Below are 144,179 nucleotides of genomic sequence, written 5' to 3' on the forward strand. Positions count from 1 at the left end.
TTTGTAGCTTGGGCCAATGGGCGGACATTGTCCGAGAAGCAAGAGACCCACTGCGAATAATAGGAGAATAGGCCAGGGCACCTGCGGAGGGCCTTTAGCATGGGGGGGTAGAGGTAGCTCCATTAATGGGCGCATCCTTTCTGGATCTGGAACGACGACCCCATGGGCCACGATGTACCCGAGGATGGCGAGGCGGGTGGTGCTAAACACACACTTCTCATTGTTATAAGTGAGGTTCAGCTCCCTGGCTGAACCGGGATTTCTCCAAGTTATTATCATGGTCCTGCTGGTCACAGGCGCAGATAGTGATGTTATCCAGATACAGGAACGTTGCCTTTAGCTTGTGCCGGTCTACTATGCGATCCATCTCCCACTGGAAGACGGAGACCCTGTTCATGACCCCAAAGGGAACTCGGTGGAACTGGTACAGGCGCCCGTCTGCCTCAAAGGCGGTGTGGGGCTTGTCCTTCGGGAGGATGGGTATTTGGTGATAAGCCGACTTCAGGTCAATCGTGGAGAAAACCTGGTAGTGGGATATCTCGTTGACCATGTCGGCGATCCTCAGCAGGGGGTAGGTGTCCAGTTAGGTGTACCGGTTAATGGTCTGGCTGTAATCCACGACCATCCTCGGCTTACTTCCCACTTTGACCACTAGGACTTGGGCTCTCCAAGGGCTGTTACTGGGCTCAATGGCACCTTCCACCAGGAGTCGCAGCACCTCTGCCTTGATGGTCTTTGTCCGTGGCGCAATAGCGCCTACTTCTGGCGGCGATCAGCTTGCAGTCTAGTGTAAGATGTGGGAAGAGCGCCGGTGGGGTGGTGCATAGTGTGGAGAGGCCACAGGTTGGCCGGGTCTGGTAGGTTGGCGTGTGGTGTAACGTGAGTGGAGGTTGGGGCCCCCCGAAGGCAAGGGTGACACTCTGCAGGTGGCACTGGAAATCTAGGCCCAGGAGGACTGGGGCGCAGAGTTTGGGCATGACCAGGAGCCTAAACCCTGTGTATGTCTCCCCTCCCACAGTTATATTGGCCGAGCAGCGCCCGAGGGTACCACCAGTCTTATCCTTGGTGGCGAGGGCGATCGAGCAGGTGGTGGGGTGGACTTTTAATCTCAGGGGGTGGGCCATGTTCAGGTGAATTAAGCTTTCAGTACTGCCACTGTTGAACAGGCACTTTGTTACCTGCCTGTTGACTTGGTCGTCCATCATAGAGCACCCGAGGTCGTGAGGGATGTCTCTAGTCAGCATGGTGGGGGCCAGGACCGTCTTGGGGTCGGAGTCATCGCTCTCCGGTTGTGCGTGACGATTTATGGCATCCGGAGGTGTGGGGATCATCGGTAGGGCGGCCTGGTCATCATCCATGTTGACCACGTTGATGTATGTCGTGGGTTGCGGCGTGCTGCAGCCGATAGCATCTGGAGACATGGGAGCGTCAGTAGGGTGGCCTGGTCATCGCCCGTGTTGACCACGTTGATGTCGGTCATGGGGTGCGGCGTGTGGCAGCCAATGGTGTCTGGAGGTGTGGGGAGCATCGGTAGGACGACCTGGTCATCACCCGTGTTGACCATGTTGTTCTCATCGTCGTCAGGGGCCCTCCGTGTCGGCCACTGCCTGGCCCAAGATAGTGGTGGCACGTGGGGGCCCGCTGCATGGCTGGCCTCCTTCCCCAGCCATGTTCGTTGCACCAGGGGAAGTGATGTTGTCGTGAATGGCGGCAGTGACGTCATTACGTCAGCTGGAAGTGACGTCGCTGTAGTTCTCGGTGAGCAGTGCTGGCAAGGATGGGGGCTGGTCCAGGTGCTCAGGGCACACACTGCGATCATCACTGGTGGAGCCAGATGCTGCACCATCGGAGTTAGGGAAGGTGGAAGTTGTACCAGGGACAATGGCGCCACCCGGCATGCGCACGTGGAGGGGTCCGCGGGGGAGGTGGGGAGGTCATAGAGGGCCGCTGAGCTGCCAGCTGGTTTTGAGAGGCACACTTTAGCAAAGCGGCCTTTCTTGCCGCATCGGGAACAGTACTGTTTCCTAGCCAGGCAGTTTTGGCGCTATTGTCGTTTTTGATCTTGCTCTTGTGGATAGTGTTAAACATTGTTTAAACATTGTTTAACATTGTCGGGGCTGCAGCTGCAGTGTGAGAAGGCCATGAGGGAGCCTGGGGGAACATGGAATCGAAGGCTTCGATGTGCAGGGCTGCAGCATCCAGGGTTCGGACCACTTCCACTGACTTGTCCAGCAGCTTCTGCCGGATGGCCCTCGAACGTAGCCCTCGGACGAAGGCGTCCTGTATCAGCCTCTCGATCTCCTTTGCTCCTACCCCGGGTTCAGCCAGACACGGTCGGGCCAACTCTCACAGGTGACCCAGGTAAGACTCAGCCATCTCCCCGGGTTGCTGGGCTCAGGTGTTGAGGAGGTACCTTGCACAGACTGCATTTATGGGTGGCTTGTACATGTTCTCGAGAGTGTCCATTGCGCTCTTGTATGTGGAGCAGCCTTTGGTTGTCTGGAAGGCATGGTGACCCAGCTTTGACCGGAGTAGGACCAGCTTCTTCCGATCTGAGTCCAGGATGCCGCCTGCGTGCGCCTCAATGATTGCCTTGACCACGTGCTGCCAGATCTCGAAGCATGTCTGGGCTTCCGGGTGGCGTGGGTTGACTTCGAGGCTCCCTGCGCTCAGGAGTTTTTTCCATGGCAGCCGTCGGAAAATTTTGTGGATTAAATTGTGGCGCATTGTTAGCCAGAATCAGACACACACAAGGTAAAGACTGAACAACAGGCTTTAATCCACAAAGACTTCCACAGAGCCAGGCTGGCTGTAGCTGCAGCAACTCTGAGTGAGGCTTCGGGAGGCCAGCGCAGGCTTATATCCCGGAGGGTGATTGACACCTGACCGGGTGGGGCTTGATCCATTCAGGCCAACTGATTAACTGCCAGCCAGGTGTTGTCCTGTCCTCTTACACTCCTGAAGGTACAGAGGTTGCCCCCTGCAGTAGGCTGGCAGTACACTCCTGCAGGTACTGATGTTGCCCCCTGCAATAGGCCAGTGGTGTACCACCACAGAAGGATGCCAGGGTCCTTGTCACAGTTCATCCACAGTAGCAGCATGGCAGAGGAGACTCTGATCTACGGGCCATTCCCGGGGACGCACACAGAGTCAGACATCCAGATCTGGGAGGCTGGCTCCAACCTACCAATCACTGGCCCCATATTGGGTAGGAGCAGAGCACACGGAGCCAGAAAGGATAATGAACCTTGTGTGCAAGTGTTAAGCTAATTAAAGCCTGTAGTACAGCCTTCATAGTTTGTCCTTGTTTTGTTCGCACTGCAATGCACCACAATGTGTATCATGGAGAGCATTCTGGCTGTTTGCATCACTGCCTGGTATGGAGATGCCAATGCACAGGGCAGGAAAACATTCCAGAGACGTGTTAACTCAGCCGGCGACATCACAGGCACCAGACCTCACTCCACTGAGGACATCGACAAGAGGCGGTGTCTTAAAAAATCAGCCTCTATCGTCCTCCCACCACCCTCTTCACACTGCTCCCATCAGGAAGGAGGTACAGGAGCCTGAAGATGAACACCTAGCGGCACAAAGACAGCTTCTTCCCCTCCGCCATCAGATTCCTGAATGGACAATGAACCACAGACACTGCCTCACTTTCTCCTATTTTCTTGCACTATTAATTTATTTTTGAAATGTAATTTTCATCAAATTTACAAAACAATGAATTTTGTGACATGTTCATGACAATATTTTTTTTAAATTCAGTCGTACAGCATGGAAGCAGGCCCTTTCGGCCCACAAGCCCGTGCCGCCCAATTATACCGTTTGACCTATGTTATATACCCGATATGTTTTTTGAAGGGTGGGAGGAAACCAGAGACACCCCCCCACCGGGAAAAGCTCATGAGCAAAGGGAAAGAATGTACAAACTCCTTGCAGACAGCGCCGGATTCGAACCCCGGTCCTGATCGCTGATGCTGTAACTGTTACGCTGACCGCTACGCCAATTGTGCTACCCAAAACTCTGACTCCAATTCTGGCATAACCATTCCGTCCATCACACCGCACAGGATTGAGGCTATGTTAGCAACTGGCATTCAATTACAATATCAGTTCAAATCTGGTTGCCAGTCTACGTGAACATCTTCCTGGAGAAGGTATCACATGGCCTCCTGACTCCAAACTCTCTCCGCCTTCTCATCCTCCAATCTTTTGTCTCCGTGGCAACCCTCCTTCACCCCCACCCAATCAATAAAAGAGTGAGAAAATTCTTCCTTCCTCCAAGAAAAACTAGACAGAGGTGTTGGAAGAAATGGAGCTCTGATGTAGAATTTTCTCAGCATCACTGAATTTTTTTTCTACTCAAGTTTTAATTGTGGCAGCATCCTTGAGATTCAATCCTTTTTTAAAATATTTTATTTAAAGATTAAAATCACAAAACATAACATTAGTTATGACATTTTGATACATACATAATGTGATTAAACATTTTTATATAAACCCCTCCCCAACCACCCCACTAATACCTTCCCTCCTCCCTTCCCCACCTACAAAGAGAGAAAAAGGAGATCATTATCTAATACAATTACTTTTGGAACTTTAAAGCTTCTTGGCTGCAGGAGCGGCGGCATCTATTGGAACGGTCCAAGAGTTCATATTCTAACATCAATAGTTTTCAATAAGGGCTCTGAATTTTAGCAAAGTGTAATGGCGTGTACTAATTGGCCGGTAAAGGCTCGGGCTGGCCCACCCCCTGATGACACTCTCACCTGGACTCCTCCCCTAGGACTCCAGGCCATAAAGGTTGGGCCACCTCTCCCTTCCCTGTACTTCCCTCGCTTGGATCTGGGCCAGCTCAAGTCTTCTGTACAATAAAGCCTATTGTTCCCCTCAGACTCTGTCCTTGTGATTATTGGGGCAACTGGTAGTGCCAAAAACAAAGAAAGAATATTTATCTCTCAAATTATATCTTTTCTAAAAGAATGCAGGCTTTAATTTCATTATGCCATCTTTTCATCCCTAAAACCGAGTCCGATTTCTATGTAACAGCTAGACACTTTGTTAGAAACCACCAACGACAAGAGCAAAAATTTTAACCTTAGGACAAGTCCATATCGAATGAAAAAAAAAACCTTCTTCTTGACCGCATCTAAAACATAAATCTGAAAAACTAAGTTGAAAATTTTTCAGTTTATACGGAGTCAAATACAATTGATGTAAATAATTGTACTGCACTAATCTATAATGTACATTTATTACCTTAGTCATACTGTCTTTACAGAGATTTCTCCAAACATTTTCATCAATCTTTCTATCTAAATCCAATTCCCATTTCATTCTTTATTTATGAAAATCTAATTTAGGCATTTTATTTTGTAACAACTTATACATTTCAGAAATTAATTTTTTTGAATCATCTTTAGTAAGTAATAATTCTAAAGAAGATTGTCTAGGTACAGGTGCACGATCCTTCGGACATCTAAAATCCGGAAAGCTCCAAAATCCGGCAAGTGGGGACTGGCGGTCGGGGGAGATGGCCGGGTGGCCGAGGGACTGTGTTCGGGGGAGACTGATGGGCGGCTGAGGGACTGGCGGCTGGGGGAGATTGCCGGGCGGCCGAGGGACCGGCAGTCGGGGGAGGCAGCCGGGTGACTGGAAGGGGGTGGGGGTGGATATAGCAGCACAATTCAGGTGGGCTTTCCGAAATCTGGAAAAATCCAAAATTCGGAACACACTGTCTCCCAAGGTTCCGGATAAAGAATCATGTACCTGTAATTTTAAATCATGACCCAATTGTTCTAATAAAAATGTTTTAACTTGGTAATAACAAAAAAAAGGTGTTTGGAGGAATTTGAAATTTATCTTTCATGTGGTTAAAGGACAAAAATTTCCCTGCTTCAAAACAATTTTCAACTTTTAAAATTCCCATTTGATTCCAAACTTTCAAAAACTGATTATCCACAGTGAAAGAAAAAAAGTTTATTCTGGTATAAAGGTGTTTTCATTGAAATCTTACCTTTTCCATTTGTCTGATCATCAATTTTATTCCATAATTCAATTAAGTGCTTTAAAATTGGTGGGTCTATTCCAGTTCGTAATTTTGAGTTCCATTTATAAATCCATCATAGATTTTCCACCAATTTTGTCCAATTCTATTTTAACCCAAGCAGTACAGAGAGAATGTACAAACTCCTTACAGACAGCTCGGGATTTGAACTCCGGTCCCGATCGCTGGTGCCTGCTACACCACCCAAATGTTGTCCATATCGGAAATGTGATGGCTGAGAATGCTGAAGAAGTAGGCACAATTACAACATTTAGAAAGCATTTGGACAGGCATATGGATAAGAAGAGTTTAGAGGCAGTCCCTGGGTTACGAACAAGATCTGTTCCTAAGTCTGTCTTTAAGTCTAATTTGTGGGTGTCAGAATAGGTAGATAAAGTTCTTATCAGTTAGTCCAATGTTTGTCTTAGTGTGTAATATATGTATATATATATATATATATATATATATTATATACTATAGTTCAATACAAAGTTACGCACTCAACACAGTGTTAATGGCAACGTGATCCGACTTAAATTGGCAGATGGTGTTCTCCTTCCTTGAGCCAATGAACCGCTGAAGTCACACATTGTTCGTTCATAAGTATGAGTCGTCCATAAGTAGGACATTCTTAACTTTAGAGATAAGTCCTAAGCAAATGGGCCTGGCCCAGAATGTCCATGGTTAGTGTCGACAAATTGGGCTTGAAGGGCCTGTGTTTTTTGCTACACTCCTGTGTCACCCCGAAACTGAGAGACACTTGTATTTTCAGATACAAATGTGCGTACAGTATAGGTACGCATGAGGGAATGAGTGTATGCATTTGCTGATAATTGGGCAAACCAAGCTGATTCTCAGCCAGAGGTTCAGAAGGGATCTGCCAGCTGTTCACACGTTGGCTCACCTCCAACCTTAGCCTCACTCAGCCCATTGCAGAGTTACACTGAACTTTACCCAAACAAGATTAGGAAGGCGATGGAAGGTGAGGAGAGGGTCCGCATGCATTTACATCCAGCCCCTCAGCTTTCAACCAGGGAAGATCAACAAAGATCAGTGCAATGAAGAATTTGACTTAATTTATTTTGTTTCAACCTCTTAATTATTATAAATATTTTAAATAGATATTCATTGAATATATTTTATCTTTTAAACATAATAAACATTGCATGTTATGAATTATTTAAACCTAAATGAATACTTTATAATCATATCTAAGAGAAACACTTAAAAAGATCATTCACTGACGATTAAATCTTATTACCATTGAATCTTCTGTTTGTGCGTGCGCGTGCGTGTGTGTGTGTGTGTGTGTGTGCGCGCGCGAATTTGTGTGTGTGCGCAAAAGTTTGTGTGTGTGTGTGAGGTTATGTCTTTATGCGTGTATGTGTGTATGTGCACATGCATGTGAGTGTGTCTTTGTGCGTGTGTGAAGTTTTGTGTGTCTGTGTTTATATGTGTGTTTGTGTATATGTGTGTGCACGAGTCTGTGCGTGTGTGTGTGTGTGAGGTTATGTCTTTATGTTTTTGTGTGTGTGTGTGTGTGTGTGTGCACATGCATACGAGTTTGTATCTTTGTGCTGCTGTGTATGTGTGTGAGGTTTTGTGTGTCTGTGTTTATACGTGTGTTTATTTTGTGTCCAGTAAAATCCCGTTATCTAGAATTCATGAAACTGGTAGCCTCAAGCAACCAGCAAAAAAAAAAGGAAAATAAATTGGTTAAAAAATACAAAAGTTTAAAATTGGCACCCCCTAGTGGTCAGTTCACCAATCACGCAGCACGCAATCTCAAACAACCAGCAAATGCACTCTACGACATCTACCAATCCCATAGGTGTTGGATACCAGGGGTTGTGTGTGTGTGTGGGGGTGTGTGTGTACACACATAACTTTACTGTTACCCGGCTCTAATCATTTCTTCCTTCAGTGGACACTCAGATGTCGAGGGAGGTCAGCCACTTACTCACTCAGATCTCTTGTTAAGTTGCAAATGCTGTCGGAACCAGGTGAGTGGTGGGAAGGCAAGGGCTGCCAAGAGACAAGGTCATGGGTAACACGAACACCAACAGAGTGCAGACTGCACTATTTTGGCAGCTTTCACCCTGCTCCACGAGGTCAGCCTTCCTGATTTAGCAGGCGTATTTTCACAACTTCAGGAAGCCTTCATAGTACAAGGTTTCTTTTATTGTCATGAATATAATTACACAACTTTGTTTACTTTTGTTTGCCTGATAAAGAACACAGAGGTCCAGAAACCCTGCAAAGAAAAGAAAGAGTGGCAAACGAGCGTCCCTCCAGACACATCGAGTGTCCATAGATCCAGCACCTCCTCAGATGCTGCCACCTCCTTTGCTGGGATTTACAAATAAATACTAGGGGAGATGGGTGAAAGGGAGGAGCAGCTGACTGAAGGAGAAAGAGGGAGGGAATTCCAGGCAAATTGGACTAGCCCTGAATCCCAACTTGGATGAATTGGGCTGAAGGGCCTGATCCATGCTGTACGGCTCTATGACCTCAGCATGAGAGCCCCACTGGTAGAGCGATAACACGTAGGATTTGAGCAAGACTCCTGGATGCAAGACAATCGTTATTTTGAAGAATATGATAACACTAAATGCAACCTAGATTGTATAACTAAAATGGATGAGAGGGGGGGGGATGGGGGGGTGGCTTGGGAGGAGGGAGGGGGGAGGGAGAAAAAGTCACTGTAAAGGTGTGGAAAAGAAAAAGTGTATATCATGGCTATTGTGATTTATGGTGTGAAAAATAAAAAATTTAAAAAAAAAAAAAAAAAAAGAATATGATAACACTGGACAACAAAGATTTTGCTTCCTGAACACTTTAGGGTGTGTGGTAGACCAATTGTTTGTTGGGCACTACCAGTTGCCTGGTAACAAAGACTGAGGGGAACGATAGGCTTTATTGTACAGAAGACTTGAGCTGACCCGGATCCAAGCTAGGGAAGTGCAGGGAAGGGAGAGGTTGCCCAACTTTTATGGCCAGGGTCCCGGGGAGGTGAGAGTGTCATTGGGGGCGGGCCAGCCCGAACCAATTAGCACACACAATCCATACCATTACACCAATGTATATATATTCGAATGTACTGGAACTCGCCCCTTGCTGACTGTGCCTGAAGCTCCTCCCATTGACCCCTGAATAAAGGTGACTGTGCCATAGTCCCCTCCTCAGTTCAGGGCAGTCGACCGACATGGACGCAACTCCATTCTGTTCTGAATAAAAGCCTCTCAGTTTCTCTACAACTTCCAGTCTTTGAAGTTATTGATGGTGCATCAGGGTGTATTTTATGGGTTTTGGGGTGTTGATCATGAAGATCACCTTAAAAGTTTCCTATCATGTACCATATTTTTAGATATAACCAATTCTGTGGGATCTTGTCATATTTTAAGTCTACTAGTATGTTGCCCAAGCAGGCCTGGGGATGCACTCAGTGTAGGTGCTATGCAAATGTTGTCTTAGGCCTGTGCATGCTTAGTCAGGATAGATGCAGACAGGCCATAAAAACAGGCCACATGCTGTGCATTTCATTGATTATACATAGAACAGATGTTGATGCATATGTTCTTCAGGCAATAACATCGTGAGTGTACTTAAATATAGCATTTATTGTCTTCAGGAAGATTCAATACAGTGGAAATGTCTCGTCAATGTTGCCACAGCTGCGATACATTCTGTTACATTTGTGGAGAGTATACGCTTAAAGCTCAAAGATGCAACATGACTGCACTTATTAAGAAAGCCTATGTGCTCTGCTTGTAAAAATTGGTATTTAAACAAACCCTGGGCTCCTCACATTTGTTGTGCAACATGTACAGTCAACCTGAGAGCTTCGCTCAGAGGCACCTTATATGATTAAACATGCTAAATTCAATAAAAGTTAATTCAATGTTTCTCCAACTTCTGATGTGGTATAGCATCCGTAGGTAAAAATGGTGACTCAAATGGGTTGTGAACCCTGACGGGAATGCACTGTAGGAAGTTCTGGTCATGTCATTGTTGGAAGGATATGGAAGCTATGGAGAGGGTGCAGAGGAATTTACCAGGATGCTGGTTGGATTGGAAAATAAATCTCTCTCTCTCTCTCTCTCACTCTCTCTCACACACACACACACACTAACCCTTCCCTACCTCACACCCATAGCACTCTATGGTTCTTTCAGATTTATTGTCAGTGTTATGTACATGATATCACATAAAACCCTGAAATGTTTTTATCCTGTGGGCGCAGCAGAATCATCAGTAATTGTTAGTGCAAAAAAAGGTTTACTTGTACACACTGTATATATACAAACAAATAAAGAAATAAAGAACTGTAAACAGATAATAAATGTAAACAAACTGATTGTTAAAAGCGCAACAGGCAATGATACAATAATGAGGCATCACATTAACCCCTCTCTCCCTTCCTCCACCAATGCTGCTTGGCTCATTGAGAATTTCCTCTTTTATTTGCCTCTGTATGCCATTCCGTCAGCCATGACCAAGCGGGCAGCATACCTGGCTCCAAATCAAACATGAGTGGGTTCAAAACCCAGCCATCATGTAGAACCCAGCTGACAATGTAGAAGCTACGACATTGAGGGAGTGCTGCATTGTTGTCAAGCAGATGGGATTTTAATGAAGTTCTATCTGCTCTCTCCACTGGATGTAAGAGAAAGCACAGAACTTTCAAAGAAAAGAAGGGGTGTCCTCTTCAATACCACATGACAACATTTAATCCTGGACCACCATAACCGTGGGGTGGCATGCTCAGTGCAGCAGTTAGTGCAACATTATTAAAGTGCCAGCGACCCATGTTCAAATCCCACACTGACTGTAAGGAGTTGGCATGTCCTCCCCATGTTTACATGAATTTCCTCCGGGGACTCCAGTTTCCTCCCTCCCTCCAAAATGTAGTGCGGATTGTAGGTCAACTGGGTGAAATTGGGCGGCACCTATTATGAGGCTGTCACAAAGCACCAAATTTCATACCTTGTTCATGACAATAAATTCTGATTCTGATTTCCTTATGTGATGCAGTAGGATTTGAACTTGAAGCAAAGAGCCATTCCACTTCCCCCTGTTTGCTGCTGTAACCTCACTCCCTCCTCCCTGTGCTCCTCACCCTGCCTCTCTCCTCACACTCCCACCCCCACATTTTGCTCATACCCTGATGAAGGGCTCAGGCCCCAAATGTTCGCTCTGCATCTTTTATCTTTTCTATATGAAGGACGCTGTTTGACCTGTTGAGTTTCTCCAGCGTCGCGTTTCTATTTCAATCAGATTTTCGTGTTTTACCATGTGACTGACCCAGGTCTCCAGTTGATGTCGGAAACAGATTTGCTGTATATTCCCATGACTGCACTTCAAAGGAACTTCATTAGCTGTTGAGCCGGTGGGGGGGGGGGGGGGGGGGGGGGGGGCGTCCTGCGGTGTGACAGATAAAATAGAACAGGTTTCTCTTCATTCTCGTTCCCTTCTGCTCTTCCCGCGTTCTCTGCAGCTGTAATCTCTGAAACTGCCCAGCTCCGACAACAGCGCGTTCACTTGCAACACAAAATCTCCTCTCCTTCATTCACTGGCCTTGTTTGCAGTTTGCGCCCTATGGTCATCCTGCCTTCCCCTGGGAAAGACGATCCCCTTCCCCCATCCTCCCTGCAGTTTAATGAGCTTCTTTTGTCCCCTTCTCAGTTCTGAAGCTCTTCCCACAGATATGGCCTGACCTGCAATTTCCAGCATTACATTAATGTTAATTCCACGCCCCATTCCCATACTGATGGCCTCATGCACTGCCAAAACGTAAATCAGAGGAAAGAACACCTCATATTCCATCTGGGCACCCTCCAACCAGGCAGCATTGACATCCACTCATCCATTAAACCCCCTCCCCAAACTCTCCCTCTGTCTCCTATCCTCCAACCCCCCACCCCTTCCCTTCCCTCTCCTATCAGGGTTACCCTCTCCCCCTATCACCTCACCTTTTTTTTCTCGTTTACCCTCCCACCTGTATCCACCTGTTAGCCTGTATTCTGCACTTTACCCCTTCTTCCCCCTTCCCCCTTCCCCTCACTTTTTTGTTTAGGTGCCTGTCTGTGTTTTTCTCATACCTTGACAAAGGGCTCAGGCCCAAAATATTCCCTTTCATAAAGCAAAAAAATCCAAACATAAAGGCAGAGATTCTCTGCCCTCACGTCAGAAAATATACCTTCATGAAGGCTCCCCGACTGGCTCCAAGGCATCGACTCCAATCCCTCTCTGTGGTAGTGTCAGCAGCGTAGCGGTGCGCTCTGCGGCGCATCAAGAACATACTGCTGCTGCAAGCTAGAGGAAGGCTGATGACATCGTGATGACACTGTGAGAAACAGAAGTACCTTCACAGATTTTGTTCGAGACAAAAATTGAGAACAAAGAACATTTATTGTACAACAGTGCAAAGTTGGGTGCTTCCCCTTACCATGGGAATACACACACACACACACACACACACACACACACACTGGGGTTCACCCAACTTTTATACAGTTCATTTCAGTGTAGAGGTACCCTCCCCCCCTAACATTCTTCTGCCTCCTGGATTGGTTTGGCATTTGGTAATTCTGTCTGCCTACCTGCAGTTTCTGTAAACTTGGAAGACCATGGGGTATCTTGTCTGGGTCCCATCATGTCATTGTCCTTATTCATGAATCTGCCTTTGCCCTTATTCACACTTCTCAACCCCCAGGACTTACAAATTCTTTCTTGCTAACTCTTTCTATCACTATAAGACCCTTATTCTATTATACTTGCTTAACCCTTCCTCACACTCTTATCGGAATTCATCCCTACTCAGCACTTATTTAACTTCCTCTAGTCCATGAATTTCATTCATACTAGCTTTACTTCCTATATTCTATTATCTCTCACATTTATTTTAAATTTAAAAATTTTAAATTAATTTTTAAAAATTTAGTCATACAGTCCATTTCGGCCCATGAGTCTGTGCCACCCAATTTACACCCAATTAACCTAAAACCCCACCCCGGTATGTTTTGAATGATGGGAGAAAACCAGAGTCCCCCTGGGGAAAACCCAGTCGGACATGGGGAGAATGTACAAACTTCATAGAGACAGCGTGGGATTTGAACCCCGGTCCTCATCGCTGGCGCTGTAAAAGCGTTGTCCTAACCATGCCAATCTTTATCTTGGCTATATAAAGGACACTGTTTGACCTGCTGAGCTTCCCCAGCATTGTGTTTTAATTTTAATCATGGGGTCTGCAGACTTTCATGCTTTACCCCCTTACTTCAACTATATTTGCTTGCCTGATGGCTCCTGTCCTACTGACTAATTTGGCTGATGTAATTTCAAGGCCTGCCTTCTGTGGTTAGTTGACAAGAGACATGGGCAGTACTAGCAGATTGACTGACTAAAGCAGGAAGTACAACCTCTGTTACTCCAGCTGCCTGTGGTGACATCTCAGAGCTGCTTTTTGAAAAAAAATTAATATCAGCTTTGTTGTCTGAATAGCCAGTTTGTGCTGACAGGCCTGGTGGATCTGAAGGAAAAGGTACGTGTCAGGTTCGAACAACTTCTGTGAGGAAACCAAGGAGGGTGGGGATAAAGAAAAGTTGCTTTTGTGCATCTAGCTGGTTCAGAGAATGGGTTAAATGAAAAGAATCCTTTCAAAATGCAGAGTGTACTTTACAATGGGGAACTGAGTTGAGCAATACAGCCAGGTTTCCTGATTTTACGAGCACCCTGTATATTTCCTAACACCGGACAAGTATAAACCTTGCCCTCTGTCTTATTGCTCGCTGGACTGGCTGAGGGAGGGCAGGGTAGGCGGAAGATGAGTGAGCTGCTGAGAGGACAGGTGAGATTCCGGATGCACCGTGGGATTTTTCTGCCACAGCAGAGGCCGAGCTCATTCTCCACCTTCCGCTTCGTTTCCTTTTAAGTCTCCAATCGATATGATACGTGGCAACACGGTCGAGCAGCCTGGCCGCTGGAGCTGCTGCCTTGCAGCCCTGATAACCGGGTTCGATCTTGACCTTGACGCACTAGGTGCTTTTAAGCTGCAGCACCCGGGTAGTCTTCCTGGGACCCAGGTGTGATTAGTGGGGAAAAGGTGCCTCCAGCGATTTAAGGGGATCCCACCCCCCACCCTCCGCGATGACACGGTAGTCTCCCCTGTCCTCACCCAACTGCTGTCTGTCGACCCCCCCACCGGCTGTCAGTTTCCCTCCCACCGGCTGTCAGTCTCCCTCCCACCGTCAGTTGCGCTCCTGCCCCCACCCAGCGGCAGCCGACCCCTCTGCCCTCGCTGCAGTTGACCCTCTGCCCCCGCGGCAGCCAACCCATCTCATATTCTTTAGAAAAGGAAGGGGAAAGCTGCCTGTAGCAATCCAATGGCTCTGATGTGGCCTCATTAGGCTTCTTTGTTCTAAGTTTAAATAAAATCAAGGAGAAAGTGCCAGACCGATCAGTAACTCCCAAATCCTATCAATGGTTAAATACTAAATATTAAACCCCTCCCCCCCCACTTCTTCCCCCATTGCCTTTCCTCAGCTCAGTCTCTCTCTCCCTTTTCCCTCTGTCTCATTTCACACAGACAAAATCAATTCTCACCTCTCTCCTTATCCTATCCAATTAATAATTTTTGGACTCTTCCCCCAACCAGCATTGTCTCTATTCTGAGATTTCCTGTTTTTTTGCTTATTCTTTGCTTATTCCTTGAAGAAGGGCTCAGGCCTAAGTCTTCGGTAATATATCTTTACCTCCTATTCTATATTCAGGATAATGTGAACTATTTTGTAACCACGTAAAAATACACCCTTCTCTCTGTAGTAACTGTAGCGCGCCACTGTAGGCGTATGGGAATGTGTGTGAACAGTTTCCTGAGATGGTGGAAGTAAAGTCTCTCCTGTTATTTGAATCTTGCATCTCTAAGTTATTTAAGAAGCCTCCCAAGCAACTCAGAGACATAACATCTGAATCGTCGGTGATATACGTTTACCTCCTATGGATGCTGTGAGATCGACTGAGTGTCTCCAGCATTTCAATGTGTTTTTACTACACAGTGTTGTGTTTCACTAAATACTAAAGAGAGCCTGACTAAGACACAGGAGACCCACATAAACTCACTATAGCTTGGATATAAATGTTGTAGTTCTCAGATCTTCATCTTTTGTTTCTCTACTGGCTTTTGGGACTTCCCAATGTTCCTCTCCAGGCAATGGAGAGCCAGTGAATTGTGGTCACTGTGCTTGTGTGGGCAGTGCGGCCCAAGATTTAATCACAACAAACACTGGTCCTAATTTTGTTGCTGAATGCCAGCAAGTCTCACATTCTCGGCAGTGATTTCACCAAGACCCCACTTCCTGCACTCCTTTGAAACATTAGCCCAATTTACAGCACTCTATTTAAATGAGGCAGGGCCCTATCCTCTTTTTAAACACACCAGGACACTTTCCACTATTATCAGTTTTACTCTACTGAAGCAGTTGTCCAAAGCCTCTTGTTCAAAAATGTAGATTTTAAAGTGTATCTTGGAGGATGAGAGAACTTTAGTAGAGAGAGAGATATAGACGAGAGGGGAGGGAGAGTGTAAGAGAGAGAGATAGAAGAGAGGAGAGAGAGAGAGAAAGAGAGAGAGAGAGAGAGAGAGAGAGAGAGAGAGAGAGAGAGTTAAAAACATACAGAAATCCAAGAGGAACTCGGCCGGTCTTTATTTCCGTAGGAAGTAAAGATATATTGTTGACGTTTCGGGCCTGAGCCCTTCTTCAAGGTATAAGCAAGGATCAGGAAGGCTTCAGAATAAAGACTGGAGAGAGAAAGGGGGAAGAATGGAAGGGAGAGGAAGACCAGACCAAAAGCCAAAACATGTTGATTGTATATGATAAGAGAAAAAGTGAGAATTGATCTTGGCTCTGTGAAAGGAGAGAGGGAAAAGGGAAAAGTGAGAGAGAGAGCGCTGGGGACAGGGGGAAGAAGAAGGGCTGAGGGGAGGGAGAGGATTATATGAAAACCAGAGAAATCGATGTTAATGCCATCCGTTTGGAGGGGAATATGTTTCTGGTGGTGAGATCGTGTTGTAGGTGGCAAAAATGGCAGAGGAGGATATGTTGGTCAAGGAAGCTGGTGGGGTGGTAGTTGAGGACAAGTGGAAATAGGGATAAAGGAGGGGGGGGGGCTAATGGAAACCAGAGAGGTTGATGTTAATGGCCAGACATTGTTCCTCCAATTTGCAGGTGGTCTCAGTCTGGCAGTGTATGAGACCATGGACAGACACGTCATCAAGGGAATAGGACAGGGAATTGAAATGGCTGGCCATTGAGAGATCCATGCTATTGCATTGGGCAGAGCCAGAGACAGAGAGGCAGGGGAGCCATGGATTAGACTTGTCATCAAGAATTCTGAATTGGAGGAGTTCAAAGTTCGATGATGGAGAAGATAAGAGGAGGGAAGCGAATGGATTTGCTGATGCTAATGTTTTAACCCTGATGATTGACATTGTTTTGCAGATGACCATTTCCACCCATCGGTACAGGTTCATCTCTCTGATGGTCGCCTGCCTGGCTTCATCAGTGACCTCGGACATTTCCTGCCATGACGACGATGGGGAGCCAGTGGATTGGTAAGGTGGATCATTTAACTCTCAACCCCAGAGATTGTTGAACTAAATCTGGAGCTGCCTTTACTGGGGAAAGATTCAGGGTAAAACGGGAACATCAGGAGACCATTCTGTCCTAGATCATTTTAAAAGTTCTTGTTTTTATATATTTTATGGTGTCAGAACCTTCCAGCCCACAAGTCCGTGTCTGCCAAATATTCCCATTAACCAACAAACCCTGTAGGGTGGGAGGAACTCGAAGCACCCAGAGGTGCTTAAACTAATTAAACTAAACTTTTCCCTGCCTCAGCTCCTCTAATGCAGAAACCCCCATCAGTTCCTTAGTTGCCCCAAGTCTGGCCAACCTCCCTTCTTTGAAAACCAATAGAGAGCCTGTATCCTGCGACCAAACCCACACGCTTTACCCTGACAAGATCCAACCTCAGAGGATTCCCCTTTTAATGAAGCACTTATAGAAATTCTCAAGCAGACAAAGAATCACTGGAGGGATTCAGCCGGTCAGACAGCATCCATAGGTAGAAATGGACAGTCCAAATTTCAAAGGTTCCTTTTATAGCCACGCAATTGTACATAAAAAAATGTAATATACAGTAAACCTTCGTTAGAACTGCATTACAGCCGACTCGTGGACTACGGGGCTGGAGTGGCCAGCGTGGGACTACAAGACTGGAACAGCAGGCGTGGGACGTCAGGGGCCCGAAGACCCTCGCCGGGGTCTGTCAGGCAGTGAGGAGGGTGGCTGTGGTGTGGGTAGCGGGGAGAGGCACTGTCGGCAGCGGGGAGGGTGGCTGTCGGTAGCAGGAGGGGGGCTGTTGGCAGCAGGGGAGGGGGGCTGTTGGCAGCAGGGAGAGTGGCTGTCGGCAGCGGGGAGAGTGGCTGTCGGCAGCGGGGAGAGTGACTGTCGGCATTGGGGAGAGTGGCTGTCAGGTGGCTTCCCCTGCCCCGACTCAGGAGCCAGAGTTTGCTCCATGGCACCTCTCCCCACTGCGGACCTTTCAGGTGGCAGAACATCACCTTCAGCACTGCCACCTGAACATGCCTCGCAGACACCCGCAGCCGGCTCCAGAGCCGCATTCTCCAGGCGACTCCATCTGAAAGCGGCTTTTGGGGTCCACAGACACCCGCGCTATAAGCGATTCTGCGGATTAATGAATCACGTTCTAACGAGATTTAGTGTACATGATATTCTTCAACTTTTGCCTGCTGTAAGGTAAAAAAAAGAGTTGCTATGAACATTGCCTGGCGCCTCCTAACATTAGGTAAAAGAGAAGCAAAAGAAAGTGTCTTCAGAGATATTGAGTGTCCGTGGATTTGCCTCCAGCGTTCCCGCAGCCTCGGTGGCCACACAGACTCTTGTTCAAACCATCAACAATCCGAGTTCCAGATCCAAATCTCCAATACAATCAGGAAGCCCTCGGCGCTCAAGGCCCTTCTTGAATCCTGGTTCCGACACCTGGTTCCCATGAGCCCATCTCCAGCAGTCCACAGCCTATGTGGGTCCTTGACCGCAAGTCTCCAGCAGCCACACCCTGCGTGGGTCCTTCAGCCGCTGAGCCCCTTCGCTGGGATGCTGCCACGGTCACCGTCCTGTAGGGGACGCCCCCTTCACTCGTCCTTTTTTAAAAAATTTTTATTTTTCACACTATGAACCATACTGACCAAAATACACACAAACATTTCCCTCTTGAATATACACTGTCATTTTCTCACCTTTTCTCCCCTACCTTCCCTCCCTCCTTCACCCCCCTCCCCACCCACTCAACGTTCAACATATATGATACATTAAACCCATTAAACCATGTCATCATACAATGAAAATAAACAAGAAATTTGTGTCATCTACTTTTACACACTGGGTCAGTTCATTTCGTCTTCTTCTCATTCTGTTATTTTAGGGGGTGGAGGTCCGCAGTTGGACTTCTCTGTTGTGTTCCATGTACGGTTCCCAAATTTGTTGGAATACTGTGATGTTATTTCTTAAATTATGTTATTTTTTCCAATGGAATACATTTATTCATTTCTATGTACCATTGCTGTATTCTCAGGCTATCTTCTGATTTCCAGGTTGACATAATACATTTTTTTGCTACAGCTAAGGCTATCATAATCTTTTTTTGTGCTTCATCCAAATCGAGTCCAAGTTCTTTACCTCTTATATTACTTAGAAGAAAGATCTCTGGATTTTTTGGTATGTTGCTTTTTGTGATTTTATTTAATACCTGATTTAGATCTTCCCAAAACTTTTCCACTTTCTCACATGCCCAAATTGCATGTACTGTTGTTCCCGTTTCCTCCTTACAGCGAAAACATCTGTCTGATACTGTTGGGTCCCATTTATTTAACTTTTGGGGCGTGGTGTATAGCCTGTGTAACCAATTATATTGTATCACGCGTAACCTCGTATTTATTGTATTTCTCATAGTTCCGGAGCATAGCCTTTCCCATGTTTCATTCTTTATCTTTATGTTTAGATCTTGTTCCCATTTTTGTTTGGGTTTACAGCTTGTTTCCTCATTCTTTTTCTTTCAGTTTGATGTACATGTTGGTTATAAATCTTTTAATTATCATTATGTCTGTAATCACATATTCAAAATTGCTTCCTTCTGGTAACCTCAGACTGCTTCCCAATTTGTCCTTCAAGTAGGTTTTCATTTGGTAGTATGCAAACATTGTACCGTGAGTTATACCGTATTTGTCCTTCATTTGTTCAAAAGATAATAATTTATTTCCCGAAAAACAATTTTCTATTCTTTTGATCCCTTTTCTCTCCTATTCTCTAAAGGAAAGGTTATCTATTGTGAAAGGGATTAGTTGATTTTGTGTCAATAATAATTTTGGTAGTTGATAATTTGTTTTTTTCCTATCTACGTGAATCTTCTTCCAAATGTTGAGCAGATGGTGCAGTACTGGTGAATTGTCATGTTGCACCATCTTTTCATCCCACTTAAATAGTATATGTTCAGGTATCTTCTCCCCTATTTTATCTAGCTCTAATCTAGTCCAATCTGGTTTTTCCCTTGTTTGATAAAAATCTGATAGGTATCTTAATTGTGCTGCTCTATAATAATTCTTAAAGTTTGGTAGCTGTAAGTCCCCTTGTTTATACCATTCTGTTAATTTATCTAGTGCTATCCTCAGTTCCCCCCCTTTCACTTGTCCTTCTTGTGACTGTTATCAATTTCCTCTGTGGTAAAGCCACTCACATGTCTGCAATCCCTCTCCAATCTCCACAGGAAATGAAAATGAGGTGAAGCTGCGACACTTTTCCAATCAATCGTAGTGTTTTTTTTTAATTTTTTATTTTTCACACAATAAACCATACTGACCAAAATACATACAGGCATTTTTCTCTTGAATATATAGTGTCATCATCTCCCCTTTTCCCCCCTCCCTTCCCTCCTTCCCTCTCCCCCCTTCCCATTTATTCAAAGTTCAATCTATAAGATACATTAAATCCGTTAAACAATGTCATCACTTAATAAAATAAACAAGAAAATTTTATCTTTTACTTTTATATACTGAGTCAGTTCATTTCGTTATTTCTTCATTCATTTCTTCTCCTTCTGTCATTTTAGGTGGTGGAGGTTCATGGTAAGATTTCTCTATTGTATTTCATGTATGGTTCCCATATTTGTTTGAATATTGTGATGTTATTTCTTAAATTATATGTTATTTTTTCTAATGGAATACATTTATTCATTTCTATGTACCATTGCTGTATTCTCAAGTTGTCTTCTAATTTCCAGGTTGACATAATACATTTTTTTGCTACAGCTAAGGCTATCATAATAAATCTTTTTTGTGCTCCATCCAAATTGAATCCAAATTCTTTATTTCTTATATTACTTAGAAGAAAGATCTCTGGGTTTTTTGGTATATTGCTTTTTTTGATTTTATTTAATATCTGGTTTAGATCTTCCCAAAACTTTTCCACTTTCTCACATGCCCAAATTGCATGTACTGTTGTTCCCGTTTCCTTTTTACAGCGAAAACATCTACTGATACTGTGGGTCCCATTTATTTAACTTTTGGGGTGTGATGTATAGCCTGTATAACCAATTATATTTTATCACGCGTAACCTCGTATTTATTGTATTTCTCATATTTCCGGAGCATAGCTTTTCCCATGTTTCATTCTTTATCTTTATGTTTAGATCTTGTTCCCATTTTTGTTTAGGTTTACAGTTTGTTTCCTCGTTCTCCTTTTCTTGCAGTTTGATGTACATGTTTGTTATAAATTTTTTAATTATCATTGTGTCCGTAATCACATATTCAAAATTGCTTCCTTCTGGTAACCTCAGACTGTTTCCCAATTTGTCCTTCAAGTAGGTTTTCAGTTGGTGGTATGCAAACCTTGTATCGTGAGTTATATTATATTTGTCCTTCATTTGTTCAAAAGATAATTTACTTCCAGAAAAACAAATTTCTATTCTTTTGATCCCTTTTCTCTCCCATTCTCTGAAGGAAAGGTTGTTTATTTTATTTTGTTGGGTATTTTTGTTCTTCTTATTTTTATTAAAAGTGTCTTGGTGTTGGTCTTCTTCCTCTGGGTTGGTCATCTGTTGTTTCTCTGATTTCCTATTTTTATTCTCTTCCTTCTTGTTCCCATTATTTTCTATGTTTTCCTGTTGAGAGTCTTGCTGTCGTGTTATACTTGTCTGTTTAAGCTGTGGAGGTTTGCTCCTCAGCTGGTCCCCCCCTCCCTTCGGTGTTGTTTTTGTCTTGTGCATCGCGCATGCGCGGTTGCGCACTTTGGCTCCGTGAGCCATTTTTGTAGTCCTGAGTTCGGGGTTTCCACTGACCTCAGGGAGCAGGCTTCTCTCTCCACGGCGGGCCTCCTCGGACAGGTAAGGCCTTCACCTTTCTCTTCCGACGTCTTTCCTTCTTCTTTTCTTCCCGTTGTTTTTGATTTTTCTTTCTTTGCTGCCATTTTCTCCACACTTTTATTTTTAATTTTTCATGGTTTCTGTGTTTGTAGCTTTGCTTTTTCTTTACTTTTTTAAACTTTTCTGGAGAGGGCTGGTATTTTTTTACCGGTCACTATTCCATCACGTGACATCCAATCAATCGTTGTGTTAAAGTCAGCCTATGCTGTAAGAAAGCAAACAGCAGAACAGCAGAACCAATTAAGCATACAACAGTTTCTTTATTTAATCTACAGGGGTACCATGGAGAGCATTCTGTCTAGTTGCAAATTTCTACAGGTGTACCGTGGGGACAGTCTATCAGGTTGCATTACTGTCTGGTGCAGAGAGCAGGAAAAAGCTACAGAGAGGGTTGTGAACTCGGCCAGCGATGCCATGGGCTCCAGTCTTCACTCCATTGAGCACATCTATGAGAGGCAGAGACTTAAGAAAGCAGCCTCTATCTTCAAGGACTCTCACCACCCAGTCCATGCCCCCTTCATAATGCTACCATCAGGATGGACGTACAGGAGCCTGAAGTCGAACACCCAGCAGCACCCCTCCGCCATCAAATTTCTGAACCACAGACATGACCTTACTTTATCCTATTTTCTTGCACTATTTATTTATTTCGGAAATGTAATTTATAGCAACAATAAATTCTGATTCTGATTCAGGTTCATCGTTTACAAGTTGCCTGAAGATAGTGGTGGCTCGGGAGTATTGTATATGTACATGGACCACGGAACCTCTGGCTGGAGATCTGGGACATACTCAATAAATGACACTCGGGGAGCAGTGGGAGCAACATTGCAGCAACTCTATGACACACCTGTAGCTCAGGTAACTGAAGTGGTTGTCTACAGTTGTCTGAATGGAGGGACGTGGGGGTTATTTACAATAATGGCCACAAAGAAAAGGCTCCCATACTTGTCACTTCCACAACAAGACCTTGGTGAAACTTGACCAACCATGCTCCTCCCTCAGGATTTGGAGGAGAAAAAAAGCAATCATGATTTTAATGCTCCCAGAGCATTTTACAGCCATTGAGATACTTCTGATGAAGGGAAGGTAAAAACACTTAAACGGCGGCTATTTTAAAGTGTATTTCATTACCCCGACACATCTGGCGAATGGCTATGTCAGAAATGATCAAAGTTCCTTCAACGTTTCTTCCAAACAACTACCCCTTTCACCAAAACCAAGCTCTTTCCCAGCTCTTAAAAATAAGATTTGCAGGGAAAGTTCTATGAAAGGGAATGAAGGGGAAAATTACCTACATCTGTGACACAGCCTTCACATATTAAATGGGGGAAAATAATCATCGCGATCTCCATCTACCTATCACATGCATTATTCGTTTTAAAGACCTCAGTTCTCCTGGTTTTATTTTGACCCTTCAAAAAAAAAGCAGAACCACCATCTATTATCTACACTGTCCATACTCCTCATCATTTTGTTTACTCCTTCGAATCGCCCCTCAGCTTTTCCTTTCCTCTAAACAAAACAGACACAAACCTCCTCATCCATATAACTGTAGCCCCTCGTTCAAACTTCTAAATCTGGGCCCTCTATAATATGTTCAGTCTTCTTAACTACCAGAATTTACCTAAGCGTATCCAATTAAGTTCAAGCTTCTTATCAACCGATTGTACAAGTACAACCCAATGAAACCATGTTCTCAGTGCAAAAACAACCAGATATAACACACATGCAGACAAACTATACATATGGAGTACATACATCCATATATAAACCCTATGGGAGGGTTTGTGTGAGCGGCTCCTTGGGTCATTCAGCATCTCTCTGCCCGTGGGAAGAAGCTGTTCCTCAGCCTGTGGGTGCAGGCTCGGATCCTCCTGTATCTCTTCCCCAACGGGGGCAGCTGAAAGATGCTGTGTGCGGGGCGGAAGGGGTCCTCAACGATTTTGCACACACTCTTCAAACCACATTTCTTATAGATCATGTCAATGTGGGAGAGGGAATGAAGTTGCTGGATGGATTTTCATTTTGATTCCTGTGCCTTATTTTTACAGAGCGATGATGTGGCGTATGTGCTCTACAATGACCAAAGACCTGACGACTCTAGTTCCTATGGAGGCCACACAAAAGGTGATGAGCCACGGCTGGTGTGATGCTCTCTCTCGCTCTTGTTTCATACCTAGGTCTCCTAAATGAGAGTCTGGGGGTCCAGCAACCTTGTTTAAAATGGGCTGAGTGACAGGTGTGTCTTTGGACATAACAAGTGTCCACTGAGGTCATGCTACAACAACCTAAACATTTCCTACCATTTCTGTGTGACTTCATTTTATTGAACTGTATGAAGGGCCCAACAATGGTTTCCCCCTCAGCCCTTCCATTGTCCAACTGGCAAGACATTAAGATCCAATAAGAGCTGAATGTGAAATAGTAGATTAAAAATTCAGTTTTCTTCCAGGCCAGACCCCATAACTCTATTAAAAATAACCTGTATATATGGGTTTTTTTCTTATTTATTGAGGGCCCCCCTTTTTGTGGGGCCCTAGTTCAGCATGGTAAATCCGGCACTGGAAAAAAAACTCTGTGGCGTCCCCTTCCTTTGATGCCCTACACAAGTGTTAATTTTGCTTAATGGTTAACCCAGGCCTGACCTTATGCAAGATCATTTTTAAAAATGTTTTTTGATGTAGATGGTAGCAGAGAAGTACAGAAGAAACCAAAATGCCAGGAAAGGGGGCCCATAAACTTTGAGCAAAGTCCTAAAGGAGGGGGGAGGGGGCATAGCCAGGAAACGGTTGAGAATGGCTGTTGTAAGTGATCTACGTTGTTGCTAAAGCACTGATATTTGAGTTCAAATCCATCCACAGCCTCAACTGTTTGTTAAAACACAAAAGTCTGTGGACACCATGAGTGAAGTAAAAACACAATGCTGGAGAAACTCGGCAGGTCGGACAGTGTCCATCAGAGAACTGGGGCGCAGACTGGGAGATCGGTTTGTTGAGCACCTCCGCCGCAATAATGCAGATCTCCCAGTGGCCACCCATTTCAATTCCCCACCCCATTCCCCTGACATGTCTGTCCATGGTCTCATGCACTACCAGTCCGAGACCACCTGAAAATTGGAGGAACAACACCTCATCATCCAACTGGTCACCCTCCAACCAGATGGCATTAACATCGACTTCTCCAGTTTCTGTTAAATCCCACCCCCCCCACCGAACTTCATCCGCCGCCACCTTTCCCCATCTCTGTCTCTCTCTCTCCCCTTTCCCTCTAGAGCCAAAATCAATTCTCACATCTCCTCTGATCATATACAATTAACATCTTTTGTTGGTCGGACTCCTCCCCTAGCCAGCACTGTCTCTATTCTGAGATTGCCTGTTCTTTGTTTATTCCCTGAAGAAGGGCTAAGGCCCGAAACGTTGGCAATATACCTTTATATCTATGGATACTTCAAGACCAGCTAAGTTCCTCCAACATTTCAGTGGGTTTTTACTACAATCACAGTGACTGCAGAACTTTTGTTTCAAACAGTGTACTTCATACTGCAAAGATCAAGATACAGAACCAACGTTTCCGGCTTGAGCCCTTCATCAAAATAAAATGTAGGTTGGGCACCTGTCTAACTTTGATGAAGGGCTCAAGCTGGAAACATTAGTTCTGTATCTTTATCTTTCTCTATAAAGGACATTGTTTGACCTGCTGAGTTTCTCCAGCATTGTGTTTTAACTCAACTTTTGTTGTCCCTACCTTCTTCCAGCTCTAGAACATTCTATTTTCAACCCTCATTTCTTTTCTTACACCTTTGGAGCCACTAGTCTCACGGGAAATTTCTTAGCGGGGGAGGGGGCATTAGGGAAACCACCGGGGGCACCATCTGACGAAAATTTGCTCAGCGAGGGTGGGAGAGGGCAGAAAGGGAAACTTACTATGTTAAATGCGATGTCCTTTAGTCTGTAGGCCATGCGCGCCATGTTTCTATGGCCACGCATGGCCTATGGGCCTCGGGACGTTGCATTTAACATGATGTTCCCCCTTTCTGCCCCTACACTCCCAAATGGAGGACAAATTAACATTGGGCTCGAGGTGGTGCTGGACAGAGGACAGATTACTCAAAAGCCAGACTGTCCAGCCTAAAACCAGATCGTCCGGACACCCTAGCATGGGTGGGGGAGGTAACAATACCTCTTTGGGGGGGGTAATGCCTGAGAATGCCCCCCCTTGGTGCTGACACTGGATTGCACCCTTTATTATCCTCCTAAATCCAGAATTCTAATGTGTGACTGTTGCTCCCAATAAGAGATTGACAATCGGAGTCAGAATATTCCTTGGCATTGTTGGTTCGAATATATTGGCATTGAAATGTTTATTGATCACTGCCTGTTTGCTTTCCAAACCTAGGAGTTGTGCTTTTGGATCGGAAACAAGGATTTTGGTTAGTCCACAGCACTCCACACTTTCCACCAAAAACTGGAGAAAGCTATTGGTGGCCACACAGCGGATTGAAAAATGGCCAATCCTTCCTCTGTGTTACGTACCCCTATTCCCAATTCAATGACATCGGTAAGGTACTTTCCCAGAAGGAACTTCTTCAGTGCTTGAGTTAGCAGTGGGGAGCACACATGCCTCTGAGTTCAATTCCAATAGCTGAGACTTGGGAATTAAAATCTATTATGGGGGGGCAGGGTTAGCGTAGAAGTTAGCGCGATGCTATTAAAGCGCCATCGACTCAGGTTCGAATCTGGTGTTGTCTGTAAGGTGGTTGCATGTCCTCCCTGTGTCTACCTGGATTTCCGCCGGGTGCTTCGGTTTCCTCCCGCCTTTCAAAAAAGGGTTTGTAGGTTAACTGGTGTATTTGGGCAGCAGGTTCAAGGGCCAGAAGGGCCTGTAAACCATGCTGTATGTCTAAATAAAAAAATTTAATTCACCATATATAAGCGTGTAATAGATGAGTTTTGGGGTCAATGTTCAGGGTAAAATTTAGGGGGTCTGACTATTACCACACATACTACTTTTGATCATGGTAACCACCTGCGTCGTTCAAGGCATTGGGGGCTTGGATGGCTGGGACCGGTTGGGACATTGGGAGCTCAGATAGGCAGGCAGTTGGGGCCTAGGTGAGAATCTGTGGTTGGGGCATCTTCGGGAGCTTGGATAGACAGGCGGCCGGGGCCTGGGCAAGAGATGGCAGAAGGGATGTCGAGAGCTCGGATGGCTAGGACTGGATGGTAAGTCTGTGGTTGGGGTGTTGGGAGCTTGGATGCATGGGCGGCTGGGGCCAAAATACGGGTTGACTTTTACACGGTATTAACTATTACACATGTAGATATGGTAGTCTGACATTGGGGCAATGTAAACAGGGCAGCACTGAGTGGGCTCTATAATGTCGATGGAGAGTAGCAAGGCATTAGTGCACTGTGTTGGAGGGACAGAGTGATTGCTGCACTGTGACTAGTGCAGTAGTGAGGTGAATCTGTCTGCCTTACAGCAGATGAAACAAATTTTGTGTAATATTGCACTCTGTTTATTACATTTGTGGTGGCACAGTTGGTGCAGCAGTTCGCACAATGCCTTTACAGCGCCAGCGATTGAGACTGGGGTTCGAATCCCAGTATGTAAGGAGTTTATACATTTTCCCCTGACTGCATGGGGGATCCGGTTTCCTCCCACCATTCAAAACATACTGGGGATATTGGTTAAATGGGTGCAAATTGGGTGGCATGGACTCGTGGACCAAAAGAGCCTGTTACCATTCTGTATGTATGTCTAAATTTAAATTTTTTAAATTTAAATGACAATAAATTGAAACTTGAATCTTGATTCCATGTTCATTGGGTGAGCACAGGTTGCCCCCGATGCTGGATGTTCAATAAAGAAGCTGACCAGTGAACTATTTGACAAAGCTCTTACCCCAGACAGCTGAACAAACTGCCACGAGGCATGGTGGAGGTGAGAGGCACACAAAAAAGAAAACAGCACAGTGAAGAGGTGCAGGCTCACAGTGCCAGAGACACGGAATTCAATCCTGATATTGGATGCCATGCGCATGAATTTTGCATGTTCTCCATGTGACAATGTGGGTTTCTTCCAAGCGCTCCAGTTCCCTCCCACATCCCCCAGACATGCCGGTTGATAGGCTAATTGATCTCTCTGAACTGCCCTTTGTGTCAGTATGTGGCAGAATCTAGGAGGTGCTGAGAAGAATGTGAGGAGAATTTTAAAAATAAAGTTAATGGGAGATTAGTGTTTGAATAGTTGTTTGATGGGATGGGCTAAAGGCAATGTTCCCTCTAATTTTTAGTTGTCAGTGTGCCCAAAAATCTTATGTTGTGCAGATTGTTTTCCTGTGACAAAAGTATGTTCCCACTGAATGCTTGTGCAAATGTAAACTTGAAATTACTTCAAGATAATTTTGGCACAGCTAATAAAACGGTATTGGCATGTTTTAATATAATACACATATGATTGTATTCAATGAAATAACAGTTAGCTAAGAGATTATTTTCAATAAGTATAATTATTAATTACTACAGGTGCCTAATCTTTTATCCAGGATTGTTGGGACTGGACACCTTCCGGATTTCAGAATCATTTTAAAATGGCAATCCCTTTAAGCAAATGCCTTGCTCCTAGCCCCCACCCCTGGCCATCCGTTAACCCTCCCTGCCCCCAGACGTCCATCGCCAACACCCCACCCCCAGCTCCCGGCTGTCTGCGCCCTCCCCCCATCTAACTCCCGACCTGGCAGCAGGGGTGCAGTGCTGCTGAGCCCAGAGTTCACTGGAGCACTGCACCGGCTCGCGGCAAGAAGCAGACAGCGACAGCTCAATGCAGGAGCAATGGCTGTCTTCCTTACCCATAATCCCCCTCGCAGCCAGAACCGGTCTGCCAAAACCAGGGAGGCCCAGTGGAAATGACACAGAGGGCTTCCTATCCTGGGACAGTGCACAGCCAATTAACTGGGATGCCAGTGGAAAAGGGGCTTTGGACTGTTGGCAAGGAATGGATTATGTTGGAGATGAAGGCTTATGCAGACTATTACTACCTAAGTGGACCAGAGGTGCTGTACTAAAAACACAACGCTGGAGAAACTCAGCAGGTCAAACAATATACTTTACATAGCAAAGATAAAGATAGATAACCAACATTTCAGACTTGAGCCCTTCATCAAGATGTGGAAAAATGTCGGCAGGTGTCTGAACTAAAAAGAGGTGGGGGGGTAATGGGTAGGAGCATAGTACCACAGGCAGGAGGTAATAGGTGGATAATGAAGAGAGGGTCCAGAGGATGGTTATGTGCATAGAGAGAGAATGGGGTGGAGAGCTAAGGGAAATGGAATTTTTGTTCGAATGCCTGTCAAAATTTTTCCATGCCCTGATGAAGGGCTCAAGCCCGAAACGTTGATGATGTATCTTTATCTTTGCTATATAAAGGACACTGTTTGACTTGTGTTTTACTTTAGAGGTGCTGTATTGCTGGGTTCTGCTCCAGCAATTTGATGAATGGTACCTAATATCTGCAAAACCTTCAGATCCATTATTTGCTGAAATGAAGGGTTTTTTTTATTCATTGAAAAGTTGAACTGGGATAAAAATGTTTTTGAAAGGCTCTTGCGAATTCTGTCTGGTTGAACCACTTTCTGTTACGCACAGGATAGGAAAAAGCTAGAGATTGTATGTGAACTCAGCCAGCGCCATCATGGGCATTAGTCTTCACTCCATTACGGACGTCTACAAGAGGTGGCGTCTCAAGAAAGCAGCCTCTATCATCAAGAACCTTCACCGCCCAGGCCGTGCCCTCTTCTCACTGCCACCATCGGGAAGATGAATGCGCGGTGGTACAAAAACCGCTTCTTCCCCTACGCCATTAGATTTCTGAACTACAGACACTACCTCACATTTTCTCTTCTTTTGTATCAATGTATTTATTTATTTAAATAGTGTATTTAAGGAAATATAATTTTTGCGCCTGTAATGCACAAAACCGCTGCTGCAAAACAATAGATTTTGTGTCTCATGTTCATGATAATAATCCTGATTCTGATTCTAAAAGGTTCTGAAGGACATCCCTAAACATTCCTTCTCTTGCAGGTACTCAGTTGCTATACAACAACCCCCAAATCTACGATCACTCCATTCCACCCTCCTTTGCTGAGGACTTACCAGATCTCCGGAGCGCAATGGCTGGCAAACACAAGAAAACCCCTCCTTGGAACCGAAAGGTCATCCTTTCATCAGTGAAAGGGAAACAATTCATCAGCTTCGCCAAGTACAAGGACTTTGGAGATGGTAAGTGGTCTCTTTTGTCATTTGTGCCTCTCTTTCCACTCATGTGTTGACTGTAGGAAGAAAGCAAAGAGTAATAGTGGAAGGATCGTATTCTGCCTGGAGGTCAGTAACTAGTGGAGTGTCGCAGGGACCCCCTGCTCTTTGTAATTTTATAAATGACCTGGATGAAGAGGTAGATGGAGGGGTCAGTAAGTTTGCGAATGACACGAAGGTTGGAGGAGTTGTGGATGGTTACAAGATGATATAGACAGGATGTAGAGTTGTGCAAAAAAGCTGAAGACGGAGTTCAATTTGGATAATTGTGAGGTGATGTATTTTGGAAGGACAAACCAGAGGCTGAGTACAAGGTTGGTTAATTAAGAGTGGGAATGAACAGAGGGACCTTGGGGTTCAAATCCATACATCCCTCAAGGTTGCCGCAGAGGTTGATAGTGTAGTTAAGAAGACCTATGGGATGCTGGGATTCATTAATAGGGGGATTGAATTCAGGAGTAGAGAGGTCATGTTTCAGCTCTACAAATCTCTGGTAAGGCCACACTTGGACTATTGTGTTTCAATTCTGGTCACCTCATTATAGGAAGGATGTGGAAGTTATGGAGAAGGTGCAGAGATTTACCAGGATGTTGCCTGCAATGGGATACGTCTTAAGAGGCAAGGTTTGCAAAGCTGGGACTTTTCACTTTGGAGCATAGAAGGATGAGAGGAGACTTGATAGAGGTCTACAAGATTATGAGAGACAAAGATAGGGTGGACAGCCAGCACCTGTTTCCGAGGGCAGGATCAGCAAACACCAGAGAACATTTATACAAAGTTAAGGGAGGGAAGTTTAGGGGAGACATCAGGGGTAAATTTTTTGCAGAGAGTTGTGTGTGCCTAGAATGCCTTGCTGGGGATGGTGGTGGAAGCTGAAACATTGAGGACATTCAAGAGACTCTTAGATAGGCACATGGATGGAAGAAAAATAGAGGGTTATAGGATCAGGATGGTTTAGTACTTTTTTTAGGAAGGGATATATGGGCCATCACAACATCGAGGGCTGAAGGGCCTGTACTGTGCTGTATTGTTCTATGTTCTAATTAATGTTAATGTCCTTTCAAATTTCACCTCTCACCCTCTGGAAAATTCAATTATTTTATTCATTTTTTTTGGGTCAAGGTATCACTAGGAAGCCTAATTGTTTTCAAAGGGCCCGCAGAGTACTGTTTTCTTTGAGCTGTTGCAATTGTTCTGGTGAAGGGATGCTGACGGGAGGGAGATCCAGGATTTAATCCAGCGACAGGGAAGGAACTGCAATGGAGATAGAGCGGATCTCAAAGGGAAACCCGGTGTTCCCACGTGCCTTCTCTACATCGGAGAGACTGGACGCAGACTGGGAGATTGCTTCACTGAGCACCTTCGCTTTGTCTGCATCAATGACAGGGATCTCCCAGTGCCCCACTCCAGCACTGATATGTCTGTTCATGGCCTCATGCACTGCCAAACCAAAGCCACCTGTAAATTGGAGGAGCAACACTTAATTTTCCATTTGGGCACTCTCCAACTGGATGGCATTAACATTGACTTCTCCAGTTTCTGCTAGCCTAATCTCAGTGCTCATTCTCTTCCCTATCTTCCAGCTCACCATCCCTTTCCCTCTCCATTCACAGAGCCATCCCCCCTCCCCCTGCTTGCTGGTGTGTCCTCCCCTCCTGCCTTTGAGACTGTGCTCCTCCCCTCCACCATTTTGTTTTGACACCTGCCGACATTTGTTCATACCTTGATGACGGGCCCAACCCCGATAAATTGGTTGTGTATCTTTATCTTTGTAACATCAAGTGCTCTGTTTCACCTGCTGAGTTTCTCCAGCATTGTGCTTTCACTTCAATCACAGTGTCTGAAGACTTTTGTGTTTTATTCCTGTTCCCATGTATCTATATTGCCTTCTTAGAAGGTGGAGGCCATGAGACTTGGGGGCAGCCTGGGAAAGTCTCTGCAGTACATTTTGTGAATGGTACATGTTGTATCAGTGATGGAGACAAAGAAAGTTGAGGGTGGTGGTTGAAACATCAATCAAGAAGGCTGCTTTGTCCACCTTGTGGTGTCAACCGTCTTGATCACTGGCAGCGTGCATGGAAAGATATGGACAGTCACTGTTTTGGGTTGTGATTTTGATTGAAATTAGAACAATAGAACATTACAATACAGAAAACAGGCTATTCAGCCCTTCTAGTCGGTGCTGAACTATTATTCTGTCTAGTCCCACTGACCTGCACCCATTTCATAGATCTCCATATCCCTCCCATCCATGAACCTGTCCAAATTTTTCTGAAAATGTGAAAATTAAGCCCATATTCACCACCTCAGCTGGCAGCTTGTTCAACAATCCCACCACACTCTGTGTGAAGAAGTTCCCCCTAATATTTTCCTAAACCTTTCCCCTTTCACCCTTAACCCATGCCCTCTGGTTTGTATCTCACCTACCCTTAGCGGGAAAAGCCTATCTACATTTACTCTGTCTATCCCCCCGTCATAATTTAAATATCAAATCTCCTCTCATTCTTCTACGCTCCAGGGAATAAAGTCCTAACCTGTTTAACCTTTCCCTGTAACTCAGTTCCTGAATTTCCAGCAACATCTTAGTAAATCTTCTCTGCTCTCTTTCAATCTGATTGATATCCTTCCTGTAGTTAGGTGAATAAAACACCACACTATACTCTAAATTTGGCTTCGCCATTATCCCCTACATCTTTACCATAATATCTCAATGCCTATACTCAATTCTTTGATTTATGAAGGACAGTCCACTTCTCTCCATGACTGACCTGCTGAGTCCCTTCAGCTTTCTCAATGTTTGGTCAAAATTACAGCGTCTGTAGTTCTTGTGTTTTCGTTCTTGAATGTTTTAGAACTTCACTCCCCCAACCAAGTGGAGGAAAGAATGAAAGGGGATTTTAGAGAAGAATGAGAGGGGATCTTATAGAAACAAATAAAATTCTGAAAGGCTTAGATCCAAAGATGTCAAGGAGTGAATAAGCATGGAAACAGGTCCCTTTGGTCTCACTCATCTCTGCCAACCAAATGGCCTTTTGGACTTGCTCCCATTTGCCTGCACTTAGCCTGATCACCTCTAATGCTTTCCTATCCTAATACTTGGCTAAATGTCATATTGTACCCTGCTCTACCACATCTGGCAGCTCATGGCCCATACCAATCATTCTACATGTGGAAAATGTTACCCCCTCAGGTTCCTCAAACATTTGGAAGAATGAGAGGGATCTTATAGAAATGTATAAAATTATGAAAGGCATAGATAGGATAGAGGTAGGTAAGTTGTTTCCATTCATGGAGGAGACCAGAACTGGAGGACAGAACCTCAAGATCCAAGGCTGTAGATTTAGGAGATGAGGAGGAACTGTTTTTCCCAGAGGGCGGTAAATCTGTGAAATTATATTTAAGAGAAGGTTAGATAGATTTTTATATAGTAGGGGAATTAAGGGATATGGGGAAATGGCAGGTAGGTGGAGATAACTCAGCCATGAATGATGAAGCAGGCTTGATAGGCTGGATGGCCTACTCCTGCTCCTATTTCTTGTTATGTATTCCATCATGCTCCTGACTGGTGCTAAGTGGGGGGGAGGTAGGGGGGGGGGGGGGTGACAGGAGATGTGTTACTCATCATTAGGTACCCAGCCTCTGACCTGCTCTTACAGCCACAGTATTTAACCGGGTGGTCAAATTGATAATTCTTTAAATAACTACAATAAAAATGTGGTATCAATAAAGCTGACACTAAAATGTTGTACAAACCCATCCAGTTCACTGATATATCTGTGGGAAGGCATTTTATCTGTGACTGCAGAATTACAACAATCTGATTGGCTGTTCAAATAAATAAATGTTCATCTTGTCATCAATGCCCGCATTTCATTAATGAGTATTAAAAGCTCTAATTGAAAAACCAAAGGGCTTCACCACAGGGTTCTATCACCCACTCCAAGAATTAAACGGCCTGGTAAAGGAGCTACAGTGGAACAAAAATTTTATTTCCCTGTACAGTGGAAGCAGGACCCCAGAAAATGAGAAGGGCACTCCTTGTTTGAGAAGGAGAAACAGAGGAGACCACCCTATGAGACGGTGACCACAGCGGCAGACCAGTGAAGGGCTCAGCGGCTAAAGAACACGCAGGTAGCGAATTGTTGGCAAGTCAGGGTGAAGAACCCATGCAGGTTGCGGGCATCTGGCGACGTGGTCAAAGGCCTCACAACAGACCACGGACTACTGGAAACTGGCTCGAGACTGGCTGAATGGGTACCAGCTATCGGAACAGGGATGCCAGAGGGTACCAAGGGTGCTGAGGGTTTCCTGACTGCGTCGGAGTTTTGGATCTTGAGCTCGGGTTACCGACAGCTTGAAATGAAGTTTGTGCGGCTGTGGAGGCTGCGGGAGGCGAATCCATGAATACTCAGTGACTCTGAAGTGGTCTCTTTTGCTTCTCTTCCTCTGACTGTCAGGGGCAATGGGCAAATTTCTGCTTTTGGCAAATACTTGTCAGCCTATTGGCAGACTGTAGGTAATTTCATGTGATACATCTATTTTATTATATGACAATAAAAGAATCTGTGTATATGTGGTGAATGTTTTGACATCAGCTAATTTAATTCTACCTCCTCTCCCATTCTCCCATTACACATAAGGGGTGCAGCAATTGGTGTAAACCCATAATTAGGTGATGAGGTTGAATCTTACATGTAATTATATCTACATATAATTATAGAATTCACAGTGCAGAAGCAGCCATTCAAACCAACCATGCCAGTGTTCATGCTCTTCGAGTGACTCCTCCCACCCTAGCCCATTGAAACCAAAAAGTATAAATCCTTCTGCTCACTCCTGGTGTTTCTTCCACTCCTGGCACCCCTGTGATGTTTCTTTTATTGTCATAACAATATAACAACTATACTTTATTAGCTATAGTACTCACTCATGACCTCGTGGAGGCATCCATTTTGAAATCTACCCTTAGCTGCAACAACTTGTCTCCGACTCCCTCGAGTGGTCAGGATTATCACTAGCACTCTATCATTAACCCCCTTTTTCTTCACTCTGTACATTTTGATAGCTTCAATCTGAAACATTTCTAAGCTGCTTCCCACATTACATCAGTTGCACTTCAAAAATTCTTCACTGGCTGAAGAAGGGTTTGGGATGTATTGAAAGGAAAGGGAAAGGCTCTACATAATTGCAAGTATGTGCTCTGCCTTTGTATTTCCTATCCCTTCCCTGTGGTGGTGAGTTCTAGGCGCTCCCCTCACACGTCCCATTGAAATGAGGGCAGTGGATGAGTAGGGCTCTGATATTTTCTGTTGACCATCATCACGGACGTTTATTACCATTACCAAGTTAGCAAGGACATTACAATATTACAATAGATGTTTTTTACTACTCTATTATAGGTGTTCTTTTGTGTTAATTAATAAACCTTTTAAAACTCATCTGGACTTCATCATGAATTCTTCCAACACGTCACCTCCGAGCGGCTTTTCTATGGATTGTAGTCGTTACACAGAGTAACAGAGAGAGAGAGAGAGTAACAGAGAGAGAGAGAGAGAGAGAGAGAGAGAGAGAGAGAGAGAGAGAGAGAGAGAGAGAGAGAGAATCACTCAGAACATACCAGTGTCAGCATTATTTTACTGGTGTGAGGATCGTTCAGGAGTCTGATAACAGCATGGAAGAAACTGTTCTTGAATGTGTGACCTAATTCTCATCCTGTTCCTTATGTTTGTAGATTTGTATTCTGGTTGGGTGGCAGAAGTCTTCCAGAGTGACCTGATGGTCGAGTCTTGGCTGAATTCTCGACACACTCTCTCCTCCAATTGCTCAGCACAGTACGCGGTATACAACGTGGAGAGAATTGAATTTCCCTTGGGCATTACCTTCTCCAGCCATGTGGATCACTCAAAGTGGTGTGTGACAAGGCCAGGCTGGGGAAGTGAGTGGACCTGCATCGGGGATATCAATCGAGATCAAGCACAGGAGAAAAGAGGAGGCGGAACTGTCTGCAACGATGATCCGGTTGTCTGGGATGCCTTCTCAAGCCTCGTTATGTCCTGTCAACCTTGCAAATGTACTTGCAGTGGGAAGGTCTGAGTGAGGCCTTGAATGGCAGCGCCTCGATCAAAGTGCAGCGATCAGTGTCCCCCTTTCAGCTCTTGTGTTGGTGTCTACCAAACCTGTGGGGGCTCGAGCATCCGCAGAGATGACCCTGAACACTGTTGGCATGTTGGAATCCTGTCCAGCATACTCCAGATCAGCTCCAGTCTTGTCTTGTCCAGAATTTGCCTTCAGACAGACGGCAGGAGTGAGATTTTCAGTCAGACATTGCAGTCATCACCCATTTTGTGGAAGAGAGGTGAAGTCTACCACAGTGTCCTGAACAATAATTTTCCTCCAATAACATCACTTAAATCTGATTGTGTTCTTGACCACATTGCTGTTTTTGGGATCTTGTTCTGCATAAACTGATTGCACGCAACATTTCAAACATCCTGGATGTAAAAAGGAAGAGAAGTGCAAGTTTTTCCTTTTGACTGGTTTGCAATTCCCATTGGCCATTGGTCCAAATGAAACTGGGCTTCAATGAAACATGAAGGTTGTATTGAAATAAAAACTCACAGAGCCCCATATCTTTCAGGAACCACACTCCATCCCACATTGATAGAGATTTTCCTGAACACAATAATGGGAAAACCTTGATCTCACTCCATATCCTAAAACCCTGACCTCTTCCCAGCAAGGGTCTGAAATGGAATCAAACTCTTTACCAACTTCCGAGTTCATATTTGGCTCAGAGATCAGCTTCTGATCAAGTATTTGCATGATCCTCGATTTCACTTGCACACATTGTCTTTCTCTGCAAAAACACTAAGGCCACTGCTTGACCTGCTGTGTTTCATCAGCTTTGTGTTTTTACTTCAACCACGGAGTGTGCAGACTTTCGTCTTCTACCTCTTGCCTTTCTCTGCATCTAACTTTTTTGGATCCTTAAGACACTCTCTCTTTCGACAGTCCTTAGCATAACCTTTCCCTTGAAGTTCCTGGTCACCTGCATTAAGATCTCTGTAAATGTCATTGGCTTGATCAAACTTCTATGAAGGGCCACGGGAAGTTCTCCCAACAGTAAAGGTGTTATATCATTGTAAGCTTTTGTTGTTGGAGGAACTCAGCAGGTCATGCAGCTACCACAGGAGGTGAAGATATATTTCGAAAAACTGGCGTTTCTTGAAGGACTCAGGCCTGAAACATCGGTTATATGTCTTTATCTCTTAAGGTTGCTGCGAGACCGGCTGAGTTCCTCCAGTATTTGTGTTTTTACTACAATCACAGCAGACTTTCGTGTTTCACTTTTGTGGTGGTACACCACCGGCCTACTGCAGGGGGCCGGTGTACCTGCAGGAGTGTAAGGGGACAGGATAACACCTGGCTGGCTGCCAATCAGTCGGCATAAATGGATCAAGCCCCACCCGGTTGGGTGTCAATCACCCTTCAGGATATAAGCCTGCGCCGACCTCCTGAGGCCTCACACTGAGTTGCTGCAGCCACAGCCAGGCTGGTTTTGTGGAGTTTTTTGTGGATTAAAGCCTGTTGTTCAGTCTTTACCTTGTGTGTGTCTGATTCTGTCTAACAGCGCACCACAACTTTTTTTCTGTTACTTACTACAGACATCAGTAAAACTATTGGAACCAATACCAGTTTTAAAGTTAACAAGGAAATGGCAGTTTTTTCCTGCAGATCTGCACATACCCACCACCCCCTCCCCCCGCCACCATCTCCCTTCCTCACAACACCCTACTCTGCGTTGGCCGGCGGCTTCCCTTTACAGTGGCAGTGGCAGTTGGTTGTGGGGCTGATGGTACTTTTCATGCACTGTCCCACAGCAGCAGATTACTGCCCTTGGTATTCATCCGCGAAGCCAAGCCAAAGATTCTTTGTAGCATTCAATACTCTTATCTGAAGGTACACTAAACTGCAACCATGAAACACAATAAAACAGGACGTGCCTTCTTGCACTATTTTTGGTCCAGTTTGACTCAATGTACAAACTAAATATCAATTTCAAGATTTGCAAGATTACTTCAAGATTATTTTTCTTGTCCTCTGTAATAAAACAAAATGGAATATTACGCAAAATTTCCTTTAGTCTGTGGCAAGGCAGACAAAGATTCGCCATCAGCAGAAATTGCCAGGCTCCCCTTACAGAAAGAGAAGCAAAATGGAGTCCCCTTAGAGACACCGTGTCTGTGGATTTGCCTCCCACAGCCGCACAGCCTTCAGTTTAAACCATCGGACACCTCTGAATCGTCAAGATGCTCACCTCTGACACGCTCAGGAAGCCTTCAGCACCCTCAGCACCCTCTCGCATCTTGGTTCCAAAACCTGGTGCCCCTTCAGCCAGTCTCGAGCCAATCTCCAGCAGTCCGCAGCCCTTGACCGCAGTTGCCTGCAGTCCACGGCCTAAGTGGATTCCTCGCCGTGAGTCACCAACAGCCCGCATTCTTCAACCTCAGAGCCCCTCACTGGTCCGCCGCCATGATCACTATCCCGTGGATTGTCTCCTCTGCTTCTCCTTCTCAATAACGGGGCGGTCTCCCTGTTTCCTGGTGCCCTGCGCCAGTCGTCCGCTTCCCCGGAGACTGCAACCCCTCGTGGCCGCTGCAGAACACAGGCATCACCATCGTGTGCCCAGACCCTGCGGTCTCAGGATTTAAAATAAAACACCATCAACTCCTTTAACAGGCCATTTAAAGCCTGGGCGGTTGGAGCTGTCATTCATGTTTTAAGGATTCAATCTATTTCCCTATGGATGCCATTTCAAAATTAATCTTAACAGAGGGGTACAGCATAGGAAAATATACAAATGTGCTGGAGAAACTCAGTAAGTTACACAGCATCGATAGAAAAGGGTGACCAGTAGCATCACTAGGGTTGGTGACACCCCTCCCACCCCCACATGGACCCCCTCCTGTACCAGACCATACAGAATCCTTAGTAATGTTTTTTGCACTAATGTTACTCGTTAATCGTAATTCCCGTCGATCACTGAATGTAACGGCAATAGTAGTGAGATAAACAACCAGCAAAATTAAAATTATGCCTTTAAAATATAATATCATATGCACAGCCTAAAAGTATTTAAATGTAATATTTCTTAGATAATATGAATGCTAACAACAAAATTGCTCAGTAAAATCCTTGTACATTGAATTACAACATCATTAGCTACAACATTATTAGTAACTGAGTGGAAACCTTTTTTGATTTTTCTCCTTCTTTTCCTTTAATTACAACTTAATTGTCAAAAAATGTTATGGATCTTGGTTCACAAATTCTAATGACCAAAATATTGTAGCTAAAACACCAGAAAATTTGACAAAAGCAGCAACTATAAAAACACCAACACCAATGAAAACAACAGCGCAGGCAGACGAAACCACGTGATTTGAAGCGTCATTGTAATTGGGGAATACTGACAGCTCACACCGGAGGGCATTAGAAGGTTCAAAAAGTAAATGAGTATCGAGTTTTAGCCTTGTAGGTACATTGATACGTGTAAGCTGGGCTTACAAAAAATGTTTTTGTTGCTATAACTAACTACAGGGATATTTTTATAAATAAAAAAATAAATTTCTGCTGAAACACTACACAAAAATTTTATAGACAGTCATTTTGGTGTCAGCCCCTCTGATGGTGTCACCCAGTGCGGTCCACACTCCTCCAGTGACACCAGTGAGGGTGACCAAAGTTTTGGGCCTTGGCCCTGCGTCAGGAATAAGAAAAACAAACAGGCAGATGCATGAAGAGAAAGGTGGGAGGAGGGGTGAAGGAGGAGAGGAAAGAAGGGGAAGGGGTGAAGCACAGGCTAAAAGGTAAGAGGTAATAGGTTGACACAGGTGGGAGGGTAGAAGAGAAAAAAGCTGAGGTGATTGGGGTAAAGAGCAGAGGACGGAAAAGGGAGCACATCGCGACGCAGGCGAACCGGCTCCATATGTGACGGCCGCGGTAGCGGAGCAGCCGCGTTAAGATGGCGCTGTCAGGGGCAGGGATTCCTCATGACCTCGGCCATCGTGTGTGCCCTTTCGGCTGTGTCATGATGTCACAGCCGACATGGTGGCGTGGCACAGGCTCACCCTTAAAGAGCAGTGCACAGGTTTCAAATAAACAGTTGAAACTGAAACACCTCAGCGTGTGGTTCTTTCCAACTTCACTCTTTGTAGCTACCGCTACAAGCTCTCTGATAGGAGAAGAAAGGGAATGGGATGGGGAGTGGGAGGAAAGTATACAGAGGGATAGGGAAAGAGAGAGACAATGGGGGACGGGGTTCACGGAAATTGCAGAAGTCACTAGAAACTCCCAAGATAGAATATAAGGTTTTAAACAGGAAAGTCTGCAGACGCTGTAGGACAGTACATTAATGATCTGGAAGAGAGGACTGAGTGTAGTGTATCTAAATTTGCTGATGACATTAAACTGAGTGGAAAAGAAAATTGTGCAGATGATGTGTAGAGAGAGATAGATATGTTAAGTAAGGGGAAGGGGTCTGGCAGATGGAATATAATGTTGCTAAAGGTGACGTTGAAGGAAAAATGCAAGATCAGAGAATTATTTAAATGGCAAATGATTGCAGCACGCTGCTGTGCAGAAGGACTTGGAAGTGCCTGTGCCTGAATTGCAAAAGGTTGGTTTGCAGGCTAAATGGAATGTGTTTTTTTTTTATTTTATTTTTTTTTGTTTTTTTTTTATTTTTTATTTTTCACACCATAAATCACAATAGCCATGATATACACTTTTTCTTTTCCACACATTTACAGTGACTTTTTCTCCCTCCCCCCTCCCTCCTCCCAAGCCCTCTCATCCATTTTAGGTATACAATCTAGGTTGCATTAATTCAGTTAGACAATGTTGTCATTCAACAAAAATACACCAGAAATTCTACTGAGTCCATTCTTTTCTTTTCTTCTCCTTCCATCAACTTAGGTAATGTTTGTTCCCGGTAGGTTTTCGCTATTGTATTTAATGTAAGGCTCCCATACTTGTTCGAATATTTCAATATTATTTCTTAAACTATATGTTATTTTTTCTAATGGAATACATTTATTCATTTCTATATACCATTGTTGTATTTTCAAATTATCTTCCAATTTCCAGGTTGACATAATACATTTTTTTGCTACGGCTAGGGCTATCTTGACAAATCTTTTTTGTGCATCTTCCAAGTCAATTCCAAATTCTTTATTTTTTATGTTACTTAGGAGAAAGATCTCTGGATTCTTTGGTATATTGTTTTCTGTTATTTTATTTAATATCTGATTGAGATCATCCCAAAATTTTTCTACTCTCCCACATGTCCAGATTGCATGAATTGTTGTTCCCCTTTCTTTTTTACATCGAAAACATCTATCAGATACTGTTGGGTCCCATTTATTTAACTTTTGCGGTGTAATGTATAGTCTGTGTAACCAATTATATTGTATCATACGCAGCCTCGTCTTTATTGTATTTCTCATCGTTCCAGAGCATAACTTCTCCCATGTTTCCTTTTTTATCTTTATATTTAAATCTTGTTCCCATTTTTGTTTAGATTTACCATTTGTTTCCTCATTTTCCTTTTCTTGCAGTTTAATATACATATTTTTTATAAATCTTTTGATTAACATTGTATCTGTAATCACATATTCAAGGTTACTTCCCTCTGGTAAACTCAAGTTGCTTCCTAATTTATCTTTCAAGTAGGATCTCAGTTGGTAATATGCCAGCGCTGTATCTCCAGTTATATTGTACTTATCTCTCATTTGTTCAAAGGATAAGAATCTACTTCCTGAAAAACAATTTTCTATTCTTTTAATCCCTTTTTTTTCCCATTTTCTAAAGGCAAGGTTGTCTATTGTAAAAGGGAGTAGCTTATTTTGCGTCAATATTAGTTTTGGTATTTGGTAATTTATTTTATTTCTTTCTACATGAATCTTCTTCCATATATTGAGGAGATGGTGTAATACTGGAGAAGTTCTATGTTGTACCAATTTTTCGTCCCATTTATATAATATGTGTTCAGGTATCTTTTCCCCTATTTTATCTAATTCTAGTCTCGTCCAGTCTGGTTTTTCCCTTGTTTGGTAAAAATCTGATAGGTACCTTAATTGTGCGGCTCTATAATAATTTTTGAAGTTTGGCAATTGTAAGCCTCCTTGTTTATACCATTCTGTTAATTTATCTAGTGCTATCCTCGGTTTCCCCCCTCTCCATAAAAATCTCCTTATTATTTTCTTTAACTCTTTGAAGAATTTTTCTGTCAGTTGTATTGGCAATGCCTGAAATAAGTATAGTATCCTTGGAAAAATGTTCATTTTAATACAGTTTATCCTTCCTATCAGTGTTAGTGGTAGCTCTTTCCAATGCTCTAAATCGTCCTGTAATTTTTTCATTAGTGGATTGTAATTGAGTTTATATAATTGGCCTAGATTTTTGTTTATTTGCACACCTAGGTATCTTATTGCCTGCGTTTGCCATCTGAATGGGGATTCCTCCTTAAATTTTGAGAAATCCGCGTTATTCATAGGCATTGCTTCACTTTTATTTACGTTTATCTTGTATCCCGACACTTCTCCATATTCCTTCAATTTCTTATATAGTTCTTTTATTGATAGTTCTGGTTCTGTTAAGTACACTATCACATCATCCGCAAACAGACTGATTTTATATTCCCTGTCTTTTATTTTTATTCCTTTTATATTATTATCTCTTCTTATCGATTCTGCTAGTGGTTCTATAGCTAGCGCAAACAATAATGGTGATAGTGGGCATCCCTGCCGCGTTGACCTGCTTAAGTTAAATTGCTTTGATACATGTCCATTTACTGTCACTTTCGCTAACGGTCCCTTATATAATGCTTTAATCCAATTAATATACTTCTCCGGTAAACTGAATTTTTGCAATACTTTGAACAAGTAATTCCATTCTACTCTGTCGAAGGCCTTCTCTGCGTCTAAAGCAACTGCTACTGCCGGTGCTTTATTTCCTTCTACTGCATGAATTAAGTTAATAAATTTACAAATATTGTCTGTTGTGCGTCTTTTTTTGATAAATCCAGTTTGGTCTAAATTTACCATTTTCGGTACCTGTTCTGCTAATCTGTTCGCTAATAGTTTAGCTATTATCTTATAATCTGTGTTTAGCAGAGATATTGGTCTATATGACGCTGGTGAGAGTGGATCTTTCCCTTGTTTTAGTATCACTGTAATTATTGCTGTTTTACATGAATCTGGTAAGTTTTGTGTCTCATCAATCTGGTTGATTACATCCAGGAGGGGCGGTATTATTAGGTCTTTAAATGTTTTGTAGAATTCTATTGGGAGTCCATCCTCTCCTGGTGTCTTATTATTTGGTAAATTTTTTATTATCTCTTGTATTTCTACTGTTCCAAATGGTTCTGTTAATTTATTTTGTTCCTCTATTTGTAGTTTTGGTAGTTCAATTTTAGTCAAAAATTCATCTATTTTCCCTTCTTTCCCTTCGTTTTCGGTTCGGTATAATTGTTCATAGAATTCTCTGAAGTTTTCCTTAATTTCTTTTGGATTATATGTAATTTGTTTGTCTTTTTTCCTTGTTGCCAATACCATTTTCTTAGTTTGCTCTGTCTTAAGCTGCCATGCTAGGATTTTGTGTGTTTTTTCCCCTAGTTCATAATATTTCTGTTTTGTCTTCATTATATTCTTCTCCACCTTATATGTTTGTAATGTTTCATATTTTATTTTTTTATCCGCCAATTCTCTTCTTTTGGTTGTATCTTCCTTTATTGCTAATTTTTTTTCTATGTTTATTATTTCCCTTTCCAACTGCTCTGTTTCCTGATTATAGTCCTTCTTCATCTTGGTTGCATAACTTATTATTTGCCCTCTAATGAATGCTTTCATTGCGTCCCATAGTATAAACTTATCTTCCACTGATTCCGTATTTACTTCAAAGTACATTTTTAATTGTTTTTCAATAAATTCTCTAAAATCCTGTCTTTTAAGTAGCATGGGGTTTAATCTCCATCTATACATTCTTGGAGGGATGTCCTCTAGCTCTATTGCCAATAACAGGGGTGAGTGGTCCGATAATAGTCTAGCTTTATATTCCGTTTTCCTAACTCTCCCTTGAATGTGGGCTGATAACAGGAATAGGTCTATCCTTGAGTATGTTTTATGTCTAGTCGAGTAGTATGAGTATTCCTTTTCTTTTGGGTTTTGTTTCCTCCATATGTCCACAAGTTTCATTTCTTGCATTGATTTAATTATAAATTTGGTTACTTTGTTCTTCCTGTTAATTTTTTTCCCCGTTTTATCCATATTTGGATCCAAATTCAGATTGAAATCCCCTCCTATTAGTATGTTCCCTTGCGTATTAGCTACCTTCAAAAAGATATCTTGCATAAACTTTTGATCTTCTTCGTTAGGTGAATATATATTAAGTAGATTCCAAAGCTCTGAATATATCTGACATTTTATCATAACATATCTCCCTGCTGGATCTATTATTTCCTCTTCTATTTTAAATGGCACATTCTTGCTAATTAATATAGCCACTCCTCTTGCTTTTGAATTATACGATGCTGCTGTTACATGTCCTACCCAATCTCTCTTTAATTTCTTGTGCTCCAATTCAGTTAAGTGTGTTTCTTGGACAAATGCTATATCTATTTTTTCCTTTTTCAGTAAATTTAGTAGTTTCTTCCTTTTAATTTGGTTATGTATTCCATTAATATTTAGAGTCATATAGTTCAGCGTAGCCATTTTATATTTTGTTTATCTTCTCTTTCCGTTTTTCCATCATTACCTTTCCTCCTTTTCCATTTCTGTTTTCTTATTTTCAACTCTTTACCAGACAACATTCCTACAACATCCAACATTTTCCTTATTCTCCTATTTCTATCTTCTTTATCCCCAATCTCCCCTTCCCCTCCTGAGTTGCCCTTTATCCCTTGTCGGACAACCACATCTCCCCTCTCCATTTGGATTTGCGAATCCACTCGCAAGCGTCAACTGATTTTGCAGTGACCGCTCTTTTCCCCCACCCAGCCCCCCCCAGAAAAGATTTCGCTTTTTATATGTCACAAAGGTCACTCTTTTAATTCCCTCCTTATTCTCTCTATTCCATTACCTTCCCTTATTAATTCTTGTCTATACTCTCTATGTTTTCCTCTAATTACAGATACTTTCACATATGCCCATTGTCTCTATTCACTCTTATACCTCTTTACCCGCATACATATCAATCGTGGTCATTTTTACCCTCCTTACCCGTCTTCATCCCTCAGTCTATTTTTGTCTTTACCCACATACATATCAATCGTGATAATTTTTGCTCTCATTACCCGTCTTCATCCCTCAGTCTATTTTTGTAATTGTTCTGCAAATTTTCGTGCTTCTTCTGGATCCGAGAATAGTCTGTTTTGTTGTCCTGGAATAAATATTTTCAATACCGCAGGATGCTTCAGTGTAAATTTATATCCTTTCTTCCATAAAATCGCTTTTGCTGCATTGAACTCTTTTCTCTTCTTTAGGAGTTCAAAGCTTATATCTGGATAAATGAAGATTTTTTGCCCTTTATACTCCAGTGGTTTGTTGCCCTCTCTTACTTTTTCCATTGTCTTCTCCAGTACCTTTTCTCTTGTAGTATATCTTAGGAATTTTACTACAATAGATCTTGGTTTTTGTTGTGGTTGTGGTTTAGGGGCCAATGCTCTATGTGCCCTTTCTATTTCCATTTCTTGCTGTAGTTCTGGACATCCTAGGGCCTTAGGGATCCATTCTTTTATAAACTCCCTCATATTCTTGCCTTCTTCATCTTCCTTAAGGCCCACTATCTTTATGTTATTTCTTCTGTTATAATTTTCCATTATATCTATTTTTTGGGCTAGTAATTCTTGTGTCTCTTTAGTTTTTTTTATTAGATTCCTCCAATTTCTTTTTTAAGTCTTCTACCTCCATTTCTGCTGCTATTGCCCGTTCTTCCATCTTGTCCATTTTTTTCCCCATTTCTGTTAAGGTCATATCCATTTTATTTATTTTCTTTTCTGTGTTGTTTATTCTTCTTCTTAAATCATTGAATTCCTGTGTTTGCCATTCTTTAAATGACTCCATGTATCCTCTAACAAGAGCAAGTATATCCTTTACCTTGCCTTTCCCTTTATCTATTTCACTGTATTCTTCCTCTTCTTCTTCCTCTAGGTTGACCATCTGTTGTTTCTTTGCTGCCCTTTCCTCCTCTTCTTTCTTGTTTCCATTGTCTTCTGTGGTCTCTTCTTGCTGCAGGTGTTCTGCAGCTGTCGTTGCCGGCTGTGGAGATCGACTCCCCAGCTGGTCCCCCCTCCCGTCGGTGTGTTTTTTTTCATGCGCATCGCGCATGCGCGAGGAGTCGCGCATGCGCGGTTGCGCACTTTTACTCGGCTCTGTGAGCCATTGTTGTAGTTCTTTTTCTACCGACCTGAGGTAGCGGGCTCCTCTCTCCACAGCGGGCCTCTTCGGACAGGTAAGGCCTTCACCTTTTTCCTCCGTTGTCTTCTCTTCCTCTCTTCTTTCCGTTGATTTTGATTTTTCTCCTTTTGTCTCCATCTTCTTTCCACCTTTATACTCACTTTTCTTTAACTTGTATTTCTGTGCCTTTGTATTTTCTCTTGTTTTTCCCGACTTTTCTGGAGAGGGCTGGAGTTCACCGTCCGGCCACTACTCCATCACGTGACTCCTCCCCTAAATGGAATGTTTGACCTCATTGCTAGATGGATTGCATTTAGGAGCAGGGAGGTTATGCTGTAACAGTACAAGGCATCGAGTCCACTCTGCTGAAGATCCAGCTGCGCTGGGTGGGTCTCGTCTCCAGAATGGAGGACCATCGCCTTCCCAAGATCGTGTTATATGGCGAGCTCTCCACTGGCCACCGTGACAGAGGTGCACCAAAGAAAAGGTACAAGGACTGCCTAAAGAAATCTCTTGGTGCCTGCCACATTGACCACCACCAGTGGGCTGATATCGCCTCAAACCGTGCATCTTGGCGCCTCACAGTTTGGCGGGCAGCAACCTCCTTTGAAGAAGACCGCAGAGCCCACCTCACTGACAAAAGGCAAAGGAGGAAAAACCCAACACCCAACCCCAACCAACCAATTTTCCCTTGCAACCGCTGCAATCGTGTCTGCCTGTCCCGCATCGGACTTGTCAGCCACAAACGAGCCTACAGCTGACGTGGACATTTACCCCCTCCATAAATCTTCGTCCGCGAAGCCAAGCCAAAGAAAACAAGGCCACATCTGGAGCACTGCGTGCAGTTCTGGTCTCCTTTTTTAAATTTTAAAAAATTTTTCACACTATGAACCATATTAATCAAAACACACACAAACATTTCCCTCTTTAATATACATAATGGCATTTTCTCCCCTTTTTTCCCCCTCCCTTCCCTCCCTCCTTCCCAACCCCCTCCAAATCCATTAAACGTTCAACATATACAATACAATAAACCCATTAAACAATGTCATCACACAATGAAAATAAACAAGAAAATTGTGTCATCTACTTTTACACACTGGGTCAGTTCATTTTGTCTTTTTCTCATTCTTTCATTTTAGGGGGTGGAGGTCCGCGATAGGTCCTCTCTGTTGTGCTTCATGTACGGTTCCCAAATTTGTTCAAATAATGTGACTTTATTTTTTAAATTGTATGTTATTTTTTGCAATGGAATACATTTATTCATTTCCATGTACCATTGCTGTACTCTCAGGCTCTCTTCTGATTTCCAAGTTGACATTATACATTTTTTTACTACAGCTAAGGTTATCATAATAAATCTTTTTTGTGCTTCATCCAGTTTGAGGCCTAATTCTTCTTATATTACTTAGAAGAAAGATCTCTGGATTTTTTGGTATGTTGCTTTTTGTGATTTTATTTAATACCTGATTTAGATCTTCCCAAAACTTTTCCACTTTCTCACATGCCCAAATTGCATGTACTGTTGTTCCCGTTTCCTTCTTACAGCGAAAACATCTATCTGATACTGTTGGGTCCCATTTATTTAACTTTTGGGGCGTGATATATAACCTGAATAACCAATTATATTGTATCATGCGTAACCTCGTGTTTATTATATTTTTCATAGTTCCACAGCATAACTTTTCCCATATTTCATTTTTTTATCTTTATGTTTAAATCTTTTTCCCACTTTTGTTTGGGTTTATAGCTTATTTCATCATTTTCCTTCTCTTGCAGCTTGATATACATGTTTGTTATAAATCTTTTTATTATCATTGCTTCTGAAATCACATATTCAAAGCTGCTTCCTTCTGGTAATCTCAGTCTGCTTCCCAATTTGTCCTTTAAGTAGGTTTTCAGTTGATGATATGCAAACATTGTACCATGAGTTATTCCATATTTGTACTTCATTTGTTCAAATGATAATAAATTATTTCCCAAAAAAATTTTTTTATTCTTTTAATTCATTTTCTGTCCCATTCTCTAAAGGAAAGGTTATCTATTGTGAAAGGGATTAGTTGATTTTGTGTCAATAATAATTTTGGTAGTTGGTAATTTGTTTTTTTCCTTTCTACGTGAATCTTCTTCCAAATGTTGAGTAAATGGTGCAGTACTGGTGAACTTCTATATTGCACCAGTTTTTCATCCCACTTATAAAGTATATGTTCTGGTACCTTCTCCCCTATTTTATCTAGCTCTAACCTGGTCCAATATGGTTTTTCCCTTGTTTGATAAAAATCTGATAGATATCTTAATTTTGCTGCTCTATAATAATTTTAAAAATTTGGTAGCTGCAAACCACCTTGTTTGTACCATTCTGTTAATTTATCTAATGCTATCCTTGGTTTCCCCCCTTTCCATAAGAATTTCCTTATTATTCTCTTTAGTTCATTGAAGAATTTCTCTGTTAAGGGAATTGGTAATGATTGAAATAGGTATTGTATCCTTGGGAAGATATTCATTTTAATGCAATTTACCCTTCCTATCAGTGTTAGTGGCAATTCTTTCCAATGTTCTAAGTCATCCTGTAATTTCTTCATTAATGGCTGATAATTTAATTTGTATAGGTGGTCTAAATTATTATCTAATCTAATACCTAGGTATCGGATTGCTTATGTTTGCCATTTAAATGGTGATTCTTTTTTAAACTCTGTGTAATCCGCATTATTCATTGTCATCGCTTCACTTTTATTTGATTTGATCTTGTAGCTCGATATTTCTCCATATTCCTTCAATTTCTTATGTAGTTCCTTTATTGATATTTCTGGTTCTGTTAAGTATACTATGATGTCATCTGCAAATAAACTGATTTTATATTCCTTCTCCTTTATTTTTATTTTATCCTTATCCTTTTTTTATCATTGGGTCCAAATTAAGGTTAAAATCCCCTCCTATCAATATATTTCCTTGTGTGTCTGCAATCTTCAAAAAAATATCCTGCATAAACTTTTGATCCTCCTCGTTAGGCACAAATATATTGAGCAAATTCCAAAATTCTGAGTATATCTGACACTTTATCATTGCGTACCTCCCTGCTGGATCTATTATTTCCTCCTCTATTTTGATTGGTACATTTTTGTTAACTAGTATGGCTACACTGCCAGTGGGCTGATATCCCCTCAAACCATGCTTCTTGGCGCCTCACAGTTTGGCGGGCAGCAACCTCCTTTGAAGAAGACCGCAGAGCCCACCTCACTGACAAAAGACAAAGGAGGAAAAACCCAACACCCAACCCCAACCAACCAATTTTCCCCTGCAACCGCTGCAACCGTGTCTGCCTGTCCTGCATCGGACTTGTCAGCCACAAACGAGCCTGCAGCTGACGTAGACATTTACCCCCTCCATAAATCTTCGCCGCGAAGCCAAGCCAAAGAAAAAAAGAAAAGAAAAAAAAAAGAAAGATGGCTACACCTCTAGCATTTGAATTATAGGATGCTGCCGTTATGTGTCCTACCCAGTCTATCTTTAGTTTGTTCTGTTCCACTTCAGTTAGATGCGTTTCCTGCACAAATGCTATATCTATTTTTTCCTTCTTCAATAAATTCAGTAGCCTCTTCCTTTTAATTTGGTTATATATTCCATTAATGTTTATAGTCATATAGTTCAACATGGCCATCTTATATTTGCATACACCTCTTTTCCACCTCTTCACCACCTCCATCCCCCTTTTCCCCATTTTCATCTCTTAGTTTTCTCTTATTACACTTAATGTACATCAATACATTTAAGACATAAAGTACCCCCGCAGTTCCCACATCCACTAATACCTTAACCCCAAAAGATACCCCCGTCTCTGAATTATCCCATATCCCTTGCCGGGCAACCACAACTCCCCTTTTCATTTGGATTCCGATCTTGTTCGCAACATCAACTGATTTTGCAGTGACGGTTATTCTCCCTCTACCCAGCCTTCTCCAGAAAACACATTTAAAAAAAAACACATATAACAAAGCTCTCTCTCTTCTTCCCCTCCCCCTTACTCCCTTCCTTCCCTTCTCTTTTCCATGTACATTGTTTTTGCATCTTTATATATACTTTATTGCCATTCTTCATTCTTCTTACATCATCTCTTCTCCTGTTCTGCAAACGTTCTGCGAATTCTTGCGCTTTCTCTGGATCCGAGAAAAGTCTGTTTTGCTCCCTGGGTATAAATATTTTAAGCACGGCAGGATGTCTTAATATGAATTTGTAACCTTTTTTCCATAAAATCTATTTCGCTGTGTTAAACTCCTACATCCTCTTTAAGAGTTCAAAACTTATGTCTAGGTAAAAAAAATATTTTTTGACCCTTGCATTCCAATGGTTTATTATCTTCTCTAAATTTATTCCTTGCCCTTTCCAGTATATTTTCTCTTGTCGTGTATCTCAAAAGTTTTACTAAGACAGATCTTGGTTTTTGATGTGCCTGTGGTTTCGGAGCTAATGCTCTGTGTGCCCTTTCTATTTCCATTCCTTCCTGCATTTCTGTCGATCCCAGGACCTTCGGGATCCATCCTTTTATAAATTCCTTCATGTCTGTGCCTTCTTCACCCTACTTCAGGCCCATTATTTTTATGTTGTCGCCAACTATAATTTTCCAACATATCAATTTTCTAGATAACAACTCTTGTGTCTCTTTAATTTCTTTGTCACTTCCAATTTTTCTCTTAAGTAATTTACTTCCATTTCTACAGGCGTTTCTCGCTCTTCCACACTCTCTACTATTTTCCCTATTTCTGTCATTACCAGTTCTAATCTTTGCATTTTATCTTCTGTTCTTTCATTTTAATTGCATTAAACTCTAATGACGACCATTCTTTTAGTGATCTCATTTGTTCTTCAAAAAAGACTTTATCTATATTCTCTTCATCAGTTTTACCTTTTATTTCTCTTTGTCCATCAGTTTTACCTTCTATTTCTCTGTGAAGATCTTGGTCTTCTTCTTCCTCTTCTTCTGTGTCTGTATCTGTGTTTGTGTCTGTGTCTCTTCTGTTTTTCCTGATGAGCTGCTTGTATCTCTTTGTCGGGCCTTTTCTTGCTGGGCCTCTTGTTGCTGGTCCTCCCCTCCTGGGGAGCTCGTCTGTTGTGCTTCCTGACGTTGGTCCTCTTGTCGGTTTTCCCTCCATCTATCTTCCACGTCTGTTTCATCGCTCCCTCTTCTGCTGTCTTCCTCATTCTCCAGGTGAGAGCCCTGGTGTCGGGCGTCCCTCAGCTGCTCGATCTTTGACAGCCCACTCCTCTGCTGAGCCCCCCTCCCGCCAGTGTCCTCTTTCTCCTTTGACTCCTCACGCATGCAGAGTTGCGCACTTTTGTTTGGCTCTGAGAGCCATTTTTGTAGTACACCGGCTGGTGGGTTGCAACTCCGCAGGGCAGGCACTGACCTCGAGAGTCGGACGCTCCTCGTTCCTTCGTGCAGGTAAGGCCTTCTTCTTTTTTCTCGAGTGACTTTTTAACTTTTTTTTTCCAGTTGTTCTTACTTTCTCCATCTTGGAAGCCATCTTCTTTCTCTTCTCTGTATCGTCATCTTCTATTTCTTATATTCTATTTTTGTTATACCTTGCTTTTTCCTAACTTTTTTCCTATTTTCTTGGAGAGGGCTGGTTTTCCCAACCGGCTACTAGTCCATCACATGACTCCTCATCAATAACTGAGCAGCCGCGGGTCCCCGTGTCCACAGCCAGCATGGGGTCGGGGGTTGGGGAGGGACAGTGGCCCTGTCACTGAGCGCTCCCTGCCATCAGCACCAACAGGTTCAAACTGACTTCAGACTGCAGGAAAATCCTTGTAAGTGTCAGCCTATATTCAAGGGAGTTAGGAAAACTGAGTATAAAGCTTGATCATTCACCCCTATTATTAGCAATAGAACTGGAGCACATCCCACCAAGAACATATAGATGAAGGTTAAACTCCATGCTACTTAAAAGACAGAAATTTAGGGAGTTTATTGAATGCCAAATTAAAACATATTTTGAAATAAACACAGGATCATAATTTACATTATGGGACGCAATGTAAGCCTTCATTAGAGGTTAGATAATAAGTTATGTGACTAAGATGAAAAAGGATTACAATCAGGAAATAGAGCAGTTGGAAAGGGAGATAGTAAGTACAGAAAAGGAATTAGTAAAAAGGAATGATATAACGAAAAGGAGAGAATTGGCAGACAAAAAAATTTAATACGAAACATTACAAATGTACAAGGTGGAGAAGAATATAATGAAAACAAAGCAAAAGTATTACGAACTGGGAGATAAAACATAAAATATTAGCCTGGCAACTTAAAGCAGAACAAGCTAAAAGAATGATACTGGCATCCAGGAAAAAGGATCACAAATTACATATAACCCAACAGAGTTTAATGAAAATTTTAAGGAATTTTATGATCAATTGTATCAAACTGAGAACGAGGGGAAAGATGATAAAATTTTTAGCTAAAATTGACCAGCTGAAATTGCAAGAAGAGGAACAAAACAAACTAATAAAACCATTTGAAATAGAGGAAGTACAGGATATATTAAAAAAAAGCTGCCGAACAATAAAACACCAGGAGAGGATGGATTCCCAATAGAATTTTATAAAACATTTAAAGAGTTAATAATTCCTCCTCTCTTGGAAGTAATGAACAAGATAGAAGAAACACAAAACTTGCCAGGTTCATGTAAGACAGCAATAATTACAATAATTCCAAAGACGGGGAAGGAATTAACACCAGCATCATATAGACCAATATCTCTACTTAACTCAGACTATAAGATAATAGCAAAATTATTAGCAAACAGATTGGCCAATTGTGTCCCTAAAATAGTAAAACAAGATCGAACTGGATTTATTAAGAAAAGAATAACAACGGACAATGTCTGCAAACTTATTAATCTAATCCATGCAATTCAAGGAAATAAGAAACTAACAGTGGCTGTTGCTCTAGACACAGAAAAAGCCTTTGACAGAGTAGAGTGGAATTACTTATTTAAAGTATTATAGAAGTTCAATCTACCAGAAAAATATATAAATTGGATGAAAGCATTGTATAATGGACCATTGGCGAAGGTAACAGTAAATGGATATGTATTGAGTCACTTTAAATTCAGTAGGTCAACTAGACAGGGATGTTCACTATCCCCCCTCATTGTTCGCCTTAGCAATAGAAGCTTTGGCAGAACTGATAAGAATAGAAAATAAATTAAAAGGGATAAAAATAAAGTAGAAGGAGTATAAAATCAGCTTATTTACAGATGACATCATAGTATACTTAACAGAACCAGAGGTATCAGTAAAAGAATTACATAAGAAATTGAAGGAATATGGAGAAATATTGGGGTACAAATATCTGGGTACAAGATCAACGCAAATAAAAGTGAAGTGATGCCAATGAATTTAAAAAAGAATCACCATTTAAATGGCAAGCACAAGCAATTCGATACCTAGGGATCAGGTTAGATAATAACTTAAGCCACTTGTACAAACTAAATTATCAGCCACTAATAAAGAAATTGCAGGAAGACTTAGAACATTGGAAAGAATTACCGCTAATGTTGATAGGGAGGGTAAACTACATTAAAATGAACATGTTCCCAAGGATATAATACTTATTTGAAATGTTATCAATTCCTTTAACAGAAAAATTCTTTAAGGAACTAAAGAGAATAATAAGGAAATTCTTGTGGAAAAGGAGGAATCCAAGGGTAGCGTTAGATAAATTAGCAGAGAGGTATAATCAAGGTGGTTTGCAGTTACCAAATTTTAGAAATTATTATAGAGCCGCACAATTAAGGAATTTATCAGATTTTTACCAGACAAGGGAAAAACCAGACTGGACTAAGATAGAACTAGATAAAATAAGGGAAAATGTACTGGAACATATACTTTATAAGTGGAATGAAAACCTGGTGCAATATAAAAACTCACCAGTACTGCATCATTTACTTAATACATGGAAGAAGGTCCATTTAGAAAAGAAAAAAACAAATTATCAAACACCAAAATTACTATTGACGCAAAATCCGCTGATCCCTTTAACAATAGACAGACAACCTTTCCTTTAGAGAATGGGAGAGAAAAGGAATCAAAAGAATAGAAAATTGTTTTTTGGGAAATAATTTATTAACATTTGAATAGTTGAAGTTGGAATAACTCATGGTACAATGTTGGCATATCATCAATTGAAAGCTTATTTAAAGGATAAATTGAGAAACAGCTTGAGATTACCTGAAGGAAGCAGCTTTGAATATGTGATTACAGACACACTGATAATTTAAAGATTTATAACCAACATGTACATTAAGCTGCAAGATAAGGAAAATGAAATAAACTATAAACCTAAGCAGAAGTGGGAAAAGGATCTAAACATAAAGATAAAAAAATGAAGCATGGGAAAAGTTATGTTCTGGAACTATGAAGAATACAATAAACACAAGGTTACGCATGATACAGTATAATTGGTTACACAGGGTATGTATCACTTCTCAAAAATTAAAAAAATGGAATTCAACATTATCAAATAGATGTTTTCGCTGTAAGAAGGAAATGGAAACAACATTACATGCATGTATGAAAGTGAATACGTTTTGGGAAGAACTAGATCAGATACTAAATAAAATTACAAAAAAAAATACCAAAAAAGCCAGAGATATTTCTTTTAAGTAATGTAAAAAGTAGAGAATTAGGCCTCAAATTGGATAAAGTGAAAAAAAAAATCATTATGATAGCCTCAGCTGTAGCAAAAAAATGTATAATGTCAACCTGGAAAATGGAAGAGAGCCTGAGAATACAGCAATGGAACTTGGAAATGAATAAATGTATTCCATTGGAAAAAATAACATATAATTGAAAAAAGAAAGTCACAAAGTTTGAACAAGTTTGGGAACCATACATTGAATATATCAGAGAGAGCTTGCCTATGAACTCCATCCTCTAAAATAAGAATGAAAATGATAAGAAGACAAAATGACGAGATTCGGTGCGTAATAAATAGATGACGCATTTTTCTTGTTTATTTTCCTTTGTGTGAAAATATTGTTTTATGGTTTTATTGTATTGTATATGTTGACTATTTATGAGTTTTGGAGGGGGTGGGTAGAGGGGAGAAAAAAGGAGGAAAAAAGGGGAGAAAAGACCACTGTGTAAATTTAATGAGAAACACTTGTACATATTTTGGTTGATATGGTTCATAGTGTGAAAAATTAAAAATTTTTAAAAAACGATTCAGGGTAGCAGATATAGGATGTGGTTGAGGAGGGGTAGCATGGATGGTGTAGTGGTTAGCACGACACTTTTACGGCACCAGCGATCGAGACCGGGGTGCGAATCCTGCTCTGTCTGAAGGAGTTTGAACGTTCTCCCCTTGTCTGAGTGGGTTTCCCCCGGGGATGCCAGTTTCTCAAAATGTACCGGGGAGGGGGAGGAAGTAGGTTAATGGGGTGTAAATTGAGCGGCATGGACCAGTGGCCTGTTACCACACTGCACGCCATCCTCGAATACGGACACAATTCCCGCGGATGGAGAATTCCCCTCTTCAACTCTCGGGGATGGAGAATTCCCTCCACAATTCTTGCAGATGGAGAATTCCCTCCACAACTCTGCGGATGGAGAATTCCCCTCCAGAACTCGTGCAGATGGAGAATTCCCTCCAGAACTCTCATGGATGGAGAATTTCCCTCCAGAACTCTCACGGATGGAGAATTCCCTCCACAACTCTCGCAGATGGAGAATTCCCTCCAGAAGTCTGCAGATGGAGAATTTCCTCCATAACTCTCATGGATGGAGAATTCCCTCCACAACTCTCATGGATGGAGAATTCCCTCCACAACTCTCATGGATGGAGAATTCCCTCCACAACTCTCAAGGATGGAGAATTCCCTCCACAACTCTCATGGATGGAGAATTCCCTCCACAACTCTATGGATGGAGAATTCCCTCCACAACTCTCATGGATGGAGAATTCCCTCCACAACTCTCATGGATGGAGAATTCCCTCCACAACTCTTACGGATAGAGAATTCCCTCCACAACTCTACAGATGGAGAATTCTCTCCACAACTCTCATGGATGCAGAATACCCTCCACAACTCTCACGGATGGAGAATTCCCTCCAGAACTCTTCCAGATGGAGAATTCCCTCCAGAACTCTCGCGGATGGAGAATTCCCTCCAGAACTCTCGTTGATGGACAATTCCGTCCACAACTCTCGCGGATGGAGAATTCCCTCCCTAAATCTCGCGGATGGAGAATTCCCTCCCCAACTCTCACGGATGGAGAATTCCCTCCAGAACTATCCGGATGGAGAATTCCCTCCACAACTCTTGCGGATGGAGAATTCCCTCCACATCTCTCGCGGATGGAGAATCTCCTCCACGACTCTTGCAGATGGATAATCCCCTCTAGAACTCTCGCGGATGGAGAATTCCCTCTGTAATAGTACGGATTCTATCACCAATGTGTATATGTACAGATTGTAGTGTAGGATGACTGTGATTGGCTGAGAGTGTAGCCACACCTACACTCCACAACTCTCATGGATGGAGAATTCCCTCCACAACTCTCATGGATGGAGGTCTTAAAGGATTGCTCCTAGCCAGAGCAGGTCATTCTGGAATGGTCAACCTACTTGTGATATGCTCCAGTCTTTTAGTTAATAAAAGCCTTTGTTTGGATCAACAAGTCTTTGGTTCTTTTGACGCACTTTACACCCTCCAGAACTCTGCAGATGGACAATTCCCTCCACAACACTGCAGATGGAGAATTCGCCTCCACAATGCTCGCGGATGGAGAATTTCCTTCAGAACTCTGCGTATGATGAATCCCCTCCAGAACTCTGTGGATGGAGAATCCCCTCCAGAACTCTCACGGATGGAGAATTCCCTCCAGAACTCTCGAGGATGGAGAATTCCCTCCAGAACTCTGGTGAGACCCCACCTGGAGTATTGTGTGCAGTTTTGGTCATCTTATCTAAGGAAGGATGTTCTTGCAATGGAGGGAGTGCAGAGGCGATTCACCAGGCTGATACCTGGAATGGCAGGAATGACTGATGAGGAAAGATTGCGCAAATTGGGATTGTACTCGCTGGAGTTTAGAAGATTGAGAGGGGATCTCATAGAGACCTATAAAATTCTGGCAGGACTGGACAGAATGGATGCAGATGGGATGTTTCCAATGATGGGAAAATCCAGAACCCGGGGCCATGGTTTGAGGATAATAGGCAAACCATTTAGGACCAAGATGAGGAGGAATTTCTTTACCCAGAGGGTGGTGAATCTGTGGAATTCATTGCCACAGAGGGCAGTAGAGGCAGGTTCATTAAATATATTTAAGAGGGAATTAGATATATTTCTTTAGTATAAGGGTATTAAAGGTTACGGAGAGAAGGCGGGGACGGGGTACTGAACTTTAAGATCAGCCATGATCTCATTGAATGGCGGAGCAGGCTCAAAGGGTCGAATTACCTACTCCTGCTCCTATCTTCTATGTTTCTATTTCTCGCAGATGGAGAATCCCCTCCACGACTCTTGCAGATGGATAATCCCCTCTAGAACTCACGCGGATGGAGAATTCTCTCTGTGATAGTACGGATTCTATCACCAATGTGTATATGTACAGATTATAGTGTAGGATTACTGTGATTGGCTGAGAGTGTAGCCACACCTACTGGCAGGTCTTAAAGGATTGCTCCTAGCTAGAACAGGTAATTCTGGATTGGTCAACCTACTTGTGATATGCTCCAGTCTTTTAGTTAATAAAAGCCTTGGTTTGGATCAACAAGTCTTTGGTTCTTTTGACGCACTTTACACACTCCAGAACTCTGCAGATGGACAATTCCCTCCACAACTCTGCAGATGGAGAATTCGCCTCCACAACGCTCGCGGATGGAGAATTTCTTCCAGAACTCTGCGTATGATGAATCCCCTCAAGAACTCTACGGATGGAGAATTCCCTTCCACAACTCTCGCGGATGGAGAATTCCCTCCAGAACTCTTGTGGATGGAGAATTCCCTCCAGAACTCTCACGGATGGAGAATTCCCTCCTGAACCCTTGCGTATGGAGAATTCCCTTCCACAACTCTCGCGGATGGAGAATTCCCTCCAGAACTCTTGTGGATGGAGAATTCCCTCCAGAACTCTCACGGATGGAGAATTCCCTCCTGAACCCTTGCGTATGGAGAATTCCCTCCACAATTCTTGCGGATGGAGAATCACCTCCAGAACTCTTGCGGATGGAGAATACCCTCCTGAACTCTTGCGGATGGAGAATTACCTCTACAATTCTTGCGGATGGATAATTCCCTCCTGAACTCTTGTGGATGGAGAATACCCTCCACAACTCTTGCGGATGAAGAATTCCCTCCAGAACTCTTGCGGATGGAGAATTCCCTCCAGAACTCTTGCCGATGGAGAATCCCCTCCACAACTCTTGCGGATGGAGAATCCCCTCCACAACTCTTGTGGATGGAGAATTCCCTCCTGGACTCTTGCGGATGGAGAATCCCCTCCAGAACTCTTGCAGATGGTGAATACCCTCCTGAACTCTTGCGGTTGGAGAATTTCCTTCTGAAGTCTTACGGATGGAGAATTCCCTCCAGAACTCTTGCAGATGGAGAATTCCCTCCACAACTCTCGCGGATGGAGAATTCCCTCCAGAAACCTGCTGATGGAGAATTCCTTCCAGATCTCTTGCGGATGATGAATTCCCTCCAGAACTCTTGCGGATGGAGTATTCCCTCCAGAACTCTGCGGTAGAGAGGAATAAAACGCAAAAGTCTGCATTCAATGTGATTGGTGTAAAAAAACAATAAACTGGTACCTCGATGAAGGGCTCAAGCCCAAAACGTTGGTGAGATATCTTTACCTTTGCTGCATTAAATGAGCTGCGGTAGAAAGTACAGTTTGAATTTAAAAGCAATTTCAAGAGAAATTAATCCATAAGAATTGAATGTCCTGTTCACTGGACAACCTGATGTGCTTGACTGGAGGCCAATAAATGGCCCCTTCTCATCTTGGCGGCTGCCACTCTCCCCGTCCTGCAGGGGCCGCTGCTCGGAGAAGCCGAACTGATTGACACGGCGGTCGCCGACCAATAGCGGGCGGCTGCCGGGGCCGGGAGGGAGCCAATGGAGAGGGGAGTGGGGGGCGGGTCGACAGGACCGAATGGGCTTGCGCCGTAGCTCGGCGGTTGGAGGGAGAAGATGGCGCCGGGCCGGAGTAAGGTCCCAGTGGCGAGGAGGAAAAACAATGTCCTGAGGAGCTTGTACCGGATGAAGGTACTCGGAGCGGCGGCGGCGGAGCGGGACTGGTAACGCCAAATGCTGCATTTGCCACGGGGGGATAGCCACCCAAATAAAGCTCAGGGGGGATGGAGGTCATGCTCCCAGTCACTAACTGGGCAGAGGTTTGACCCTGTCCCATTGTAACGTGGACCACAGTGAAGCACCTTCATTGGGGTTATATTTCAGTAACTCACCCCACCCCCGGTTCTAGTTGCATTTTAATATTTGCAATCATTGCAAAACTATTTCTTATTGCATTCCTGCAGAATTTTTAATGACTTCCCTTCCCCAACCTTTCCAGGATGCCCCAAGGTACAGACAAAGAAGTACTTTCAATTAGGGAAATGCTTTTGTAAACTGAAAGTTCCCCTTTGGTGGGGGTGGGAGGGGTGGAATGGGGTGGGGGGGGGGTGGAGTGGGGTGGGGGGGGTGGAGTGGGGTGGGGGGGGTGGAGTGGGGTGGGGGGGGGGTGGAGTGGGGTGGGGGGATGGTCCCGCTAAGTAGATAATGCCAGTCAAGGAGTTTTAAAATATCCTCAGTTTACCCCCCCCCCCACCCCCAAATCTATTGATGCGAAAGCAGCATTTCGTTTTACTGAGTTTATTTTTCAAGTGATACCTTTGGGCTAAATACAGAAATGTTTTGCGGACTGAATCGTGGGCTGGTCAGCAATTTAATGCAGTGGTACCTCTGCCAGTGTTTCTGATTGTGAGTTTGTTGTGGTACAATGTGTATGTGCCTGAAATTCTGCAGCTGAATGGGTACTTGTAAAGCATCTATAATGGGAGACTAATAGAGATACCTTTAAGGCAGGGGTTCCCTAATAGAGATACCTTTAAGGCAGGGGTTCCCAACCTTTTTGTTCCTCTGTATTCCTTGGGCATTTTTATAGGTTCCTGTGTACCCCTAAAAATTAAGATCTAAAAAAAATCGACGTTGTGCAATCTGACTGCAGATTACAACACCATGTATTGTACAGTAGTGGTTATTCTCTCAGACCCAATGTACTCCCTGAAAAGTGCGAGTGTACCACTGGGGGTAAATGTACCCCAGGTTGGGAACCCCTGCTTTAAGGAGACGATCAGTACAACAAGACATAATGAATATTCACAGTGATTTGAGTGCAAAAAATGTGACATGCGATAGTGCAGACAGTCCACGACTACCTCACTGAGGGGAGGTTCAAGATTCTGGTGGCACTTGGGAAGAAACTGTTCTTGAACCAGGAGATGCTGGTTTTCTACCTGAAGTTAACAGTATTGTCCTATAAAATGGGGGCTAACTGGGAAACTTTCTTGGCTAATGACCTGGGGATCAGGCAATTCGAAAGGTCCTAACTGGGCAAGCCTGGTCAAAATCGACTCGGATCCCAGACTTACCTCGGAGGTGTTCTGGGAACCTGGGAAAACTTACCGGGGTGTCCTCCTCTGCCAATTTGAAAGAACAGAATGGCTTACCTGTTGATGTTTGCGCTTGGTGTGTGTGCATCACCAAGGCAGACCGTTGGCAGCTTCATTTGCTCAGCGGATATAAGCTGTTGTTCCTCCACTGCTTGCTGCTTACAACTGATGACGATGTTCACAATACTTGTCTGCTTTGTTATTGCACCATGTAGTTGCAGGACCAGCATCCATCGATCCCTCCTGTCCGCCTTTAGAACTGCGCGATTTGACTTCGGCAGGACTTCTGGTGAGTCTGTGGCATGTCACTCACCACGCCATTGCAGGGGCAGGATCCCCCTTAAATCGCAGGGTTATCGATTTAGCAGGTAAGTTCGCCTGCATTTTGAAAGGACCGGGAGGTGCCGACTACCCAGTAACCTCACCCGGGTCCTAGGAGGGCTGTAGTTTGAAAAGACCAATTGAGAAGAGGTTGTGACCAGGACGATGGGGTCATTTATGATGTTGGCTCCTTGTGATTGATCTGCTTTGTGTTTGCTACCTTCTGTAGCCTTCTGTGTTCCTGGGCTCTTGTATTGCTAAACCAGGCTGTGATTCAACCATTCACTATACTTTTCATAGGGAGACCTGATTGTTATTGTTCACTTGGACCTGGAATTTGGACATGCACTGATTTGTTACTACCCCCTATATTTTGAAAAATAAATTTTCCTGAGGTTCTGCGAGGATCTTCGTGTGAATGTCTGTCCTCTGTTAGTGCTCTTGCCATTTCATGGTGCAGTGTACTACTTAAGAGGTGTTAGTTTATTTGAAATTTATTTAAAATAATTGAGGACGTCCTCCATCCTGCACGCAGAATTTTTCAGCTACTCCCATTGGGAAAGCGATGCTGGAGTATCAGAATCTGAGCCATTGAAAAATGGCCCAGGCCCAAAATGTCGTGAATAATAGTTATATGGTTATGGTTATATCTTTACCTCCTAAGGGCGCTGAGTTTCTCCAGCATTTCAGTGCGATTACTATAATCGCAGCGTCTGCAGATTTTTGTGTTTCACTCAGAGCCAGCACCACTGGACTGAGGGACAGCTTCTTCCCATGGGCAGTGAGAAGGCTGTTTGACGAAAGGAACTGCTCCCACTGACCAAGCCTTGTAGTCATGAAACAACATTCATATTTATTTGGATATATGAATACTTGTCCGATATATGTATTGTGTCTGCATGTTTTGCACCGTTGACCAGAGAACGCTGTTTTGTCAGGTTGTACTTGTACAATCAGATGACAATAAACTTGACTTGTCCCAAAATAGCCAGACCAATGAGAGCGGTTCTCCTGTGAACAGACCAGAAGGTTAGCATTTCATCTCGCTGTGAATAGACCACGGTGTACAGAGTTATAGTGAAAAGGGAGATCGATTAGCACCAACCACCCTTACGGGGGAGGGGGGGGAGAATCTGCCTTTAAGCCTTCTCCCCAATGGATGGAGGGAAGAGTGTCGAGAATGTGATGGTCTTTCAGTGCAGTGTGATGGCTGCCGCCTTTCTTGGAGGACGGGAGGTGTAGATGGACTCCATGGAGGAGAGGACGTTCTCTTTATGCACTGAGATCCTTTCACTACCTTCAGTGATTTCTTCTGATCTTGAGCAGAGCAGCTCCTGTACCATGGTGTGTGAAGCATTCGGTCAGTCTGGTTTTGATGGTGCATCTGTAGGAGTTTTTGAGGACCAGGGAGAACATGGTCTTCGGAGAAAGTAGCCTTCCTGAACATTGTGTTGGCATTTTTCTCCCAGGTAAGGTCATTGGAGATATTTATTCCCAAGAATCTGTCTGCAGTAGAGGTCTGAAAATCTGGACTGCACGGGGATCGGGTTGGTCAGGATTTTCAGATTTTCTGGATTCTCAGGCAGTTCTTTTAGAATTCAAATTTAAAGGGCCACTGCTTGTGTATGGAACACTTGCAACTTCTACTGTATTGCTTGACACTTCTTTTGCTTTCTTTAAGTACTTTTGTAGATTACCTTGTTTACGACATTCCAGTATCTGTGATAAGATTATTCTGCACCATGTACGCATGCAGTGTCTTGAAGGCTGAATCTTTGGTGCGGTTCCACAAATTTAATAACCATTTCCATCTGCTTTTCTGCAGTAGTCTTTATTTATATCACAAATTGTAGATTTTCTGATGTCGTATGTTGCACACACCACTTTCTAGTTTCTTAATTATTTCAAGTTTGTCATCAGTTTCAATGTGTTCTCCTCCTTTCTCTTCACCTCATGAAGTTTATCTGTTTTAGGATCCATTATTATGGGTTTGTAAATAAGGATACTAGCTATGGTTGCCGCTATGCTTCTCTGGCGCTTACGCATGCGTGTAAAATCCCGCTAAATTTTAGAAGTTTGAGAGTTTTTGAAAGGTCAGTATTCTTGGGTGGTCTGGATTTTCTCCTGTATTCCTTGACTTCAGCACCATTAACGTGGACAAGTGTGCGGACTCTGCCCCTTGGACATCACTGATCATCTCTTTCATCTTATTGACGTTGCAAAGTTGTTATCTTGGCACTTCACTTGTATAATCCCGTTATGGTACTCCCATTATGGCCTTCTCTACATTGGAGAGACTGGGCGCAGACTGGGAGATCACTTCACTTAACATCTATGCTTTGTCCGCATCATTGACAGGGATCTCCCATACTCCCATGTCTGTCCATGACCTTGTGTACTATCCCACCAAGACCACCTGTAATGTGGAGGAACAACATCTGATTTTCTGTCTGTGTTCTCCAGCCAAAGGGCATTAACATTGATCTCTCTGGTTTCTGCTAAACTACTCTCCCCCTTCTTCTTTCCCTCAGCTCTCAACCCCCCCCCCCCCACCTCCCTCTCTATTCACTTAGCCATCCCTCCTGCCTTTGGGATCATGCTCCTGCCCTCACCTCTCTCCCTTTCCTTTTTGTTTGGATGCTCCCTACCTTTTTCCATAGAACATTACAGCACAAAAACAGGCCACTTTGGCCCTTTTAGTTGTGCCAAACATTTTTTTGCTTAGTCCCACTGACCTGCACTCAGTCCATAGTTCTCCACACCTCTTTCATCCATTTACCTGTCCAAATTCTTCTTAAATGTTATAATTGAGCCCGTATTCACCACTTCAGTTGGCAGCTCGTTCCACACTCCCATCACTCTCTGTGTGAAGAAGTTTCCCCCTAAACTTTCACCTTTAACCCATGTCCTCTGGTTTGTATCTCACCTACTCTCAATGGTTAAAGCCTTTCTACATTTACGCTGTCTATCCCCTTGATAATTTTGTACATCTCTGTCAAATCTCTCCTCATTCTACATTCCAGGGAGTGAAGTCATAAGCTTTCCCGTAACTCAGTTTGTGAAGTCCAGGCAACATCCTAATCAATCTTCTCTGCTCTCTTTCTATCTTATTGATAACTATCCTGTAGTTAGGTGACCAAAGCTGCACACAATACTCCAAATTAGGCCTCACCAATGTTTTATACAACTTTACCATAACATCCTAACAACTATGCTTAATACCTGTACTTTGATTTATGAAGTCCAATGTGCCAAAAGCTCTCTTTACAACCTTATCCATCTGTGACTCCACTTTCAGGGAATTGTAGCTGTATTCCTAGATCCCTCTATTCTATCACACTGCTCAGTGCCCTTCCATTCACCTTGTATGTCCCTTATTAGTTTGTCCTTCCAAAATACAACCCCTCACACTTGTCTGCATTAAATTCCATCGGCCATTTTCAGCCCATTTTTCCAGCTGGTCCAGATCCCTCTGCAAGCTTTGAAAATCTTCTTCACAATGTCTCCAATCTTAGTGTCATCTGCAGACTTACTGATCCATTTACCAGATTATCATCCGGATCATTGATATAGTTGACAAACAGCAAATATCCCAGCACTGATCCCTGAGGCAACACCACTGATCACAGGCCACCAAGCTGGAGAAGCAATCATCCACCACTACTCTCTGGCTTCTGCCCAGCCATTTTCGAATCCAGTTCACTAATTCACCATGAATACCTAGCGTCTTAAAGCTAGGTATTCCCATGTGGGACCTTGTCAAAGGCCTTACTAAAGTCCATGTAGATGAAATCCACAGCCTTTCCTTCGTCAACTTTCCTGGTAACCTCCTCGAAAAACTCTACGTAGATGAAGGGCTCAAGCCCAAAACATCAGTTAGTTATCTTATATTTGCTGAGTTTCTCCTGCATTACGATTTTACTTCAACTGTAGTGTCTGCAGACTTTTATGTTCTATTTCTGTTATCTTGGCACCATGTGACTCGTCTTTCAGTCATGTTCCTGTATTCAGACTCAGACTTTGATGCCCAGCCAACTACCATGGATAGTGTTCAGTTGCAACCTCTTTGGGCTGATGTGGGCCAGACTGTAGCAATTCAGCACAGATGTGGGGCTCAGGGTTGTATCCTGACCAATCGCTCCCGCCGTATGTTCACAGGCAACGAAGGTCTATGGCAATTATTCTCAAATGTGAGCTCTGGAGACCACAGCACATTTAAGCAAAAATCTTGTTTTCTTTGCACCTTGCATAACAATTTTTTATGCAGTTTGTAGGATAGAAGTATGGCACAAACCAAAACTTTGCCTAAAACGAGCATAGTCCAAGGCAGGGGGCAGAGTTGGAATGGTCAATGATAGACACTAGCCACACAAGTGATTGTAGGTGCAGGAATCTGGAGCAAAAACAAACTGCTGGAGGATCTAAAAAGGCATTTGAGGAAGTGAAGAGCTGGTCAAAGTTTCAGTCCAAGGCTGTATCAGGATTTAACCTGAAATGTAGGCCCTTTACCTCCACATATGCTGCTTGACTCATTGGGTTCCTTCAGCATTTTGTTTAATTTGGTACAGATACAGGCAGTTGAGCTTGTTGGCATAGATAAATGGGTCATAGAGGAGGTTTTGAGCAAGGGTGACCTGTGGAGTATATTAGTGAGAGGGTTACCAGAAGCTCCTATCATATCAAAGAGGAGGTCATGAGAAAGAGCCAAGAAATTGGGCTGCTCAGTCAAAACATGAGACAGTTACCCCCTTTATCTCCACCAATGACCCATCCTCATGGTGCCAGCAGGATGCAGTCATACACACTTCACAGCCACATTGCTCTCCCAACCTCTGCACATTGGCTTTGTGGCTTGCATTCAGTTGTAGCTACTCATTCCACATTTGTTGTTAAATTGGGTAGGTTAATCCAGAAATACAGATTTCTTGGGGTGGAACAGACTAATCATACTCTTTTGGAGCCTGCATACTCCTGTAGCAGCTGGAGCAAGTGGCACTCGAAGACACAGGAAGGTGTATTGTTGGATACTCTCCTTTTGCTTTACTTTTGAATTCTCCTTGGTCCCATCAGAAAGGCTCTGTGCTCACTGCTTTCCTGGATGTTACATCTTTGTAAGATGATGAGCACTGTTAAAAGTTTGATACTTTCAGAATCAGAATTTATTGTCATGAACATGCTACAAAACTTATTTTATAGCAGTATCACAGTGCAAACATTATTTAAACCACCTTACGAAATAAAAATAGTGCAAGAAAAAGACAAAGTGAGGCAGTGTCTTTGGTTCATTGATCATTCAGGAATCTGATGGCGGAGGGGAAGAAGCCGTCCCTGTGTCACTGAGGGCTCGTCTTCAGGCTCCTTTACCTTTTTCCTGATGGTAGCGGAGTAAAGAGGGGATGGCCTGGGAGGCGGGTCTCCTTGAGGATAGAGGCTACCTTTTGTGCATGTCCTCAAGGGAGTGAAGGCTGATGCCTGTGATGTCGTAGGCCGAGTTAACAACTCTGGAGTTTTTCTTATCCTAGGGCGTTAGTACCTCTGTACCAGACAGTGATGCAACCAGCCTGAATGCTCTCCACGGTACACCTGTAGAAGTTGTCTCAACTAACTGGGGAGATGGGAAAAAAAAATTTCTGCTGGTTTGAACCTAGGTCTGAAGGGCCTAATTTGAACAATTGGATGCCCATTGTCATGTGCTCTAATTTGGTTGGCTGCAGTTAAATGTTACATATTTCATTTTTTTATTCCAGATAACTGGCCAATTCTCCCATCGAATGTTTCAGAAATTACCACCGATTCTTTGTGTTCCCTTGAAAAACATTGTGGATGATGATTATTTACTAGCTGGGTATGTAAACTTTCCTAAGTCAGCAGGCATTATCATCTTCTTTTGTGACATTCAGTGGTCGATTTGTTTATTAAACAAATAGAATCCAGAGCCCCCAGGTTCTGGAAATGATAGTGGGAGATGCAGTGTAAATTAGTGATACCAGGACACCAAAGGTTATATTACAAGGAGGGATGGCGGTGTGTTTTATTCTGGAGTTTAGAAGTTTATGGCATAATGCGATTGAAGTTTCAAAATATCGGGGATATTGCTGCGCTCGATGGATTAAAAATTATTTCACTGGTTGGGGAACATTGGATGAGGGAATAGTGTCTAAAGATTAAAGCCTGACATTGAAGTAAACACTTCTGCAAATGGTATTGGAATTTTGGACTTTAATTTTTCAGATTTCCAATCAAGTCACCAATGCTTATCTGCAATACATTAAAACCCCTGTCAGCCAGAATTCAAGCAACCAGTAAAAAAACTGTGGAAACAAAATAAGTTTTAAAAAAAAGTTTTTTTTAGTTCACCAATTGTGCAATCCCAAGTAACTGGAAAATTCACTTATTTGGCATCTTCCAATCCCCATAAGGTGCTGGATACTGTGGCTTTACTGTATTTGACATTGATAGATTTTTGATAAGCAAAAATATAAAGAGAACTGGAGCAAAAAGTGAGATTTGATCAGCCATGGCTTCATTGAATGCACAGCAGGCTTGAGGCTCCATTGCCTGCCTTTGACCTCCAACAATATCTGAATAGTTTTCAGATTCATACACATTTCCGTCAGAATTGGGAATTGTTTAAGTTTTGAGATGCCTGTAAAAATGAGGAGAGGAAAAATAAAAGGAAAGATTTGTGATAGATTGGAGAATAGGAGAGGTTAAATGAGGAAAAACAAGGAGATAAAGAAATGGAGCTTTTACTACTGTAATAAACAAAATTATTTGTAAGGGATGCAGAAAATGTGGAATTAAAAATGTGCTTTGAGCCTTGGGCTCAATTACTTAAAATAATGAACATTTCTCATGGGTCATTTGGCCACACTGTCCTGTACCACCAATCAGGTAGATCTTCCTGATGTGCTGGTCAGGAAAGTTGTTAATTTGAGTCAAAGTTTGGTCTGAATCTCGTCTCAACCAGAACAGGAACTGGAATATTGCTGTCATCTTTCAAGGGTGAGGAATGATCCAATATTCCTTTTGAGAATGTACTGTACCATATAGTTCATGGGAGGTTATATATAAACTCTACCTTTTGAATGATTAAACAAAGAACGTGAAATCAAATGCACGACGAGAGTTGGTATGTGTTGACCATGAAGAGCATAAAATTAATTTCTTTGATTCTTTCACATATTCATCTGCTTATCGTTGTGTACACACACATAAATGCAGTATCACACAACAGTGAATGACTGGATAGAATAGCAGTGCGGTCATCTTAGACAAAGCACATGAGGTAAACCATGCTGCACAATTGTATCTTGGCAGGTCAACTAAAGTAGTCGGAAGATAAGGAGAGGCTAGGTCAAAAACACCTAAGTGTTGGGGTTTAATGGATTGATTTTATGCTTTTTACACTATTTGATGCTTCGTTGAAGATTCAACCTTGTATAGCAATCAGAATATCTTTATTGAAATGACAGAGTTATTTCTACTAGGGGTGGCATGGTTGGTAGTGGTTAGTGCCACACCTTTGCAGCATCAGTGATTGGAATCGGGGTTTGAATCCCATGCTGTTTGTACATTGTCTGTGTGGGTTTTCCCTGAGGGCTCCATTTTCCTCCCACTATTTGAAACATACCAGGGGTGGAGATTAATGGGCGACAGGGGCTAGTGTACTGAAATGGCCTGTTACCGTGCTATATGTATTTCTAAAAAATCCATCTCTTCTGTGTTCTCTTTCCATGCTTCCACAGCCATATATTCCTTGGTTTTACAAAGTGTGGTGGATATGTGTTGTCCTACACCAGGGATGTCCCCGAGCAAGAGTTTGATGAATTACCCTACTATGTGTACTACCTTTACTGGTGGAAGTTCAACATCCATGACAAGTTGAAAAAGGTGAGTAGCAGTGATTTATTTTTAGAGAAAGTAGACCAAATTTGGTGACTCACGTAGACCTCGGAATGTGTGTCGTGACTATTTTGTCCTCTACCTTTGGGGATTTTATTCTATATTGGGTTCGCAGTGACTTGCAATTGCATAATGCTTTGAATATGATTAAAAACATCTGATTGATCAAAACACAAACATTAGGGTAGCTAATCAAAGATTAAAAGCAAGTAATATTAGGGAGAAATGAAGAGAGATTTTAAAAGGGAACTTCATGATCATGGCCTCTGCAGTGGAAAGCACAGTTGCACTTTGAACAGTAGTGTCAGAATAGGCCCTTCAGCTCACAATGTCTGTCAACCAATATAAATTGCACATCTGCCTCCATATGACCTATATCCCTCTGCTCTCAGCCAGTTCATCTGTTTAATGCCTTTGAAACATGGCTTATGCATCTGCCTCCACCACTTTCTCCAGCAGCATCTTCCAGGCACGAACCACTCACTGAGGAGAAAAAAATCTTGCTTTGTAAACCTTCCTTAAACTTTCACATTTTCACCTTAAAGCTATGCCCTCCAATATTCCCCTTTCCACCCTGGGAAAAAGGTTAACTGCTTACCTCAGTGGTTCTCAACCCACCCCACCCCCCCAACAACTCTCACATACTACCTTAAGTAATCCCTTACTAACCACAGAGCACTTATGGCATCCTACAGTTAGCGTAATGGTTAGGGTTTTAATCTGGCACTGTCTGTCAGGAGTTTGTGCATTCTCTCCGTGTCTGCATAGGTACTCCAGTATCTTCACACCCTTCAAAACATACCGGGGGGGGGGGGATTGTAGATCAATTGGGTATAATGGGCGGCATGGGCTCATGGGCCGAAAGGTTGAGATTTAACCCAAGGTTGGGAGGGATTTCAAATTCAAGTACTTTTCCACCATTGTACCCGTGTAGATTGGCTATGCATAACCCTGCAAACTTTTATTTAAAGAAGCTTGGAAGTTGATTACTTTGCTTGGAAAAAGACAACTGAAGCTTTATTTTCTCCTCTGCTTTATTGAATTTTAGGTCAGGCAAGTCCACCTTTTCAAAGATCAGGAGGTATACAGTGATCTGTACCTAACTGTGTGTGAATGGCCAAGCGATCCCTCAAAGCTTATTGTGTTCGGGTTCAAGTAAGTAATCTAAGAACAAGATTTCAATAGGAGCTTTCACACTGCCCCTGAAGGCCAATATTTAATCACCTTTTTACTGTTTCACTTACCTGTGTGAACACAACCATCATGGAATGGAAGGTCATTTTCAACCCAGTACTTATCCACAAAGGTAGGTAGTACAGAGCCGATGTGAAATGCATCACCTCCAGTGTAAAAGGCTTACCCATCTTCCTGGGACACCAATGCTATAATGCTGCAGGTCCTGACTCCTTTTGCACCAGGATGCCAGGTCCCTGTGTAAAAAGTCGCACTGAAATGGCTTTTCTTGGTTCAGTGTGAAATGCTCCTAATTGTTGCTACTGGAAATGCAAGTCTTCCTCTTGCCTCTGATTCAGGTGGATGTGAGCTCAAGCTCTGCTCCATAAATATGAAATTTAGGCAGCCTTTGGTGTGCTTTGACAGTAACCAATATTTCTCTCTCACTGTATTTTAAGCATAAGAATTATCAAATACCCATCTTGAAATATGTATCATCCAAAATAAATCAACTCATTAGGTTTTTGAGTGATCTTGCTATTTTGGTGGGTTTAATTTTAATATTTTTTTCTGCTTTTTGGCTTTTTCTAACAGGGATAGGGAGGTGACAATGCCATTGAATCCCTCCCACGTCTAGCTGCTAGAAGTATGAGAGATTTCCGTTCATTTGGATTTGTCACAGATGGGGCATGGGATGTTTGAGAGATTTTTTTGTAAGCTTTCTCAAAAAAAAATCTGCTTTCCTTCTGTGGCTAAAGTGTGATGTTTTTTCACGCAGCATTCGGTCAGTAAAGGATCTGCTGATAAATATGGTTATGAGTGATGAAAACGATAGAGATATTTATATTACAACTGTCGCCACACCACCATTTGTACTCTGTCCTGACTGCAGAGACATGGCCTTGCTTAATACAGGTATGAAGGCAACCCTTTTTGTGTGTACACATTTGTTTAAATCGTTGCACTTCAATTGCTTTTGTTTTTGTTTGTTTTACAGGTGAGCAGAATGCCTATTGCCTGCAGCACGGCTTCATGATACACACCAAGTACCAGGTGGTGTATCCCTTTCCCACATTCCAGCCTGCTTTCCAGCTGAAGAAAGATGGAGTAGTGTTACTTAACACTAGCTACTCCCTGGTAGCATGTGCAATATCTGTAAATACAACAGGTACGGCCTGAGAGTGGTCAGTGTTCCGCATGGAACCGTAGATGTATGGTTGGGTTTAGCATAAGTGAATTTTATGTGAAAGTGAGAGTATTCGGTCCAAATTATTTTGCCTCAGCAGAATATTCTCTTCCCTCACAGCTCGTGGATTATCCAGTTAGGAACACACTCTCCTGAATTACTAGGTTGTGGATTAACGGCTTCTCTTTACTTTAGACATACAGTATGATGACAGGCTATTTTGGCCCATGAGTCTGTCGCCCAATTAACCTACACTCCCAGTGTTTTGAACGGTGGGAGGAAACTAGAGCCCCCGTGGAAAACCCACACGGGGGAAGGAACAAACACCTTACAGATAGCGTTGGATTCTTACCTCGTTCCCGATCGCTGGTGCTGCAAAGGCGTTGCACTAATCGCTAAGCTAACCGCGCCATCCTATTTTGCTAATTCAGCTCCCGTTTTCAGCAGTCTTTTTAATTCCATATGATACACAATTCAACTTGTAGTTTTCTATAGATTTGTAGAAATCCCCAAAAAGACAAACTAATGTGCTGTGGAATTACGGGATCTAGTGACAACAATATGAATTCATAAAGGCTTTTATCATCCTCAGTCAGGAACTGATGGTGAAATATTTTATAATGCCAGATATTTCTCACAAAATGGTCATCATGCTGAGGTTCGACATACAGATGATCTCTGCATGAGGCCAGTGCTTCTACTCAAAGGAAGAGCAAGAGTTTCAGCTGGAAAATAAGCACTTTTGTTGCCGACCCAGTTAGTGTGGTAACATTGGAAGTGAAGTGCTGTTTTGCAGAACCGTCGTCTGCAGTTTTCTCCGTAGATCTTGGCATTTGAATCAGAGACTGTGGGATTAATATCCTACCCTCGGGGAGTGTTCACTAATTGTTGATTTTCCATTCCAACGCTGAAGGAATGCTTTTCAACCTAAGTGAAGTACCAGGTTGAAGCACCTTCTGTTCTTACAGATGGATGCAAAAGAACTCGTGGCATTATTTTGAAGGAAAGGAGTTTCCTTCAGTGTTCTGGCCATTGCTTATCTTTTTACAGACATCACACAAAATTCAAGTCATTATCTCTTGGAGTTTGAGCATTGTTTATCATGTGCTGTGACTGATTACAATGCAAAAGTATTTAAAAGATTGTGAAAGATGCCAAGCAAATGTGTTGACCACTTTATGCGAACTAAAATGACACACGTGCAACCCTGATCCCACGTCCTCTTGACTTTTATACTCATTTTCTGGTTTTATATTTCCATTACTTTTATGTCATAAAGGGCATGGTGGTTAGCACAACTGTAAAGGACTGCCTAAAGAAATCTCTTGGTGTCTGCCACATTGACCACCGCCAGTGGGCTGATAACGCCTCAAACCGTGCATCTTGGCGCCTCACAGTTTGGCGGGCAGCAGCCTCCTTTGAAGAAGACCGCAGAGCCCACCTCACTGACAAAAGGCAAAGGAGGAAAAACCCAACACCCAACCCCAACCAACCAATTTTCCCTTGCAACCGCTGCAATCGTGTCTGCCTGTCCCGCATCGGACTGGTCAGCCACAAACGAGCCTGCAGCTGACGTGGACTTTTTTACCCCCTCCATAAATCTTCGTCCGCGAAGCCAAGCCAAAGAAAAGAAAGATTTTAAGTTCTCTGTTGAGTTTCCTCCATGTGATTCTGTTTCCTCCCACCCTCAAAAAGGAATGGGGGTTGTAGGTTAATTTGGGGGGTAGGGGGGCAGAAGGGCCTTTTACCAGGCTGTCTAAATTTAAATATGGTATCATGGGCATGTCTTTTCAAAGTTGAAAGATTAAATTTTTCCAATCTTTTGGTCGAACTCGTACCTCGAATGTTGAAATTTAGTCTTCTTGCTCTACTCTGTTCTAACTTCTGTGTTCCTTTATCTCCATAATCATAACTGTATGCCATACCCAAGATAAGTTGATCCTGGATTTTAGGGGTGTATAGGATAGATACATTCCTCATTTGGGAGATACAGGAAGCACCAGGGACAGGAAAGAAAACAGAATGGTAATAGATTTGAAGGGGGTTTTTTGGTGCGGGGGGCTGTGGTGGGGGAAGATGACGATTACAGTATTTTGGAAGGAGAGGGTACATTACCCCAGGAAAAACATGGCGATCAAGAGGAAAGAATGAGTGATTAGCCTTTCATTGAGAAAGCAGAATATTTGCATATTGGATAAGTCAAGTTTATTGTCAACTGATTGCACAAGTACAACCTGATGAAACAGCGTCCTCCAGTCCTTGGTGCAAAAAACGCGGTCACAACACACATATAGACAAACAATTCATATGCAGTACAAGTATATACAAATAAATAGTTTATGAATATGAGAGTCTTGGATTGTTCGTGTGAGCAGTTAATTTGTTCAGCATTCTTACACCTCATGGGAAGGGTTATTCCTTAGCCTCGTGGTGCTGGCTCTGATGCTCCTGTATGGTCACAAGGAGAGAAACTAAAGATGTGAAGTTAGGACAAGGGGCCTTTCCTATTTCTCTGCAGCCATGCAACAACATGAGACTGCAAAAAGAAATTCCAGGGAGAAATGGTAGTGAATGCTCTCTCTGGTTTTGAAACTTCTGTTAGAGATGTGTCTTTCTTTGGCTTGGCTTCGCGGACGAAGATTTATGGAGGGGTAATGTCCACGTCAGCTGCAGGTTCGTTTGTGGCTGACAAGTCCGATGCGGGACAGGCAGACACGGTTGCAAGGGAAAATTGGTGGGTTGGGGTTGGGTTTTTCCTCCTTTGTCTTTTGTCAGTGAGGTGGGCTCTGCGATCTTCTTCGAAGGAGGTTGCCACCCGCTGAAATGTGAGGCGCCAAGATGCACGGTTGGAGGCGAGATCAGCCCACTGGCGGTGGTCAATGTGGCAGACACCAAGAGATTTCTTTAGGCAGTCCTTGTACCTCTTCTTTGATGCACCTCTGTCTCGGTGGCCAGCGGAGAGCTCACCATATAACTAATTTAACAGTTTTTCTCTGTGCCTCAGGTAAAGCGGGACAAGTTCTGTACAGCAAAAGCAGTGAAAACTGTGAACCTTCAGGAGGTCATGAGGATCCCAGGAATGTTATTTCACCAGCATTGAGCAGTGTGGCGTCCAGTCCTCACTGCGAAAGCACAAAGCACCCTCTGTGTGGCGAAGGAACCTTGGACTCCACCTTGCCAAAAGCCAACACTGACAACTGCTTGCGAACTACAAACTACTCTGAGGAAGTGGTGAACTGGGAACATGAAGCCTGTAAACACACTGTTTTGGCAGTGTGTCACCCTGCCCATTGTGACCGGACCTCTGCTGCAGGCAAAGCAAAGGAATTTGCAGCCGACATCTTCAGACGAGCAAGAGCTGCCACTGGCCCTCCAGAAGCATTGGGCAATTTAGACATTCATAAGGAAGGTGCCTTGCAAAGGACACTCGCAGAAGACTGCCTCAATATCTTTAACCCACAAAAAAGTGGTACTTCAGAAATCCTTCCCTCCTCCTCCTGTCAATCCACATTAGAGATCCAATGTACTAATTGTGTTGCAGACGCTTGTGATTATGGTTTGAGTACCAAGGAATCGCATTCAGTTTTGGAGAGCACCTGTACCAACCTTGGGAAACCGACCTTGGAAAATGGTGTAGCATCTGCTGCTCAGGCAAGAACTGAAGGAACATGTGACTTTACACAGAATGAATACAGTGCAATGGATAATACTGGCACCCCGCACCAAGAAACTGCACAAATGGACCCTGGTTATGTAAACTACATGAAGTTGCACTATGTTCTGGATCCCACTGGCATGGTGGTAGATGACGAAGGTAAGTCGTCTTGTGAAATGGCTTTTTTTTGGTCAGTGCACCCATGATGAACCAAAGGTCTTGGCTGCTAGATTTTCATTACTCGATCCTTCCCTTGGACAAAACTTTCACAATAAGTATTGATACCGTTTTTAAGCTGCAAGGTGTTTATCCTATTCTCACTTTTGTTGGTTGGTCACTTCCACTGTCCAGAGTTGATCCAGTTCAAGTTTATTATCATCCGATTGGAAAAACGTGCAAACAGATGGACATAACCCACATACAGACAAACGAAACATAGGCTGCATATACACATATATAATAAATATTTTTAAATAGAGAGTCGAGTCTTAAGAGGGTTTGTATGAGCAGATCAGCAGTCACTCAGCAGTCTCACTGTGGGAAGAAGCTCTTTCGCGGCCTGGTGGTTCTGGCTCCTGTATCTTTTACCTGATGGGAGTGGCTGAAAGATGGGGTTCTTCAATGATTTTGCGAGCCCTCTTCAGATTGTATTCTGTTGTAGCAGCCCAGCATAGAACATGGTATCCATCCATGTTGTTACAAGTGCTGCAGAAGAAGAGGAATTAAACTGGCTTTCAAGCTTTTCTATCAAAAGCATGCAAACGCTCCCGTGATAGCTGAGCACGGACTGAGGTATGTAGTTATCTTGTGGGTGGTGTTGACCAAAGTACACTTGTTCATCATTCAAAGTGCAGTTTGCTGATTCTTGGCCCATATAATGTAGTTATTACTCTTCCCAAAAACAATAACAGTAAGGCCTTCATGTGTTGGGAAGAATTTTATGGGCAAATTCCTGTGTTGGTGAGGTGAATGAGGAGTTAACTTATCCCCAGCAAGTTCTTGTTGTCTTCTAACTCAAAAATGGGCTGCTTTCCACTGTTCAAATACTGACTAGCATTCCATGTTTATCGTTTAGATTTCAGAGCTCACGGGTTTGTTTATTCTGTACTTTTTCCCTCATACATTTCCACATTGGAACCCAGTTGAAAGTGGAAGAACAATGCATGTGCATTGTCCAACATTAAAGAAAAGGGCTAACAGAATAGACTGCTCATGTACCCATGAACTTGGGCAAGATTGTCCCTCTGAATAAGGAATTGGGAGCGGTTTTGTCTTCTCAACTCTTATCGAAACACACTGAAACTATTTAACGTTGATCCGTAATTCTGTAGCTAGGCTAGACCAGAATTTCACCAACAGTTCATCTCCTTCTCTTGCACCCCAGCTCTACACCCTGAACCAAATGTGATTTTTATGAATGACAGAAATGCTGTTAAAACTCAAGCAAGTCAGGTAGCATACGGAAGGAAAAACATGCAACGTTTGGGTCTGTGACCCATCATCAGAACTGAGAGAGAGGGATGCAGGTAGGTCCTTTTGCTACTCAAGTTTGTAGTTTAGATTAAATTTGCATCTCTTTCCCAGTTCTGAATCGCTGACTGTTTTCTTTCCACACTTCCACCTGGCTTGATCAGGTTTCCAATACAGTAAATCCACCCCACCCCTGGTATTCGGCACCTATGGGGATGGGTAGATGCCAGAGAAGTGAATTTTCCGGTTGCTTGAGATCGTGTGTTGCAGACTAACGACAAGGCATGCCGATTTTAAACTTCAACATTTTTTACTTATTCACTTTCCACTTACTTTTGCAAGGTACTTGAAGCTGCTGGTTGCTTGAATTCTGTTTTTGTGCTCTGATTTGATTTTCTACTCGTCTCCACATGATTCTCAGGTTTTGTAGCTCTCAATCCCAGATCTCTCCCAGATTGTAATGGTCTCTTCCTGTAATCCCTTTCTCTGCTCCTGGTTGCTTTGAAACAAAGCTACAATTATGGTCAAAGCACAATGCTGGAGAAACTCAGCAGGTCAAACAGCGTACCTTCTACAGCAAAGATGAGGATACATCACTAATATTTTGGGCTTGAGCTCTTCAAGTTATGGACAAAATATGGACAGGGGCCCAAACAGAATGGTGGGGGGAGGGGTAGAGGGAGGAGCACACTGGCAAAGGGGTGGGGGGGTGATTCTCTGAATGGAGAGGGCTTGAGGAATGAAGGCAAAGGGATGTGGAAGAGAGGGAGAAGGGGGAGTAGACGAACAGAAAGATGATGTTAATTATGGTGTTGGGATGGCCCTCCACGTGGCCCGCCTTTTGCTGTAATTGTTACGAGCCCAAAGGACTAAGAAAAGCCAACATTAACAGAAATTCACCAAGGTTTACCGGTAAACAAAATTGGATTGATTTTAATACATAACGATTAGATTAGTACTTATTACTCTTAACCTAAATTAACCCCCCACCCCCATGTAATGTTTGTGTTCAAGAAAGTTATTTTTCACTTCCCAATCATTCACTTTTCACTTCTCCAAGTTCAGGCAATCTTCCATACTGTGCACAGAATTGAACAATTATTATGTTCACCAAGCACTGGTGTTTTAAGTTGTTACCGCTCAGGAAGATCTTTGTTGGTTTCAGAGAGATATTTGTTGTTCATTGGACACACAAATTGATCTCCTTCAATCAGCAACTAAAATGTCTTAACGAAGAAACTTGCCCCACTCTTGTCCATTCTTCTTACAGGTACCACGAGGAGTTTTTCTTTTTCCCCCTATTCCAGGAGAAACAAAATAACCAGCCACAACCTCTGCCATTGACTACAGAGATTTAGAATAGGCTGAACTCAGAACCCGTCTTGAAATGGGGTTATGCAGCGGGTCTGTCAACTTGCAACTTTCTCCACAAACTTCTGCAGAATACTTTCCCAAACAATGGATATTTTTCTTTCATTTTGCAGAACCACACTGCCCCTCTTAGGACAACAAACTTCAACAGAATAGCAGCAAAAGATTTCTCAGTTCTTGAGCCTCGACACATGTGTTCAAACCTGCTGGTCCATTAACACCTACTTGTGAAACTCTAAAAACCACACCTATTGTCTCTGCAAAGCCAACTGTAGACACAAAGTCTACCCTTGCATAGCTCTTGCGTGGTAAATAAGATGTTTGTTTGTAAACTTCACAATCTTACCCTTTTAAGATATATTTTATCATGTTTTTATTAACTTATTCCATGACATAATTAACATGTGAGTTGCAAGATGACACCCTGACCTTTTGTGTATATTTCCAGCAGTGACCACACATGAAAAGTACTTTGCTGGCCATAAAACAGTTAGCAATGCTCTGAAGCGTTGGGTGCATGGAAGTCTTTCTGTGAATCTTTGTGGCACAGGAAAGTAACATTATTTTATAAATGTACAATGAGCTGTTTTAAAACTAATTTTGGTAGTTGTATTTTTTGTTAAGATGGTGGAATGGCCATCTGGCTCAGTTAGTTTCTCTATTTTGGAAAAATATTCTGGATGCTGGATATCTGATTCTTTAAATCCCACATGGCTCCAAAAGTAATGAAGTAAACCCTGGTATCTATCTTCCTTTTTCAATCTCTTTTCATTTATTTTTGAATATTTTGGTTTAGTTTTCACAGACTTATAAAGTCATCCATGTACATATTCATACCCAAAGTCTCTATTTGTCCCTGTCCCCCCACCTCAGCAAATACATTCCAATAATTCATCTCGATCCCAGACATCGTGGGGCACATGACCTCTGTCAAGACTTGTAATTTTATTTAACATATTATGTTAACAATACATGAGGAGAATAGAATCCAGAATCGAATAGTTAAAACAGAAACATCAATATATTGCAATACATAATATAACATATTGAACAATATTGTCCCTTTCTCCTCAATTTGAAATACTAAAAAATGAATTGTTTAAAACCCCATCTAACCTACCAAAATAAACAAACCAAAAAAGCAACAAAAAAAAAGCTGGGCAGCCTAAACTGGGAATTCTCTACAACACATCAGGACAAACTATTTATCTGGTCCTTGCCAATTTAAAAAAAAAACAGAAATCCAGAACAGTCTGGAAGGTAAAGTCAGAATACAAATGAATTCATGCAAAAATAGTTTATAAAAGGACGCCAAGTCTCTTCAAACCTAAGAGGTATTAAAGGTGCAACTTCTAATTTTTTTTCTAAACTAAAACATGAAATAACTTGAGAGAACCATAGCATCAAAGTAGGTGAGTTAAGATCTTTCCATTTAAATAAAATAGAGCTCTTCTGGCTAACAATGTAGTAAAGGCCACAACCCAATGTGCAGAAGTTAGAACTCAACCAACCTCTGGAACTATAATTCCAAAAATAGCAGTCAAAGGATTAGGTTGTAATCTAATACCCAGTATAATTGACAGTCCTGAAAATATCTATCCAATACAGAACAAGACCAAAACATATGCCTTAGTGTGACAACTTGTGATTTGCAACTATCACACATAGGACTAACATTAGGAGAGATATGGGCCAGTTTATCGTTCAGCATAAGAAACCTATATGTTGAACGTTTAATGGGTTTGGAGAGGGGTGGGAAAGGGGGAGGAAGGTAAGGGGGGAAAAAAGGGGAGAAAATGCCACTGTGTATATTTAAGAGGGAAATGTTTGTATGTTATTTGATTGATATGGTTCACAGTATGAAAAATTTTAAAAAAATTTATAAGAAACCGATGTAACAAATTAATGTGTGTCAGCCACATAATGAAGAGTTATTAATCATTCCAAAAAGCTTTTGCTAGAGTTCCTTTGGGAGAAGTTCCAGTTCCCAAGCTCCTTCAATTTTATCATTCGAGATTGATTGCAATTTTAATAGAATATTGTAAATATTATCTATTAAACCCTTGTGGGAAGGATTTAAATGAAAAAGAGTATCAACTAAATCAGGTTGATATGATATAGGAAAGTTGGGTAATATCTTAATCGAAAAACTTCTAACTTGGAAATATCTAAAAATAATGTGACAGGCATATTATAATTGTTAGATATTATATCAAAAGACATTAAGCCCATCTATAAACAGATCCAAAACATGGGTAATTTGCTTCTTCAAAAAAAGTCTGGATTGTTTTTATAGATGATGAGTAAAAATAGTTGAGATAAATAGTATTAGATAAACTAAAAAAATTTGTAAAATTGAAACCAAATCCATAATGTATGTTTTAAGTATTGTGTTAAAGGCATGACTACTAATCTTAGAAATTGTAAAAGGAAGAGCAGCTCCCAATAAGGAAGTGAATGAATACCTCTGTACAGATTTCAGTTCCGAATCTGTCCAATGAGGGCATTCACGTTTGTCAGAATAGCATTCCCAGAAAATAATATATTGAATACTAATTGCCCAATAAAAAAGTCTAAGATTGGTAAAGCCATACCACTACCTTTCTTTAATTTCTGCAAATGAAATTTCCTCAACCTAGCATTTTTATTATTCCATATATAAGAAATTCTGGAGTCAAAATTGTCAAAAAATGATTTAGGAATAAAAACTGGAAGTGCTTGAAATATATGCAAAAATTTGGGTAAAATTATTCATGTTTATAGCATTTATACAACTTATTAAAGCCCTCAACGGAGACCATCAAGAAAGTGTTTGTTTCACATAGTCAATCAAAGGGAGAAAATTAAATTTGTATAAATCTTTAAATTTTTTTAGTGATCTGAACGCCCAAGGTATGTAAAATGTTCTTTAACCACTCCAAAAGGTAATATGCTCATCGATAGCTATTTATTGATGATGGCATCACGAAAGTCCTGAGGCAGCTTTCCTTGGTCCCAGCAGAGCATGAAAAACTCATGCAGTTTGGTATGCAGAGCTTTGCCGCCAGCCTTCCAGACCTCTGGGGGGAATTCCATCCATACCTGCTGCTTTGCCACTTTTCAGTTGTTCAATTGCCTTATATGTCTCTTCCCGGGTAAGGACCTCATCCAGCACTAGACTCGAGGGTTGTGAGGGAGCTGGAGCAGGGCGGATTCTTGGACTGAGCGGTTGGCACTGAAAAGGGATTGGAAGTGTTCTGACCATCGATTGAGGATGGAGATCTTGTCACTGAGGAGGACTTCGCCGTCTGAGCTGCGCAGATGGCTTTGGACTTGGGGTGAGGGGCCGTACACCGCCTTTAATGTCTCATAAAAACCCCTGAAGTTGCCAATGTCGGCGCTAAGCTGGGTTCGTTTGGCGAGGCGCCTCACAGTTCGGCGGGCTGCAACCTCCTTTGAAGAAGACCGCAGAGCCCACCTCACTGACAAAAGGCAAAGGAGGAAAAACCCAACACCCAACCCCAACCAACCAATTTTCCCTTGCAACCGCTGCAACCGTGTCTGCCTGTCCCGCATCGGACTTGTCAGCCACCAACGAGCCTGCAGCTGACGTGGACATTTTACCCCCTCCATAAATCTTCGTCCGCGAAGCCAAGCCAAAGAAAGAAGCTATTTATTGGAAATAGTTCACTCTAGTGGAGATACAATTTATATCCTGAAAAAAAAAATACTGAATGGGAAAGCAAAGACAGAATTGAATGAAAAGATTTCTCAGGATCTGAAATATATACTAAAAATCATCTATATATAAAGATACCTTATGAATTACATCTCTTCTGTTAATACCTTGAATATCACTGCTGTCATGAAGTGCTGTTGCTAAAGGTTCCAAGGCTAGGTTAAATAATGAGGATTTAATGTCTAGTTCCTTGAAACAGATTTTTTTTAAAGTTATCCCCTGGTATCCAACACCTCTGGGGATTGGTAGATGCCAGATAAGTGAATTTTCTGGTTGCTTGAGATTATATTTTGTATGGATTGGCGAAATGAATGCCAAGGTTGTTTGAGGCTGCTCGTTGCTTGAATTCTAGATAATGGTATTTTGTTGTAGTCTTTTTCTAATCCTGTAATTTTCCTTCATAACCTACCCAGTAAGAAGTGATGCTGTCTGAATTTTCTTTTAGTTTTTAATTAATATGTCCTGCATAGTTTTTCAAGTTTTCAGCTAAATTGGAGATTTTGACCAATGTTACTGTTTGGTTATAAATGTCATGGGCTGGTTTTTGAGTGTTTTTTAAAAATACATTTAAATTTTTTTTTACTTAATTGAACATTACCATAAACTACTAAACATGAAAGCGAGTGAGGTTCTACCATGTTTCTGTTTTAGAATTGCAGTATTAAAGCTAAGCCAACCCTGGCATTGGGAGCTGCCCATTCCCACTACTGCTGTACCAAGGAGAGAATGGCTGTCATATTTTACACCTAATCTGAGCATAAAACAATCACCTACTAGCATCAACCATTCATAAATTATGATGCCAAATTTTATGCATCAGAAGGCTTCAAGTCGCATTCCAGAAATATCTGCTCCACTACAGAATTTCAGCAATAATACACTGCCTAAGATGCTGTCTGTTGGATGACTCTTTAAACCAAGGCTCTTGTCCTCTCTTAAATGGACTCAAAAGATCCTAGGACTGTATTTTGAAGAGCCAGAATGTTTGTCACTTTTGCCCTGGCTTTGATTTAATCTTCAATGAACATCATTAAAATCTGGTCATTTTTGTTCCATACTTTGCGTGTGTACGTAAACATACTGCCATGTTTTCAACGTTATTTTCTTGCTTGTAAAGCTCTTGCAACTCTTTTTTTTGTGACCAAACATTTCGGAAAAACTTGGTTAATTTTATAAACATTGTCAGCTGCTTTAATACAGAACTTCATTGATTTCCTGTGCAGTACACAAAAGTGCTGGAGAGACTCAGCAGGTTGTGCCGCATCTATAAGCAGGCTTGAGCCCTTCGTCAAGGTATGACAACCAGCCCTTTTATGTATTCTCCAGCACTCTTTTGGCTATTGCACTAAAATCACAGCATCTGCAGGCTTTTCTTATTTGAATTCATTCCCAGATGTAGGCCTCACTGTCTATGTCAGGATTTATTTAATGATAATTAATTGCCCTTTATCCTGAATCCATTTCAAAAAGGGCTGCGAAGAGTCTATGGTATATAAATATTTCTCTCCCCAAAGGACATCTGTGTACTTAATCAGCTTTTATGATAGTACAGTGATTTGATGGGTAATGTTCCTGATACTATCATTTTATTCAAGGTTAAACTGATTAATTGTACTTAAATTCCCCAGCTGTCGTGTGATTTGAATTTGCATCTCTGGATTACTAATTCAGCAACTGTACAACTGCACCCTGTCCATGTGAGACAAACTTTTTTTTGTTTCTAACAGGATATGATGACAAGATCTCATTGCCCCTTGTAGTGACCGACTTGGGAGGAAGGAATCTGAAACTTTTAAAAGAAAATGCCTTGTATCAGGTAACTTGTCCAAAGTATTAGACTCAAAAAGAACTATGATTGTATGGCCTTTTGAATCTGTTATGCAATTTATTAGCATCATATTCGATCTGATCTTGGCCTCTAATCTATTCTCCTTTGTATTCTCCATAACACGTGACCCTTGCTGAGGCAACATAACTTTTCCCAGGATAGAGCACCCATCTGAGTCATCAAGATTCTCAAGGATCATTTGGTATGACTGTTCAACACATCAGAATGCTACAATATCTTTAATATAGTGGGAGGCAAGATCAAATATAATGCATTCCTTCTTTCAAATATAACCTTGGGTGCAAGTATTTCTCCCTTGAATTTGCAGCACTTTAAATGGACAGCTTCGTGATCCATACAGATCTTGTGCTCTACAACCCTTCTCCCACCCAACTTTCCACTTATTTATTTCTCTGTTGTTCTTGCGCATTTTCTCCACAATGGATCTACCCTTTTCAGCTCAACATCTATGTGTGGCAACGAGTTTACTCAAGTTCTTTTAGATCTGGCATTGAAGGTGATTTTTGAAAAATACTTCTGTGAACAGACACTTTTAAAACAATTCAAAAGGATTTATTTATTGGAAGAATAATAATTTACTTAAAATGTAATGGCATAATATAAATGAAAACTTTCAGACAGAACAAAATGGGGGGGGGGGGAAGAAAACATTGTGATCAAGGTGGGTGACCTCATTTGCCTTGCTTATTGGTTTAAAGCCTTCAGCTCAGGATGGAGTCCAGTGGTGGGTGGGGCAGAAGGTCAGATGACACAGTTCTAACTGTCCTGGAAAGCAAAGGCAAGGAAATCAGACATCAACTTATTCCTTAGGAGCACCTTTGCTATCAGTTCTCTGTGGAAGTTTTGGCAAATTACATTTCTGGCCATTAAACTGAACTCTTGGCTGTATTCTGAGATGCAATTGTTTGTGGATTAATGGCTGATTAATGGGTTGGTATATTTCACACAAAATGAATCAAAATGTGTGGGGGATAAGACAGGATAGGCAATTTCATGAAGAAAGTTAGACATGATAACTGGTAGCATGGACTTGAGGAACAAGGACGAATAGTGCCATTCCATCTTTTACATTTGCTTGGAGAGCAATAAAGATCCTTGATTTAATGCCTCATCCAAAAGATGGCAACTCCAGGGAGCACTTCCTCAATGCTGTGGTGCTGTGTAATCTAGTAAGCATTTGTATGTGCAGACTGTTCTTCAGGTGCAGATTTCTATTAAGATGAAGTAAAATGTGAAAATAGCAATAAAATTAAGAGTGCAGAGAAGATTTGCAAGGATGCTTCCGGGCTCAGTTTTCACATTCAAGAAAAATTTGGACAGGTACCTAGATGGGAAGGGTCTGAATGGCAGTGGACTGGGTGCAGGTCAGTGGGACTGTTTTCTGTGCTTTAATGGGAATTAGATGCATAATCTCTTGTACCTGAAGTTCTTATCTTACGAAGTTATTGTTGTGTATTTTGCCAATTTTTAGGGCAAATACCTGACTGTAGAACAACTGACACTTGATTTTGAATATGTGATTAATGAAGTTATAAGGAATGATGCATCCTGGTCAAAACGCTACTGTTCCTTCAGTGATTATGATATCGTCATCCTAGAGGTAAGTGATTAATCAGAACAAAAGATGGATTTGGAGCAGCCTGGCAGTGGCGTGAGTGTCTTGCTCTATTTATTGAATAACCATTGATCAGTTCCTGGTCTTCCTCCACAGATGGTGACTTCCATCACCAGAATTCAGTTTCTGCACTGAGCACACCATGTCTACAAAGCCCTGCAACAGCTTACCCAAATTTATTCCACTGCACCATCCACAACAGTCAGTGCAAGGGCAGCAGGTGTCTGGACCACTGAAGTTTCCTCTGGTGGGAAAATCCCACACAGACACAGGGAGAATGTACAAACCCCTTACAGACACCGCATGATTCGAATCCTGGTCCCGTTTGCTGCACTGTAAAGGTGTTGTGCTAACTGCTATGTCACCCAATTTACACTCATACTGTTGTGGAAAGAGATACAAGGAGAACAGCAGAAGTAATTCAAGGGTCTTCTCAAAGCTTAATTGAAAAAAATGATTAATATCCTCACCAACACAACAAAAATGGATCCATGGGTTTTAATTACTTATCTAAATCCGGTGAGCAAAATGTACCGGGGTGTAGGTTAATTTGGTGGCATGGATTCATGGGTCAAAATGGCCTGTTACTGTGCTACAGTTTTAAAATTTACCATGCTAAAAAAAAAATTAAAATTGCAATAAAGCATTTTGTGGGGGGAGGGGGGAGATTTAGTGTGGAATTTGCAAATGATGTGCCATGCCCTTTGGAGCTGACTCAGTGTAATTACGGCCTCAATCCTGGTAATGTCTGCATTGGCCTATATTGGTTCTTTAAATTTAAATTTTAAAATTTAGACATACAGCACAGTAACAGGCCTACAAATCTGTGCTGCCCAATTTACACCCAATTAACCTACAACCCCTCCCCCACCCCCCTGGTTTTGCTCTCTCACCTTTTTATACCCCTCACCCCTTCCCTTTTCCTCTGTCTCCTTTCACAGAACCAAAAATCTATTATGGTCTGGACGACTCCCCCAGCCAGCCTTCAGTCTTTATTCTTACACCTTCCTGTTCTTTCCTTATTCTTCATTTAAATTTTAAAATTTAGACATATAGCATGGTAACAGGCCTCTTCAGCTCCTGAGCCCTTGCTGACCAATTACTCCACACCCCTGGCATGTGTTTTTGAAGGGTAGGAGGAAACCAGAGAAACCCCATGCGGACACGGGGAGACACAAACAGACAGTGGCAGATTCTAACCCAGGTCCCGATTGCAGACACTGTAAAGGCATTGCGCTAGCCACTATGTCAACCGTGCTACCCATTTTAGTGGATTGAGAAGAATGTGCAAAGCCAGCATTAGTTGTACTTCCAAATGCTTTGAAGGTCTGGTACAGATTGTCCTACCTTGGAGCCATACAGGAGGACAGTTGGGATCACTGCTGCCCAACTTAATATTGGGTTGACTTCTAGATTATCACTTTTTCCTTCAGTTGGCCAAAGCTGTGCTGGGGCACTTGTAAATTGAATTTCACCATCAATCTCATATCACTGAGTGGAAACCCCCAAGATATAGACCATTTAGCTTATCTCTGCCCTCATGCTTTAATAAACCTCCACAAGCCCCCCTCCCTGGCCTTCTAAACTCCAAGATGTCCCAGCCAGTCTCTCCTTATAATTCAAACTTTATAAATCATATATTAGTGGGATATGAGGGTGGTCTTATTCACATGGAGTGTGGCAGCACCTGGAATACACTGCTTGAGAGGGGTGATGGAAATTGAACATTTTTATGGTTTGGTTCAGAATGGGGATCGGTATTAAACTTAACCAACTTGATTAACTTCCATTATCTTTATTCATATGAAAAATGTTGCTGTCACTAATGAGGCCTAAGTTTATTGCCTATATCATTGTATTTTCAGGAGTGGTGGGCTCACCCTTTATTACAATTTAAATGTAGACATACAACACATAAACAGGCCCTTTCAGCCCACGAGTCCATGCCACCCATTTACACCCAATTAACGTACAACCCCAGTACATTTTGAACGATGGGAGGAAACCCATGCAGACAAGAGAAGAACATACCAGCTCCTTACAAACAGTGCTGGATTTGAAACCTGGTCCCGGTCACTGGCGTTGTAAAGGCATTGCACTATCTACTACACCAACCTATACTTACTACCTTTCAATCCATTCTCTATTTACACAGCCAATTATCTCGTGTTGTTTGCTGACATGGCTTTAGAAGATTGAAGATATAAATCAACAGGTTGCTGCAATTGAGTGTGATTCATTTTTGCTCATTAGATTTAGATATGTAAATAAAAGCTTTACAACAGTGATCTGTTTTTGTTTCAAGGTATGCCCTGTAACCAACCACGTCATTATTAACATAGGACTGCTGCTTTTGGCATACCCTTCAGATGAGGAAGGGCAAGCAAGGTAAGCTCAAACTATGAAGATGTATTAGATTGGAGGCTACACTTTGGTTATATGCAGTAAAACCCCTGGTATTCGGTACCTGTGGGATGCCAGATAAGTGTATTTTTCAGTTGCTTGAGACTTGCACTGCCTAACTAATACATATGCATTCCTGAAAAACGGAATCTGTTTATTTACTCTGGTTGCAGGTGTCACTGCAAATGGTGGATTGGCAAACTCATGGAGAGGCATGCCATTTTTAAAGTTGTGTTACTTATTATTTTATTCTTATTTATTTATTTTTTTAATTTTCCTCAATTTATTTGCCAGTTGCTTGAATTCTGGATGCCAGGGGCTTTAATGTACCTTGTCATAGGGTACCTGAAATTTTGATTTCTATGGGTGAATTTCCAGAATCTGGATTCTGCCCTGACTAATCCTTGCTGTGACTCTGAGAGTGAAACGTCAAATGGACTTGGCAAATCTCATGGCAACCATTTCCTGTTATGGAAAATTTCCCTTCCTGACTCACTTGATGTTCATTTGATTGGCTGATCTTGGACACAATCACAGCAAAGGCTGGGATCAAGAATGGAGATGTTACTCCTCTGGTGTCACGGTGCAGTATTGGGAGGAAACTGGAGCTATACCATACAGCTACCTATGTTAAACTTAACCCAAGAGCTCTTGTATTCACACTGGAAGCGTTAATCGGAAAATTGTCCAGTTCTCTCACACAACCAGCCTCCATCTTAAGTGAGCAGGGCGAATAGCACAACTCTATTACGGCATCAGCAGTGCTGATTTCAATCCGACGCTGTCCATAAGGAGTTAGTACATTCTCCCCGTGTCTCCGTGGGTTTCCTCCGGGTGCTCTGGTTTCCTCCAGCCCTTCAAAAACATACATGCACGGGGGGGGGTTGTAGATTAATTGCTGTTTTGAGGGTGGGGACAAGGGCTTGTGGGCCAGAAACCTGACCACAAATATTTACAATTAATGTTTTGCAGGCCTTAAATAGCATCAGTTGTATTTTCGTGACGTGTAATTGGAATTGTGCATTAATGTAATTGTTATCTTGAATCGTGTGTACTTGAAAATGTCTCTCGCCTTTACATTGGGAAGTTTGTTCAGGAGCCAGGGATATCTGTGTGGCTGTTGAATAATCATTTTTTTTTTGAGAAGTTAATATTTTACTTCGACGTGATTCGTGTGCGCTGCTCTTATCACTATTGCTATGAGTTTCCTGTACTCATTTAAATGGAATGGAGGTTAGAAAACACGGAAGCCGAAGTTTCAGGGAACTGAGTAATATTTAAAGGTTTGTGCATCAGAACAGTGTCTGTGCTTCATAAAGAAAATCTTAATTGGTTGCCATGTTTTTGAGATGTCCTGAAATATACGTTGAAGTTTGAAAAGTATGCTTTCCAGACACACAGGCTTCTTGTAGAAACATAATATAAATGATATACTCTTTCCACAGTGCTGAAGGCAATATCCAGGTAATGAGGATGCTTGTGGGCAAGCTACAATGCAAACATTTAATATTAATACCTTTAGTAGAACATGCCAAGGCACCTCACGATTGTTGATGAACACAAGTGTGTCACTGTCATAAATCTGATGATAGCCAAGGCTTAGTCAAAGGAGGTTTAAAGGAGTATCTGAAATGTGGAAGCAGAATTACAAAGGAATTTCAGTTCTTGAATCAATATTATGGTCACGGATGGGGTGACGAAACTGGCAAGTGGAATGAATCGGATGTAGAGTATGTAAAGGCCCTTCTCCCCTCCGTCCCCTTCTCTTCCCCATTCCTGACCTTTAGCTCCCCACCCCCTTCCCCCTCCATTCAGAGAGCTATCCCCTCCCCCATCACCCCAGATTTTTTTTCTCCTGCCCTTCAACCCATATCCACCTATGACCTCTTGCCTGTGGGCCTATGATTTATCCTCTCTCCCTCCCCCCCCACCCCCCCGTCAATCTTTTTACTCAGGCACCTGCCTGCTTTTTGCTCCTACCTTGACGAAGGCCTCAGGGCCAAAAATGTTGCTTTGCATCTTTCTTTGCTACATATAGAACGCTTCGAGACTTGTTGAGTTTCTCCAGTATTTTTGCATAAATTGCAATCATGATGTCTGCAGATTTTCTTGTTTAACTCCCAGATGTTTACAGAGGGCTGTAAAGTTGGAGGAAGCAAGAACGCTGCACATTAAGTCTGGATAGAAAAGTCTGACCAATTGCACTGACTTGCTGCTCTTTTATAAACTAGAATGAAAGGACATGCTGCAATCACCTTGCCACTGGATAAGATTATGCAAGTTCTCAATGGGAATCAAGAACATGATTCATTGAAATAACCCTTACTGCAGATTAATTCAGGTTGTTGCTCTCTAATATGAACTTTGTTTTTGTGCTGGTTAGCTCCTACACTTGTGCAGTTTCTCCACCTCATTTTTCAAGTTTGTCACCTGACAGAAAATAGCATTGCAAAACACACAGTCACACAACCAATAAAACACATATAGAGAAAACAATTCATATACAGGACAAGTATTCATCTATACAAATCAATATTGTTTCATGAATATGAGAGTCTCGTATGATTAGTGTGAGCTGTTTCTTTGGTCAATCAGCATTTTCACTGCCTGTGGGTATAGCAAGAATTGTAGCATTCATGTTTATTCCTTGTTTGTGTCTGTCCCATTAACCAATCCAGATTTGTAATCTGAACCGTGCATTAAAATGCTTCCAAATTGTATTTTTTTTCCAGACCTAAGGCTTATCACACTTGTCTTAAGGGTGCATGGAACTTAAATACGGGCATCTTTGCAACTGTGGGTGTTGGAGACTTGACCGCTGTCCAGGGTCAAACAAGGTAAGTTAAATGTGGCACTTTCCCATCGTCGTATCAGCAAAATAGGCGTTCAGGCTTATTAATATTTGCTTCTCTTTCTGGCCCTTTTCTACAGTGGTAGTGTTTGGAGTACTTTTCGGAAAAGCTGTGTTGATGTAGCAATGCGATGGCTGGTCCCTGAAAGTACCTTTCGCAATGTCAACAGGATGACGAATGAAGCTCTGCATAAAGGTGTGCTGTAATGGCATGGGTGTGAGCTGCATGTGACACATGATCCAGCTGATTGACTAAATAAAGCCTGCTCCCTTCCTGTTCCTTTCCTATATAGCAGCTGGACTGGATCACAAAGTCTGCAGACGCTTTGATTGTAATAAAGCATAGATGCTGGAAGAACTTTGCCAGTCTTGCAGTGTCCATAGCAGATAAAGATATTAATATTTCAGGCCTGAGCCCTTCCTTAAGTTATGAATGGGGGAAACAAGACAAGTGTCTGTATTAAAAGGGTGGGGGAAAGGGGAGAATGGGAGGAGGAGGAGTACAGACCAACTGGATTAATTGGATATGATAGCATAGGAGAGAGAAAAGGTGAGAATTGATTGGGGGATGGTGTTTTTTGGCTCTGAAAGGAGACGGAGGGAAAATGGGAGAGAGAGAGACACACACACGCACAGAACTAGAGAAAAGGAGATGGGAAAATTGTGGTGGAGTCTAAGAGAAACTGGAAAAGTTGATGTTATGCCATCTGGTTGGAGGATGCCCAGATGAGATGTTGTTCCTCCAATTTTCAGGTGGTTTTAGTCTGGCTGTGCACAAGACCATGGGCAGACATGATGGCAAAGCAATGGGACAAGGAATTGAAATGGATGGCCACTGGGAACTCCATGCTATTGCAATGAACAGCTCTGTAGGTCTGTACTCCTCCCCCACTCATTCTCCACTCCCCCCCAGCCTTTTAATACAGATGCCTGTGTTTTTTTAAAACTCCTGCTTTGAGGAGTGGCTCAGGCCCAACACATCGATATATCTTTAACTCTTATGGATGCTGGGAGACTGACTGAGTTTTTGCTATACAGTTGGGTGCCTCAAGGCTTCTGGTGCATCAGTTGGCCTTTATTGGCCTGGCATTCATGCTTTCTTTCTCTCTTCTATAGCCAAAGAAGGTGAGGGTGTGCCCACTGGAGTGAAGGAGCACTGGTGCAATAGAAACAGTGGGCCATTTTCATTCCCTTTGGCAAAGGATCTACTATTCACGCAACTGCTGATAGTGAGGTTATGGTCAGGACCTACCTCTTGTGCATCGTCAGATCCATGCATTGAAACTTTGTACATTTGTCTGCAAAGGCTGCAAGAGCTTTGGACGTGAATCTACGGTCACTCATTGACTGTCTTGTTGCTTTCTCCCAAACTGTAAGGGGCACTTGCCGACACTAATGGTGACTTTAAGGCAGGCAGAAGGCAATTCAGATTTATTGTCAGAGTACATAATAACATCACATGCAACCCTTAGATTCTTTTTCCTGCAGGCGAGGCAGAATTATCCTTATTGGCAGTGCAAAAAAAAAGATTATGTATACATGTAAACAAAAAATGTAAACTTTGCAATGCAGAGAGGAAAAAACAATCAATAAATTGCATAAATAAGTCTTTAAATTAGTCCCTGATTGAGTTTGGGTCACAGCTGTCCCTGAACCTGGTGGTGCAAGTCTTGTGACACCTATACCTTTTTCCTGATGGTAGCAATGCGAATGATTGGGACTGAACCTGTCTGTAAGGAGTTTATACGTTTTCCCTGCATGGGTTTTTCTCCTGGGGCTCCAGTTTCCTCCCACCCTTCAAAAACTACCTGAGGTATAAACTAATGGGGTGTGAATTGGGTGGCACAGACTTACAGGGCCACATTGTCCTGTTTCCGTGCTGTATGTCTAAATTTACAAAAATAAATTTTAAAAATACTCGTTCTGTAGTATTAAATGACAATAAAGGAATCTTGAATGCTGAGTTCCCACCCCCATCTTTCCATGCTATACTCAAGATTCCAGCTTCTGAAGCTTTTCTTTCTCACGTAGACCCTCACAAAAGTGCTGCCAAGCAACAAAGTGTTTAGAATGAGAGTTCCCACCCCCCAACTTAGGGTGTTTCAATTATGTGCTAATGTACAACACAAATTAGCACCGATTTACTGGGTTGTGGGGGTGGAATTGGGACATCATTGGTTGATTTGCTTGAAGTACTCTCGTGTTCACTTTATCCCAGTTGCTTTTTCCTCTCGCTGGCTATCGATAAGGGAAGCTGATTTTAATGTGAATCTTCTGTGTAGGTCGCTCGCTCAAGCGCCTGGCAGATAGTGGACGTAGTATGTGGATTGTTCTCTAGTCGTGACCCACCGCTGCTCATTCAGACAACAGTTTTTAAAGGGAAGAATTGAGAGATCATCTTTCAAGAACAAAGCCAGCTGCAAATGCATTGAAGATTTTAAGAAGATTATTTTAAAAAGAAGAAACCTACCTCTTTAATTCAGATATTTCTTTAGTCATTCCTTTCCAGGCTATTGAGTTAGGCCATATCGTTGGAGATTTTAGGAATAAAAACTTACCTTCCACACAATATTGGATAGTTTTTTAAACTGGTACTTGCAAGTACTGTCCTCTCTCATGACATTTAATATCTTCAATGTCTGATTACCTCAGTATCCAAATTAGAATTTTGTTAGTTTGTGTTAATATCTTTGGAAATTTCCATGGATATATGTATTTTTTTTTAGAAAGGCTGTTTAAGTAACCTTTAACATTATTTAGGATCTAGTTTGAAGATGCAAAGTGCTGGTTACATTCCTTGAATCATGCCAGTTCATGGCTTTCGAGCTAAGAATACTGCTTATCGATGGATACAAGGCAGATTCTTCATGGCAGACAATCGCCTTCACAATTCTTTGATGGGATTGGTTTCCTGCTTACAGAATTGCAGATGATGAGAGATGTAACCAGTTTCCACATTGAGCTGTTGCTGAATATGAATGTGTTTGTCTCTGATTTTTAAAAAAAATAATAAATTCGAGACAGAAGTTTGGTGTGACTTGCCTTCTGTTGGGGATGTAATGATGGAATGGCAGCACTAGCTCACTGAGTGGGGATCAGCTCAGGCGGTTAGCTGTTAAAATTCAGGTGCAATCAATCTCTGGTTAGTAATATTAGGGAGGGAATAGATTAAACATTCACCTCAAATTTAGTTCTAGGGGAACTAAAAAAAAAATGTGGTTGCTGCAAAGTAGGCTTTTTAAAAATTGATGACCATATATGCCGTTGTATAGGACGATCAGAAACTTAAAATGTTCACCTTAAAATCAAGTTGTCCTATATGCCTAAAATTCTTACCTTGACGACAAAGTCTCAACCCGCTGGCTCCAATGCAATCTCGTTATTTGTGAAGTCTCAGCGCTCCTCTGCGGGGTCTATCCGCCTGGTCCCTTTACTGTCTCAGCTTTGTACAGGTTTTAACTGGCCTGTTTCAAGAGCCAACATTAGTTTATTTTAAAATAAAACTCCTCCTTCGTTACCTGGAGCTTGTCAGGTGGGAGCTGGCGTGCCTTGGCGTGAACCAGTGGGCCCTGGGTGGGAATGTGGTGAACCACCCCGTGACACGGCGAGGCAGCGGAGAACTGTGGCTTGAGGAGTGTCAGGAACTCATCCAGCATTCGCTGGAACTCGTCTCTATCTGCGGTTTCTCTAAGTGGGAGGCGTCGAGGTAAACGGCCTGGAAGGTATGGGCGTCCACCAGGCGTCTACCTCGAATATCCACCAGAAGCCCGTGTGCGAGGAGGAAATCTGCACCCAGGATGGCAGTTGGAAGGGATGAGACAGTGAACCTCCACGCGAAATTCTGTTGGCCAATCTGGAAGTGGACTGTCTTGTCTCCATACACCCAGATTGCCATTGCATTGGCCACACAGAGGGAAGGTCCATGAGGTCGGTTCCTGGACTTGACAGCCGTGGCCAGTATGACACTGATCTTGGCTCCAGTGTCAATGAGGAACCACCGACCGCTGACTGTCCAGCAGGTAGAGGAGGCTGTGTCATTAGCCAGCCGCAGCAGCCATTAACAGCAGCCGGCCTTGTTTCCCTGGAATGAGCAGGGCTGACGACACTTCCGAGCCTTGGCTCCCCAATGCTGGTGGTAGAAGCAGAGACCTGGAGCGGATGCTATGGCCTTGGTTATGCTCTTGGGGGCCCCTGCAGAGGCCAGGTGCTCTACCGCAACACTAGGGGCAGGCTTGGCGTGGTTGTGCCCATGCCTCGTGACCTGTTGGACCACTGATCCCTCTGGGAATCATGCGAGCCATAGCTCTTGGGCCTTCTGGGCAACCTTCCTTGGGTCGGTGAAGCTCTCCTGAACCAGGAACGGCCAAATGTCCCTGGGCATATGGTTGAGGAAGATGCACTCGAAGAGTGGGCAGTTGGTGTGCTCACCCATGAGCGCGAGCACCTCGTCCATCAACTCCATCGGGGACCTGTCCCCCAGGGCGTCGAGGTGCAGCATCCGAGCAGCATGCTGGTGTCTGGATAGTCTGAGGGACCCGGTAAGCACTTGCTTGATGGTCTCGTATTTGTCCTTGGTGGGTGGGTGCTGAACAAGGTGCAACACACGTCTGGCGGTGGCCTGGTCCAGGGCAGTGACCACATGGTAGAATTTGGTCGTGTCGGACGGAATGTAGCAGAGGTGAAACTAAGCCTCCATGTGGTTGAACCAGGTCTCCGGCTCCTGAACCCAGAATTCAGGCAGTTTCATGGCTATTACGCTGATCCCAGGCTCAGTCATGATGAGTCAAAGACATTTGAACCAGTCGGGGTCACCAATTGTAGCGGCAGCAACACTGCTCCTGCAATAACACACACAACCAGATGGGTTGAGCTCAGTGAGCAGACTGGTTTATTGCAGGCTGCTGGGCTGCACTTATACTCACAGCCCGGACATGGCTGAGAACCACACTGGAGGGTGCTGACGTCACCCGGGCATCAAGTGGTCCCCCAGCGTGGGTTTCTGAGCCCTGTGCTGGAAGGAAGGGAAACCCCCCCGACTACGCCATTTTGGCTGGCTGCCCCACCACATGGCTTACAAGCAGGACCGGTTCGCCTGCCTTGTGGTGATCCGCCACAATTTGTTGTTAAAATATTGTGATTTTTCTTTTAAAAGCATTCCACTAGTCAGCAGTCAGTGCTAGATTTAGGGGGTCTTATTCAAATGGTATTGCTCAAAACCAAATTCTGGGGTCATCCTATATAGAGTTGTCCTATACACCAGCATATACGGTTTTCCTGGAGAGACAATTAGAATTCAAGTAAGTGAATGGAAATAGGTGGATTTATTATCTAGCTATGGTCTAAATTTTTGACTGTTATGTGTGGATCACAGGCGGGAGACAGATTCTATCTGAAAATGAAACCATTTCTTTACCATGCTATTTTTTTATTGGTCCAAAGGAGCTAAGAGGTGTATCTCATGCTGACCTAATTTGTTAATTAGCTACTGAATATTGATTTCCAGTTAATGACAACTTGAGGGCTCTCACCTCTTTAATCATCCACATCAGTGTCACCATTTTGAGGGACGTCTCCATTGGATCTTAATGATCTGTGCTGACCTCTTTCAGTAGTTCCTATGGAGACATTGAGATTCCATGATCTTTCTCTCCCTGCGACGATTCTTTTGCATCTGGGTTAGGATAAGACCTTCACACGTTTAGTTCTTGCTCTCGTAATCTTGTGGCTGATAACACTGGACAGCGAAGATTTTGCTTCCTGAACACTTTTGGTTGTATTTAATGGATTTTGAGCTGCTGATCACAAAAATCATCTTAACAATTTCCTTTCACGTACTGTTTTTTTTTTTGCCCTGGCACAACCTATTTTTGTGATTTCTTGTCATTTTAAGTATTTCAAGCATACAAAACCATGAAATTTAATGTGCCATTGAAAATTAATTTAATTCTTCCCGGCTGATCTTTGTTGCCGAACATGGTATAATGTTTCACTGTGACATCGCGACCATGGAAAAGCGGTATCAGGGCAATTGGAATCCATCAATGCTGACTGACTATTGTTGGACACTGACATGAGAGGCATCAGATGCTGAGTACAAATGAAAATCAGCAGCAAAACATTTTTGGGTCAGTTGAACTAACACAATGTATCAACATACTAATGTGATTAATTAGTATATACAATACACATTCAATGAAATACATACTATATTCAATGAAAGTTAATTTAATGTTTTTCTGACTTCCTAAGTGATACAGCAAATCTAAATTTATCTTTGTGTTCATCTTAAAGTCTATCATAATCCCCAAATTTATCCCAGGAAGCAAACCTTGTGAAAATTTTCCAGTGTATTAGCCACCCTCATTATTCTTTTCTATGGATTCAGCTGAACAAGCTTCTTTGGGCTTCCAAAGAAGCCCACTCTGGCCACCTGCAACAGTCTTCTCACCCCTTTTCCCACAAGGAATCTGAAATTGTGTGTCCTGTTTCCAGATGCTTTACATGTGTGATAATTGCAAAGGACTGTTTGCAAAACAATCTTTCTTAATAATTGAGATTGAAGAAGGAGTATTGTGTTTTAATTTGAGAACCAGATAAATAATTTTTAAAAAGGAGGAAATTCAGAGAATTAGAACAATGATGAGTTATGATTTAATTATAGAATTTGATGTCCTAAATGAAATAATGTAATAATTATGGCTAACCCAGTTTACAACTGATATGTTATATTTAATTTATGTTATTAGTCTATCTTGTATGAAGCTACACTCAATAAAAATATTTTAAAAAGAAAGAACACTGATGGAAATCTGAAATAAAAATTCTGAACAGGTCAAGGAAATAGGGTGGTATTTGTCTGCCCCGAACCCCTTTGTCCGATTCTTTGACCAATTTCTACCACTTGACCTCAATAGCACTAGGCCGCGTTGCCATGGAGGCAGAGGAACCCGACTTCCGGTCCGGCCAAACGGCTGGGAGAGCGATCGCATCCGGGTCGGGAGGAGACATGGCGCTGCATAGGCTGAGAGTGAGTGGCGGGGAAGGAGCTGGTGTTGAGGGCCGGCAGCGCCGCGGGGCTGGAACGGTTGCAGACGTCTTTTTAAATCAAAGAACACATCTTAGACTATGGAGGGGAGGCACGCATCAGTGTCCATGAGGGGGTCGGGCCCGGAGCGGCGACCGCTCTCCGCCCACCTGCTGCTGCTGCTGCTGCTCCGCCCGCCGACTCCCTGCAGCGCAGCTGCGCTGGGCACCAGCAGAGCCCGCAGACGCTGCGGTGGAGGGGTCTGGGCCGGTCCTCGCAGTGTCCGCAGGAGGTGAAGGGTGCACCGCCGACGGTTCGTGTGGGCCCCGAGCCCTTCCTCGGGGGAGAATGGTGGCAGAGGGGGCCCACTCGTTGTACCTTGGGGCTCGGCAGCTTCTGAGTCAGCAGGAGGGTGGTGCGTCCTGGAGAATGGAGCCCTGCGTCCTTTATTTCAGATTTCCATCAGTGTTCTTTCTTTTTTTTTAAAAGAAATGTTAAATTGTAAATCTGCCGTCTCAGGTCGATAGTGAAGATTCTGCAGAGGGTTATTTGAAGGGATAGCTGGACAACACTGATCAACTTGAAAAAAATAACTTCCAGCCATCAGCAAAATGCACGCTGAGGTCGGGTGGCCAGTCCAAAACGAGGACGTGGTCAGACAATGTTTGGATCTGTGGTTTTTGCCATACGGTTTAAATTTTACTGTTTTGAAACACAATGACCCTGGCCTCCTATTTGGAAATGGCCACTGAGGTGCCTTTATTGCATTTTTTAAAACATTATTTCAATGACTACACCTTAAAGGAAAGTGGAATGTACTATAAATAATGTAGTCATCTTTTCACTCTCTGTTTCTATGTGAAGCATCTGTTTATGAATCATCTCCTTTTTTTCTGCAAATAAGACTTTTCCAATTCCCCTTCTAGTCTGTGTCTTGAGTACACGCCAAACTAGGGATTGTTCTGTGCTACTGGGTCTAAACCGGTGGTTCTCAACCTTTTTCTTTTTGCCTCTGCCATGGGTGCTCTGTGATTAGTAAGGGATTGCTTAAGGTGGTCTGTGGGTGGGAAGAAAAAGTTTGAAAACCATTGTTTTAATCATCCCTAATTACACGGTTTCAGAACTCCAAAGGAAATGGGCCAATAACAATTTTTCTCAAACAAAATATTTCAGTAACAATTGGGTCTAGTGCAGTGGTTCTCAACCTTCCCTTCCCACTCACATCCCACCTTAACCAATCTCTTAATCACAGAGCACCGATGGCATCGGGAATACCTAAGGTGGAATGTGAGTGGGGGAAAAAAGATTGAGAACCACTGGTTTAACTCAGCAGAGTGAAACACAAAACACACTGATGGTAGCTAAAAACACAGAAATGCTGGAGCAACTCAATAGGTCTTGCAGCATCCATGGGAGGCAAAAACGTGTAACTGATGTTTTGGGCCTGAAATGTCCAAAATCAGTGGACATTTTTGCCTCCCATTGTCTCTGAGAGACCTGCTGAGTTGCTCCAGCATATCTATGTTTTTATTAAACCCAGTAGAAACTGACTGGAAGCCGTTCAAGTTCACATCAGGCCCTTGTACATTAGAGCAAAAAAAAACTCTTGGAGATACTTAGCAGGTCGAGCAGCATCTGTGGAGGCTAAGAGTCTCAACCTGAAACATCAACCATCCATTGCCTCTACAGATGGTGCTCGGCCTCCTGAGTTCTTCCAGCCATTTATTTTTTTGCCTTGTATTCCAGCAGCTGCAGTCACTTGTGATTCCTTGAGATGTTTGTTTCTCCATCATTTCAGACTGGCATAGAAATGTGAACCAACACACTACTCAGTTCAAGGGCTAATTACACTGGACAACAATTTTTTTATATAGCAGGTTTGCTTCCTAAAGTAAATGGGGATTGTCAAGCTGAAGACAAGGATAATTTCAGATTTACTGTGTCACATAAGAAGTTGGAGAAACATTAAATGAACTTTTATTCATTTTAGCTCTCATGCTGACTGCACATGTTGCACAACAACTGAGAGGAACTCAGGGTTTGTCATGATGACCAATTTTAAAATCGAAGTAGGGCTCAGAGGCTTTCTTAGTAAATGCAGTCATGCTGCGTCTTTGAGCTTTAAGCATCTACTCACCACAAATGTTACAATGCATCGCAGCTGTTCCGACATTAACAAGACACTTCTGCTGTTTTGAATCTTCCTAAAGATTGATAAGTTCACTCACCGTGCTATTGCCTGAAGAACATCTGCATCAACCTGCACAGAATCTGTATGTGTGAGCTACTTTTATTGCCTGTCTGCATCTATCCTGACTAAACAAACCCAGGCCTAAGACAACACTTTCATAGTACTGCACTGAGTGCATACCCAGGCTTGCTTGGACTGACCAAAGCAGCTCACTTTGTGGGTAATATACTAGTGGACTTAAAAGTATGACAGGAAATCACAAAAATAAGATATCTATGTGTGATACGAAGGCTTTAAGGTGGTTTTTGTGATCAGCAGTCCAAAATCCATAAAATACACCCAAAGGTATTCAGGAAGAAAAATCTTCATTGTCCAGTTTCAGCGATGGAAAATAAATACTGGTTTTATCAATGATGCTTGTGTTCTGAATGTAAAATCAATATGTGATGAGTTCGTTGATTTCAAATTTGGGAAGGTGCTAGAATTGGCCCTTGAGCCCTAGGTGAGTTTGTCAGAGCACAAGTTGAAGTGGGAGTGATTGGGTCACTCAGCCAAAGAACAGCAGAAGCACAATGGGCTGAATGGCCCCCTGCTGCTGTATGATTGGTGTTGACAGTGATGTTCCCAGTGATTGGTCAAAGGGATCGGGTCAGGAACAAGAGTAACCCCAGTGTGCTGGGGCAGCAAAGCTGGAAGCAAAGAATAACACAGTAGAGCCTTGAATTTATATTTAGATACGCAGCAAGCATTTTGGTCCATGGGCCTGTGCCACCCAATTGCACGCATTGACCTACACCCTCTGTACCTTTCGAACAGTGGGAGGAAACAGAGAAAAACCATGCAGACACTGAGAGAACGTACAAACTCCTTACAGACAGTTCCGTTCCCAGTCATTGGCGCTATAACAGCGTAGCACTAACCATTACACCAAACGTGGTGCTTGAGACTGATAATATTAACATCTTACATTTTTTTCAATGTCTGCACCTTACGTTGCTGTGCATGTATTTATCCTTTTTTTTGTACAGGCATTTGTGTACCATTCCAGATGGCTAGTGACAGGATGCAGGAAGATACATCAGACGTCAGGCTGTAACCATCCATTAATCCCCATCGTCATCGAACAGACAGTAAGTGCTCTGAGAGTAAAAGTGTTGTCATTATTTGGATAACATACAACCTCCAGGATCGTCTACTCAAACAACACTCCTTGGGCTGAATTGCCATCATATCTCACTGTAATGTCTGCTTCCAATTAGCTTTGTTTGAATTGAATTGTTTATTGTCATGTGTGCTGAAATTCAGTGGAAAAAGCTTCTTCTTTGGGGGCTATCCAGGCGTCAACTTTCCTTGAAAAATAAAATTGCAGTGTTACAGAGAAAAAAGTTTAATTAAAACTGCACAAGCAATATTGTTTTACAAATGAGAGGTCTGTTCAATAGTCTGATAAAATTGGGGAATGTAAGAAATAGGAGCAGGAGTCGGTTATCTGCCCGTCGAGCCTGCTCCGCCAGTCAATGCAGATCATGGCTGATCTGATAATAGGCTCATCCCCACCTACCTGTCTTTTCCCCATATTACTTTAATTCCTCAACTATATAAAAATCAATCAACCTTGTCTTAAATATATTCACTGAGGTCACCTCCACTGCTTCAATGGGCAGTGAATTCCACAGATTCATCACCTTCTGCGAAAAGCAGTTCCTTCTCATCTCCTTCCTAAATCTACTACCAAGAATCATAAGGCTGGCCCTTCGTTCTGGTCTACCCCCCCCCCCCCAGTGGGGACAACTGACCTACCTCTATCCTATCTATGCCTTTCACAATTTTATATGTTTCTATAAGATCCCCTTTCATTCTTCTAAACTCCCCAGATGACAATCTCCTCAGAGGTGAACCCCCTCATCTCTGGAATTGACCTGAGTACAGCCCCAGATGACTTATATGTATATGTAGGACAATCTCCTCAGAGGTGAACACCCTCATGTCCGGAATCGACCTGGCATACCTCCTCTGGACCCCCTCCAAAGCCAGTACATCCTTCCTCAAGTAAGGAGATCAGAAATGCGCACAGTACTCCCGATGCGGCCTCACCAGTATATTGTACAATTGCACCAACTGTCCTTGCATCTGGTGGTTCGTGTTTTCAAAGCTCAGTGGGGAAGAGGAGAGTGTGACTGGGATGAGATTAGTCTTTTAATATCTTGGCTTTCCCAAGGCAGCAGGAAGTGTAGACAGGGTCAAAATCGATGTAGGGAAGGTTGGATTGTGTGGTGGCCAGAGTTGCACCCACAGTTCTCTGCAATTTCTTTTGGCCTTGGGTGAAGCAATTCCTGTCATTTCCAGACAGCATCACCTCTTCAAAAAAAGCTCCATTGAATTTATGAGATGAAATTTCCCCTACACAAAGCCATGCCTCCTAACCCTGATCAACTCTTGCCTTTCCAAATGCAGATAGATCTATTTCTCAGAATTTCCCCTCCCCACCCCTCCAGGAAATTATCCTGTCATTCCATGGCTTTTCCTTACAGCCCTTCTTAAATAAAGTCACAACATATGCCACCTTCCTTTTATCTGTGACCTCACAGATTCAAAAATCTCTGCCAAGGTCCCAGTAATTTATTCCATATGCTTCTCACAATGTCCAGGAATTCATTGGTCAGGCCCCAGGGATTTATCCACTTTATGCTCTTGAAGATAGGCAACACCTCCTCTTTCATAATAAATTTCAGTGCAACACTGTTCTCTTCCCTGAATTCCTTGACTTCCACGAACTTCTGCTTGGTAAATACAGGCAAGAAGTGCCTATTTCACCTGTGGCGCCATAACTAGAGGACCGTACTAATCCTTCAGGTGTCTATTCTTTCCCAAGTTACCATTGTGCTATTAATGTACTTGCAGAATCAAGTCAATTTTATTGTCAACTGATTGTACAACATCGTTCTCTGGTCCTCGGTGTATATGTAGGACAAGTATTACATCTATAAAAATAAATAAATATTGTTTTGTACAAATGAGAGTCTTGGATGGTTAGTGGGAGTAGTTCCTTTAGATGCTTAGCGTTCTCACTGCCTGTGGGAAGAAGCTGTTCCACAGCCTGTTGGTGCTGGCTCTGATACACCTGTATCTCTTCCCCAATGCGAGCAGCTGAAAGATCCTGTGTGCTGGGTGGAAGGGGATCCTCAGTGATTTTTCTGAATCACTTCAGATTCACTTTTACTTATTTGCCAAGAATATAGACGGCAGGGGTCGCAAATCAGTTTACCTATCTCGGCTGCATCATTTCATCGGATGTAAGGATCGACAACAAGATAGACAACAGACTCGCCAAGGCAAATAGCGCCTTTGGAAGACTACACAAAAGAATCTGGAAAAACAACCAACTGAAAAACCTCACAAAGATTAGCGTATACAGAGCCGTTGTCATACCCACACTCCTGTTCGGCTCCGAATCATGGGTCCTCTACCGGCATCACCTACGGCTCCTAGAACGCTTCCACCAGCGTTGTCTCCGCTCCATCCTCAACATCCATTGGAGCGCTTTCATCCCTAACGTCGAAGTACTCGAGATGGCAGAGGCCGACAGCATCGAATCCACGCTGCTGAAGATCCAACTGCGCTGGGTAGGTCACGTCTCCAGAATGGAGGACCTTCGCCTTCTCAAGATCGTGTTAAAAATAGTTCACTGTGACAGAAGTGCACCAAAGAAAAGGTACAAGGACTGCCTAAAGAAATCTCTTGGTGCCTGCCACATTGACCACCGCCAGTGGGCTGATATCGCCTCAAACCGTGCATCTTGGCGCCTCACAGTTCGGCGGGCAGCAACCTCCTTTGAAGAAGACCGCAGAGCCCACCTCACTGACAAAAGACAAAGGAGAAAAAACCCAACACCCAACCCCAACCAACCAATTTTCCCTTGCAACCGTGTCTGCCTGTCCCGCATCGGACTTGTCAGCCACAAACGAGCCTGCAGCTGACGTGGACTTTACCCCTCCATAAATCTTCGTCCGCGAAGCCAAGCCAAAGAAGAAAGAAGAGACGGCAGGGGTAGCATAGCATTTAATGCAATGCTGTTACAGCACCTGCAATGGGTTCAAATCCACTATCTGGAAGGAGTTTGCACTTTCTCCCCATGGCTATGTGGGTTTCCCCAGGGGCAACAAGATAGACAATAGACTCGCCAAGGCAAATAGAGCCTTTGGTTTCTTCCTAGCCTTCAAAACGCTCCAGGGGTTGTCCTGTGTCCTCTATTTGCCCTCCTGATTTCCTAAAACCCTTGTACTCCTCCAGAGACCAGCTCATCCCAGCTGCCTATATGTGACACGTGGTTCTGTGTCCAATATCCATCATTAGCTAGGGTTCCCTAATCCTGCCTGCCTTGCCTTTCGCTCTGACAGCTCTCCTGATCTCACTTTTAAAAGCCTCCTGTTTGCCAGGACATCCCTTTGACTGATTGGTATGAGTTAGGACAGGGAGCGGGAGAAATTTGCAGGCGCTCAAGGAAGGTAAACCAGTCGTTTCATGGACTCAACAGATTTTTAGGTAACAAAGTTATGAGTTTTAATAAGAAATACAATTAAAGTCCAAAAATCTGAATGCCGAAAATCCGGTCAACCCAAGAATCCGGAATTCTCAAAAACTCTCAAGCTTTTTAATTTAGTGGGCTTTTGTGTGAATCCGTTCATAAGCACCATAGATGCGGCAGCAAGCAACCAAGAGGAAGTTGCAGAAATGTAAGAAAAATATTTATTTGTGGTTTTTTTTGTGCTTTCTATTTTGTATGAAAAAATGTTTCATTAATAAACTATCAAAATTTACCTGTGCATCACTTCCTTACTCTCCTTAAATTTGAATTTTTAAAGTGCTACCCGCGAATCCATAAAATCTGGACCCACCCAATCCCTGAGTTGTCCGGATTTTAGGACTTTTACTATACTCAGATGTCGGAGAAGTACAATGTGTAGAGACTACAACTTCATGATCATGGAGGAAATGTGGAATTAGTGGCTCACCTTGGAACTCATTCGGACATCGAATGAGCAAAGAGTCAGTTGTGCCCTGTGTCTCGGAAACCTCTACACGAGAAGCGTGGAGAGCATTTTGACCGGTGGCATGGAAGTGCTAACACTCCGGACAATTTAAAAAAAAACTCCCAAGGGTTGTTGACTCGGCCTGCGACGTCACAGGGACCAGTCTTCACTCCATTGAGGACATCTACAAGAGGCGGAGTCTTAAGAAAGCAGCCTCTATCCTCAAGGACCCCCAACACCCAGGCCATGCCCTCTTCACTCTTCTATCTTTGGGAAGGAGGTACAGGTGCTTGAAGACGAGCACCCAGCAGAACAAGGACAGCTTCTTCTATTGCCATCAGATTCCTGAATGATTAATAAACCAAAGACTTATTTTGTACTTTTTGTGAACTATTTTTATTTATTGTTGTAAGGTGGTTTATATAAATGTTTGCACTGTGACGATGTTGCAAAATAGCAAATTCCATGACTTCTTCATGACGATGAATTCTGATTCTATCTAGGGTCGTGGGGAGCGAGCGTATGATATTTATTCAAGGTTACTGAGAGAGAGAATTATTTGTGTCATGGGACCTGTGAGTATTATTTATTTGAAGCATCTCCTTATTTTGCCTGTGATAGTCCACTTCATTAACTGTCTGTGTTTCCCTCAGATAGACGACAATATTGCCAGTTTAGTCATCGCTCAACTCTTGTTCCTTCAGTCAGAGAGTAACAAGAAGCCAATCCACATGTACATCAACAGTCCTGGTGAGCTAATACTGTGTCAGCTTGTGGGTGTGAAAGTGCCACCTGAGATGGGGCACAAGGTAAACAAGAAAGTTTGCAGAACCTGTGATTTTAGTTTAATACACTAAAGAGCGGGAGAAATTCAGCAGGTCCCGCAGTGCTCTCAATGGCAGAAATATACTGCCAGTGTTTTGGGCCTGAGCCTTTCTTATTTAAATTTAGACATACAGCACAGTACCAGGCCTTTCTAGCCCACAAGCCCTTGCCGCCCAATTACACCCCATTAACCCCTGATATGTTTTAAATGGTGGCGGAGGAGAATTGGAGCCCCCAGAGAAAACCCATGCCACAGATACAGATACAGCAATGAGCTCTCTGAACCCTTCTCCATTAACAATGGCGTGAAGCAAGGCTGTGTTCTCGCACCAACCCTCTTTTCAATCTTCTTCAGCATGATGCTGAACCAAGCCATGAAAGACCCCAACAATGAAGACGCTGTTTACATCCGGTACCGCACGGATGGCAGTCTCTTCAATCTGAGGCGCCTGCAAGCTCACACCAAGACACAAGAGAAACTTGTCCGTGAACTACTCTTTGCAGATGATGCCGCTTTAGTTGCCCATTCAGAGCCAGCTCTTCAGCGCTTGACGTCCTGCTTTGCGGAAACTGCCAAAATGTTTGGCCTGGAAGTCAGCCTGAAGAAAACTGAGGTCCTCCATCAGCCAGCTCCCCACCATGACTACCAGCCCCCCCACATCTCCATCGGGCACACAAAACTCAAAACGGTCAACCAGTTTACCTATCTCGGCTGCACCATTTCATCAGATGCAAGGATCGACAATGAGATAGACAACAGACTCGCCAAGGCAAATAGCGCCTTTGGAAGACTACACAAAAGAGTCTGGAAAAACAACCAACTGAAAAACCTCACAAAGATAAGCGTATACAGAGCCGTTGTCATACCCACACTCCTGTTCGGCTCCGAATCATGGGTCCTCTACCGGCACCACCTACGGCTCCTAGAACGCTTCCACCAGCGTTGTCTCCGCTCCATCCTCAACATCCATTGGAGCGCTCACACCCCTAACGTCGAGGTACTCGAGATGGCAGAGGTCGACAGCATCGAGTCCACGCTGCTGAAGATCCAGCTGCGCTGGATGGGTCACGTCTCCAGAATGGAGGACCATCGCCTTCCCAAGATCGTATTATATGGCGAGCTCTCCACTGGCCACCGTGACAGAGGTGCACCAAAGAAAAGGTACAAGGACTGCCTAAAGAAATCTCTTGGTGCCTGCCACATTGACCACCGCCAGTGGGCTGATAACGCCTCAAACCGTGCATCTTGGCGCCTCACAGTTTGGCGGGCAGCAGCCTCCTTTGAAGAAGACCGCAGAGCCCACCTCACTGACAAAAGGCAAAGGAGGAAAAACCCAACACCCAACCCCAACCAACCAATTTTCCCTTGCAACCACTGCAATCGTGTCTGCCTGTCCCGCATCGGACTGGTCAGCCACAAACGAGCCTGCAGCTGACGTGGACTTTTTACCCCCTCCATAAATCTTCGTCCGCGAAGCCAAGCCAAAGAAAAGAACCCCTGATATGTTTTAAATGGTGGCGGAGGAGAATTGGAGCCCCCAGAGAAAACCCATGCAGACACGGGGAGAATGTACAAACTCCTAACAGGCAGTGTGAGATTTTAACCCAGGTCTGGTCCCAATCGCTGGAACTAACCGCTATGCCAACGGTGCCACCCCATGTGATAAAATTACTTGTATTAAGCGTGGTTGTGTCTTGCCACTGTGCATCTGTGCTGCTTAAGTACACACACACACACACACACACACACACACACACACACAAAAGCTTGCTAAATTAAAAAAGTTTGAGAGTCTGGACTTTTACCATATTACACAGAGCAGTTTAATGACTGCACTTCCTTTATTGCACCTCCATCTCCTCCCCACCCCTCCCCTCTAGGCGGCGTGGTGACTGCTGGCCTGGCTATATACGACACGATGCAGTACATCCTGAACCCTATCTCCACCTGGTGTGTCGGGCAGGCTGCAAGCATGGGCTCCTTGCTGCTGGCTGCCGGCTGCCCAGGAATGAGGCACTCCCTGCCCAACGCACGCATCATGATCCACCAGCCCTCAGGAGGGGCATCCGTAAGTACCCCGACTCCTTCTGCCTCATGGAATTGGAGCAGCTCAGGGAGGCCCATTGAGTCCATGCCCACAAACTTCCATTCATGGAACAACCGTAGATGCTTTCATTGTGACACTCCTGAGGGATGCTTAGCATATCCATTTGATTCAGACTTGTGTCAGCAAATTTAATTTTAAAAAATTTAGACATACAGCACGATAACAGGCCCTTTTGGCCCTCGAGTCCGTGCCGCCCAATTAACATACAACCCCAGTACATTTTAAAGCATGAGGGAAAGCAGAGCGCCTGGAGGAAACCCACACAGATACAGGGAGAATGTACAAACTCCTTACAGGCAATGCGGGATTCGAACCTGGGTCACTGACACTGTAACAGTGTGGCACTAACCATGCTGTTCTAAAGCAGAGGCTAAAGCCTGATTTGTGGATAGTAAGGTGGTAGACGTATATGAACCATATTGCAGGCATTCCAGAATACCAACTTGGTCAGTATGAACAAGTTGGGCTGAAGGGCCTGTTCCATGCTGCATGACTCGATGATGCATCTGCATTTTATCATGATCTACCTCCATGCCTTAAAAATCCAGTGGTTCTCACCCTTTTTGTTTCCACTCAAATACCACCTTCAGTAATCCCTTACTAAGCACAGAGCACTGATGGTGTCCTATGCCGTAGGTGCTCTGTGGTTAATGAGGGATTACTTGGGTGGTATGTGGGTGGGGGAAAAAAGGTTGAGAACTACTGCCCTAATCACTACAGCACAGTACTGGCCCTTTGGCCCTCGATGTTGTGCTGACCTATATATTCCTACCAAAAATGGTTAGTACAATTTTATTACAGCGGGGTTCGAATCTCACACTGTCTGTAAGGAGTTTGCACGTTCTCCCCGTGCCTGCTTGGGTTTTTCCCCAGAGACTCTGGTTTCCTCCCACCGTTCGAAATGTACTGGGGTTCTAGGTCAATTCGATGGCTCATTTCAACATGGGCCAAAAGGGCTCTATTACTGTGCTGTACAACTAAATGTAAAATTTAAACCCTCCATACCTCATAACCCTTTATTTTTCTTTCATCCATGTGCCTGTCTAATAGTCTTTTAAATGCCACAAATCACCACTCCAGCAATGCATTCCAGACACTTTCTGTGTAAAACAGAGAGTCTCCCCTAAACTTTCCTCCCTTCACTTTGTGCAGATGTTTTCTGGTGTTTGCTACTCCCGCCCTGGGAAAAAAGCACTGGCTGTCCACCTTATCTATGCCTCTCATAATCTTGTAGAACTCGATTAAGTCTCTCAGTTTTAGTCCTTACATCATCATTTAACTTCTGCTCTCTTTGGAATCTGTCTGCATTTCCACCACACTTTCTAAATTTTTCTACCTGGATACTGAGTGATCTTCAGCATGTTTACCAGAAACCCCACTCCTTCATCTATGTGCAGTTCCAGCCTGCTGGGATATTTTGTTAAATGGCCCACCCCCACCCAGAGCTGTATCTTTCCTGCTTGGTCTCTAAGCCAGTGTGGTTAAAGTCCTATTGCATGGGGTATGTTTATAACCCAGGCCTATGCTTCAATGCAGTACAGTGGGACTACCACACTGTCCGAGAGCCCACTGAACCAGGTATCAAAGACACAGCCCTCAAGCCCATGCTGCCTAATTGTGCCCAACTGACCTACAACCTCCATACTCTTTGAATAGTGGGAGGAAACCCATGCGGACATGGGGAAAATGTACAAACTCCTTGCAGACCGCGCCAGATTCAAACCCTGGTCACTGGCGCTAAAACAGCTACGCTAACCTTGCCACCCTGGTTGATCAACATTCTTCCTCAAATCAACTCATCACTTTCCTCATTGCAGTGTTGCTCTGTGTAAAATGGTTCCCATCCTTCAGCACTGGTACTTTTAAGGTAGTTAGGTGTATAATATTCTGGACTTACCTGCAACACTCTGTCCCAGACCTCTCCATCCCATTCCCCTTACTCAGACCCACCTCACCAAAGGTCTCCACACTCGACTTGGGAACTTGAGTGAAGTTCTATCTCTACATAAATCCAGGCTCTCTCTCCCCTTGCCTCCCCCACTCCCAGCTCTTTCTCCTTCACCACATTCTCTCTTCGTCAATTTTGTTGACCACGAGCATTAATGTGCCAGAGGACATGGTGGAATTGGATGCAATCATTATGTTTAAGAGGCATTTAGATATACATTGAATGGGAATGATATAGAAGTCTACAGTCCTAATGTGGACAAAAGGGTTAGCACAGGCAGGGTGGGCTGAGGAGCCACTTTCTGTGCTTTATGACACCTTGCAGCAGCTTTGAATAATTCAATTAGCAAAGGTTTAGAAAGCCTTGAAAACCCATTTGGAACAAAGGAACACATATTCCACAAACTCTTAATAATTGTGTGATGTTTATTCACAGGGCCAGGCCACTGACATCGCCATTCAAGCGGAGGAGATCCTCAAAATTAAGAGGCAGATCAATAATATTTATGCCAAGCACACCAAACAGCCTCTGCCAGTGATCGGTAAGTGATCAGTGCAATGCCATGAGTCCTGGATGCATTATGGTAACACAATGTGGCTCTGTACCTGCACGCAGGGGCTAAGATTAGAAGTAGGTCATGACTCTCACAGTGTGGAAGCAGGCTCTTCAGCCCAAATTGCCCATGACGACCAAAAATGGCCCACCCACACTCGTCCTACCTACCAGCGTGTCCCTCTAAGCCCATCCTATCCGTGTAACCATTTAATTTTATTTCTTAAACATTGCAATAGCACCTACCTTAATTACATTCTCTGATGGCCTGTTTCAGGCACCCACCACTCTCTGTGTTTAAAAAAAAGTTACCCCTCAGGTTCCTGTTGAATCTCTCCCTCCTCACCTGAACCTCAGTCCTCTGATTACCGGTTCTCTTACTCTGGGCAAAAGACTGTGCGTTCACCCAATCGACTCCGCTTGTGATTTTGTACGCCTCTATGAGATCACCCGGCACCCTCCTGCACCCCAAGGAATAAATCACTAGCCTGCTCAACGTCTCCCTGTGCCTCAGGCCCCTCCAAGTCCTGGCAGCGTCCTCGTGAATCTCCGCATCCTCTCCAGCTTGACAACACCTTTCCTGTAGTCAGGCGACCAAAACCGAACCCAATTCACAACATGTCTGACAACAGTGGGAAAAACTGTCCTTAAATCTGGGATCATGTTGAATCAGAGCACCAGAGGTTGACTCCCATTACCAAGGAATCGATCTGGTGAAGCTGTATTGTACTTATCCTTTACACTCACATAATAGTTCATACCGTGTAAAAGTTGACCCCTTTATTTTTATCCCCAAAAATTTGGTATTTTACATATATTGTGTGTAAAAGTCAACCCATTCCCCCCCCTTCCTCCCCCTATATGTCCCTAGTTGACCACCCACCAGAGCTCTCGACCGTGGACTCTCACTTCGGCCCCAGCCGCCCACCCATCCGAGTTCCTGACACCCCAATTGTAGCCTCTCACCTAGATCCCGACTGCCGTGGACCCTCCCCGAGGCCCCATCCAGCCATCCGAGCTCTTAACGCCTCAAACGATGCAGGTACTTACCGCAGTCAAAAGTAGAATGTGTGTAATAGTCGAACCCCTAAATGTTACCCTAAGATTTGGTCCACATAATTTGACTGTTACACAAATATATACAGTAGTTCAAGATAAGGGTATCTCCCTTAGGGATTTGAACCACATTGGCAGTGTGGACCATCAACATATCCTCTCCAGCACCGTGCACCTGGTTCTCGAGCCGCACACTTTGTTGGCCTTGTATTCCTTGACTGTGGGGACGGTTGAATAGCGAGTTCTGTTTAGCCGCTGACGGCAACCGTCCACTTGACCATTGGCAGTCTAGGGTCAAGTCATCGGTGGCCTCGCCTTAACTGACGCTCTCACAACACCGTTGCTTTGCAGAAGGAGCGATGGAGCGGGATCGATACATGAGCCCCGTGGAGGCGCAGGAATTCGGGATCATTGACAAAGTCCTTGTCCACCCCCCTCAGAACGGGGAGGATGAGCCACAGCTGGTTCACAAGGAGGAAGCCACAACATCTGGCTCTCCGGAGCCCTGAGCTGCACGTTTGCCCAACTTCTCCGCTCCTGTGTAGATCGACATTTTTATTAAATGTTTATTGCCAGTAGCCTCTGAGACGATGTGCTCTTCACTTTCCCAGTCCTCTCCCTTCCTTCCAGGAGATGTGACCATAGTATCTAGGTCAGCGCATTCATGCAGTACTGAGAGAGACCTGCAGTGCCGGAAGTGAACTAATTAAGACAATTAAACAAATGCTCCCGGGTAGATAATATGTTTATTGACATTTGCAATATGCACATGCATCAAAATTCTTACTTGCTGCAACTGAACATGTACTTTTGTTTAAAAAAAATTAAAACAAACTACAACTGTGTGCATAACTGAAGACAAAAATAGATAATAAATATTCACAGTTATCCTCATGCCCTTTGAAATTTTGGTTAATGGTTGGCAGTGAATCAACACTAATACAAAAGGATCAATATCGATTCACTTATTAGAGGAGACAGTGGGAGCTGGAATCTGCAGCAAAGGGCAGCAAGAGGAACTTGATGGGTCGACCAGCCTCGAGGAAGAAACTGATGCTGCGCGGCGCGCTGACTTCATCCAGAGCATTGTTTCTGCGGGAGCTTTCTCTGCAATGTTTTTTTGCATGATTCCAGTGAGCACCCAAAAGGCAAGCCATTGACTGCCCAGTACATTAGGTACTCGTGAAAGCACCCAAAGAAATTCAAAACCTTTTACGACCTGCACATCTTTGTAAAGTTCACCCTCTCCTAATCTTTGATGAGAGACTTTGCCGAGGTTGCACTTGGCTTTGAAGGAGATTAGTAGCCTGTCTTTCAAGTCAATGAGGTTTAATAACTCACAAGAACCATGAGGAAGAAAATTGATGAATTAGATTCAAGAAACTGCAGATGCTGGAATCTGATGCTGAAGATAATCTGCTGGAAGAACTCAGAGGTTTCAGATACATAGAGTGGGAGTAAAAGCCCAGGTTAACATTTCGATCCAAACCTCGTGTGTGGATGGTTCCCACGGGTAATAAGTCTGAACGCAGCTAATTGAACAGTAGTGTTTTATTTACATGTTGGGGAGTCACAATAGGGATAATAGATACACCCACTCACCAGATAAACGACACTCCCACAACCACTTGTGGGTAGAGGGCTTTACCATCATGATGCCTGCCTCCCCATGATATCCCTGGCAGGCACAGCTCTTATCTAAACTAGAGACACTATGCACGCTCTACTACAGCTCCCAACCCTTTGTCTGTGCACACCTTACCAACGATTGTCCAGCGTTGCCCACGGTTCCCAACCTGGAGTGGAGCTCGGGTTTTGGCCCAGAAGAGAGAGAGCGAGAGTGATGGTTCATGTGCGGTGGGCTTTATCGTGTCATCAGCTGGAGAGTCCAACCCAGGTATCGATGAGGCAATTAGAGAGGGCAATGACCAGGTGTGCGCTAGGCTTGACTCTGATTCGCAGGTGAGGTAACTGCTAATCAGGTTCCAGATGGAGAGGCTACATGCCCGTCCGCAGTCCACACTACAGCTCTTCATCAGGATTGCGTGCAAAAGTAGTGTACAGAGGACACCACTTCTGTATATTTTACTCAGTTCATATAAAGAATTTCTGCTCGAAACGTCAACATTTCTTTTTCTCCCACTGAATGTATCTCAACCCTCAGAGTTCCTCTAGCAAATTGTGTTTGAATTAGGGCCAAACTAGGAACAAAGTAGAGATAAAGAGGGGTGGGGTATTGGAGTCAGGGAGAAACACAGAAAAGAATAAGATTCCTCCTCCTTCTCACACAATCCTCTCCCCAAAGGTCTTACCCAAATGATCTCACAGGCCTGCATGCAACTGAAAGCCGCCAAGTGACTGTTAACTGCCCCTCCTCCCCAGCAGATCCAATGGCTGATGTTGAGGCAGCAGATTCTTTAAAAACAAGATGGGCGCTGTGTGCCTCATTTCAAGGTTCCGACAGTTATGACACAAATTGATGGTCTCTCGCTGTGGAAGAGACCAGCACCTCACCCTGGTCTCGGGTACCGGCAGAAACACTGGCATCCATTTTAGCATTTGAACAAGTCTGTATATGTTGGAGTTAAGTGCAACGTACAAATGTGCTGGAGAAACTCAGCAGGTCACGCAGAGGGAGTGAAGGGTAACTGACGTTTCAGGCCTGAGCCCTTTGTCAGGTATATATACCAGAGCTATTCAAGTCTATTGTCATCTGGTTGCACAAGTCCAACCTGACAAAACAGTGTTGCCCAGTCCTCAGTGCAAAACATGCAGACACTCAACCAGACAAAATACACATACTGTACAGATAGACAATATATAATTCAGACAAGTATTCATATCTATAAATAAAGCGTCGGTATGAGAGCTTTGGATGGTCAGTGTGAGCAGTTCTTTTAGTCGTTCAGCATTCTCACTGTGGGAGGAAGTGGCTCTGATACTCCTGTATTGTAGCGAGTCCCTCCCTACAGCAGAGAGTGGAAGAATGACACACACTTTATGCGGTTATAGACAAGACTGGTTTATTGCACTCTCTGCCCCTGCTTATGGAGGCCCAGTTTCCTGCCGCTGGGCCCGGTTTAAATGGCAGGTAGAGGCAATACCTTATTTAGGCATCAGAATAAACAATAATTTAAATCATCTGTTTAAACTATCAGCCTGTAATGAAAAAATACAAGAGGACTTGGAGAAATCGAAGGACTTGCCAATAATTCTAATAGGGAGAGTAAACTGTATCAAAATGAATATATTTCCACAGTTGCAATATTTATTTCAAATGCTACCTATTCCCGTAACACGGGAATTTTTTCAAAAATTGAATAAATTGATAGGAAAATGTTTATGGAAGGGTAAGAACCCAAGAATAGCCTTGGAAAAGCTGATAGGGACATCTAAACATGGGGGATTGCAGTTGCCAAATTTAAAAAACTACTTAAAAATTAAAAAAACTACTTTTAAAAAATTAAGATTCTTGTCGGATTTTTATAAGATCAGAGAAAAGCCGGCCTGGCTTAGGATGGAAACATATAAACTAGGAGAAAGTGTTTTAGAACATGTACTTTACAAGTGGAATGAGAAGTTAGTACAGCATAACAGTAATACACCATGTATTAAAAATATGGAGTAGGATACATTTAGAGCGAAAGTTAATAAACTATCAAACACCAAATATGTCGCTACAACAAAACCAATTAATACCTTTTACAAAAAATAACATATATAAGGAATGGTCAAGAAAAGGAATTACAAGAATAAAAAGCTGTTTTCTGGGCAATAACCCACTGACATTTGAACAGCTAAAAGATAAATTGCACGGTTCAATATTTTCATACTATCAACTAAAAACATACTTAAAAGAAAAGCTGGGGAATGATCTAAGGTTGCCGGAGGGCAGTAGCTTTGACTTTATAATTACGGCACTACGATTAAAATTAAATAAAAAAGTTTATTACAAATATGTAGATTAAATTACAAGACAGGAAAAGCAGAGGCAATATACGGACCCAAACGTCGTTGGCAAAATGACTTAAACATACAAATAAATAAGGAATCTTGGAAGAAATTAATGTGCGGGCACCATGACAAATAGAATAAATGCCTGATGTCGAATGATACAGTATAATTGGCTTCACAGACTATACGTTACACCTCAAAAAGTAAAAGAATGGAACCTGACATTATAAATGCTTCCGCTGTAAACAAGAAATTGGTACAATGGTACATTCAATTTGGACATGTACAAATGTGAAACCATTTTAGGAGAATTTAAATTCAATACTAGATCAAATTACAAAAAACAAGATAACAAAAGACCCAGAAATTTTTCTGTTAAGCAATATAAAAGACAAAGTTAAAATTAAATTTAAACAGATTCCAAAAACAATTTATCAAGATTGCATTAGCGGCAGCTAAAAAATGCATAATGATAGCTTGGAAAATGAAAACACCCCTGAAAATAACAGCAGTGACTCACAGAAATGAACAAATGTATTCTGTTCGAGAAAATTACATAACTTAAGAGACAATTATGCATAATATGAACAAATTACGGACCCATTTATCAAATTTATCGGTAAACACAGCCTCAGGCCTCCAGCTCTTAACTCTTAACAAAAAAAAAGTATATATAAGGAAAAAATGAATTCTTCTTTGGCTTGGCTTCGCGGATGAAGATTTATGGAGGGGTATGTCCACGTCTGCTGCAGGCTCATTGGTGACTGACAAGTCCGATGCGGGACAGGCAGGCACGGTTGCAGCGGTTGCAAGGGAAAATTAGTTGGTTGGGGTTGGGTGTTGGGTTTTTCCTCCTTTGTCTTTTGTCAGTGAGGTGGGCTCTGCGGTCTTCTTCAAAGGAGGTTGCTGCCCGCCGAACTGTGAGGCGCCAAGATGCACGGTTGGAGGTGATATCAGCCCACTGGCGGTGGTCAATGTGGCAGGCACCAAGAAATTTCTTTAAGCAGTCTTGTACCTCTTCTTTGATGCACCTCTGTCTCGGTGGCCAGTGGAAAGCTCGCCATAGAACACGATCTTGGGAAGGCGATGGTCCTCCATTCTGGAGACGTGACCCACCCAGCGCAGTTGGGTCTTCAGCAGCATGGATTCGATGCTTGCGGACTCTGCCAGCTCGAGTACTTCGATGTTGGAGATGAAGTCATTGCAATGAATGTTGAGGATGGAGCGGAGACAGCACTGATGGAAGTGTTCTAGGAGGAGTAGGTGATGCCGGTAGAGGACCCATGATTCGGAGCCGAACAGGAGCGTGGGTATGACAACGGCTCTGTACACGCTGATCTTTGTGTGTTTCTTCAGGTGGTTGTTTTTCCAGACTCTATTGTGTAGTCTTCCAAAGGCGCTATTTGCCTTGGCGAGTGTGTTGTCTATCTCGTTGTGGATCCTTGCATCAGATGAAATTGTGGAGCCGAGGTAGGTAAACTGGTTGACCGTTTTGAGTTCTATGTGCCCGATGGAGATGTGGGGGGGGGGCTGATGGAGGACCTCAGTTTTCTTCAGGCTGACTTCCAGGCCAAACATTTTGTAAGGAAAAAAATGAATTACACAATATGAAAATGACACACTCCCTCTTCTTTTTTTCTATTTTCTCTTCTCTCTATAGTTATTGAGTATGTGGTAGGGAGGGGGTTGGGGAAAAAATGGAAAAAGTCACTATAAATATATACGTACAAAGTTTGTGTCAATATTGGTTATATTGTGACATATTAAATTAAGAAAAAGGCAGCATCCATGGAGAGATATTATCAGTCATCCTTTGTCAGATGCTTTTCTGTGAAGCAAAAGAGAGTTACTGAGTGGTTCACCTCCAGTGCTCCTGCAGCCTCCACAGCGTTCAATCCAACCCATCGGCATTGTGAGCTCCAGATCCAACCCCCCCCACCCCTGCCCTGAAACAATCAGGAAGCCCTGTGCACCCTCTCGCATCCCGGTCCCCACACCCAGTATCTGTGCAGCCAATCTCCAGCAGTCCGCAGCCTAGTGCAAGCTCCTTGACCACAAGTCGCCCGTGAAGGTTCCTCGCCTTGAGTTGCCCGCCACCTGTGTGTTCTTCAGCTTCAGATCCCTTCGCTGGTTTGCCGCCATAGAGGGACGTCTCCTCCTTCTCAAATGTGGGGGGGAGGGGGAGGTCTCCTCATTTTCTGGTGCTGCGCTTCAGATTTCTAACAAGCCCAATCCTGATTTGGGAGAAGCTTCATCTTGGGTTATTGAGATCCCAGAATGAACAATGAACCATAGACACTTCCTTACTATGTCTTTTCCTTGCATTATTTTAAAGTGATTTCTATAAATGTTTGCACTGTGATGACATTGTGATTCTGGACTGGACAACTGCATCCCATCTCTGTGCCCAGAGGCCATCCAGCCGCAGGGCGGCAGTACAGGCAGCCGGTGAGAACTTCAACCCCCAGAATGCAGCAGGCGCCACGCGCTCAGCCCGACCTGTCCGATTGGAGGAACGCCAAAGATTTGGGCCAATGGTAGGTGGCGGGGCCCTTGAAACGGCGGGGATTGGGTGGGAGCGGCTGGGGTCGAGAGGTCAGTGCGCGATTCCTCCCACCCTCTTCGGCATCGTCCACCGGTGCGGGTCTATCTGTCAGCACAGAGCAGGAGGTCCGAGGCTGGGTATCCCTGGGAGACTCTCACCGGGCTCCCGCCCTCCCTCCCAGTGGGGCAGCCCCTGCACCCCCCCCTCCACTGGGGCAGTCCCTGCACCCCCCTCCCCCCACTGGGGCAGCCCCTGCCCATATTGTGCCTTAGATCATATAAATGTGCTGTTAATATTTAACCTCTTAATAGCTTTGCTTCCTCAAAATTGCTGAGGTGTCAACCAGTGGCTCTAAACCTTTCCCCTTACTAACCACAGAGCACCTACTAAAGTAGGTATGTGGGTGGGGGGGAGGTTGAGAACCACTGGCCTATAGCATAGGATGCAACGTGCTCTGTGGTTAGTGAGGGATTATTTAAGGTGGGATGTGGTTGGGGGGGGGGTGAATAGGTTGAGAACCACTGGTTTAAAAGTAAGGCTGTGGAAGTGATGGAGGGATGTTGATAGGAAGGGTTTAGAGCAGTGGTTCTCAATCTTTTTATTCCACCCATCCCACTTTAATTAATCCCTTATTAATTTCAGAGCACCCATGGCAGAGGGTAAGGGATGACTTAAGGTAGCATGTGAGTGGAAAAGGGTTGAGAACCACTGACCTATGCCATAGGTGTTGTTTGTGTGTCTGTGTGTTGTACTGGAGAACACTGTTTCATTGGGTTGTACTTGTACAAACAGTTGATAATAAACTTGACTAATTAGGGTGGCCATTCCAAAGGAATGGTTCATTGTTCATTCTGGGATCTCAATAACCCAAGATGAAGCTTCTCCCAAATCAGGATTGGGCTTGTAAGAAATCTGAAGCGCAGCACCAGAAAATGGGGAGTATTTCCCATTCCTTATATTTCTATCTATCTAGTAACCTATGACCATGTCCTCCTTTGGAATGGTCACCCTATTTGTGGTTAGTAAGGGATTGCTTAAGGTGGTATGTGAGTGGGGGGAAAAATGGGTTGAGGACCATGTCATTGGATCTTATAGGTGCTCTGTGATTAATCAGGGATTACTTAAAGTAAGGGGGGGGGGGGAAAGGTTGAGAACCACTGCCCTAAACCCTTGCTTTCCATCTTGTTTATAGAAAATACACAAAATGTCTCCAACAACTTTGTGTCTTTACTGCAGTATCAGGGTCTGCAGACTTTCCACCTTGTTTATGTTACCCCCTTGAGTTTGGTATTTTTCTTGGTAGCATACCAAAAATTTGGTCCAGTGTGATCTAATTAGCCACAGTCCTGAATTTTAATGCTTCCTTTTGTTGCTCTGACTTTTTTTGAGGACTCTTGCAAAGTTCTTTGGGCTGGGTTTCCCCGCCCCCCCCCCCCCCCACCTTTGTTTAGTGGTGTACAGCGATGACTCTGGCATTTTGATTTACAAATTAGTTACTCTAAAATGCCAGTTTCCTTGCTCGATGCCTTTTTCTCTGTTCAATTAACTATCTGGTTCCCACGGGCAGCGAGAATGCTGAACGACCAAAGGAACTGCTCGCACTCACTATCCAAGACTCTCGTATTCAGGAAACAATATTTATTTATTCATTTGCATATATGAATACTTGTCCTACATATGCCTTGTTTGTCTGTGTGTGTGATGTCTGGTTGTGTGTCTGCATGTTTTGCACCATTGACTGGAAAACGTTGTTTCATCGGGTTGTGCTTGTGCAATCAGAGGACAATAAACTTGACTTTTTTTCTCTTCTTGGGCAAGTTGGATTGCAAATCGGAAAGATGGGTGATTGGAAGACTTTGTCTTTTACTCAAGCTGAATCTACCCCAGGTGTGTGTGTTTGTTTTTTTTCATCGAATTACTATTGCTTTTTAAAATAAAAATGACATTTACTTCTGTAGTGCTGTGGAATCAATTGAAGCAGAATCCTGTGGTAATGTGTAATTGTGGGCAGTTCTGATAGCCCATTTGTGGGATGGATGCCATTAAGTGGGAAACAGCGGTGAAAAGATTTGAGAGGATGTGATGAAGAACAAGCTACATGATAGTCTGGGATTTTCCTTCATGGAGCATTAGGAGTCAGAGTGATGACCTTGGAGGGGAATCAAATTGTGAAGGGCATAGACAAAGTGAAATATCATAATCCTTTTCCCCAATTATGGGATTATAATCAGGGGACATAGTTTTAAGGTGGAAAGTGAAATAAGGAGCAGGAGTCGGTCGTCTGCCCTGTTGAGCCTACTCCGCCAGTCAATGAGATCATGGCTGATCTGATGACAGGCTCATCTCCACCTACCCATATCCCTTAATTCCCCTGCTATGTAAAAATCCATACAGCTTAGCCTTAAATATATTGACTGAGGTCGCCTCCACTGCTTCAATGGGCAGCGAATTCCACAGATTCCCCACCCTCTGGGAAAAGTAGTTCCTCCTCATCTCCGTCCCAAATCTGCCACCCTGAATCTTGAGGCTGTGTTCCCCAGTTCTGGTCTCCCCCACCAATGGAAACAACTTCCCTATCTCAATCTCATCTATGCCTTTCATAAATTTTTTTATGTTTCCATAAGAACCCCTCTCGTTCTTCTAAATGCTTGAGGAGCCTAAGGGGTAACATTTTCTCCATGATTTGTACGTTCTGTGAGCTGCCAGCTGTGGTAGAGCCAAGTATTAGGATAGGAAAGAGAGGTGAATGGGCACTAAGTGCAGGCAAATGGGACCAAGTCCGAGAGGCAACATGGTTGGCAGGGATGAGTGAGACCAAAGAGGCCTGTTACTGTGCGTATTCACTCCATGACATCTCTGGATGTGGAAGGAAACCAGAGCACCTGGACGAAACCCACTTGGTCGTCGAGAAAATAGAGAAACGTACAAAATTATGAAAGGAATAGAGAAGAGAGCACTAGGTAAGTGGCTCCCATTGGTGGAGGAGACTAGAACTAGGGGACATGGCCTCAAATTCCAGGGTAGCAGTTTTAAATTGGAGGTGAGGAGGAGTTGCTTTTCCCAGAGGGTTGTGAATCTGGAATTCACTGCCCATCGAAGCAGTGCAGGCGACCTCAGCAAATATATTTAAGACAAGTTTGAATAATATCTTACAAACAGCTTGATAAATTGGACACCTATACACAAAAATAGGGTAAGCATCTTAGTTCCTGGGGGTGGGATAGTGGTGGATGTAGTGGTAAAGCATATTAATGAATGGCAGTTTTTCCCCCCCTGTTATTAGAGGTCTAAATAGACACATAAGGTTGATATTATTTTGCTGCCAAGTTTGTTTCTATTTTATGGATAAGTTTATGTTTTGTAACTTATGACTACATAACTTTAACACTGACTCAAGGGTTTGGGGAAACTTTTTTTAAAAGAACGCAATAAAATTTAAACATTAAAAAAAAAGACAAGCTTGGATAGATTTTTACATAGTGGGGGAATTAAGGGATATGGGGAAAAGGCAGGTAGGTGGGGGTGAGTCTATCATCTGATCATTGAATGGCAGAGCAGATTTGAGAGGCCAGATGGCTGACTCCTGCTCCTGTTTCTTGTATTCTATTTCACTTCTCACCTTGACCGTCTCCACAGAGAGTACTGGATTCCAGGATTGAATTTGCATTGTTGCTTCTCTGAGGTAACAATTCTACTGGCTGTACTGTTGAGTCACCCAGGGGGTTGGGGCACCTTAGGCCAAAGAAAATGCTGTGATGTTTTTCTTAAATCTCTCCTCAGATGCAAAGAATTTTGTGTTCAGACGTATTTCCCAGTCTGCCACACCATTCTCCATTGCCAGCACCACTACACTGCATCATTCCTCACTGTTGTCTCTCCAAAATGCTTTCAGCCAAAGTGTTTTCTGCTGGGTTGACAACATAAACGAGTGCCTCTCCTACCTCAACAAGGTAAGTTGTGATCACACTAAAGTCACTAGATGCATCTATTGATGTGGGGTGATACAGGCTCTGAAATGAGTGATGGTATAGCTGGATCAAAAAGCCACCAGTCTGACTTGACTGGCTCAGATTTATTGACAGAGTACGTTCATGACTCTTTTGTTGAGTCTGATGGTGGAGGGGGAGCAGCTGTTCCTGAACCTGGTGGTGCGAGTCTTGTGGCACCTGCACCTCTTTACTGATGGCAGCAGCGAGAACAGAGCGTGTGCCGGGGGCTGTGGATCCTTGATGATTGCTGCTGCTCTCCGATAGCAGCGTTCCCTGTAGATGTTCTCGATGGTGGGGAGGGTTTTTCCTGTGATGTCCCAGGCTGTGTCCACTCCCTTTGGGAGGGCTTTACATTCATGGGTATCAGTGTCCCTGTAATAGATTGTGATGCAGCCGATCAGCACAATTTCTACCACATATAGAAATTTTCCAGGGTTTCCGATGTCATACCAAAACTCCCATCACCGCTATTTTCCATTAATAAACTCAATCATGAACTCATTTAAGGACTCTTACTTTTGCATTTTATTGATTTTTTTTCTCTCTAATGCACATTCAGTTTGTTTACATGTGTACGTTTATTTCTGCCTCACCTGCAGGGAAAAGAATCTCAGGATTGTAGGTGATGTCATGTATGGACTCTGGTAATAAATCTGAAATCTGTAGCGCAAGGGGGAAAAAATGTGATATTTCAATAGCGCCAACAGATCTTGGTGGTCCCAGAGCACGAACAAGTTCAAGAGCCTGATGAAAGTTGGATTTAAAAACTGTCTTTGAACTTTGAGGAGCTGCATTTTGGTCTTGTGCCTGAAGGTGGCAGCAAGACTAACTTTAGGCTGAACATAGTAATGAGGACCTTTTTAATGAATCGCAACTAATTATCACCAAGATTAGGGCACAGACTCTTGGCTAAGTCATCCAAGTTGGTACTTGAGATAGTCCAGTGGGTCAATTTTCACTCTACACCTTTCCTATCCATGTACCTGTTATAAAGACACCTAGGTGTTGTGATTGCTGCCACCTCTACGGCTTTTTCTTAGTTTCAGATACCCACCTCCCTCTGGGTGAAATAATTGCCCTTCGGGTCTCCTTTAAATCTTTCACCTTTACCTTATGCCCTCTTGATGAGTTTTGGATTCCTCTATGGAGGAGGAAAAAACTGTCACCGTCCGTTATCGCTGACCCTCAGCCATTGAGTGATAGTTCTTGGGAGTGCACATTTAAAGTTGCTAATTTGGGGTGGATGACGAATTGTATTTAGAAAAAGTTGTCCAGGCAACTCGTCCAAGCATAACTGTGAAGTTCATAGATCTTTTTTATTTTAATATTTTGAATTGAAGTCTCTAGATCAAAATATTTGATTCTGACAGTCAAATGTAATCGAAGTTGTGGAAGAGTCACTTAGTGTCCCTTCTACTCCAATTCTGAGTTGATGATGCTTTTTTTTTCTTTTCTTAATTATTATTTATTTATTTATCTATCTATCTATCTATTTATTTAAAAAATATTTTTCACACTATGAACCATATTGACCAAAATACACATAAACATTTCCCTCTTGAATATACACAGTGTCATTTTCTCCCCTTTCCCCCCCTCCCTTCCATCCCTCCTTCCCACCCCTCTTCCCACCCACTAAATGTTCAACATATACAATCATCAACAATAAACAAGAAGATTGTGTCATCTACTTTTACACACTGGATCAGTTCATTTCGTCTTCTCATTCTGTCATTTTAGGTGGTGGAGGTCCACAGTAGGACCTCTCTGTTGTGTTCCATGTATGGTTCCCAAATTTGTTCGAATACTGTGACATTTTTTAAATAATATGTTATTTTTTCCAATAGAATACACTTATTCATTTCTATGTACCATTTCTGTATTCTCAGGCTCTCTTCTGATTTCCGGGTTGACATTATACATTTTTTTGCTACAGCTAAGGCTATCATAATAAATCTTTTTTGTGCTTCATCCAAATCAAGTCCAAGTTCTTTACCTCTTGTATTACTTAGAAGAAAGATCTCTGGATTTTTTAGTATGTTGCTTTTTGTGATTTTCTTTAATATCTGATTTAGATCTTCCCAAAACTTTTCAACTTTCTCACATGCCCAAATTGCATGAACTGTTGTTCCCGTTTCCTTCTTGCAGTGAAAACATGTATCTGATACTGTTGGGTCCCATTTATTTAACTTTTGGGGCGTGGTGTATAGCCTGTATATCCAATTATATTGTGTCATGCGTAACCCCATGTTTATTGTATTTCTCATAGTTGCAGAGCATAGGTCCGAGTTGATGATTCTTGACCCAAGTTTCTTTTATCTATATGCTGCTTATCTTGGGAAATCTGCTGGTCTTAAGCAGTTCTGTCTTGTTGGACGATAAACCACACCTCGCAATGTTACCACCTTTGCTAGCCATGCTTTAAGTATGCTTAAAGTTAAATCTTTTATTGTCACATAATAATACATTAAAATGTAATATACTTGATATACTTCTACTGCCGTAATACAAACTAAGAATCACCATGAGCATTGCCTGACCACCCGAGCAAAAGAGAGTCCCTCCAGAGGCATTGAGTGTCCATGGATTGTCCTCCTCGCTCCTGCAGCCACACAGACTCTTTTTCAAACTATTGGCAACCAGGCCCAGATCCAAACTCTGATGCAATCAGTAAGCCTTCAGGGGCCCTTCTTGCACCCTCTTGAATCCTGGTTCAGATTTAAGTTAGCCAGCTTTCTGCAGCCTGTGTGTGTCCCCTCACTGAAACATCCCATGTCCAAAGTGGCTCCTTCTGCCGCTGAGCTCCTTGGTGGTCTGCTACCGTGGTCACCTTCCCTGTGGGGATCAGAGAAGACTTACTAGAATGATACCAGGAATGAAAGGGTTAGTGTATGAATAACTTTTGTCTGCTCTTGAGATCTACTCATTGAAGTACAGAAGGATGAGCGGAGACCTCAGAGAGGCATTTCGAATGCTGAAAGGGCTTGTTAACGTAGATCAATGTAAAGTGTATGGCAACTAATGTGAGTGCAGCACGATTTATTAGTTTTTGCAAAGTGGGTCGTCTGTTACACGAAAAGACCTGTTGTAATTGACAACAGGGGCTTTTGGCAAGAAAGCCCATACGCAGATGGTTTATTTGGTTTAACTTCCCATTCTACAGCCCGTTCGTGACTATATACATGACCTGTAATCTGCTGACTTCAGCAAAACATCTATCATGAGTTTCGAGAACAGCATGGCCTTGGTTCTCGCATCCTGCAGCTGAACTACTAAAAGAAAACGATTTTTTAACAGACTCTAGTATTTCCGCATGAAAGATATTCTTTAAGTCTTTCCTTGCTGATGAAATTTATAGAAGTAAAAGAAGCAAATAAAGTAAATCTTTACAATCTATGCTATAATCTATCAGGCCAGATAGAGTAGATGTGGCAGGGATGTTTCCCATGGTAGGGGATTCTAGGACAAGGGGGTATAACTTCAGGATAAAAGGGTATAAATTTAAAGCAGAGACTCGGAAAAATTACTTGTCTGTTGAACTTGTTGCCACAGGTGGCTGTGGAAGCGTTGACAGGTATTTGATTAGTTAAGGCATCAAGGGTTACAGGGAGAAAGCCGGGGTGGGGGGGGAGGGGTGGGACTGAGTGGGAGGATGGGTCAGCTCATGATTAGAATCAGACTCTATGGGCTTAATTCTGCTCCTATTACCTTGTGATCTTGTGTGAATGTGGGAAAACAAATTAACCATTTACCAATGAAACTATCTAACAACAGATTTAAAAAAAACATAACTGCAGTAGTATGGGCTACTGCTTCTCAAATTCCAGCAAATAGGGATTGCAGCCAGTGGTGGGATTGGGGCTGTGGCAATAATGCAGCCTAGGAATGGAAAGGTTTGGTAGAATTGATGCAGGGAATGGGGGCATGGTGACTTAATCGTGGAAAAGATGAGAGCGCTTGCCTTGAAGCAGCGAAAATTGAAAGTCTTCAAATCGCCCAGGATGCGTGCAAAGAAAACAAGGGATCTCCTTTTTTTAAATTTTTAAAAATTTTTCACACAATGAACCATACTGACCAAAATACACACAAACATTTCCCTCTTGAATATACACAGTCATTTTCTCCTCTTTTCCCCCCTCCCTTCCCTCCCTCCTTCACCCCCTCCCCACCAACTCAACATTCAACATATATGATACATTAAACCCATTAAACAATGTCATCACACAATGAAAATAAACAAGAAATTTGTGTCATCTACTTTTACACACTGGGTCAGTTCATTTCGTCGTCTTCTCCTTCTGTCATTTCAGGTGGTGGAGGTAGGACTTCTCTGTTGTGTTCCATGTACAGTTCCCAAATTTGTTCGAATACTGTGATGTTATTTCTTAAATTATATGTTATTTTTTTCCAATGAAATACATTTATTAATTTCTATGTACCATTGCTGTATTCTCAGGCTATCTTCTAATTTCCAGGTTGACATAATACATTTTTTTGCTACAGCTAAGGCTATCATCATAAATCTTTTTTGTGCTCCATCCAAATCGAGTCCAAGTTCTTTACTTCTTGTATTACTTAGAAGAAAGATCTCTGGATTTTTTAGTATGTTGCTTTTTGTGATTTTATTTAATACCTGATTTAGATCTTCCCAAAACTTTTCCACTTACAGATATTGTCCGTTGTTCGTCTTTTCTTAATAAATCCAGTTTGATCTAGTTTTACTATTTTTGGTACACAGTCGGCCAATCTGTTTGCTAATAGTTTAGCTATTATCTTATAATCTGTGTTAAGTAGAGATATTGGTCTATACAATGCTGGTGTTAGTGGATCTTTCCCTGTCTTTGGTATTACTGTAGTTATTGCTGTTTTGTATGAATCTGGCATGTTTTATGTTTCTTCAGTCTGGTTCATTACTTCCAGGAGAGGAGGAATTAATAAGTCTTTAAATGTTTTATAGAATTCTATTGGGAGTCCGTCCTCTCCCGGCATTTTATTGTTCGGTAGTCTTTTTAATATATCCTACATTTCCTCTATTTCAAATGATGTTATTAATTTATTTTGCTCCTCTTGCAGTTTCGGTAGTTCAATTTTAGCTAGAAACTCATCTATTTTGTCTTCTTTCCCTTCATTCTCAGTTCGATATAATTGCTTGTAGAATTCCTTGAAGTTTTTATTAATCTCCATTGGGTTATATGTAATTTGTTTGTCCTTTTTCCTTGATGCCAATACCATTCTTTTAGTTTGTTCTGTCTTAAGCTGCCAAGCTAGTATTTTGTGCGTTTTTTCTCCTAGCTCATAATACTTCTGTTTTGTCTTCATTATGTTCTTCTCCACCTTGTATGTTTGTAGTGTTTCATATTTTATTTTTTTGTCCACCAATTCTCTTCTTTTTGTTGTATCTTCCCTTGTTGCTAATTCTTTTTCTGTACTTGCTATTTCCCTTTCTAGCTGTTCTACTTCCCGATTGTAGTCCTTCTTCATCTTAGTTACATAACTTATTATCTGCCCTCTGATGAACGCTTTCATTGTATCCCATAGTATAAATTTATCTTTTGCTGATTCCGTATTTATTTCAAAGTACATTTTAATTTGTTGCTCAGTGAATTCTCTAAAATCCTGTTTTTTAAGTAGCATGGAGTTTAATCTCCATCTATATGTTCTCGGTGGGATGTCCTCCAGCTCTATTGCTAATAACAGGGGTGAGTGATCCGATAACAATCTAGCTTTATATTCCGTTTTTCTAACTCTCCCTTGGATGTGGGCTGACAACAGGAACAGGTCTATCCTTGAGTATGTTTTATGTCTACCCGAATAATATGAGTATTCCTTCTCTTTTGGGTGTTGTCTCCCCCATATATCCAAAAGTTGCATTTCCTGCATCGATTTAACCATAAATTTGGTTACTTTGTTCTTTCTGCTAGTCTTTTTTTCCAGTTTTATCCATCTTTGAGTCCAAATTAAGGTTAAAATCCCCTCCTATCAGTATATTCCCCTGCGTATCTGCAATCTTCAAAAAGATATCTTGCATAAATTTTTGATCCTCTTCATTAGGTGCATATATATTGAGCAAATTCCAAAATTCTGAATATATCTGACACTTTATCATTACATACCTCCCTGCTGGATCTATTATTTCCTCCTCTATTTTGATTGGTACATTTTTATTGATTAATATAGCTACTCCTCTGGCTTTTGAATTATATGATGCTGCTGTTACATGTCCTATCCAATCTCTCTTTAATTTCTTGTATTCCACTTCAGTTAGATGTGTTTCTCGTACGAATGCTATATCAATTTTTTCTTTCTTCAGTAAATTTAAGAGCCTCTTCCTTTTGATTTGGTTATGTATTCCGTTAATATTTATCGTCATATAGTTCAACATGGCCATTTCATACTTTCTTTACCTCTCATTTCCACTTCCTCATCACCACCTTTCCTCCTTATCCATTTCTGCTTTCTTTTTTTGAACACACTGTAAGACAACACTTCTAAAACATAAAATATTTCCACTATTCCCACATCTAAAATTCCCTTAACCCCAAATGTCCCCCCCCTCTCTGAGTTGCCCCTTGTCCCTTGCCGGGCAACCACAACTAACAAGGGATCTCCTTGATGGAATGACTGGGGTGGGGGAGAAATGTAAGGTGACGTGAAGATAAAAACTACTTGTTTCCTTGTAGTAAGTTGGATATGTTTTCTGTAAGAAAGGTGAAGTATAATTTGACCCACTCATAATTGAATAACAAAGAGAAAAATGTTTTGTGTACTTGTTTTCTCCTCCCTTCCCACCAATTGCCCCCTGTGACTGCAGAAGATACTCCACATGCCCATATATTCTCCCACACCACCATTTGGTGTTCCAAAAGGTCCTTCCAAACAAAGCAACACTTGCGAATCTGCAGGGTTATCCTACTGCATCCTATCTTAGAAAAGGCGTGATGTTGTTGGAGAGGGTGCAGAGGAGATTTACTGGGACGATTCCTGGAATGCAGGAGCTGGCGTATGGGGAGCGTTTGACAACTCTTGGGTTGTATTTGTTGGAGTATAGGAGAATGGAGGAGGGGGGAGGAAATCTCATGGAGACATTTCAAATATTGAAAGGTTTTGACAGAGTGAATGCGGGTAAAATGTTTCCCTTGTTGGGTGAATCGAGGACAAGGGGTCGTAGTCTTAAAATTAGTTATCCAATTAAAACAGAGAGGAGGAAGAACTTTTTTTTAGTCAGAGGGTCGTGGATCTGTGGAAGGCCAGATCGCTGGGAGTATCTGAACAGGAAATGGACAAGTATCTCATTAATAAGGGTATCAAGGGATGTATGAGGAAAAGGCTGGAAATTGGAACTCGGTGTGGGCACAATTCAGCTTGGTGTAAAGGCACGGAACAGACTTGATGGACATAGTGGCCTGCTTCTGCTCCTTTCACTTGTGATCCAGTGCTCCCATTGTGGTCTCCTCTACAACGGAGAGACTGGACATAGACGGGGGCATCGCTACGGCTCTGTCTGCTGTAATAGTGGGAATTTCCCAGTGGCCACCCATTTCAATTCCCACACTGGCATGTATTACAAGCCCAGATGACCCATAAACCCAGCAGCAATAGATGTTCACCAATACAAAGGGTTACTTAAACAAAAGTTGTTTTTAATTATCTTTAAACATGAAAACAGAATCACACTTTAACTTAAATGACCTAACTTAACCCCCTTCTAAGCACACGTATGTGTGTGTGTAAGTTCAGAAAAGTTTTTTGGTTCACAGTCCAATCTCACTTCTCATTCTTCGGAGTTCACTGGTTGCAGGCAATTTTTAAACTGTGCACAGAATTTAACATGTTGAAAGTTCACCAGGCTTTGGTGCTTGAAAGGTAAATGGTTACAGCTCAGGAAGGTTCTTGTAGATTTTCAGAGAGGGATTTGTTGTTTCAAGACATCCACAACTATGTACTTCCATCAGCCACTTCAGTGTCTTGCTGATGCAACACTGTCAGGGTTCTCCAGATGATAAACTCTTTCTTTCAGGTCACCGCAGAGTTCCTTTTTGTTTCTCCTATTTCAAGTGAAACATTAGACAGCTAGTCCTCTCCTCTTGCATGAACCACAAGGGCTTTGACCTGGCCATCTTCCAAACTGGGACTTCTTGCCAGCTTGTCCTGTTCCACTCCCAGCTACTTTTGCTGGCTGCAACACTGTACAACACTGTAGAAGTGATTTCTCTCTCTCTCTCTCTCTCTCTCTCTCTCTCTCTCTCTCTCTCTCTCTCTCTCTCTCTCTCTGCTTCTCTGCTTGCAAAACCACATGACCCTCTTAGAACAGCTCCAGACAATCTGCAGCTCCAACCAGATCTTTCATCTGTTGCCTTTTGTAAACAACAGTCCATTAGTGAAGTCGCTTGAACACTTTGCAAAGCTCTTGCAAAAGCTGTGGAGCCAATATATCTAGCATTAGCAGAACTCCAGTATTACAAATAAGATCTGTTTTAAAGTGTTTGTATATAACCTACTCTAACAAACCTGCCCCAATTTATCTCCCAGAAACATATACTCTGTCACACGTGTATGTCCATGGTCCCAGACACTGTCAAACCATGGCCACCAAATTGGAGGAACAGTACTTCCAACCAGACAACATTAACATTGACCTCTCTGGTTTCTGTTAACTGTTTCCCTCTCTCCACATCTCATTCCTTTTCCACCTACCACTTCTGAGGCTTTTTCCTCTTCTGTCCTCCCACCCTCCTCTTCCTATGGCCTCTTTGCCTGTTAGCCCATGCTCCTTCCCCTACCCTTTCTTTTCGCTCCTCTCCACCTGAGTTTTTGTTCATACCTTGACAAAGGACTTGAGCCCAAAATGTTGGTTATATATCTTCTATTCCTATGAATGCTGTATATCCTCCTGAGTTCTCCAACACTTTAGTGTTGAAATGGAGGGGATTGGGAGGGAGCGGCTGGGGTCGAGAGGTCAGTGCGCGATTCCTCCCACCCTCTTCGGCTCCATCCACCGGTGCAGGTCTATCTGTCAGCGCAGAGCAGGAGGCACAAGGCTGGGTGTCCCAATGTGTGTCTGCCCCTGCAGACTTCCTTGTTTAACTTGTTTTCTTCTCTTTCCACTGTCATTTCACGATCAGCTATTTTTAAATTAAAAATTTAAAATTAATTTTTAAATTAAAATTTTCAAATTTTTAAAATCTAATTATTTTTTAAATTAATTTTAAAAATATTTTTAAATTAAATTATTATTTTAAAATCAAATTCTTTTTAAAAATTTGTAAAAATATATTTTTTAAAAATTAGACAATTCGGCCCTACGAGTCTGTGCCGCCCAAATTACTCCCCATTAGCCGATACATTTTTGAAGGACGGGAGGAAAGCTGAGCCCCGGAGAAAACCCACATGGAGAATGTACAAACTCCTGGCAGATAGCAGGGAATTCTACCCCAGCTCTGGTAACCACTTCCTTTACCCCCTCCTCCACCAAAAAAAATGTCCTCGCTGACCTGAGTTTTCCAAAGCTTATCAGCACAGCAGCCTTGGTCTTTGACCCTCTCCCTTCCCCCATCCTCTTTGCAACTTTAATTTGTTTTCTCTCTTTCTCATTGACTAAAATTTTAGTCCTGCTTCTCAGAATATTTTCAGAGTGAGAAGGGGCAGTTGAAGTTTATAAAATTTTGCAGAGAAGATGCAGGAAAGACTGATCCGGTGGTGGGAAAGTCCACCATCAAAGGTCACAAACTAATGACACTGAGCAGGCCATTCTGTACTGCATCGAGGATAAAGATACTCAGTGGAGAACCTGTGTAATTCCCTGCCATAGAAGGTGAGACAGTCAGACGATTCGGTGCATTTAAGGGGGGGGGGTGGGGAGGGTGAAATTCAATAGAAAACTAATGGTTAAAGAGATGAAGGGAGATGGGGAGAATTGCCAGCAACTGAAGTTAGAAATTTTAAAAATTAAATGCACGGTAACAGGCCCTTCAGCTTTTGCTCCCGCTATTGCCGCAGATGGAGCCGAGGTGCTCGGTGAGGCGATGCCCCCATCTGCTTCTGTAGAGGAGACTGTAGCGGATGCAGTAGATGAAGTGTTGCTTCGCTTGGAAGGACTGTTTGCGGGCCCAAATGGTGGCGAGGGAGGAGGAGTGGGCGCAAGTGGAGCATCTTCTGCGGTCACGGGTAGGCTGCAAGTCCGTGCTGCCCAAATACCCCAATCAATCTACAACCCCTTGTGTTTTTGAAGAGTGGGAGGGAACCGAAGCACCTGGAGGAAACCCAGGCAGATGTGGGGAGAGCGTACAAACTCCCTACAGGCAGTGCCGGATTTGAACCCGGGTCGCTAGTGCCGTAACAATGTTACACCAACTGCTACGCTAGCCAAGCCCTTGAAATGCAAAGCAAAAAATGAAAACTGAAAATGCTGTGAAGAGAGAAAAAAATGAGTGTTTCAGGTCCCAGATGTTTTATCATAACTCAAAGGTTAGCTATGAGTGTTTGAACTTCTGATGTTAGATCTTTTCCTGCTGTGATGAAAGGGAACTGACCTGAAATGTTAATTCAGTTTCTAAATGTTTAAATTTGGACATGCAGCATGGTAACAAGTCCTTCCGGCCCACGAGCCCTTACTGCCCAGTTATGCCCAATTGACCTACAACCCTCCCCCCGGTACGTTTTGTAGGGTGGGGGAAAATTGGAGCACCTCGTGGAAGTCCACGCAGACATGGGGGGAACCTCCAAACTCCTTGCAAATGGCGCAAGATTCGAACCCGAGTCACCAGTGCTGTAATAGCATTGCCTGAACTGCTACACTAACTGTCCTGACCACATAAACTGTTTCCTGCTTCTGTATCATTTCAAATGGAATTGACTGTCCTTTAAACGTTCCAGGAGCTGAACACCTTGGGACTGCCACCTCTGTACACTGACAATAGTTTTGAGGAGCGCCCTGCCTCAAACCTTAACCTTGTGGCCCTGATAAATTGCCTGCACTACATGCTGCAGCTCCATCGGAAGAACGTGGCCCGGATGGATGAGCTACAGTCGGCGCACTTTAAGTCGTTCAGTGAACAGGATTGCTTGAGAAACAGCCAGTTAAATTTGCAAGTGAGTTGCCATTGGCTCTGGGGCTTGGTGATGTCATGGGTTGCACTTAATGTGGAGACAGACAACTAAGTACCCGGACTGCTGTCCTCTGTGGGCCACAGAAGTGGTCCGGGGTTGGTTAACTCCTCCGTCTATCCAAGGAGCAGTGAAATTTGTTCAGATGGTGCGATCACGAATCCAGTCTTTTTCCCATTATGTGCTAACGACGGACACCCTTATTATTGGCCCCTTGGAGATGAAATGCTTCAAAAATAACTCCTGCGTTTTTTAAAAATTGCCTTCCACCTGCAGAGTGTTGCAAGCTGTTATGGAACAGCCCCTTCAGCCCAACCAAGCTAATTGTTTGACCCATATCCCTCCAAGCTTTTCCTATTCGACTGAATGTCTTTTGAATGTTACAATTGTTTCTTCTTCTATCTCCTCTTCTGGCATCTTGCGCAATATACCCACCACCCTCTGTGTGAAGAAAATGCCTTTTGGGTCCCTTTTTAAATCTGTGCCCTCGAGTTCTACATTCCTCTATAGCGGGTGGGTAGGTAAAAGAGTATCACCATTTACCTTATCCATGCCTCTTACTGTTAATAATTGGAAAATTCAGCAGCTAATTTGGGCACATTGATCTCCTGTCAGTAATGGAGTAGGGATAAAGGTTATTCATTCCTGACTTCAGTGTGGTGGGCGCACTTGTGTCCACCTGGAAGAGATAAGAGATCTGAGGTTTCACACAATCTGTTAGGACTAAAAGCAGCAGAGAGGATCACTGGGGTTGCCTTCGCACCCCTCCCCCCAACGAGATTTACTGGGATAATTGTTTAAAGAGGGTTCACAAAATCATTGAAGACATAACATAACAATTACAGCACGGAAACAGGCCATTAGGCCCTTCTAGTCCGCACCGAACCAAACACCCCTTTCTAGTCCCACCTCCCTGCACAATGCCCATAATCTCTCCCTATATTCTAGATGCTTAAACCCAGGTAACATTCTGGTAAACCTTCTCTGCACTCTCTCCACTCTGTTTATATCCTTCCTATAATTAGGCGAGCAGAACTGCACACAGAACTCCAAATTAGGCCGCACCAACGTCTTATACAATCTCAACATCACCTCCCAACTCCTATATTCCATGCAATGATTGATAAAGGCCAGCATACTAAAAGCCTTTTTCACCACCCTATTCACGTGAGTTTCTACCTTCAGGGAACGATGTACCGTTACTCCTAAATCTTTTTGCTCTTCTGTATTCATCAATGCTCTCCCATTTACCACGTATGTCCTATTCTGATTCTTCTTACCAAAATGAAGCACCTCACACTTATCAGCATTAAATTCCATCTGCCATTTTTCAGCCCATTTTTCTAAGCAGCCCAAATCCCTCTGCAATCCTTGAAAACCTTCTTCATTATCCACTATTCCACCTATCTTAGTATCGTCTGCATATTTACTAATCCAATTCACCACCCCATCATCTAGATCATTAATGTATATAACGAACAACAATGGGCCCAATACAGATCCTTGAGGCACACCACTGGTCACCGGCCTCCAACCTGACAGACAATTATCCACTACCACTCTCTGGCCTCTCCCTTTCAGCCAATGTTCAATCCATTTGACTATCTCAAAATTTATACCTAAAGACTGCACCTTCCTAACTAACCTTCCATGTGGTACCTTATCGAAGGCCTTACTGACGACAACTTCCACTGCGCTACCCTCATCCACATTCCTAGTCACCTTTTCAAAAAATTCAATCAGATTGGTCAAACATGACCTTCCTCCCACAAATCCATGTTGAATGCTCCTGATCAGACCCTGTCTATCCAGATGTTTATAAGTACTATCTCCAAGAATTTTCTCCATTAATTTACCTACCACAGACGTCAAACTTACAGGCCGATAGATGCCAGGCTTCCTCCTTGAACCCTTTTTAAATAACGGAACCACATGCGCAATGTGCCAATCCTCCGGCACTATCCCCATATCTAATGACATTTGGAAAATTACCGCCAGAGCCTCTGCTATTTCCTCCTTCACTTCTCTCAATGTCCTGGGGAAGATCCCGTCTGGTCCCAGAGACTTATCCACCTTTATATTCTTCAAAAGCCCTAAAACTACACCTTTTGTAATCTCTTTATTCCCCATATTTACTCAATTTGCTTTTTTTATCTCACATCTCCCAATATCCTTCTCCTTAGTGAACACCGAAGAAAAGAAACTGTTCAATATCTCCCCCATTTCTCTAGGCTCCACACACAGTTTTCCGCTCTGATTTTCTAAGGGACCAATTTTGTCTCTAGCTTTCCTTTTACCATTAACATATTTGTAGAACTCTTTTGGATTAGTTTTCACCCTGCTTGCCATAGTTTCCTCGTACCTTCTTTTAGCTTTCCTAATTCCTCTCTTAAGATTCCTCTTACATTCAATGTATCTTTCAAACATCTCCTTAACTCCATGCTTCTTATATCTAATGTACGCCTCCCTTTTTCTTCGAACCAAGTTTCCAATATTCCTTGAAAACCACGGCTCTCTCAAACCTTTTGCCCCTCCTTTTAACCTAACAGGAACATAAAGCTTTTGCACTCTCAAAATCTGATCTTTAAAAGACTTCCATCTCTCTACTACATCCTGCCCATAAAACAAATTGTCCCAATGCACACCCTGCAAGTCCTTTCGCATCTCCTCAAATCTAGCTTTTCCCCAATCAAAAACCTCAACCCTTGGCCCTGACTTCTCTCTTTCCATAATGACAGTTGTCAATGTCTACTATTCCCCAGACAGCATCTTCCAGCTACTCCCATCAGGAAAAAGATATGGAAGTATCAGAGCCAGAACCACCAGGTTGAGGAACAGTTTCTTCCCACAGGCAGTGAGATTGCTAGATGACAGCTAAAACAATTCTCCATGTCTCCACTATTTACTAAGAATATTTTTTTTAATGTTACGAGCCCAGAGGACCCCAAAACCCAGCAGCAATAGATATTCACCAAGACAAATGGTTACTTAAACAGAAGTTGCTTTTAATTATCTTTAAACATGAAAACAGAATCACACTTTAACTTATCACTATTGACTGAACTAACCTAACTTAACCCCCTTCTCATTCTAAGCGCACGTGTAGGTAATGTGTATGCAAGTTCAGAAAAGATCTTTGGTTCACAGTCCAATCTCACTTCTCATTCCTCCAAGTTCACCGGTTGCAGGCCATTCTTATACTGTACACAGAATTGAACATGTATAAAGTTTACCAGACTTTGGTGCTCGAAAGGTAAATGGTTACCGCTCAGGAAGGTTCTTGTTGGTTTTCAGAGAGAGATGCGTTGTTCCAGGACATCCACAACTGATGTACTTCCATCAGTCACCTCAGTGTCTTTTTGACAAAACTTGCCCTGTCATGGATCTAGATGATAACTTCTTTCTTTCCGAGTTCCTTTCTGTTTCTCTTATTCCAAGTGAAACATTAGACAGCCAGCCTTCTCCTCTTGCATGGACCACAAGGGCTTCGAACAGACTGTCTTCCAAAAGCTTGTCAGCTTGTCCTTTTTCAGTCCCAGCAACTTCTGCTGGCTGACACTGTCAAGTGATCTTTGCTTCTCTCTCTCTCTCACACGCACTCTGATAGAAAACCTGTTTGACTCTCTCTGCTTACAAAACCACATGACCCTCTTACACCAGCAAATTCTCTTTTCAGACAGCCGCGGCTCCAGTCTGCTCTTCCATCTGTGGCCTTGATAAACAGAATCCATTAGTGATGTCTCTTGAGCACTTTTCAAAGCTCTTGCAAAAAGGTGTCAGAAGCCACTACGTCTCCAGTATTTCAAATAAGATCTATTTTAAAGTGTTTGCATGTTTGAATGTTTCCCAATTTATTTCCCCAAAACATTTCTATATACTCTGTCAGAAAAAATGTGCCTATTACACTGTGCACATTTATGTGTGTTATGTCCTGACAAGTGTTTTGTGTAGTTCAGCACCATGGAGCAGAGAACTCTTTCATCGGATTGTACTGGTACCATCGGATCACAAGTAAACTTGGACTTTGCACTCCATTCCCTGCTGTGGGTTCTGAAGCCAGAGCCTGGATAGATGGGAGGGCAACCAAGTCAACCAGAGATTGGGAATCTGAGCCTTCCTCCCCCATTGAGAGATGCGCTGTGACAGCCCAAACCCAAGCCCAGTGGACATCATTGTCCTGGAGGCAGTTTCAGGGGCGGGAGGCTGAAAAAGGATCATTTTTATGCCCTCAAACCAATGTTAATTCTCTTCACTCCCATTAGGAACGGGTAGAAACTTTGGAGCAAGAACTTGCTACACTGCGAGCAAAGGAAGAGCAAGCACAGAAAAGTGTCCGCAATATGAATGGTCTCCTAAAGAGTCAGAAGGAAGAGGTAAGAATTTTAATTACATTCCCTTAACAACACGGTAGAAGCTGTTGTTTACTTTCCCTTTACATTTGATCTTCCGAAGCGCAACATCTCCCACTTGTCTGGATTAAACTTGCTTTGCTGTTTCCTATGTCAGTCTTCGCTATCCACAGCTTCAATTTCTGTGTCATCTGCCCCACAGCCCATCTACATTTGTGTTCAATTTGGAAAATATTTCACCACAAAGCAGAACTCCACTAGTCACAGGCCACCAGTCGGAGACTCTCTGCGTCTTCACATGGTGAAACATCTCCAGGAATAGTCGAGTAACATTTGCTGTTGAAGCAGAACAAATATTTTGTCAGGTTGCAGATTAGAAAATAAGGCAAAAAGTATGTAGTGAAACCACAAAAGCTGGAGGAACCCAGCAGTTCTTGCCGCATCCCCAGGAGGTTAAGATGTTTTGTGCTTGAGCCTTTCTTCAAGGTTTGAGTAAAAGGTAGACAGGTGTCTGAAGTAAAAGGCTGGGGAGAAAGAAGGGGCAGGGGGAGGAGCCCAGACCAATGGACAAAAGGTGTTAATTGGACATGGATAAGAGGACAGATGAGGAAAAAGGTAAGAGTTGATTGGGGGAAGGAAAACAAATGCTGGAGGAACTCAGTAGAAAAACTATTTAGTTTTGATAGAGGGGTGCTAATAAGCTCTGGATTGATTCAAGAAAATGTGATATGACACATTTAGTCTGCTGTAAGGCAGACAAAGTTTCGCCATCAGCAGAACTTGCCCTTTCAGTCAGAGAAAGAGTCCCTTCAGAATCCCAGCCGGTGTGCCCGCAATCGCACAGCCTTCATTCCAGACCGTCAACGACCTGAGCTCCACGTTCCAAACCTCTGACGTGAGCAGGCAGCAAAGGAACAATGTTCTGGGGGTAGTGATTATGGTTGCCTTGATTCAGGTGGTGAAGCTCCAGAGCGTCATCACAAGCCGGGGTGCTCAACATGGCCATGACCTGAAGCGGAAGGAGCAGGAGCTGAGCAAGCTGAAGGAGAAGATGCATCAGCACCTGTCGGACAAAAGGGACAAAAGGATGGGTAAGTGTTTCCTGGCAATGGGTGGACTCGCCGCCAGACCACCCTTCGTATCCTGACCAGCAGCTAACCATTCACCATTTGCAGACAATCGCAGGCGCTCTACATGGAATGTAACCAACAGTGATTATTTCAGGCTGCTAATTTTACATTGAATCAAATCAGGCAGTATCCATGTGGAGGCAGTTCACTGTTGTTTCTGTGACATGGCATAATTTTTATAAATTTACAAATATAGCGCTGTCCCAGGCACCTCCTGCCCAGGAGCCCATGCCGCCCTAATTACACCCATGTCACCAATTAACTGTCCATCTTTGGAATGTGGGAGAAACACCTCAGCTGATTTCAGTCACAGTCCTGTTTTTGCGCAGTTTTGACTCTGAGGTTCGCGCCCAGTAAAGAGTGGCTATCTTCACTGTGTGATTCCGAGAGGGTAACCAAGCTGAGAAGACACAATAACAAAAAAAAGGAGTAGGCCGTCAAGCCTACTCCGCCATTCAGTGAGATCATTGGCCAATCTGATGATGGGCTCATCTCCACCTACCTGACTTTTCCCCATATCTCTTAATTTTCATACTTTGTAAAAATCTATCCAACCTGGTCGGAAATATATTTACTGAGGTCGCTTCCATTGCTTCAATGGGCAGCAAATTCCACAGATTCACCACCCTTTGGGAAAAGCAGTTCCTCCTCACCTCCATCCTAAACCTACTACCCTGAATCTTGAGGCTGTGTCCTCTAGTTCTGGTCTCCCCCACCAATGGAAACAACTTGCCAACCGCTATCTTATCTATGCCTTTCATAATTTTGCATCTTTCTATAAGATCCCCTCCCATTCTAAATTCCAGCCAGTACAGTCCCAGGTGACTCCATCTCTCCTCGTAGGCCAACCCCCCCCCCCCCCCCCCCCCCACATCTCTGCAATCAACCTGGTGAACCTCTTCTGCACCACCTCCAAAGCCAATACATCTTCCTCAAGTAAAGAGAACAGAACTGTACTCTAAATGTGGCCTCACCAGTAGCTTGAACGGTTGCAGCTTAGCCTCCCTGCTCTTAAATTCAATCCCTCTGGAGCAGTGGTTCTCAACCTTCCCTTCCCACTCACATCCCACCTTAAGCAATCTCTTACTAATCACAGAGCACCTATGGCATAGGAGATACTTCAAGTGGTATGTGAGTAGAAAAGAAAAAGTTGAGAACCACTGCTCTAGCAATGAAGGCCAACATTCCATTTACCTTCTAGATAGCCTGCTGTTCCTGCAAACCAACCTTTTGTGATTCATGCACAAGCACTCCCAAGTCCTTCTGCATGGCAGCATGCTGGAGAGGAGATGACCTGTTTTTAAAATATAAGATGTTTAGACTATCCTCCATGTACTGTGGCCAAATTACATTCGTGCTATCGCTCCCAGGGGAAGTTTAATTGTCTGAACTGCAGACAGTTTGAATCCGACCCCATTCCAAAGCTGCTCTACACAAAGAACGACCATAAATCTAAATTTACGAGGTGTGTGCAAAATTATTTTCCGAACTGCTCCTCGCACAATGAATTTTTAGTCTTTCTGTTTGTACAGAAGTGCTGTGAATTATGGTTGTCCATTGAAATCATTAGAAAGAAAGAGGGTTAGTAGTGCAGTGGGGCTGGATGCAGCGGTGATGCTATCTGAGTGGCTAAAGTGAAAGCAGAATACTTCCTTGAGGTAGGAGGGGAATAAGCCAATTGTCTAAGCACCAATTCGACATCAATACCCTTTGTCTTTTAAGCTATAGATGTCTTGAATGCTGTCGGACGAACTGATGGACGGCGCTCCTTGTGGAGAACGAATAAGACTGAATCGAGGTAGGAAGCCTGTATCCTATCACATAGTGCTGTCAATCCGTTACAACCGGCAGAGGTTGTCAGGCTGAACCTACCATGATTCTACACTCACAGTACAATGTAGCTGTGTCAAATTTGTTAGATGTTTGGGAGAAAGATTATAAGTAATCTAAGAGAAGTTGCAGAGACTCTGGACCTGAGCTGTTTGTGAAGTCTTAAATGGGAATACAGCAGGAGGGAGGGGTATGAAGGGTGGGGTGGGGGAGGGAGGGGGCCAGGGGGAGAAGGGGTAGAGGTATCGGAGGGAGGGGAGAAAGGGGTTGGGAGGAAGAGGAGAGGGGTCAGAGGTTGTGGGAAAGGGAAAGGGCTGGGGGGGGGGCAATGGTGATGGGATACTGGACCAATGAAGGTGGGGGAGATTGAGAGACAGAGATAAAAAGAACACGAGGGTTGGGGTTGAGAGGTGGAGTGGGAAGCGGATAGAAAAGGGAAATGGAAAAGGGAGTGGGAGAATAGGAAATGGGTCATGGACAGGTAACAATGGTATAACAGGATTACATGGTTCTGTTGAACAGGCTGCTCGAAGTGATTTGGTTACAGTGGAAACTGATTGGAGGGTTCTTGTCAACATTGAACACCCCTATTGCTGACCCTCTGATATATCCATCACATGTCACTTGCAATCCAGACAAGTCCCTGTTCCAAAGAAGATTGATAGTCAACTGATGAAATGATTGCCATCCTTTCCCCAATGTGATATGCTGCATGGTATCTCCTGAGATGGGTTCCAGTAGCTGCCTACTCCACGGTCTTCAGGATGTCCTCCTCCTCTCTCTCTCTCTCTCGAGCTTGTTGGCTTCTGCAAAGTCCTGATTTGGCTCCTTCACTGTTTTCCCTCTCCTTCAGAGATGCGTGATGCTCCACGTGGGGTACCACCGATTTCGGACCCTGTGGAGTATGGAGTACGGTTCCAGTTTCCCCATGGCACAATGCATTAGACCAAGTGCAGTCGAGACTCAACCAAGATGTTACCTGGATTCGAGGGCTGTTCCTGGAAGGAGAGATTGGATGAGCTAAATTTAACTGGGTTTTTTTTGGAGCAAAGAAGGATGAGAGATCTACAAGATTAGGAGAGGAATAGATAGGGTAGACTCATCATCTGTTTCTCAGGGTGACAGTAGCAGATACCAGAAGACATAAAGTGAGGGGAGGAATGTTAGGGGAGATGTTTGGGTGTTTTCTTTTTACACACAGAGTAGTGCCTGGAATGCATTGCAAGGAGTGGTGTTGGAGGCTGGTACAATGGGGTCATTTAAAAGACTCCAGGACAGGCCCACACATCCTAGTTGTCTAAGACACTGGCAGAAGTCCAAACGAGAAGGTTAGATGTGGAGAGCTATGCTTGACTCACTTTGACATCTCTACTCTGTGCTGCAGGAGGGAAGGGGAGATGTACAAAGTTCTTGCCAATAACTATGAGACACAACTCAAGAAGCTGGTGCTGGTCAATGCAGAGTTGAAGGGAGCTGTGAACCAGATCGTGACAGAGATGAGAGAATTTCTTGAGCCGGAGGAGAAACTCTGCAAACCCACTTCCCTTCAGTCGCTAGTGGTGAGTGTGTGTGGTGGTTCTGTGGTGAAGCCAACTTGAAAATAACCATCATTCCTGTTGTTTTATTTACCAATTCTTGTGTTGTGTCCATGATTGTCACTTGGTTAGCATTTAAATACTGGTAGAATTCTAATCTATTCGAGCACTCTCATGTGCTGCAAGGAGCATGGTCAATCGTTCCACTGTTTATTGGAGTGAAACACAAAAGTCTGCAGATGTTGCAATTGTAGAAAAAAAAAACATAGAACTGTTGGAATTCAGCAGGCCTCGCAGCATCCATAGGAGGTAAATATACAGTGAAAGCCCTGGTATCTGGAGTTCAAGCAACCACCAAAGAAATTGTGGAAAATAAATAGAAAAAAAAGTAAGTATAAAATAATAGGTAAAAAAATACATGTTAAAAATGTTCTCTGAAGTAACATATGAACCCTTGGTGAAGATGGGAGCAAATATTCAGCCAGCGGAGTGCCTTGGTCAAGCTTTGCTTGTAGCAATTGCTGTTGCATACAACTTCATTGCCCAGGACAAAGAGCTGGTTGATGCCGCTCGCCATTGAGGTGACTCTCTTAAAGTATCTCCTTGTCCCTACTTAGTAAGAGTCTTTACCTCACTGACAAAAGGCAAAGGAGGAAAAACCCAACACCCAACCCCAACCAACCAATTTTCCCCTGCAACCGCTGCAACCGATCTGCCTGTCCCGCATCGGACTTGTCAGCCACAAACGAGCCTGCAGCTGACGTGGACTTTTTACCCCCTCCATAAATCTTCGTCCGCGAAGCCAAGCCAAAGATTAAGTGTATTAGTAAGGTGTTATCTATAAACTTGGGGGGGGGGGAGGGGGGTAGTAATTATCTATAATGTTATTGTTTGTCTCTTGGGTGGCTCTGTGGAGGGGGAGGAACCTGCAGATGCAGCGACGGTTAAATGTTTTCAAAGAATGTGACCAAAAACAAAATAAAATGCTTTAAGCATTTTAAATATTCATGCGTGAAGTTTGTTCAGATGAAGTGTAGGATAGAATTTTGTCTTTTTAAACTGTTTATTTTTAGGCATTGTAAGAATATGTTTCAAGCGCCCATAGTTGTTGGATTCCAGGGGTTTTACTGTACATAACTGATGCTTTGGGCCTGGTATCCTTCATGGTATGAAAAAAAAAGCAGGTCGGGATTTGAATCAAGTGGCTGGGGGAGAAGGAAAGAAAAAGGCAGGGAAGGAAAGGTGAGAATTTATTGGGGGAGGGGATGCCACTGTGAATGCAGAATTGGAGGAAAGGAAACAGAACGAAAAGGAAAGTGGCATAATTAGAGGAAAAGAGAAATAGGGATGGGCGAGCTAATGGAAACAGGAGGTTGATGTTAATGCCATCTAGTTGGAGGATATCCACACTATGGCAGTGGGCAGAGCCAGGGTGCTCAGCAATGCGATCTCCCAGTCTGTCCAGACTCTCCAATGTGGTGGACAACAAGAGCACTGGATGCAGTAGACGACCCCTGTAGATTCACAAGTGAATTGTTGCTTCAGATGAAAAAAAACAGAATGAGGGAGGCAGTGTGGGCAAAAGTGCAGTACTTCATGTGATCATGGGCAATTGGTGGGAAGGGAGGAGTGGGCGAGAGAGTCATGGGGGAAGTGGTCCTTGCTGAAGGTGTAAAGAGGAAGAATTGTCTGGTGGTGGGATCATGTAGTATGTGGCGGAGGATGGTGTGTTGGATGCAGAGGCTACTGGGGTGGTAAATGAGGGCAAAGGGATCCTGATCTTGTTGTGCATGGGGGCAGAGGGGATTAGGGTAGATGTGCAGGTAATAGAGGATATGTGGTTGAGAGCCAGGTTGATGGTAGTAAATAGATATGTTTTTGGGAGATAAATTGGGAAAGGTTTGTTAGAGCAGGTTACATACAAACACTTTAAAACCGATCTTATCTGTAGTTCTGCTAATGCTAGACATAGTGGCTTCTTTCAGCTTTTGCAAGAGCTTTGAAGATTGCTCAAGAGACTTCACTAATAGATTGTTGTTTACCAAAGGCAACAGATGAAAGAGAATGTCAGTGCCACTGCTATCTGGAGGAGAGCTTGCTGTTGTAAGAGAGTCATGTGGTTTTGTAAGCAGAGAGAGTCAAACAGGCTTTCTCTCAGAGAGAGAGAGAGAAGTAGCTGGGGGTTGAACAGGACAAGATGGCCAGGTCAAAGCCCTTGTGGTTGATGCAAGAGGACTAGCTGTCTAATATTTCACTTAAAATAGGAGAAACAAAAAGGAAGAGGTTATCATCTGGAAAACCCTGATGGGGCAAGATTCATCAGCAAGACACTGAGGTGACTGATGGAAATACATCAGTTGTGGATGACCTGGAACAACACATCTCTCTCTGAAAGCTGACAAAAACCTTCCTTAGCGCTAACAATTTACATTTCAAGCACCAAAGCCTGGTGAACTTTATACATGTTAAATTCTGTGCACAGTATAAGAATTGCCTGCAACCA

The 144,179-nt window shown here is 43.0% G+C and overlaps 4 protein-coding genes across 9 annotated transcripts in view; all 4 read left to right on the forward strand.

The window, feature by feature from the left end:
- The first annotated feature begins 13,460 nt into the window (after positions 1 to 13,460).
- Positions 13,461 to 37,458, forward strand: dnase2 (deoxyribonuclease II, lysosomal). Of its 2 annotated transcripts, none has more exons than XM_069927410.1 (7): positions 13,461 to 13,589; positions 16,546 to 16,658; positions 22,237 to 22,402; positions 23,596 to 23,671; positions 25,940 to 26,101; positions 29,629 to 29,826; positions 35,591 to 37,458. In XM_069927410.1, the coding sequence occupies exons 2-7, from the start codon at positions 16,546 to 16,548 to the stop codon at positions 35,950 to 35,952; spliced, it is 1,077 nt and encodes a 358-aa protein (XP_069783511.1). In that variant the 5' UTR covers positions 13,461 to 13,589; the 3' UTR covers positions 35,953 to 37,458. The 2 variants fall into 2 exon arrangements, with proteins under 2 accessions (XP_069783511.1, XP_069783510.1); XM_069927409.1 differs by lacking the exon at positions 13,461 to 13,589 and adding an exon at positions 13,828 to 13,895.
- A 22,003-nt stretch (positions 37,459 to 59,461) lies between these two features.
- dcaf15 (DDB1 and CUL4 associated factor 15) lies at positions 59,462 to 93,533 on the forward strand. Of its 5 annotated transcripts, XM_069927404.1 has the most exons (14): positions 59,502 to 59,584; positions 61,206 to 61,279; positions 67,059 to 67,156; positions 69,060 to 69,204; positions 70,265 to 70,371; positions 71,168 to 71,304; positions 71,387 to 71,557; positions 74,580 to 75,389; positions 83,517 to 83,605; positions 85,110 to 85,238; positions 87,559 to 87,641; positions 90,389 to 90,493; positions 90,588 to 90,703; positions 92,790 to 93,533. In XM_069927404.1, the coding sequence occupies exons 3-14, from the start codon at positions 67,083 to 67,085 to the stop codon at positions 92,843 to 92,845; spliced, it is 2,022 nt and encodes a 673-aa protein (XP_069783505.1). In that variant the 5' UTR covers positions 59,502 to 59,584; positions 61,206 to 61,279; positions 67,059 to 67,082; the 3' UTR covers positions 92,846 to 93,533. The 5 variants fall into 5 exon arrangements, with proteins under 5 accessions (XP_069783504.1, XP_069783506.1, XP_069783507.1 ...); XM_069927403.1 differs by lacking the exon at positions 61,206 to 61,279 and having other exon boundaries at positions 59,462 to 59,584; XM_069927405.1 differs by lacking the exons at positions 61,206 to 61,279; positions 90,588 to 90,703; positions 92,790 to 93,533 and adding an exon at positions 89,888 to 89,997 and having other exon boundaries at positions 59,462 to 59,584; positions 90,389 to 90,470.
- Positions 93,534 to 97,423: 3,890 nt separating this feature from the next.
- clpp (caseinolytic mitochondrial matrix peptidase proteolytic subunit) lies at positions 97,424 to 111,819 on the forward strand. The gene is made up of 7 exons (XM_069927411.1): positions 97,424 to 97,534; positions 100,751 to 100,852; positions 105,256 to 105,327; positions 105,406 to 105,502; positions 107,459 to 107,646; positions 110,069 to 110,174; positions 111,593 to 111,819. The coding sequence occupies exons 1-7, from the start codon at positions 97,439 to 97,441 to the stop codon at positions 111,748 to 111,750; spliced, it is 819 nt and encodes a 272-aa protein (XP_069783512.1). The 5' UTR covers positions 97,424 to 97,438; the 3' UTR covers positions 111,751 to 111,819.
- Positions 111,820 to 117,830: 6,011 nt separating this feature from the next.
- Positions 117,831 to 144,179, forward strand: part of LOC138756443 (afadin- and alpha-actinin-binding protein-like) — a 44,721-nt gene continuing 18,372 nt past the window's right edge. Inside the window, exons 1-8 of the mRNA XM_069922937.1 lie at positions 117,831 to 117,865; positions 119,559 to 119,627; positions 121,521 to 121,690; positions 132,602 to 132,817; positions 137,095 to 137,205; positions 138,137 to 138,272; positions 140,034 to 140,109; positions 141,526 to 141,700. Of these exons, the coding sequence (XP_069779038.1) occupies positions 119,579 to 119,627; positions 121,521 to 121,690; positions 132,602 to 132,817; positions 137,095 to 137,205; positions 138,137 to 138,272; positions 140,034 to 140,109; positions 141,526 to 141,700 (933 nt within the window). The 5' untranslated portion in view covers positions 117,831 to 117,865; positions 119,559 to 119,578. The remainder of the gene's footprint in view (positions 117,866 to 119,558; positions 119,628 to 121,520; positions 121,691 to 132,601; positions 132,818 to 137,094; positions 137,206 to 138,136; positions 138,273 to 140,033; positions 140,110 to 141,525; positions 141,701 to 144,179) is intronic.

This window comes from Narcine bancroftii, chromosome 3 (assembly GCF_036971445.1).
Source record: "Narcine bancroftii isolate sNarBan1 chromosome 3, sNarBan1.hap1, whole genome shotgun sequence".
NCBI classification, from domain to species: Eukaryota; Metazoa; Chordata; class Chondrichthyes; order Torpediniformes; family Narcinidae; genus Narcine; species Narcine bancroftii.

Bases quoted from the DNA above. Each gene is read 5' to 3' on its own strand.
- dnase2 (XM_069927409.1), top strand. From the start codon at position 13,872: ATGAGTGAGCTGCTGAGAGGACAG. The intron at 13,896-16,545 runs GTGAGATTCCGG...ATTGTTTTGCAG, and splicing joins GTGAGCTGCTGAGAGGACAG to ATGACCATTTCCACCCATCG. The intron at 29,827-35,590 runs GTAAGTGGTCTC...TTATGTTTGTAG, and splicing joins GTACAAGGACTTTGGAGATG to ATTTGTATTCTGGTTGGGTG.
- dcaf15 (XM_069927403.1), top strand. From the start codon at position 59,510: ATGGCGCCGGGCCGGAGTAAGGTCCCAGTGGCGAGGAGGAAAAACAAT. The intron at 59,585-67,058 runs GTACTCGGAGCG...TTTTTATTCCAG, and splicing joins GGAGCTTGTACCGGATGAAG to ATAACTGGCCAATTCTCCCA. The intron at 75,390-83,516 runs GTAAGTCGTCTT...TGTTTCTAACAG, and splicing joins CATGGTGGTAGATGACGAAG to GATATGATGACAAGATCTCA.
- clpp (XM_069927411.1), top strand. From the start codon at position 97,439: ATGGAGGCAGAGGAACCCGACTTCCGGTCCGGCCAAACGGCTGGGAGA. The intron at 105,328-105,405 runs GTGAGTATTATT...TGTTTCCCTCAG, and splicing joins TTATTTGTGTCATGGGACCT to ATAGACGACAATATTGCCAG. The intron at 107,647-110,068 runs GTAAGTACCCCG...GTTTATTCACAG, and splicing joins AGCCCTCAGGAGGGGCATCC to GGCCAGGCCACTGACATCGC.